This window comes from Argiope bruennichi, chromosome X1 (genome assembly GCF_947563725.1).
Source record: "Argiope bruennichi chromosome X1, qqArgBrue1.1, whole genome shotgun sequence".
Lineage (NCBI taxonomy): Eukaryota > Metazoa > Arthropoda > Arachnida > Araneae > Araneidae > Argiope > Argiope bruennichi.
The window spans coordinates 57,227,024-57,371,202 of NC_079162.1; the positions used below are offsets into that span (position 1 = coordinate 57,227,024).

The following is a 144,179-nucleotide window of genomic DNA, read 5'->3' on the forward strand; positions in this document are numbered from 1 at the left end:
TTCGTCAGTACCACCTTTTGTATACCTTCAGGTATTATTTATGCTTAAAATTACTTGAGATAAAAGCTGTTTTATTTTTGGAAACCTACATATTACTAGTATCTGGAAAGTAAAAACGGTATGAAGTAGAAAGAGTTGCCGGTGGCGTTATATCTAGTGCTTACTAAATTCTTCCTGTATGAAATCACTGGATCAAAACAACATAAAAGAATCATAAAATACTGAAGTTTTCATTCTAACAGAATTCAATATCAAGGCAATATTTTCTTTCACCTTGAAATATTTTTAATACGTTGGCGATGAAGTCATTCATCACTTATTTGTTAAAGCATTGATTTCCTTTTTAGATCGGATGTAAGCGATCACGTTTCTGCTTTTAAAATGTATTTGTTACAAATGAAAGCTTTTATAGCCTCTTTTGGGTATTTGGCTTCATTCCAAAGGCATCTTTGGCATCTAAAATTTTAATGATCCATTATTTTAATCATTCACAAAATCCCATATTTTAATAGTTTTTAGGAGGAAATTCAGGGTTATTTAATACAACCGATTATAAATTCCGATATATTTCTTGTAAACATAGATAAGATGGCAATTCGGTACTGATCGAAGCTTTCTTTTTTTTTTTTTTTTTTTTTTTTTTTTTGGTATGTGTTCATAATAATTGCTCAACGTGATGTCATTTGGTACAACCGGTAACAACTATGAGATGGGCCATTTCACAACCAATTTAAACATTATCTGTTCGTACTTTCAGTTCTTTTACAGTTGCGCACAAAGGATGCATTATATCAGAATCTAAGACATATCCCAATGAAAGGAGGACACAAGATGTAATTTCAGAAGATTTTGATGTCCACATGCACAGCACGCAAATGGATATCGACAGTATATCGATAGCAGGTGAACATGCTTCAGAATGCTTGACGTGACCGCTAGGGATGTTGCCTGTGTGACCAAGTTTAGTTTAGTTATATTAACGTCCCGTTGTAAAGCAACACTAGGGCTATTTTGGAACGTACCTCGTAATTTTGAACCACGATAAGCTGACGAGGACGGCACCTGAGCTGTCACCCCCCTCTCCACGCCACACCAGCGGGAGGACGTTTGGCATGACGGATTTAACGTGCAACAGACCCCCTTACACGACGGGTTTTCGGTGGAATCGGGCTGGAACCTGAAACCCTACGGCTCACAAGGCGAGACCTTACCACCAGGCCACCCGGTATGACCAAGAGAAATCGCAATGGGAAATTTATAACGAACGCAAGCAAAATTTAAGTTTCCCATCTGTATTGTGTTTGAAAGTTTACTTCCTGTCGTTATCTGCAAGGAAGTTATAATCATTTGTAATCGGTGCATTTGTTTTGAATAACTCTGTATTGTAAATTAAAGTTATTTTTAGTTAAGATCTTTGATTGCTGCATTCAGTAGAACATTCAAACAGATGCAATTGTAGGGCGAGATGTTAGCCTTATCATCTGAATGTGTTTCAGAATTAAAAACTTCATCTCCGGTACGCCATCATTAAATATCAAAAGAGAATGTTACTCTTTTTATTTGAACGATACAAATATTGCATTAATAAATTCCTCTTTTACAATAAAATATAGTTACTGTGCTTCAAAGTCATTATGATTTCCCATCTCCTCGAAAATCTAATCTAACTGCTCTCTAATCATCTTGTTGATAGTTTTAATTTTCTGTCTGTTTATGCATGCAAGATTTATTACGAAGGAGGGAAGATGAGAGTAGCTAACCTCTGAAGATTTGCAAAGTTTTCTGTACTACATTGTACTAATAATGTTTTTTTTATGGCACTTGCCTTGGTCAAGCCCGCTGTTACGAAGACAGCGAATTAAGCCGGTGGGGGAGCGTCTCTTCTTTGTTTAGTAGCGCCAACTAGGGCCAAGAGTACGACTTTGCCACTCACGCATCACTCATTCGCTTGCACAACCCCTTTTTACAGGAGGGAACATTCGCACACCTCACAGATAGAACAACGGAAGAACAACCATGCCCAAACCGGGACACGAACCAGGACGCCCAGAACACGGGATAGCGCGCTACCCCTATGCCAGGACGCCGTCACTAACAATTTAAATCTATTATTATAACCATGGAAGACCAAATACATCATATGACGTTAGCAAATCGAGAGGAGATCATTCCTACTGATTATTAGTTAAATTAAGTTTACACTGATCAATAACATTATACCTTCTTTTCTGTCCTTTCTGTGATTGCTCCGGATATGAAAACTCAAGTAAATGAAGAGTAACGAAACATATCATCAGTTTTATTTAATAGTTCATTAGAAAGCGTGATGGAGAAGTAAAGTAAAATAAGAGGCGCATGTGTATTGATGTGCGATAGAGTCGTATCTTAATTATTATGAAATCTGGCATTATGGGAGATTGCATTTTCTCTGATGATTGAACATTTTTTTTTAAATATTAAACTTCTGAGCAATATTTTTCAAGAATAGGAAGTATTATAAATCCTTTTATAGATAGGCATATGTCTTTGGAAGAATTTTTTGTGTTGTTCGAGCAAAAATAAGTATATCTCATGATAAATCAAGTAACTATTCATGAAAACATACTCATGTTGTGCACTTTTGTAACCGATTTATCACTATATCCATATACATACTGGATGTCCGGACTAAAAGTATCCAAATGTTATGGCTCATTATTACGAAATTAAGAACTTTCAAATGTAGTGTTTCTGTGACACAGTTATCTTTGTATGCTAAAAAGCTTTGTTGTTCCACAAATTCCACCATATTATCATGGAGATATTTTTTAATACTTTTGCTGAATTTTGATTGGAAAAGAAAGTCCAATCATCTATCCTCCAAGTTATCTGGATTTGACTTCCTTAGACTTTTTTACTTAAGGATTCACTAAATCTGTTATGTATAAACAAAAAATTTAAATTGTGGATGAGTTAAAGAAGTATATCATTCCATTAATTCCGTCTAATATCTCCTGATTTGTTATGGAACACATGGAGAGAAATGGATTGTCATTTAGACAATCGTCGTGCTTCAAAAAGTATCATTCCATTAATCCAATTCCATTGGTATTAAGATTTTGCAAGATCTTCTATCAGTTTAAATATTTAAAAAAATGTAACTCCGTAATAATAAGCCATAACTTTTGGATACTTGTATTTAGCCGAGACACCCTGTATTTAATAATTAGCAGCCCCCCCCCTCCCAAAAAAAAGGTTCCAAGTTCCAACCACTTCTCTGAATTTGCTAGTTTTTATTTTACATTAAAATTCCTGACCTTTTGACACGTGATCAGTAGTCTCCTCTCCGTCGCCACCCTCCATTTTCTAAAGCTCTCTCAAAACGCTACTTTCTCTTCAATTCTGTATGAGAAAAACTCATAATAAGTCCTTCAGCTAAATCCATTAAATCGATTTCACAAATTTTTATTTTACATGAATGCTGTCATATAAAATAACAATCATAGTCCTCCATCAATCTCCATTTTAGAGACAAATCTCAAAAAGTCTTTACAGTACATGGTTTATGGGGAAAAAACTTGACAGAGTGCCCAGTCACAATCACTGTATCCATTTCGATAATTTTTATTTCATGTGAAAGCTCATGACCCTTAGATACGTCATCAATGATTTCCTATCCCTCACCGAATTCTATTTTCGAGAGATATCGCAAAACAAAGTTTTGCCTGAGCCTCCAACTTTTACAAATTAATCAATTTCACCACCTTGCAAGTATAGCTAACCAATCAGAATGATTTACGTTTATTCTACACGTATAATTTAAAATGGTACTTTCTTTTTATTGTAATAAGACGTATTTCCGTTAAGTAGGTTGATATAACTAAATTAATGCTATTAATATGGTGGTTGAGTAGGTAGTCGCCGAAAGCGGCTGGTACGAGAGTAAAAATCTATAGAAATAAAATATCCAAATTTTTCAAAAAAAACGTATCTAATTTTGAATTTTTTAAATTATTGATCACAATCCTACAATAAATCAGTCAAGGTACATGATATAAGGAGTGAAAAATTTAGGAATTCATTATTTGCAATTAAAAGCGATTTTTTTTTTTTTTTTTTTTTTTTTGAAATCTTGCCCCAAATTCTTTAAAAAAAATCTAAAATGCCCAACAAAATTTGGCAAAACATAACGGATATTGCTTTTTTTTTTACAAAGATTTGATAAGTAACCTCCTGTTCTTTGAAAGGACAAGGCCGTTGTCAAGGTTTTTTTCTATGTATAAAAGGCGGGGCGTGACCTTGCTCATCATCTGCCCTTTGTAAGAAAGGGACGATAAAATGTCGATTGATTTCACTGGGGGTCAAAGCCTCCAACAGTCTGCGTAAAGAAAAAATAATATATCCTCCTTATTCGAAATATATATTTTCACGAGAGATTCAGCAAATATGTTCATTCTGTGCTTATGTCAGAAATGTTTAAAAAGGTTTATGCAGTAATACTTATATTATTGTGCATACAACTTAATGTTATAAAGGGTTTTGTGTGTGTTAATGTCAAATGTTCTTCAGGATTAATGTTTCTATATAAACTCCTCAGACAAGAAAAAAAAACCTTAAGCAGGTAATATTTTCTCTTCTTGTATTTGTAGTTATTTGTACATATTTTACATTAAATGTCTGAATTACGAATGTAAATACAAATCTATTCCATATTTTCCAAAAATATTAATATAAAAATTGAATCAGCCTCAGTTCCAATAATTTTTTGGACATTAAGAATTAGAATCTACACATTTTTCAGTGGAAATCAAGCAAATTTTTTAAAAATACGTTTGAAGTAATTTATAAAATTTGTTTTTTAAACATTTTTGTGAAATGCCATTATGATATTTTTTACATAAACGAGCTTTCCGTATATATTGGGTAGTTAAGTTCTTTATATTATGTCAATCATATTACTTCAGAAATGTTTTTATACATTGTTATTTGTTTAACATTTCAGTCTTTTCAATTTCTAACATAGAATTTTGAAGAAAAAAGGTATGATATTAAAACATATTGAGAAAGTACTTGAGTCCTGTGCGTCATTTTATGCAGGCATGCCTCCATATTTCCCAAATGCGATTTGAACAGGTGTGGCTGTACGCAAACTTTATGTCAGATGCATCATTACTAAATAAATCTAAAAATCACTCTTATTTAAAACATTTTATTAAGATTTTCTGAATCAAATAATAAAATAAATCGATAAATATTGCAAAATAAAATAAAAAAATAAATAATTTAATAAATTATTAAAAATAAATAATTTAACGAATTAATTTTTTCTTAAATAATTAATGTTTAATTTGTATATATCTTTTTCATGTGTTTGTAAATGTCGAATTTAAAATAAAACCCGATTCGGATTTTTTTACGTGTATTGCAGTGCTTAGATTAAAAAAAAAAAAAAAAAAAAAAGAATGCTGAAAAACTTACTAGCCTCAAAAGGTGGTCCCTGTACTGGAAAAGCAATAAAAAATATTTAATGGTTGCTCTTATAAAAAAAATTAAATTCTTTAAAGAAAAAAATAGAAAATTCAGGGAAAATAATTTCTCAAAATATGTTCAGCAATTAAATCTTAATTCTATTTAAATATTGCATGTAATAATTTTTTAAGAATTTCGGTTATGCAATAATTTCAAAGGGAAAAAGTTAATTAATTTTTTGTCCCCATCCATCCCCACGCCACTGGCTGGGTATCATTTGTCCTTACTGCGCCACTACACAGCCTATTTAAAACATTTTATTAAGATTTTCTGAATCAAATAATAAAATAAATCGATAAATATTGCAAAATAAAATAAAAAAATAAATAATTTAATAAATTATTAAAAATAAATAATTTAACGAATTAATTTTTTCTTAAATAATTAATGTTTAATTTGTATATATCTTTATCATGTGTTTGTAAATGTCGAATTTAAAATAAAACCCGATTCGGATTTTTTTTAATTGTATTGCAGTGCTTAGATTTAAAAAAAAAAAAGAATGCTGAAAAACTTACTAGCCTCAAAAGGTGGTCCCTGTACTGGAAAAGCAATAAAAAATATTTAATGGTTCCTCTTATAAAAAAAATTAAATTCTTTAAAGAAAAAATAGAAAATTCAGGGAAAATAATTTCTCAAAATATGTTCAGCAATTAAATCTTAATTCTATTTAAATATTGCATGTAATAATTTTTTAAGAATTTCGGTTATGCAATAATTTCAAAGGTAAAAAGTTAATTAATTTTTTGTCCCCATCCGTCCCCACGCCACTGGCTGGGTATCATTTGTCCTTACTGCGCCACTACACAGCCTATATCAGACTTATACCTATGATTCCAATTTTTTCTTTGTGAGACAGGAAATCCCACCAGTCCAGTTATGCGTAGTTCCTCACGTAAAAGTCAGATGCTATCACACCTGATGTAACAAATTAGAATTGTGGTACGTTTTCATCATCAACTTATCAATTTATGTATAAAAATATTTAAAATAAAAAAAAACGAATGGAAAACTAAACTGTTCGGTTTCTCAAATGTTCAGACGCCCCTTGAAAATATTCCCTTGAAATGAAATGTTTGTTTCCTTGTTTCGAATAGAATTTGCCGTTTATTCCATTTTTAAAAAATTATATATTTGACAACTAAAAGAATTTTTAATAAGAAATTTTGCTAAAAAAATCAGCTAGATTTAATTTGTAAAAATAAATTTCTGTAGAATACTTCATATTATTACTATACAAAGAATACGATCATCCTATTTTAGAGAATAATAGCAATTCAAGTTCGGCATTTTCTTTGCATAATATTAATTTTAGTCAAGTGGAGACATGTTATATCATTTTTGACCCATAGTAAGGCTACCAAGTGTCTCAAATTGTGCAGGACAATCGCATTATTTTTAACTATTTTTCTTGACTTAATTTCCTTTTTTTAATATCGTGATTGCCCTGTGAAAACCGCAAAATCTGTTTACATCAGTACTCATACAACAAATCAGAAATAACGTAAGAATAATTTTTTTGCAAGCGAGAGTAGTCTGTCCAAAACTTTCTTACATGCTCCCTATAAAAGATGTTACAACATCTCAACCCGCCGCATAAAAATCGTGGACCTTGGGTAAGGCCGTGTATACTATGAGTACATAAATTCTTATTTTCAGAGTACCGCATATGAGTATTTTATGCTTCGTAGTACAATGGAAAAAATATGATGTCACACTTTTCTGTCGACGCATTGAATCCGAAATTTGGCACAAAATTACAATTTTAATTATAAAATCGCAAATGAAATTTTAATTATCCAAGCCTTTACGGTTCTGAATTATGAAATTTTGAATTACGTTAACATGCATGAAAATTTAAAGGCTGATAGATAGACAACCCCTTAAAGGATTTAGTTCAAAATTTGATAAATTTTTTTTTAAAATTTTAGATAGATACTGTGGGTACCAAATTTCATCGATCTAACACTTTGCATTCTGAAGTTAACGTGTTCCCTTGCACTCGGATGGACAGACAGAATCGATTTCGTTCAAAATTTCATAGAAATCTATAAATTTGGAATTAAAATCACAAGCCAAATTATATCTCTCTAGATTGAAACGTTCATGAGTCATCATGCTCACAGAGAGACAGACATAATTACTAAAAATAAATAAATTTCAAGGAGGTGTGAAACGTGGAAATTCGTCAAAATCTAGAGTTCGAATTTTTTTGGCAATTACAGTATTTTTGTATTTCGGAATGCGGGAAGGTAAAAAAATAAATAAATAAATAAAAGAGAGAGAGAAAGAGAAATTTCGCTATACAATTTAAAATCTGTTTCTTACTTCAATTTTCTGTGAATTTTTATTCTAATGCACTTCTGTTTTCCCAAGAAATTATTCCGCGTATCACAAACAGCCGCTTTTACCTAATCCGATTCTAAAATTTTAGTTCTTAATTCGGAAATCTCGTCAAACCAATTGCGCGCACTTCCTTACTACTTATCAACTATTATCACACCTAATGATAAAGTGTTTTCGCCTACACCTAACTAATTTATGTAGATATTCAAGAAAACCTAACGGTAAACAGAATTGTTCGAATTCCAGCGGTGACTGTACAACTAGTAACAAATAAAATAATAATGATGGAAAAAAAACCAAGACAACGGGCGAAATTTCGCATCATACTCGAAACAGCGTCGCAGTTGTTTATGGCTATCGCTAAAAACGGCTCACTGCGCAGTTAAAAAACGTAGCAGTTGTTTTTCCCTCTTTTGCTCTATCAAGATTTCGCGCTCTTGAGTAGAAATAACCTTGACGGCGACGTTCGCTGTCAATGTCAAGGTCGCTTACGTTACCTACCGTAGAAAGTACAAATGTTGATTGCGGAACAGGAAAGAATTAATATTTTTATTTTATACGCTGTACAAGGTCTATTTTGTGTAGGTGAATGGGTGTATTCGTACATTTCATATCGAAAAAGAACTATTTCTTTGTAAAGCAGTCGAATATTTCATGATCCGATCGTCGTTTTATGTCGTTGTAGTGAAGGTAAAAATTTCCGATGTGTGAAGATAGATTTATTCAGCCTGTAACACGGAATGAAATTCCGATCGTGACATTATATAACGTACCCAAGGCAGTCGTATGAAGGTTTGTGTTATAGTTGTATTCAAATTTAGTTCACATTTCTTACGATCGCACATCTTTCTTTTTATTTTCATATAAATAGCAAAGGACAGCTGGGTGGTTTTGAAATAAATTACATATTACATGCGCATTTTCTTGAAATCTCATCTAATAATAAAGTCATATCTTCATGACTATTTTAAGCAACATAAATTTTCCATTTTATAAAATGCGGTTATAAATTTCATCGTTTAAAGGATACGGAATTATTTTCGATGTTTATTATATGAAATATATATTTAATAGCCCCAAACAGAACAAGTGATATTAAAAATAGATTATCTGATTATTCAAATATTATTTATCAATTTATGCTGTGTTGTTTAGGTACATGTTAAATTCGACTTTTATGATTTGTTTCTTAATGTAGTTTCGTGAGAGTATGGTTTTTATTTTGTTTTTAAATTCAAAATAGCATTCTACGAAGGTATCTCCCCCCCCACACACACACGCAGTGACCGTTCATGAATGTACAAAAAGCGAAGAAAAAGTTTGATTTTCATTTTTTGTTGAAGGTATATGTATGTAATGATATTTTAAACTCTAATTTCAATTTAATTAATTACCACGGTTTTATCTTAATTTTGCCCATAGTAACTTCATTCTAAAATATTCTCTTACTTCGTAATCCAATTCCACTTTCTATACTTAATTAAATCAAGAGAAGCTTTTTAAAATTGCTGAATCGGTTAAAAGCCTCACTTTCCCACACTTCGAGTGAAGATGTAAAATACCGCTGACGTGACAAATTCTTTTTTAAAAGATCCCTGTGTTTCCCTTGCCTCGTCGGCGCGTGTAGCGAAAATCCCTATCGAAATCTCATTGTATATAAGCACTATGGAGAAATATTTTAACTATCAATATCTCAGGTACTATAAGACCAGGGATAAAATGTTCAAGAGCTTTTCCCTCATTTCTTTCTGTGTTGTATGTTGCTCGTCGTTTTTGCTTGTACATAATGCGTGCTTCTCTCCAAGAACGAAATGGAAATTCTCTTCACTGTCTTGCCAGCCTATATGTGCATTTGGAAGGAGAGCCTGGGTGTTCAGCCTGTAATCTCCACTCCCTAGAAGATCTATTGAAAGATAGCATAGCATACATAGTTTTACATAATAATGTAGTGCAAAGAGAGATATTGGTTTTAGTAGTTGTTACTATTCACTGTCTTCGAAACTGCATTCTGCTTCACATAAAATAATGCTTACATGTACATAAAGATGAAATTTTCTAACAAAAGAATAAATAACAATTGTTTTTGTTTTTTTTAACAATTTTTCAAAAAATTTAAAAAATTTAATTAGAAAAATATGTTTATTTCTTGTTTTTTCAAATGTTTTGAAACACACAAAATTCTAGAAATGACCCAAATTGCTAAGTTATTTCAAACAGAAGATATTATTTTTTTAACCAGCGTTCACAGATAGAATTTCAGCATTCAATTCTTCTAAGAAAGGAATTATTCTTAAAATTTTTGGATACTTCAGAACTTTCTTTTATGGTAGATAAAAATCAGAATTATCATCCAGCATACTGAAATATTAAATGGGCCTTAAATCCAGTATATGTATTTGGAATCGGAGAGATTCTCAAAAAAAGAATAATAATAATATACCACAATCTTTTTTTAAATAAAATAACACATTTACAATTGTATAGTTTAAAAAAATTTAAATAACTTATAAATAATAACATTTTCTGCTAATTTAACTATAAATATTGTCACCACACCTTTTTTAAAATTCCAAATCATTTATTTAAGAATAAATTTTTTTACAAGCTACTGAGTGAATTCAGAAAATATAGGAATTAGCGATTCTCGTCAATGTGTTATTGAACGCTTTCATGGTTTTGTATTAATATTTTCATAGAAATCAGTAATATAACTATAAAAATTTTCCATTATCTTATTTTAAGAAAGACTGCGGTAAAATTCCATGTGAATTGGATTTTAACTTTCAGGATATTTTTATTATAGTTGAAAATGATCGCTTGAAGCAACTGAAAGGCTATTTGTAGGCAGACTTCCTAATTTTGAACCATAGTCAGATGAAAAGACGATACGTGAGTCAGCTCCCCTCTCACCATCGGAAGAAAGTTTAATCCACGATTTCCAATTAAACTCGCGTTAATCCACACAGCATATATAATTTGCATAAAATCAGGATTCGGACCAGAAATTTTCTGATACTGAGAAATTACTGTAGACCCGAACGCATGTACAAAAAAGTTTCTTGAATTTGATTATAATTTTGCCATAATATTTAGAACGACATCTGAAATATAGTATTGATTTAATTAACATAGCATATTATGGAGAAAATCATTTATAATTTTAACAAAATATTTGTCCACTTTTATTTACTCAATTTTGAAATTGAAATTGTGAAATGAGAATACATTTTACAGATTCTCGAAATGAATAGTTTATTTAACATTTTTTTTTTCCCTTTAACGAAATTTTTAATTTAAAAAGAGATTCCAAAAAATAATTCCTTTATTTTTTTAGTTGAAATGTTGAAACTAAACACGTAACGTTCCTTCTTTACAGAAATATGTCCCTGGAAAAACGAAGGCACTCATTTTTCAAAACAAAATCCCATGCCTTTTCGTGATACAGAGTACTTTATAAATTTGCATAAGAAAACAAGCTCAAGAAATAAAATATTCTCTCCTTCAAAATAAATTTAACACAAATTAGTTACATCAATTGCTCTCGCACTGGGCACTGTGGCGCCCCGGAAAACATCGATTTTTTCACAAGGGCACCGGTTTTTATTATATAATTTTTAATAGGAGCTAAAGCTCAGAGAATTTAATGCCACTTGCTGCTTTTTATTTGTGTGATGCTGGGTTGTTGTAAAATCAGAGCATCGTTTGAAAATCAACACAGAAAAGAAAATGAAAGTGGGCTATATACAGTTTAATTTAAACTACCTATGTTTAATTTACGTTAATAAGTTACTACGTTTAATTTACGTTAATAGGTTATTACATTTAATTTACGTTAATAAGTTACTACGTTTAATTTACGTTAATAGGTTATTACATTTAATTTAAGTTAATAAGTTACTACGTTTAATTTACGTTAATAGGTTATTACATTTAATTTACGTTAATAGGTTATTACATTTAATTTACGTTTAATTACCTTATGTTACCTTTAAATCTATGATGTGGGAAAATATGTAGTAATTAACAGTTCAGTGATTATTATATTTACTATTTGTTTATTTATTAATATATATAAATTTCATTTTTGTTATTTATTTATATTTATTACTAATTATAATATTAATTAAGGCTCCTGCTGGAAAAGAGCCTGATAAATATAGGATTTCAAGATGCAATTATTGCTGAAATATTTTAAAGTATTTATTTAAACTTTTGACATACCTTAAGTATGAAATATTCTTCTTTTTAAGAATGAATATTTGAAATTAGGATTTTATTCGCGTTTAATCATGCTCAATTCAAGGGTTTTAAAACAATAAAAATAAAAGTATAAATATTTTCGTGTGCATTGTGTTTATGTTAGTAGTAGAACTGAATATGATGTTATATTAAGATTACGATTATTTGTGTATTAGGAAAATATATTAATACTATATTCATTATGCAATTATAAGCAATTATAATATTTTACTACCCCAAATTGTTGCAATTCTTTATAGCAAGCAGTTTATGATAAGTTTATGAACAGTTCTTAAGAATTATAGACTATTTTAAGGATCTTATATTCTATGAATATTTACTTTTTTATTTTTACTAGGAGGAATAAAACATTAAAAGAATATTTTTTTCGTGATGTATTTATGTTCATATACTATTTTTAAGACCTTAAAGTTTAAAAAAAATTGAAATAGGGGCTTGAATTATTTTTATGAATGTTTTGGAATACATATATTTTAGAAATGTGCATAAAGTTACCTTTAACATGCGTAGTAATCATTTTTAAAAATCTGATTTAAAATGAATAGATCTTTTGAGTATTTTTTGAGTGTCCTAAATAAAAAAATAGCAAAAAAAAAGTACCACCAGCAGAAAGAAACTGATACATAGTTTTATATAGCATATTAAGAGGTGCAGAGAAAAATTATTAAAAAAAAATATTTGTATCTAATAAAGCCTTAAGGATTTTAAAAATGTCAAAAATGTAGCATTTAAAAACGTTTTACAATAAATACAAATATTTTTATGAGTGCTATTTAGAGAATATCAGCTGATATAAAATTCAATTATAATCCAATCCAAATATTAAAAATAAGAAAACATTCTCCGGATTTCCTTTGGCCTTAAAATTTGTCCGATAAGTTTTTATGAGAAATGTAATATACTGCATTTATTTTTGTTTAAAAAATACAAAAGTTATTGATCATTTCATGACAACTTTCTAATTTTATTTTTCCTTGAATACCGTACCTGTATTATGAAAGATAATCATGAATTAAAAAATTTTGGAATCACTAAGTTAGATGTTATTATTATTTTTTTATTAGCGATTGTCAAATATTTTTCAAATAGATTTAAAGATTCTTAGCTATCCCACTGGAAATTTCTAATCAAAAACATTTATTTCATCCTCATTTATTTTACTTATTAAAGTATTCTGTTATTAAAGAAACATTGGTACCCCTTTACTTGAATTCATTTGAAATGAGCTCCTGTTTTCAAATTGTTTTGATACCCGAAAACCGATGATTTAATGAATCGTGGAATTCATTAGGCATTTCCGGGGTAGACTGATGGTTTTCTTGGGAACCTTTTATATTACAGAAAAATAGTCTTTTTATTCAGACCTAACAATGGTTTCTTTGCAGGAAATATTTGCAAAGATAACGAGAGTTTCTAAAACTTTCGTTTTTCCTCTTTTCTTTACGCACGTGTTAATATACCATTTGTTAAGAATGTTGCAAACGATATCTGATTAAAAAATGATAAACAGTTCTTTTTTCCTTCTGAATTATTCTGGCATTTGCCATTTAATAAAAGCGCATTTTTTACAAAAAAAAAATATAAATAAAATGCAGGAGTTTATTTTCCCCTGGACTGTTTGTATATGGAAAATTTTTCTGAACTCGTGGGTTACGTCATTAATAAGTTGCGAGTAAGGCAAAATTGTTTTTATTAAAATTAATTTTCTAGAAAAAAAATTGTATTAAACATAGTCCAAAATAACAAGAAACTGTTTTTGACGAGTATACTCGTCACGGAAAAAATGCAGCATTTTGCGATATAAGTTTTTGCGTCAGGAGTAATAATTAGTGAAAATTTGCAGTTTGAGTCACAATTTTAGTAAAAACTCAAATACATTCGTAAATTTCAAGATGTTTGAAATATTTCAGACCAAGTCGAAATCAAAGAAACAAATAAAAGATTATTATGCGTTGTACCGTGCTTTCCTTATTACCATTCTCTAACAATACATTAGAATAATAAATTAATTTATATTTCGTTTCGTTCATATGCAAAAATGAACGTTATTTTAAATAAATAAATAAATCTGATTATTGAAATAAAAAAATAAAATTCATTTCATTACAACATAATTTCATATTGCACATACTCTGTGTTTGACGAGTATACCCGTCATCGCTAAATGTTTGCGACACAATTTAGATACGCATTTTCCGAAGAGGTCCGTACAGTTAACTGGTTAAAAAATATCTATGCATAACTTTCACCAGCATATATAATGGGGCAATTAGAAAAGAAAAATTAATTTATTTTTTTTGTTTCATTAGTAGGTGCATGATATAATTAATTTTTTAAACCAGTGAGGATAGTCTCCCAGAAACTTTCTCGCATATTCCTTAATGAAGCTGTTATCACCTTAGTCTTCGCATAAAGACTGTAAACTTTGGGCAAATCTATGAATAAGTTCTAGTATAGGAAAGAAATTTTTCTCCATTCTTTTTATGGTATTGGTTTCATTTTCATGTTGAGCGACAGAAACCCATCTGGTTTAGTAGCATTATTTTTCTTTTGTTAGAAAACACTCATCGAAAAAAATGTACGTAGAACTGAGGAGCTGCAACAGTTATATCTTAAGAGCGGCCCCTGATATTATATCCAAGTGAAAACACGTCGATTACGCAGAAAATTTCGCAACTTCCTATTTTTTTTTTTTTTTTCAAATTTTTTTTTATATTTGGACACGAAAATATCTGTGAGAAGGCAATTTGATTTAAAACATATCGTTAAATTTTTTTAATAGCTTAAAATTAATTTCGTTTTTCTAATATATCATTTTCTTATTTATTTTCCGATTTTTTTCGGTTCTACGGATTTTTTCCAACAAGAATAGGGTTACGAAAAAATTTTCTTCGGAAACACGAACAGTTTCAAAAGTATAAAGACCAAAACTCTTTTCCTTTCCTTTTTATAATTCAAAAATTCTTTTTCTTTATTTTCCCATTGTTTACTGTTCTTTAATGCTATTTGTTTTAATAAAAGCCCTATTTGAAACATCCTTGAATCTTTAGTTTGTGAAGAGTAATGTTCAGTTGCTTAAGTAATAAGTGCCGAAGACAGTCTTTGTTAAGCAACAATTTTCATTAAGAATCACTCTACTGTTCATTAAGCCAATTACTGAAGCAGAAAACTAGATATTAGCTCTCAATTAATTATGCCTTTGTCAAGGGCTCAAAGAGTCACGGACGTACTTATGGGTGTATTTGATGTTCTTCTTTATTCTTGTCATTAGTTGTTTTCGTTCTTTCTTTTTTCTCTTTCTTCTTTTACTTAGTTTTTGAAAAAAACACTATTTAAAGAAACCTTGAATCTTTCGCCCGAGAAATGAATATTTTCCAAGCTCAGAAAATGTGTTTGTTTCAATTTTATAGTCATATATTCTGATTGATAACATTAACATTTTTATTTCAGGCAGTCTGTATTCGGTTTAGGAAAAAAAAAATGATGGTTTTTTGTTGTTGTCGTGTCTATGACAACAACAACAAAAAACCATCATTTTTTTCCTATACCGAATACAGACTACCGGAAGACTGATACAGACTGATGGGATTTTTTAAAATTATAAATTGATTTCCACAATTATGAAATAATTTCTAAAATACAATATTCTGAGCTTCACAGGGAATTTCAGAATACTGGTTTTTACAAAACTGTTCGCAGCTTACAGAAAAATAAAACCCGTGGCAATTAAGACAAACTCTTAATTTTCTTAAGAGGCAAACTCTTATATTTCACTTTTTTGCTTGTACTTCTTTATTTAATTAATTCATTTGTTTAAAAAAAATACACACTACACACACAGCGAGAGAAAAAAACCCCAATTACAGTATGAGTTACAAAATGAATATCAAACACTCAAAAAATAAAAGCTATTTATAGTAAATATTAAAAACATGATTAGAACTTAGTATATGTATATGATCAATGTATAAAATTATTATTAATTAAACAACATTAAAAAAATATTAAGAATTCAAAAATTATGAACTCTGAACCACAAAGGCACTAAAAATATATAAGATGTTAAAAAGATAGTTATATTCGGTTTTAAAAACAGTAAAAACGCATTAGGAATTTAATCAATCTTAAAAATACTAAAAAACACATTGAGAATTTAAAAGTTAATTTATACATTCCTAAAAACTTAAATACACAGTAGGAATTTAAAAGCTACAAAATTTTGATTTTAAAAGCACCAAAGGTCATAATTAAAAATGTCAAGTTCAAATTATTCAGAAAACTAGCTGAATGTTTTATAAAATGCATTCAATGAAAATTTATTTACGAAATTAAATTTGTTGACTCTAAACATTCTGACTGGCACAACAAAATGTATACAGCCCTTAGTATGTTACTGCAATCAATCACAGTGTGTTACTGCAATCAATCATATCTTCGAAAAATAAACAAGGGAAGATCATGTCGGAAATTCAAACTAGGAATGTCAAACACACTCAGATAAGATGAAGATACATCGTGTGAATAAGAAAGATTATTTTTTCAAAACAAATAGTCCCAAAATTTAGCTTATACTTGTTCTAGAATTTCGATCTTATTTTTTATAGCACGGATACCTCATGAGATTGCAGTGTTGAAGATTAGATCGAACAGCATTGAAATACGGAAACCATTAAAAACTAGCTCATTAGAAAATTCTTAGAAGTTTTTTTTATGTACTTTTGAAACTCTGGCATTAATATGTTTTGAAAGATTAGAAAAAAACTATGCCGATGTAAAATAAAATTAATAATTAAATTAGAGTATATTAAATATTGTGATTTCCGAGTGAAATGAATTAATTAAAAAAGTTATGAACTTTAAATTAGTAAAAAAAATGTGTTTTAATATGAACCAGAGAGAATGGTCACCCAAACTGTTATCGTATGATCTCTAATAAAACGTTATCCCTATGCATAAAATTGTATAGGCTGTTTATGCCACGAGTACTCAGGTTTTTATTTTTAGAGTCCCATATATGAGTGTTATGTGCTTCGTAGTAAGGAAAGTCGATATTTGTCAATTAATTACAGGTAATGGCGAACAACAGCTACGAAATATATATGTTTCATGTGAATCTTGTATTTTTTTTTTTAAATATACGTGAAATCTTTAATCTGTGAAATGATGTTCATAAGTAAGTACCTGAAAATCGAATATGTAGCCTGGACTCATTTTTTCACGCCAATTAAATCCAAAATTTCACATAGAACTACAAGTGTTTAAACAAAATCAGAAATCGAGTTTCATTAATGTTAGTCATTATGTTTTTGAGTTATTGCATCACGCGCATACGAAAGAACCAATCAAAAGACAATGACTCACAGATTTGCTACAAAATTTGAAAAAAAAAAATGTTCATTTTAGATATTTAACCTGTGAACCAAATTTTATCTAACTAGCTCTTTATCTTTTATAGTTATCAAATTTACTTGTACTCGGATAATCAGACTGACAGATTTCATCTGAATAGATTTCGTTCAACATTTGTTAGAGATCCATGAAGAGTGGAGGTTCGTCAAAATCTCCAGTTCAAATTTTTTGATTATTGCAATGCTTTCTCTTTACACATTTTTGGATTTATGTCTATCATTCTGAGAGCGAAAACTATAACTCAAAAATGCTTTGAGTTAAGTGGATGAAATTTGGCATGTGGTCTTTACTCTAAATGTACAGGTTTTTAACAAATCTCTTCTCTCTTTTTATCTCTTCGTCCGTATGCAAATGAGCATGAGAACTACAAAACAGAGAGTTAAATAGATTTAGAACATAATTTTAGCATCTAAAATGTAGATCCATAGATCCATATCAAATTTAGAACCATGTTCGTAAAGGGGTTAACTGCTTGTATTATCACAAGCATGTAAATGCAATAATTTAAATAAATAAAATCTGATGTGTCAAATTTTGTTTTTAATTGGTTGGGACTTTTTTTCCTTTACTATACTACGAAGTACAAAATGCTCATGCACGGACTTTGAAAATAAAAATCTAAGCATTCGTGATGTCCACGCCCTTGCCTAAGGTGCAAAATTTTCATGCCGGGGGGGGGGGAATACACTCTTATTATTGATTATGCGAGGAAGTTTCGGACAAACCACTCCTGTTGGTTATAATAAGATGTGTTGTAGTTAGAACAGGGCTAGGCATCAAGTCGATCGCGACTTGATGCCCAGCGATTGGCCGTGATCGCGATTGGCCGTGGACCACCAAGACATTTTAGGATGATCACCTTTAATAAGACATAAGTCGCGCATATTACAAGAATCATATTTATGGAATACTGACGCCAGCTAGACTGGAGAATCGGTTTTTCCCAATCGATGCGACTGTGTTTACCTTAAACAAATGATTCGATGAATGTGTAGATAGAAATATTATGATGAAATAATAAAACTTCCTTCCGAATTTGAGAGACGTTTTCAAGATTTTACTAGACTAAAATGAATTATTACATTCATGTGTTACTCATTTGGCAATGTTAATGTGGAAGAAATAACTGAAATACATATTCTCTTTATCTCTTGAGGAAAACGAAATTTTACCTCTTTCAAAATGACATAATTTCAAAAGCATGTAGTTCAGAACCTAAGAATATTAACTTCTGGAATTTCATGGACGAAGTAAAGTACAGGGTGTTTATAAAGTCCTGGACCCATTTTGATGTTTAATAACTCATAAAATAATAAAGATAGATTTAAATTAATAACATAAATGGTTAAATAGACTCAAAAAGTTTCATGACCCTTGTCAATGAACTTCCACGTGTGCCCCCTTCGTCGCACGGAGAATATCAAGTCGATATTCAATTTCACGCCACGTAGCGACAAGCATGTCGGCATCCACAGAGCCATTTACTCACATTATGGCGATTAACAATGCCAGAAACATGAAAGGATGCTTCATCGGAGAACATTATGCTCTTCAGAAAATCAGCAGCATCTTCTATCCTTCTTAGCATATCTGTTGCAAAGGCCATCCTCCTAGGCCTATCGTTCGGTTCCAAAACTTCAACAATTTGAACTTTGTATGCATGCAGTCTTAATTTTTTCTTAATAACCTTGTACACCGTCGAAATTGGCATACCCAATTCTGTTGCCGCTGATCTCACAGATATTCTAAGATTGTGTAAAAATGTCTCTCTGACACGCTCAACATCAAAATCACTTGTGCAAGGACCTCTGGAACGTTTCTTATCTGCGATACTTCCAATTTCTAGAAAATTCTTTTTCCACCGCAAGATGCTGTTTTTGGATGGAGGATCTTTTTGGTAAATTCTTCTGAAATTTCTCTGTGCTTGCACTATCGATTTCGTTTCTATGAACCACCATAAAATCTGTGCTTTCTCTTGTGGTGTATGCATTCTCCTTAATATCCGCTCGAATAAAACATCACATACAAAAGTACTACATAGAACAAACACATCAAAAGTAAACATAACATTGCAATAGTTGCCAAAAACAAAAGAGAGAAAAATGCAATTAATAAGCAGACAATATTTAGAAAAGTACAGATATTTAGACTGGAAAATGAAATTATCTGAAATGAACCACACGCGCAGACGATATTTACAAAAGTAAAAATATTCAAACCTGAAAAGGAAAATATATGAGTTATGCCATCAATAAATGCCATAAGTTTGTTTATATCTTTATTATTTTATGAGTTATTAAACATCAAAATGGGTCCGGGACTTTATAAACACCCTGTATAATAAATTTTAAAAAGTTGCACATCATTTAACATCATTCTTTGGCTCTGCATATCTGTGTGAATATGCATTTTCAACGTCGAATATAATTACGACTACATCTCGTTCCCGTCTCACAAACGACCATTTAGAATCCGGTGCAATATTAGCAGTTAGTAATTACATACCGAGAAATTCAAGATTAGCGGACAGTATGCAGATTAAGTCTTCTACTAACTAACCAACTTTAGATGAAGATGATTCATTTTTTTAATGTATTTGGAATTGTTTGATATTCAATGCATCATTTGATATTATTATATTTGTGGCTATTATTATTATTATGTTTGTAGTTATATAGATAAGTACATATTCCGTGCCGGCGTTCTGGCATAGGGGTAGCGCACTATCCCGTGATCTGGGCGTCCCGGGTTCGAGTCCCGGTTTGGGCATGGTTGTTCTTCTGTTGTTCTATCTGTGAGATGTGTGAATGTGCCCTCCTGTAAAAAGGGGTTGTGCAAGCGAATGAATGATGCGTGAGTGGCAAAGTCGTACTCTTGGCCCTAGTTGGCGCTGCTATAAAAAATAAGAGACGTCCCCCTCAGGCTTAAATCGCTGTCTTCGTAACAGCGGGCTTGTCAGTGGCAAGTGCCATAAGAAACAAACAAACAACATATTCCGTATTTATTATTAAGTTAGAATAAAAATTATATATTTATTTTTGTTTGTTTTTTGAAAAAATTAGAAGTAACCAATATCTTGGAAAAGTCTGCCCACCCCTGAGTTAGGATGCCGAAATTCCCAGCTTTTGCCTTCAATTATAATCAAATCCGTTAAGAACTGTATATTCAGTGAAATAAATTCTTAATATATATATATATATGTATGTATGTATTTTTTACATACAGTAATAAATATATTAAAGAAAAAAATTTAAAAATCTCTTTATGTATGCTTTAAATTTCTACTAGACTTTCTTTTTTGTCCATATTGATGTCCATTTACTGATGCCTTTTTCTTAAAGAATGTTTCCCAAAGAATAAAAGAGTCTGACAGAAACACCCTGACAAAAGAAATAGACTTTTCATGAGAAAGGAAATTCCTGAGAAGCGGTTTAAGGCAGTTCCAGTCAGCTGAAATCAACTGCAGCCGTGAACTGCGTGCGAATAGACTGTCCGTGTCATCTTAGACACGAACGGAGATGGCTTGAAAATGAAAATGCGGCAGAAAGCCATACGGAACACATCGCCTTTTGAGAATCATACGGCCCAAAGATGTGAAATTCGTCATCTGAGGAAAGCAGTATTTTAAAGGTTATCTGTTTCCAAATGACGTCTGTTCCACTTTTAAAGGCACGAAATTCAGATATTCCTTTGCCTCTTTTGCAGGTGGAAAAAAAAGGAATTTAGATGCCATTTAATAGCTTTAAGTTAAAAAATCATTTTTTTTTTGAAATTTTAGAATTATGATTTTTAACTGATACCAACGAGAATAGTCTCCTCGAAACCTTTTCGCATGCACTTTAATGAAGGAGTTAGCACTCTAATTACTCCTGAGAATTCTCAATTCTGAACCTTGAGAAGTCTGTGAACGTCACGAGAACTCAGATATTTATTTTCAAAGTCCTGCTTATGAAAGTTGTATGCTTCGTAGTATAGTAACCACAAACTGGCTACTCTTTCAATCTCCCCCAGCCCAGAATGCGCATGGAAAAATCTGAATCACCAGACAGCCGCAACAACAGCACTGGCAGAAACCATGATTCAGTCCTAAGGGCCATTACCGGCCACGGTACAACCCTTCCCTTTGGAAGTACGTCCTGTCATCTATGGAAGGAACCAGGCCCCCACCTTTTTGTGTACTAATTAGGATGGCGAGAACCAACCACCACGCTGGTAGCTTCTCATCCTCAATTACGATGTGCCCCCGTGGGACTTAGTAGTATAGTAAAGAAAACACGTACCTATGTATTATTAACCGAACGCCATTCCCAATAAATAGCTACGAAAGAGTTAATAAGCGAGCAATCTTTGCCAATTTATTTTTGACAATTAACTTTTGGGGTGGGGTTAATGCACAAGTGCCAGTAGACCGAATACGTATATGATACGCTTTTTTTCCAAGCTCTTAAAACCAAAATTTAAAATTGAACTATACTTATAGTCTTACAATCGCATACAAAATTTTATTTTTTTCAGTCATTGTGTTTTTGAGCAATCACGTTTACATGCTTGTGAAAGTACAGACCGACAAACGATCAACCCTTTGACAGATGTGGCTCCAAATTTCATACAGGTCTACAATTTAGATGCTAAATCTCCGCGCTAAATTTTATCTGTCGAGCTCTTTACGTTCTGTAGTTATTGTGCCAACTTCTGTTCAAACAACTAGAATTTCTCTGAATAGATTTCGTCTAAAATTTGATAGAAATCTACGAATTCAGGGCAAAGACCACATACCAAATTTCACCCATCTAGTTCAAATCTTTTTGGTGTTTTTGTGTTCACAGACAGACGAACATCATTTCAAAAATGTGTTTTTCAAACCCAGGGAGGTCTGTCAAAAGCTCGAATTCGAATTTTTGATGATTACAGTACCTTTCCTTTGTATACCTCGTATATGAGAAAATAATAATGTGCATCAAAATTGCTCTGGTTTTAGAAGATGGAAATGTTCTAAAATATGCACATTTCAGTAAATGTAGACAAATTTTCCCTGTTTATTGAAATACATAAGTAAATCTTTTCGGAATTAAATAATACGGCCTTGAAACTGTGGTGAAAGCTTATAAGCCAGTTAACAGCGAGGCTGCACGAGCAATTGCTTTTGTATCGTGGTCATATTACTGGGCTGCGAACCACAAGGTCCCAGGTTCTATCCTCGCGCATCACAATCCGCTACAAAACTATTCAACGACTGAAATCTTTCATCGTTAGGAAAATCCTAAGAAATTGTCAAAATCAGAATCAAAATGCTTTTTTTAATTTCATTTTATTGCATTATATTTCCATCCGCTTGCATTTTGTTATAAGGTGAAATCTCATATAAGACCAAATAACTTATATACATAGAATGATCTATAGCAATCTTGATTCTGTCTTTTTCTCTCTTTTTTTTCGATATCTCTCTTTCCAGAATAAATTTCGAATACATCGGGCGCAGGCAGAATTAAATCCATTATTCAGACGTCCTTTTTCTTTTACACATCAAGTAAAGTCAGGACTTAATTCGCTTCATTTCTCTTTTATTCGCCCTCATATTAACACAGTCGATTATTGATGATCTCTTCTTTTTAAATAGCAAGTAGTTTGAGTGATGTATGATTGACAACCTTTATGTCCAATAAACTAAATTGTGTAAAAATTGATTTTTGAGCGTTATGGAGCCAACGCCCTTCTCTGTCTTCTTTTTCTAAGACAGTTTTTCATTCTAAGTGAGCTTTACTTCTCATATCATTTTGTAACCAAGGATACCAAAAGAAATTCATTTTATCATATCGTTTGATAGCTTCATTTTCTTGCTCATATTTCATTTCTTATCAAACCATTTAAGCATATATCACTTGAATTTTAAAACTTTACAATGGCGTACATTCAACCGAAGAAGGTGCTTCAATAACCATTCTGCTTCTACTGACGCTGTCTCATTGTGCGTTCTACTTTCATTTTCCACTGAAACTTTCACAAGAAGCATGATTTTTTTTTATCTCTCTGGACGAACTTCTTTTCTTCACTCCCATTGTATGAATTGGCAGTATCTGGAGTACGACAGAACAGATTTCTAATTGACTCGCTCTTCTTTTTAGTATTTCTGGCTTTCCAGCTGATCGTAGGTTTAATATAAATTTGCGTGTTTTGAGAAAGTAAGTGATTCGTGCTTCACTCGCCAACTTGGCCTTGCTGCTAGACATTGAATTCACACTCATTACATTATATTCTTCTCTCTACAATCGATCATGTAACTTTTTGAAACTGATATGGAGCACGCATTCACGCAGATTAACGAGTAATTGTGTGTTGAACAAAAAATTATACAACTTTACAAATTCACAGTTATGATATATTTGTATCTAAGAAGTTTATATGGATAAAATTGTACTTATTATATTAACTATATCAACCGTTAACTATTCAAATTCGATTATTTCAGTAGAGCTTTGAACTACCTTAGATAACTTTTCTTTTTTTCCAAAACAAGCTTTCCCGACCGCAGTTACTTAACGGATAATCCAATTAATTGATCTGAACACACAAAGTGCGAATTTGAAGCTTCATAAGTGCTTTTACGTGCAATCTTCGGAGTTTTGAAACGTGATCCTTTTAGAGGGATTTATCTATTTATTTAAACTCGCTGATATAGCCTGTCCAGAGGGTATCGAATTAGAACTGGCAGGAAATTTTAGTTCAGGTCTGCAATTATAAATTAACTAAAGATATTGCGAAGTATACAAATATTGCTCTTCATTAACATTTAATCACACGATGCGTAAAAGAACATCACTGAAAAATGCAAGAAATTAAATTCTGAAAACAAATTTAGCTTTTAATAATTAATCATCAGTTCTAGTACTAATGCCAAATCAAAATACGAATATATGAAGGGATTTCTTTTTCTTCAGAAAATCATTATTAAGGGATACTCTTAAATAACATATTCGCTTTTTTTCCTTCATTTGCAAAATGTTCATCTTTTAGAACCTTTTGAAAAATTCTTTATTTAAATTTTGACAAGGAACTACAGAAGTGCATTTTCAACACTGATGTTAAAATAGAGAAAGGTTGCAGGAAAACCATCAGCCATTTTTATACATTGGAGATGGGGATTTTACAAAAATATGGCTCCGAATTAATTTTTGGCACATGACTTTCACGTGATACTGCAGCTTAACGTTTTATATACAAAGTTGTAGAAATTACATCCTTAAAAGAATAGGGAAAACAGAAGTCCGTGTAACAGAAGCTAAAATTCTATTTAAGTTTAAATTCAAGTGGCAAAAAATAATTAATTCTGAGAACGTGGATAAATTGAATATTTTACATATATATATAACTAATATAAAAATGGGCATCCTACATATAAAAGACATTATAACAATCAACACCATTCAATATACAATCCTAGATATAAAAGGCAATATTCTAAACCATTCAATATACAATCCTAGATATAAAAGACAATATTCTAAACCATTCAATATACAATTCTAGATATAAAAGACAATATTCTAAACCATTCAATATACAATCCTAGAGATAAAAGACAATATTCTAAACCATTCAATATACAATCCTAGATATAAAAGGCAATATTCTAAACCGTTCAATATACAATCCTAGATATAAAAGGCAATATTCTAAACCGTTCAATATACAATCCTAGATATAAAAGACAATATTCTAAACCATTCAATATACAATCCTAGATATAAAAGATTATAGTATTCTAGACCATTCAATATACATTGTTTAGAATTTCATTATCTTAAAAAAGTCAAAATTCATCAAAATATTTAAAAGGAAGATTAGGAAGAATCCGTTCCTGTTAACTATCCGTGCACATTTCACAGGTTCATCCCAAATCCTTTGAAGTTAGACTCCCGAGGGTGAGGTGTGAAAATTTGTATAGTGAGGTATTGCCGATGGTGGCATTTTTATAATCTATCCAAGGCCCAAAATTGTAAGTTTGTCCCAAGATAACCCTCATGTAACTTGAAAGCGTGGCATTTTTCTAACAAATGAATTCAAATCTTGGCTTGCCACATCTGTTTGTCCAAGTGTCGCTTCAAAATAGAACGTAAAAAAGACAAATCAAAAATATCAGAGGTATCCGAGTCACGAACTTACAAGTTGCCAATCGTGATTGGACTATCCTCTCCCGGCGACAATGTGACACTAAATAAGCGAGAAAAAAAATGTTGTTAATAGAGAACAGTCGTGATTGTAAAAAGACTTGGTGCGATTTATTGCATTAAAAGACTTACTGACACCTCTAAACCTATTCGATGTGTTTATCTCTGAAATATTTTCGTTTAGAGAATTTTACGGAGGAGAAGAGTATGTTCATTGCTTTTGCAGATTGTTCCGATTCTGATACAGATGTAATGGGAATCTTTAAACTCAACCGTGCAGTCTAATCCCTGAATGTGATGAACTCATAGGTGGAAAATATAAGCAAAATCCCTGTATGTTATAAAGAGTGTCCCAAAATTACGCAAGATTTGAATTTGCCACCATTCATACTGTAAAGCGCTGGCAACTCTATTAAAAAACATTTGACAGCTGATAGTTTAAGATTCATAAAACTGGAGCGTTACCGATAGAACAGCGTGTTAACGCAATATTTGAATTAAATAAAAAACACTGTTAAATTTTCTTTTTTTAAATTGTTATATTTTTATTGAATCATAAATTACACAGGATAGGGTTATGTATGGAATAACACATAGGGCAAATGACCTCCACGGGTTTGCTGGCATATACGCACTCTTTTGTCGAAATTTTCCGTATCCATTTTGCATAAATGTGGCTGAATTTCGTTTATGCAGCGTTGATTTTTCGCCTTCAATGCTCGTGTGCTTGTGGGCTTGTTAGCATAGACCTTTGACTTCAAATGACCCTATAAAAAGAAATCCAATGGTGTTAAGTCACACGATCTAGGAATCCACTTCTCAAATTTTAGAACTGTGGCAGCCAGACTTTCATCAACAATGAAAATATATTGTTCTATCGTGTAACGCTCCATTTTTACTAAACCTAAACTAACAGCTGTAAAATAGTTTTTACATTGGGCTGCAGGGTTGCAAACTTTATACTGCACGAATGATGACAGATTCAAATCGTGAGTTAATTTTGGAACCTTTATAAATAAATATTTACCATAGATTGAGTACGCCACAACGGGTATTATCGAATTAGCCAGACACTTCAGCCAACATCCCGCTTTTCGAAATTCTGTATCACATTAATTTGAAGTCATTCAAGTTCCCATGATTTTATTCTTTTTCCTAGTGAATACGACGGAATGGATAGATATTTTTAACGAAAATGAGATCTTCTGTACTGTCCAATTATGGAGCCGAAACTTTGTTAAGCAAAGCTACTAGAATGTTCCGCAAGTCCATCAGGTCAGAAAATTTTTAGATCTATTTCTGCTTCTATTAGAAATGACTACATTTTCAATAGATACTTTTTCGTACCAAAGTCGGGGATACAGTAAATGAACAAAAAATGCATATTTTAATTTCGAAAAGCAATTTCAGTGAATATTTTATGCACAAACCCCGAACTTATTAAGTTTCCCCATAAAAGATATATATCATAGTTCCGAATTTTGATCATACTTATTTTTTATTGTTATGGGACGGTCTTTTTTTACATTCAAGTCACGAACCTAAATAATGGAAAATCTTTGCATCTCAAAAGAATTGGGAATTAATAGATACTTTATTACCTCAGTTTCTGTCACATGATTTTAGTATCAGTAATAAAAATCGATTGTAAAAAAATTATCTTTCAGAACATTGCATTAGAAATTTTCAAAGGAATGAATTTCATTAATTTTTCATATTTTTTATGAATCAAATATTTTTCCAATCTCTATATTGCTACGAAAGTCATCCAGTAAGTGCCGGTAAAAAAATCCACTAGCTGGATAATGGAAAATAACGCTTTATTCCATTAATAATCCAGAAAACATGAATTATAAGTAACAAAAGCAAAAAACAAGATATGGACAAAAAACAGAACTTGTAGACATTACTAACACAAGAAGACAGCAGTTCTATGCATAAAATTATAGTAATAGTGCTCTCAGAGTAAACAACAAAAACGCTCACTCTGCGGTCAATATTCTAAAGAAAGAATGAGTCTTCTTCGGCCGCTCGGTTTTGTATAGGTTTTCTGACAGAATGTGATATAACATGAAATTCTGTAGAATGATCCACGAATCTCAGTTCCTAGTAGAGACAGAGCCATAACTCTTGCATTTTCTAGAGCCTTCGTTTTTGTTGCCAAATTCGGCGAGAAGTCTCCAAATATTCATCAAGGCTCTGTGCGTGTGACTTGACGTCTAATAAGAATTCTCTGTAAATTTCTCTTTTCAGTACCAAAAATAACATGGCAGGGAAACGATATTACAAATTCGTAATTATGAGAAAAAAATTTCAAAATAATCATAAGTAAACGCTAACATACATCCGTCCCAGTTTACTTAAAAATGGTACCTAATTGAAGCAATCAATTCATTAAAACCCAAATTTATGGACGCGCAGTCAAATATGAGTACCAGTCGGCGATCATGCTTCTGTGTCGACTGTGCTTCTATGCATGTGATCTCTGTGCCGACCCACAATAGAATATTACTGCAGAGCATCATAACTGGTCAATGATTTGATGGTACAATGCGCAGATGATGGGGAGGAAACCTTTGACCAGTCTCAAGCCAGGACTTAGTATATTGGTTAAACATAATACTCTCTAGGCAGGACACAGACTATGTGGAATTTTAATTGTTAAAGAAGAAATAATATTTATAGAAATAGTCTTTAAAGGTACACTTTCATCAGTGGAATGAAAAATAGATTTAATTTATTTTAATTAGTTTCTAAATTTTTTTTCCTCTTATACAATGCATACGTTATACAAAGAAAAAGTATTGCAATCGTTAAAAAAATTCGAATTCGAGATTTTGGCGAATTTTCGTACTTCAAATCTTCCTGAGACAGAAAAACACATTTTTTTTTTTGTCTGTCTCTGAATACATAACACAGAAAGGCTTTGAGCTAGATGAATAAAAATTGGTATGAGTCTTGACGGCAATTTTAAATTTTATCAGTTTTGCTTGGATTCCCTACAACCGTATGGAATCAAAATTAAATTAAATAATGCGAGTAACGAATGATTAATTCTGAAAATACTGAGATGCTGTATTTTCATCGAGAATACACAAGGACATAAAATTAAAAAAAAAATCTAATGCTTCAGTTTGGAATGGAAATCTATTACAAAATTCTATCCTTACAAACATGAAACATATCAACTAAACAAAAGGGTATAAAAAGGCCATAAATATAATTTTTCTTTTTGTATCTCTTATATATCTTGTAATCTTTTTATATCGTTTTGTAAGACTTAGAAGTTATTGCATGAGAAATATTAGGATTTCTTCATAGCTGGCACTTGAAAGTCTCGAAAATAGGCAAACAATATTCTTATCCAAAACAAAGATATGAAATTTTCTTCATGTTTGAGAGTAAGACATATTTTGATGATAAATAAAATTCTAGAAATGATCGCTGTTTACTTGTGAGATAAATTTATTTCGTAATACACAACACTCTCCGAAACATGACTTGGAAAAAGTTCGATATGCCTTGGTTATATTTAGATCACCTGTACTATAAATAGAATACGTTTGCTATGTCAGCGTCAGCCTTCAAAATATGATGCAACCGTTTTGACGGGTAGACTTTTTTTTTTTTTGAAGACAGGAGGAATCGCACTTCTTAGAATAACGGCGGAGAAAACAAAATTTCATTGAAGATAAATAGATAAACAAAAATAAAGAGAGTATTGGCAGAATTTGTGTTTTGTTTCGGTCCTGTTTAAAACCAAAGCAACGTGATTAAGCTTTTGAGCTTAATCGCGTTGTACTGGATTTTATATATCTTCAAACACACTTTTACTCCCCAGATTGGATTATACAATATATAGCGTGTCCGTTCTAATCGAGGTCAATTAATTTCAAATCTAATCGTTCTAATCGAAACAGTTAATTTCAAAGCCATTTCGAGGCAGGTACAAATATATTCAGATAGAAAAAAGCTTTAAATGACAAAAAAATTATATTTTATATTATTTGAACCATTGAATACCCATATGAAAATTTATGATGTCTAGATTTTTTATATATATTCAGATAGAAAAAGCTTTAAAGGGCATAAAAATTAAATTTTATATTATTTGAGCCATTGAATGCACATATGAAAATTTACGATGTCTAGATTTTTATATATATTCAGATAGAAAAAGCTTTAAAGGGCATAAAAATTAAATTTTATATTATTTGAGCCATTGAATGCACATATGAAAATTTATGATGTCTAGATTTTTTATATATATTCAGATAGAAAAAAGCTTTAAATGACATAAAAATTATATTTTATATTATTTGAGCCATTGAATGCACATATGAAAATTTACGATGTCTAGATTTTTATACAATCCCCAAGTCCTATTAGTCATATTACTCTTATCCTAAAATACTCTTATCCAATTAGCATTTTAAGTAAAAAGAATACACTTTTCTATAACCAAAACTGACAGCATTAAGAAGCGTTCATTTCATTATTTAAATTAATCAACGGCCGTCCTGAGGAAACGCCGTGTGTTGATTGGCGGATCTTCTTCAAGTTGGAATGATCCGAGATAAACTAAAATAATGATATTCAAAATTTCATAATTTGGTCAGTTTCAGATGCAGAAAATTTTAACATTTTTATTTTAAATCTTTGTGTGTTAAGAATATTTTACTAAATATGATTAATAGGATAGGGGGCTTATATAAAAATTTAGACTACATTTTTACATTTATTTAAAATATTAATATTAGCACCTCATACTTCTAAATCATTATTATTTTTTGCTTTTTAATTTACACTGATAAAAACAAGTTTTATAAACTTTTCATATTACCATTTTTTTAATTTTCTCTCTCTTTCTCTCTCCCTCTCTCTCTCTCTCTCTTTTTTTTTTTCTTTTTCTTTTCTTCTTCTTTTTTTTTTTGTATCTCTTATTCTCCATGCATGCACCGAAATGTAAACTTTCTCTTTTCTGCGCTTCCCGTTGTTAGCTTGTTTTGTCTACAAAACTCTGGAAACGGATGTTTAAATTTTAACCATCTTATAAATAGAGCGTATAAAAATTGAAAACAGTGTTTATAACCGGATTTATTTCAAGAAGCTTAACATTTCTCCAAATTCTTTGTTTGTATAAAGGAAGATATCCAGCAAAACTGATCGTTGTTTATATCGTCCGAAACGGTAAATTTTTATAGATTTTGTAAAATATGTTTTGGCAAACAAATGTAAAGAAGTGAATTTGCACAGCTTTAAAAATTTATTTAGTATATTTAGCGTATATGGGGATGTGTGGCCGAACAAGTTATAGCTTAGTAGTGATGAACCATTGGCATCTGTTTTTAACAGTGATGCACTGTATATGATCTGACCGTAAATGAACAATAAAGACAAATGCGAAAATATCCAGCAAACCTTACCGTTGTTTATTCCAAAAAGGTAAATTTTTATAGATTTTGTAAAGAATATTTTATTTATTGGCAAAATAAATGTAAGAAAGTGAATTTGAACAGCTTTAAAAATTTTATATAGTTTATTTACAGTGTTTTTGGATTTGCGGTCGAATCATATTAAGGTATAGTAGTTACTAGTAATAAGCCATTGGAATAAAGAACTCCACGTGAACTCTTGTTCTTGTCTTACTATTTGTTGGTTGGTTGGTACTAAGTTGATTCTGGAATCAATCAACCCGAGTTAATTATGTCACTTAACCTAAGATTATCAAATTTTCTGAACTTCATCACAGAATGTTTAGATATTGAAAGAGAGAATTAAGCCGACACTAATGTCTGTATAAAGAATGATCTGCAAAGCCTAGTCACTTTACCGTTGATCCTAATGATACACGAACCTGCATAAAAAAGTAAAATTGTACTGGAGAATTATGATACTGAATTGACAGAGTGACAGTATTTGATATATCGTCACTCTTATATCACAATGCCATATTTTTCAAAACATTTTACTAATTCAAAATAGATATAGTTACATATGCTCTCAAATTATTGCATGCAATGTGTGACTATTGCACTTTGTTACAAAATGACAGGCTAATGATTTTGGCTGTCACATCAAAAATTTTCACGTTCTTCTATGTGTGATTTCTTACATACGACATTTTGATGTAACAACGAGGATATAGGGAGAACTTGGAAGAATAATTCTGCAAAAGATTGCTTTTTTTATATAGATAGTAAACATGGACTACAATAAAAATCAAAAGCGAATTTGTTCTGACTCATTCGAGTCGTCTACTCATCTAGCAATTGATGTCAATGATGTATGAACATACACAAAAAGAAAATGCTTAATATTCAATGAGAAAACATTACTAAATATCAATATACATCAAAATATGCTGGCTCTATTCAATGTATAGTAAAAACACAATTTTGAATATAATTTTTATAATATAATTTAGTCAATCCTTTTTAATATTATTTTAATATCCATCGATCTGAGATATTCAAAAACGTATTCAAAATCGGGACTGTTCTAGCTGATTCATTACGCCTGTTCAATTCATAGGTCTATATAAACGTGTATAAAAACATTCTTTTACTGACGAGGTTTAACTACGTGTTAAACAGCGTCTACATGAGATAAGAATTTTCTTGCTTAGCCGCATTATTTCTTCAGACATGGAATGAAACGTTTCGTGTACTCTTAGAAAGAAATGATTAATCTTCTCCTTTTTCTAGCTTCTGTGTAGGGAAATGAAATTTACATGCCTAAGAGAAAAGCAGCCTACTCTATCTCGTTGATTTCATCGTTTTGCGTTGGAAAACTTGACCTACTGGTTACGTCAAAAAACGCGCACTTCAAAGTTCATATAAGGTCCATTAACCTGACATCTCAAACACGTGGAAAATATCACTATACATGTCATCCAATATCTAAACTGCGCGTTGGTCCGATGTCTTTTTGCATTTCTTCAAAATTAAATTGGAGCGGCCTTCTTGATAAATAAAATCTTAGCATGAATTTACCCTCTACTTGCAATAAATTGTATTTGATCATCGATTTTAGAATCAACAGCAGTGGTCGCTCCGAAACTTTCTTCAATAAAAGTATCATTCCCCTTCCTCTGAATAAAATTAGGGACCTTGGGTAAGGCCGCGATTACGTTGCATGGCATTGATGAACAATAGTTACGAAACAGATCTGTGGCATGGATCTAGCATTTTTACTGAATCTATCGCAAGAATACATATTTTGGACACTTTTTAGGCTGCCGATTGAAACCAAAATTTAACGCAAAACTAATCACAGAATAATGCACCAAAATTCACTTACTGTCTTAAAACGTACTTAGTATCCTTGTAATGATAAAAAGTATCTGGTTATAAAGATATCATTATTTATTGCTGTGTAATTAAATTTTGTATTTCCGTTTTGTATTTTTCGTTCAATTTTCCATTTCCTAATCTCGTTTACTCGGCATCCGGATAGGATAGATAATGATTTGAAATATCTGAAGCAAGAGGAGAGATTTAGTTAAGCTACGTAAACTTAATAAACCACCTAGGATTAAGGATGTGTTTGTTTTAGAATGTACTTAAGATGCCTCAATGTATGTATATGTGTGTGTTTTCGAAGAGAGGCTGGTCCACATCTATGTTGCACGAGTTTAAATCCCTCATACGCCCAACTTTAACAACAAAGCGAAGTTTTCTTTCTTTCTAAATGAGAATAAAAGAAATGAAGTCCAGGGCTCTAATCTCTGACAAGCCCCTTACGTCCTTAATCTGCTGCGGCCCTCGGTAGCTTGACTTGACAACTTTTCTATCTGAGATTGGGTCATTAAAAAACTGGTCTAGCTGAGAGTTGGCCATCAAACAACAGCCCAGGGCCACAGGTTCGAAACCCGGTTTCTCCTAAATCGCGCCATTTACAAAGGCCTGGCGCATAATAAATTCACTGGGAATCAAACATCCTCCTGTTGGTAAGAAGAGTCAGTTTGGGGAGGGGTTTCTGCGTCAGGAGTAATCCATTTAATTACGGTCCAGACAGTTTAAAAGGAAATAATGAAGCTTCCAACCGCGTTGTATATTCGTAGCATTTATAACTATACGTGCAGTCCTTATAAGCAAGTTCATAGTTGTTGATTGTATTAGAAGGACAATTAGACATTGTGACTCGTGTAAAAAATTTAACAAGGATTTAAAAGAATAATACACTGAAATATTTCCTTCAATATTATAACGATTTACTTGTCTGGGTTATATTATATCACACTGCAATTAAGTGTTGATAATTATCGAATCTTATTTAACTTTATTTCTCAACGGAATCTGAAACATAAAATTCTATAAAATAATCTATATATAAATTTGTTTATCGATATCAGAAACTTTATAATATTGGTTTTCTTTATTAAAATACTGGCAGGCGTGGTCTTTCTAAAACTTTCTCGTATACTCATTATTAAAGATGGTATCCCGAAAAACGTCTTACAAGTCATTGACGTACATCAGTTATGAAATACTAATATTTTATGTGAATTTAGCATTTTTATTGAATGTGAATTTAGCATTTTATTGTGTGATCTTTGTTGAGTCTTTGGCGATCAATCCCTGGCATGCGGTTAATAGTACCTAAAAATAGAAACTGTGTATTAGGCACATTTTTCGCAGCCTGTTGCAACAAAAAACTCAACAGAACTACACTTGCTGTTCCAAAATCACATACCAAATTTGATAAATTTAAGCTACTGTGTTTTTGAATTATCGCGGTTACATGTTTTTGAAAATGAAGACCGACAGACTGACAACGCCTTGTTGGATTTGACTCAAAATGTGACAGATGTCTACACTATAGATGTATCGAATGTGTTAAATTTATGTACCGATTTTTCCATCTAGTTCTTTTCGTTTGTAATTATCTTGTTAACCCATATTCGAACAACCGGACAGACAGAATTTCTGAGCACGGATTTCGCTCAAAATTTGATAGAAATTGGTATAAAGACTGTATACCAAATTTCATTCGTCTAGTTCAAAACGTATTTTAGCTATCTTTTTCACAGACAGACTAACATAATACCAAAAATGTGCTTTCGTACTCAGGTAAGTCTGAAACGTGGAGATTCGTCAAAATCTCAATTCGAATTTTTTAGCTATTAAATTACTTTCTCTATACTTTGTACAAGCGAAAGCAAAAATTACTTAAGCAGCATTTTGTTCAGTTTTTCTAATTCTGTTTAATTTGAACTGTTCTGCGTAATTTCTCGGAATTGATTAAATAAAAGAAAAACAATTTATCTTTTTTTTTATCTATAAACACCGCAAATATTCCATTAAATTGTCTCGAAGCTATGTGGATAATTTGGCATTTAATTCTAGGAAAGATAAAGCTAGATAAAATAACTCTTTTTAAAAACCTTGTTATTTATCTTATTTTTAGATTTATAAAAAAAAATTAAGTGGAAGAAACAGTACTATAACACATTAAATTCATCTGCTTTGAAAAGCACGCCATGCTTAGTTCACAATGAAATCGACACTTCAATTATTCCAAAATTTAACTTTTTAATACTAACTGCTTTTCATTTTTTTTTTCTTTTTACTTCAGACATGTAATTTGTCTATTAAGATGAAAACTATTACTGTTCTTTTTTTTATTTATTCAAAGTTGATAGCTAGCTTGAATACCGTCAACAAAACGTTAAGATACACACAATAAAAAAGATGTTAAATAAACAGCGTTCATATTAATTAAGTATCATTCATTATTTATGAATTTAAATAAGTTTTTAGTTAGAAATCATATACTGCCGCCATCATTGTTAATAAATAAATAGCCCTCAAATTAAGTAAGTATCTTTCATTATTTATGAAAAACAAGTTGATACACACAGCATAGCGCAAAATTAAAAAAAAAATCATATCCAATTTTTTAATGTAAATCTACTGTTATTTAAAATATTAAAATTCTCAAAAGGTTTATGCTTTTTTAAAATTAAAATGAAAGTATTGATTAAACCAGACGATTATTAAAACTTATTATTATAATTAGATAGTTAATTTCTTCCAATTGCTTTTATATCACCCGCCGATAGGAAATTTATACATTTCTAACCGAATAGCTAATAGAATAAACTTTGGAATTCTTTTAAATCCAACAACCAACGTTACTAAAAGTATTTTTAAAAATAAAGCAAGAATATCAAAAATAAAGGTAGAATAATTCAAAATTTCACCGTTGCCTAGCAACGGCATATCTATAAATTTCCAGATATCAAAATCGTCTGCATTTATTTAATTATTTATTAAGTTTTAAAAAGTAAATCAGAATTGAAAGAAGATTGCACAGAAAGGAAATTGGTAAAACTGAAAAGGTAGGATTTTGAATTTTATGAAAATAATAATAGTAATAAAATAGTAATTATTTACTCTGAAAGCATTTAGGAAAAATGGCAAAATTTCTCTCAACTTCTAATTAAATGAATATTTAAATAATTTTTGGATTTTGAAAAGTTGACGCATTCTTTCTCTTGTCTCAAATAATGAACTCATTAAAATATTACTTAACAGAAGCCGGTTTTTGTGAGAAAGTTATTAAAAGATAAAAATAATCACAAAAATAGCGAGCATAACAGATTGTTGAATCAGAACATTTACTAGTAACAGTTTTGTAATTCGATTTCATTCGTTTTTGTTCTATATCTTGGCTATTTTTGTCATCTTAAAATGTAAGATTCCTCTTCATTGTTTATAGTACTATTTTTATCTTCTAATGTTGATACAGCTTTTACGTGCATTAGAGCGATAAGATTGCGTTTTCCTTTCTATTATTTCTTGTACATGTACCTCATTTTTATCTAGTTCTTCGGACATTTCTTCGTTTTTCTGTACAATAAATGTTTCACTTCTTGCTATTTCTAAGCAACAGAGTTCCATTTTTGTAAAATATCAATAAAGTTTATTTGATATATTCATGAGTTTTGAACAGAATAACGTTTTTTTTTCTCACTTGCTCTTTATCTATATTATTTTCTCCCAGTTTTTGATAATCTATATGAATGATTTATTATTTTTTTTTTATCTTAAAAGTTGTTTTTTCGACTTTTATAGAAACAATAATGTTCGTTAAAATATTAAATCTAGATCAAGATTTCTCAAACTTTTGAAATGAGACGTCTAAAAGTAGATCTTAATAAATATAAATTTTATTAAATAAATTTTAAAAAATAAACTTTTAATAGTGTGCTAAACTGCAGAAATTTCTTAATTATTATCTATTTTTTAATCCTGACATCTATTTTTTTTCTAACTCTTAGCCAGTCTATGCCACTGGTACTAGATTAAAACTTATTTAATAATTAACTAATAATTTAGTGCACGATATTAAAATAATGAATTTTATTGCGAATGTACTAGCGTACAACATTCAAATCTTCTCAAACGATCAATATCAGGACATAAGCAATAAATCGATTACAAAATGTGATCTTTACTAACCTGAAACAGCTCAAGTTGCATAATAGTGTTTAAAAACAATCTATGCTAAAGTAAGGGAAATCTAGATTGTTCTAGAAACTCTGTATTGTTACTATTATATATTTTTAAATAAGAAAAACTGCACAGACATTTTTTTCTATGATTTAATGAATATGATTCAGGAATTTGAATTGCTATAGAAACAAACTTTGTTTATAAATAGTCAGCTCTAATATAATGAAGGTTCCAAATTTACATAAGTAATTTGGCTCCTAAATTTATCTTTAATAAAATGTAAATTAGAAAATGTATCGGCAAATATAATTCTGGACTCCAAGATATTTAGAACACAAATAAAGGTAGCGTGTTTTGTAATACGAGACTAGACATTGAGATTGAGCAAGAAAAATTCCAAGCAACAGCTGTCTTTCGCTTAAAAAAAGACATTTTTTGATTTACACCTGCTTTAACATATTTGTTGACTGGAGACTTGAGTTGGCGTCGTTTTGTATTCAATTATTTACAGTCATATTATGATAGGCTCATCATAAGTAGTTTTTTCCTAAATCCTTAAAAAAGCAAACATAATTTAAAAACTGACTCTGAATGAAACATTTAGGACAAATAATTTTTAAGAAAAATCATTTTGCAAATAAATATGTTTCGACGTTTGAAAAAAAGTTATTTGGGGGAATTTTATTTCTTTAGAGCGTAGAGTAAAAAATTATTAAATTATATCAGATTATCACTGATTATAAAAATTTCAACCCCATAAAACATAAAATGCACTTTTCTTTTAGATTAAAATATTTTGGTTCTTGGGGGAAAAAATATGACAGCCCTCCTCGTTTTTTGAGCCTAGGAACGGTTGAGTTTCAATTTAACCCCTTTCGACTTATTCATCGCAAAAGTTGCTTATACTTCCTATTTCTTGCCGTCAAGTGTTTGAATCAATAATATGATAACAGTAAAGTCGTATAACGCTTTACGAAAAGATATTTTATATCAAATCAAACAAAAATAGAGATTACTCAAGTGCAAAAGGCCTCGCCGATTAAGCTCTTCTTGGATACACGTGTTTATGTTTTTTATACCATTGCTCTATGACAAATCGGATGATCTGATAAGACATGATAATAAGTGAATTGGCACTGATAATTTAGAGCTCATCCTTACTAAGATAATTTCGATGAGTTAAAAAGATAAAAGCTTATGACGAAAGTAATGAAATGTAAGGTGATTGTGCTTTGAAAAAGTTTGGATTTGTTTGGACTGTATAGAAATGATTTATTGGCTAGCTGATATTATTCTGATTATTTTTATCAAGGAGATAGTTTTGTTGATTCGCACATTCAGATTATCTTATCGATATCAAATCTTTATGAAAAATATGTTATGTTGGCATTTGATTATTCGATATTTTTTCTTTTATTGAGCCAGAGGAAATAATCTCCCCTGTACAATCCGTATGTTTCCACGATTCGGCACTTTTTGAGTTTAGCATAGCTATAAAATAATGAAAATCAAATGTGCATTTTGAAGCCTTCGTTAAACAAAATTCGACACTGATTTACTATTTAGTGTGAAGATTACATGTTAAAATTAATGCATGTAGCTTAGAGTATGTTTACATGCTTTAATACTTTGTTGCATTCGCATGAGTACGAATAGACAGACTGACTGGTAATCAACCCGAAGAGAGATTTGGTTCAAAATTTGATACACATTTACAATTTTAGCTATAAAATCATGTGCTAAATTTTCTATGTAGCGTATTTTCGACTATTAAGCTATTTAAAACAGCTGGGCTGAAGAAGCCCACAATAAAGTCGACTAAAAAATTTTTATTAGCTTAATTACCAAATAAATAAATTTTCAAAAAATAAAAATTCAATGAATTATAAACTATAACGACCGCAGTAAGTGTTTACACTGAATTATTAAAAATCATTAAATAAATTTAAGTGTAATTATTTATTTATAATGTATTGTATATTCTCTTAATCAGTTCCACTTGACAAGTGTGAAATAATAAATTTTATTGTTTATTTGAAGTTTATTATTTCTTTACAATCTATCAATAATAATTAAATATTGATAGTATATATGTAATGTAGCTTATATATGTAATTAATATACATTATTATTATTACGGAAATTTTCCAATAAATTTACTTTACACATTTTTTTAATGATATTCATAGGGAAAAATAAAAAAATAAACTTTGTACTTTTCAAAAATTAAAATTCAAAAATCATTAACAGGTTGATTACATTTAAATAAGCTTTAAAATGCGAAACTAAATTGACCAGTTATTAAAATAGGAACCTCATAATGTGCACTGCATAAGGCCGCAAAATGCTTGAATCCATCAATGTTTTTCAATCTAGTTTGTGGCATCTTTGAATCATCAATTTCATAGACAGACAAACAAATCAAAATGTGCATTTTTCGTGCTCACGGAGCTCTAAAACATAAAGCTTCATTAAAATAATGAGACCAAATTTTTCGACGATTACAGCATTTTCTATGTTTTGTAAGAAAAAATTAAATAACAACTATTAAAACATAGATTTTTTATATTTTAATTTAAAATTATTGAAATATTCAGTGAAATTACTGATATAATTAAAATAAATTGCAAACGGAAAACTGTTTATTTTCGATTAAATAATTAACAATCGATTAACGACTGAAAATCTTTACCTCTTCCTTTCAATGTATTTTTATAGTTATACAGTATTCGTATAGAAAGTGTATAAAATATAATTTTCTAAATTGTTTGGTAACATATTCTAAAATTAAACTTCACAAAACTGTGAATATTCCATTTATTAAATTAACATGCTATGAAAAAAATTATTGAATGATTGTTAAATTATTGTTTATAAAATCTTCAATATTCTGAAAATAGTTAGATTCTCTTTAATGGGGGTTAATTACCTAAATTTTGAAGTCAAACATATAATTGAAATCCGACCTGATTATAAATTTCAGAAATCTAGTACATGAAGAAATGAATGAACATTCTCATTCAAGTTATTTCAAAATCCCATCCTTACACAACACGAATCATGCGAAGTTTTTAAAAAAAACGTTTGAAAATAAAATTTAAAAATCGATTTTTCACCCCCTTCCTACTTTGTTAGATGTTTAAATTTTTATATACATGTGTGTTCTTGGTGACAATATTCTATTTTAATATTTTTAGGACTTAATTATTAGTTAATGGATTAATTAAAGTAAATTTTTATTCCATACAAGTAGCGCCTTATGTTTGAAAATTTAAGAAAGATTGATTTCCAAGTTATTTATACTAATAAATTATGAATTAAAGACTGAAAAGCAGATAATGGTTAAAATGAAAAAAAATACTTTTTAATACATTAGCAAAAATGTATTCATTATATCGTCCTGTTTTTTAATTCGAGTGTAAACAAACTAAGTTATAAAATTAAAAAAAAAAGAACTAAATCGAATCAAATCCTTTAAACATGAATTAAAAACAGATGTACTTTATTCCCAAAGAGCTAAAATAAAATTGTTATTTCCTATCAATCAAAACTGATATGTAAGGACACCTTTAATAATAAATACAGTTTTTATAATATCTCAGATGAAATTGATCCTTTTATATCCTTATATTTATCCACCTGTTTTCATCAAAACATATTATTTTAAATAGCTGAATTATATCGGAATCATGAATGATAATTTAAGCTAAATAAACCGTAGTGATTAATGTTAGATTGTTTAGATTTAACATATAAAGTGCAACAATGATTAAGATTAAAAACACACAAAACACGCGCCCACCGGCGAACACGAATCCGCAGAAAGATGAAAATGGAGATGCTATCGCAACTTTTATAAATTCAGAATAGAAAATCATCTCACTTTGCCAATTACAATGGCTCCGAAAAATATAACGTTTCACCCAATTTATTTGTCAAAATAGAGGTGTTCTCTTTCTTTGGATCAAAATAGAAAAGCTTTTTATGTTCGAGAATAAGTGGAGTAAAAAATAGTTTATTTTGAAAGCGCTGATAATCACTTCTAGTAATATAAAACATGCGATCACCCATTTACCTCGTGTTATTGAAATATCGTGTTCATATGCACACTGGTAGACAGGAAAACTTCCTATCTGCGGATTTGGCAAAAATTTGACAAAAAAAAGGGGGGATTTCAAAAATGTTTGGGGGAATTTAGGGAGGTATAAAAGGTAGAAATTTATCAAAATCTTGAGGGAAAATTATATTAAATTATTGTTGAAAGAACATTATTTATTTCTCAGATTGGAAGGAGAAATTCTGTATTTAATCGTTGTATCAGGAAATTAACACATTCCACGGACCAAGAAATACAATTATGATCTTAACTATCTTGATAATATTCTAAATCCTTATTTAAAAACCGAGCATACGAGAGTCACATTGCCCTCATCACAGTATCTCGGATTCAAAACCAGAGGATTGGGAATTCGAGACTTAATTCTATGGTGCAAGTGGATCTTGTGAATGCAAATTGGAAATCATATATCACCAAGTCCTCGTTTTGTATGGTGTGGAATGTTTGAGGGTATGGCACCAGTTTAAACTCGTCCTCATCGCCTGGTTATGGCTTGAAATTAAATTGGCTTTTACGTAATGGTTTGATTCCTGGAAATTATCCAGACTTTTTTTATAAGCAGGCGTTTTTCTTTAATGATCTTTTAGCTTTATAAGTTTTTTTCTTTACTGTTTTTTATTTTATTGATTTTTTTTCTTTATTAATTTTTTTGTTTTCATTTTTTCAATTTTTTTTTTTTTTTTTTTTTTATCATACACAGTATTCAAATTTGTTAAGGTACTACTCTTGTTAGATTATGTAATGATTTTATCTTAGAATTTTTCTATTCCAATATTTCTCCTTTCTATCATTGTATAGATTTCACCAAGGATAGGATTGTTGTTATTTTTTGAAACTTACTTACGTAAAACAGCATTTCGTAAGATTTTAATAGTAAAGAGGTTATATTTTTTTCTTATTTCTTTGTGATAGAATATAATTGAATGATGAGGGAGAGGTTCAAACACAGTTATATAAAAAGAATTTTATGAGGTTGTAATAATAAAGATACAATAAATTTTATTTTTATTCTTTCGTTAAAGATATAATAGCATTGTATTATCTAATATCCTTCATCTGGTTTTTCTAAAACAAGGTGGGAAATTCTTCAGAATTTCCTTTTACTTGCATTGTAAAATAATTTTTATTAAGGACCTTCTGGTTACGCTGCTGTCTTGTATAATCTTTAGAACAAATATGACATTAATTTATTATTTACTAAACAAATAAATTCATTTATATTTCAACAAGATTTTTCTTGTGTATACTCAATAGTTGACTTTAAAGCCAAGATTTCCTTTAATCCTTTTTAATTCCTATTTATCCTTCTCATCTTTTAATTTTAATATCGATTATATCTTAAAATATAGTCCTAATGTTAGAATTCCACAAGAAATTCGTTAATATTCGCAATGCGCTAAAATGGATCATGTTGATCCTTCACCATAGATAAAATGTTGGTAAGGCATGGAAGCTTGAAGCGTCGTAGTCACACTCTGAGAAAATTCACCGTCAAAAGATTCTCCTCTAAATAGCTTTAATGAAGGTGCAAAACGGGATGTCATTTTCCTCCATGGAAAGATGTTCTATGCCCGTCCAATTTTATATATTTCTTAAGTGGGAATGATGCGACATGCAAGTCCAATTTTAAAGTGGAAATGGCCTGCTATACTGATTTCAGAGTCTGAACAGAGTCTGAGTAAAACAAGAAATAAACAAGCAAAAGGCTTCACTACGCCTACAAACAAACTACAGGAATATTTTCCTGGACATATTCTTCTAATTAACAGTAACAAGGGCCCAAAAACGGTACAAGATATTTGGGAAACTCAATGAAGGCAATAAAACCTCCCAGGAAAGTAGGAATGTCTCATGGCACAGCTCGATGCACGTTGTTTTGGCATAAAACTTTATATAAATAACGAAAAACCATGAGATAGGAATCTAGTTAATGTTCAAGCCAAGTGGTTGATCTAACGAATCAATAAATATGTCTTTGCATTTTTACCCTATTTCCTAGCTCGAGTATTGTTATTGTTGAGAGAATATAAATTAATAAATAAATAAATAGACAAAATTGTATCAGTACCAGCTGTAAAATCTTCAAAATTTTTAACTTTCTAATTAATTCAAACGACGATTTCAAGTCCTAGATCAACATATCTATAGCTCATTTCAATACTGTAGCTGTTCATTAGATATTACAGGTTATAATGTTATTGATTCAAACTAGCAAGGGGCTGCGGTGACTTGGTGGTAGGGTCTCGTGACCCGATTCCACCGAAGAAACGTCGTGTAAGGGGGTCTGTTGCACGTTAAATCCGTCATGACCAAACGTCCTCACGCTGGCGTGGTGTGGTGTGGAGAGAGGGGTGCCAGGTGTCGTCCTCGTCATCTGACCGCGGTTCAAAATTACGCGGTCCGTTCCAAAATGGCCCTCACGTTGTTTTAAACGGGACGCAAATATAACTAAACTAAACTAAACTAATCAAGCTAGCGAGAGTGGTCTCATCGAAACATTCCCGCATATTCCTTAGTAAAGGTGTTATCAGGTACAAAATAGGTACCTTGGATAAAGCCGTGACCTCCACGAATGCTCAGAATTTTATGTTCAGAAACCTGCACATGAAAGCATTTGCTTCAGTAGTACAGCGAAGAAAACTGAGCATGCTTTCTGAATGTCTTTTTTTCCATTGATTGACACCAAAATTGGACAGGAAACTGAAATTTTACAAGAATATAACATATGAAATTTCATCTATCTAAATTGTTCCGATTTTGAGTCATCGTATATACATGTATGTGAATGTACAAACCAATAGACGGCCAATTAATTGACGGCTTACCGTTAACGGTTCAAAATTTGACGAGGATCTAAATTTTAAATTCTAAAATTGCGTACCAAATTTTATCGATCTAATCGTTTGAATTTTGAAGTGATCGCTCAAACTCGGATTCACTTGTATTCGAACAGCTAGACAGACAGACTTCCTGTGAATGGATTTCATTAGAAATTGAATAGAAAAGTACATAGACCCCATACCGAATTTCACCCGTCTAACTCGAAGGGTTTTTGAGTTACCGTTTTGACAGGTAAAAACAATTCCGTGTATTCGTTTTTCGGATTCAGTGAGGTTGTGTACTAGAAATAATGTAATAAATATATTGTGTACTAGAAATAATGTAATAAATATATTGTGTACTAGAAATAATATAATAAATATATTGTACACTAGAAAATAAAAGGTAGAAATTAATTAAAATAAAATAAATACATTTTTTTATCCAGCTTATGAAAATATATCTTTAAAAACTATTTCTAGAAAGGATATTATTTCTTCTATAGCAATCATAATAAAAATCCGTATAGTCCGATCATGCTCACAGACATACAGACATAATTTAAAAAATGGTTTTATGACTCAGGGAGATCTGAAACATGGCGATTTACCTAAATGACGAGTTCGATTTTTTTTTTTTTTTTTTTTTTTTGCCAATTGCAATACTTTCTCTTCGTCTATTTCAAATACGAGAAAGTAAAAAATAGTATCCTCATCTATTAAATTTAATTTTTATTTCTACACTTTTTTTATTTATATTTAAATAATACTAATTAATCCTTTTACGATATAAAAGGATTAATTCTAAATACTCTTAATATTATGTACTACTACATACTAATTAATCTCACAACTTTTTTTTTTTTTTAGTTAAAACTCCGTTGGTCAGGGTTTTTTTTTTTTTTTTTCAACACTGATATTTGTGTCAATATATTTTTCCAGTTAAAAAAAAACCAATAACAACAAATCCATTATAAATGTTGGAAGACAAATCATTCCTTTTCTGTACGCCGCATAAAAAAGAATCGTTTTCTACAAGATCAAATTCCGTATTGCTTTACTCAATCGCAACTCATTTCCTTATTATTTCTCTCCGCATATTTAGAAGAAAAATAAAGACCGGCGCTTATTCGAAGAAGAGGAAGGCGCAAGTTTCATTTCATGAATATTAATGTAGCCCCATTTCATTGCATGTTGTAGCGCCGTCATAGCTCGCCGATCACCAGGAACCTGTTTTCAAACCAACAGTAACAACCTGGCCGTCCTTCAGTATCTTCAATGTCAACGAACATACCTATGCTTTGTATCAAACGCACCTTCCTTTATTTTTTTTATCACTTGAACTTCCGATATAGCTTGCTTGGGATACAAACAACAGATACGGTTTTCATTGCGCAATATTTTTAAAGCTTTTTGAACTTCATTAGGGATTGGGACACAGTGTCCACTAAGTGGACGTTTAAATCACCGGGAATCAAGATTAAACCTATTAATCCTTTTTAAGATTATTAACATCGGTTAGATGAGTATTGTTTCGCTTTTTTTCTTTTCTTTTTAATAAATGAACGATAAGGCGGTCGTATATCTTGATGCGAATTCTTACCAACTGTGATCAGGGTGAAAAACCAACGACAGAACGATGTGTTTTGGTAGTGATAAAAACAATGATAATTCGGTCTTCAAGTGTTTGAAGATAAGGACATTAGATTGCCGAAGTGAAAGAAACATTGTCAAGCGAGACTCACCGATGCATTATACATACCTTCTTGCGAAATATTTGCTTCAATGTCATTAAAATAGTGACTATTTGGATAGAGTAATAAGGCGTAGTGGCATAAGGGTTACAAATGACTCAGATTAAACTGGTTAATTTAATATTTAATGAGATAAAAACTAGATATGGCTGAACTGTGCCATATTATTAGTTTACACGTTCATCAGTTTCATAATTTAAAAATAGGGATCCACATAAAACGCTTGAAAATGAAATCTAAAATTCAAATTAGGGCTAGAAAATTACAGTGATCTAGCATAATATGCATAAATAATATGGGATGCAAACTTTCAGGAATGCTCTTATCGAATTTTGCTTATTCTAATCCAGTTAAACACTTTTTCATTTAGCTTCGTAGGACAGTGAAGATACTTAAATACACATTTTGAATTTCTTACCATTCACCTATAAAGGTCAAAATTTGATATATATCTAAAAAATTTGTATCAAAACCACAATTCATTATTATTTGTTTGTTTCGTTTTTGAGTTATCATATTCATATAGACAAGGACGGATAGACAAAAAGACATACCGTTGTCAGATTTCGCCCAAAAATCTGTGTAAATTCTAGCGATGTAAATTCTAGCGATCTACATGTCCACAAACAGAACAGATTTACTCCTAAATATGCATTTTTTTGGACTCTGATTTGTTTAGAAAGTGGAAATCCATCAAAACTTCGAAATCTAGTTAAAATTTTACTAAAAATATTCTTTAGGTTTTAACCACATTCAGACGACGCCCAGCTTTCCAAATTTCCCCACCGCACCTATATAAAAGCATTCGATCTAACATGTCGTATAAATCTAACATGTATTAGTTCTTCACACAGAAATGATTTCCTTTACAATCGGTGCTATTTTTATCCACTCTTTATTAAATTCAAACCTCGATTTCAAAAATTACTCTTTCAGTTATTGAAAATGTCCTACTTAACTCTAAAACTTTAATCCATCAATCTGTACTCGTCGGAGATTTAATACAAGTACGAGTATGCAAAGACAAAATAATCTCTTCCTTATTTCCTCAGAGGAAGAGGGTTAATAGACGGATCTTTCCCCGATAAAGAGTTTTAGCTTTAAAGAAGAGGATTTTTTTTTTTTTTTTTTTTTTTTTTGCAATTATCGTGATATAAGGGGGTCTATTTTAGAGAGAGTACAAAGCTCAATTTTGCGTTATGTGGCGGTTTTGAGTATGATGCCCAAGTGACATGCCTCATGTTTTATTTAAGACCACCCCTACGTTCCAAACCTCCTTAACGCATAAGTACAAGACGACTCCGAAGTTCAGACTGGATTTCACATATATTAATCCTTAATAAAGGGTTTATACCGCGAGATCACCATTCACGAATAAATATTCGCCCATTAAGCCTCCTTCTCTTGCGTATTTTTGACTCAATCAACACAGTCAATCAAAACTTTTCCATAAAAAAATATTGAATATGCTAATAAAACATTGATTCACAGCATAATATGTCTTCATTTTGAATTTTTGGTTTCCTTTCTTTGATCATGACACAGAAAAAGAATAAAATAAAATCGCTGACCATCGGATGTGTAAGCACATAGTTCTTCACACCTCAAAGCAGTAATAATAGAGAAACGGGAGAGAAGTGAGAGAAATAAGGCAGAGAGGCATTACAGTTAAAGGGAGTTATGTATTGATTATTTAGCCCTCTGGTTTCGACAGAAGCTTCTTTTACTATGGCGGATACACACTAGAGGTTTGGCACTAGCTGACTTTGGAGGACGACTGAGAATTCTAATCGAATATTTCATAATTGATTAAACTGCGATATACTATTTGTAGCTGTACGAAAAAACTTCATAGTATAGCATTTAAAAAAAATATTTTTTTATTTGGGATGTCGGAGATTGCAGTAATTTCAGATATGGATGAATATTTATCTCTATGACGGCTAATATAGACAAGATGACACTCACAGAACTAACCACATTGCATATATTAGTGTAGTAGATCTTTTATTGATTATTGAAAAACAGTTATTCGGATTTATGATTATTGATGTGACCAGGGCCGGATTATCAAACAAAGAATGCAAGCAATTGCCAAGGAGCCCCTTAACGTCAGAGTGGCCCTAAATTTCGATATATTTTTTTCCAATGTTTTCATTAATTTTATGCTTTCTGTATTTACAAGCGTCGTGCACTCGACTTAATTCAAATTCAAATTAATTATCATTTAAATGTCAGAATATTATTTTAATATTCCTAATTGATTATCTTTTACACTATGTTGTGTAGAAACTCTTAAAGATATGTCACTTTATAATTAAAAAAAAAAGTTCAGTTCTATAATTAATAGTATTTAGAAGTACCATTTGCCTTTAATATTGCTTTTGAATTTCATTTTTTTCTTATTTGCCAAAATCTGAAGCCGTCTCTTTCGAAAAGAACCCATAATAAAATATTTTATCAGTTTATCAGAATTTGCTACATAAAACTTTTTACACAGAGAATTGAAATTAATAAAAAATAAGATGTCGGAAGTTATAGAAAGAAAAGAGAGGAGTCGAGACTTATATTGTCTAAAGGCTCCTAGAGGGCTCAATACAACCCTGGATGTGATAGCGTCGACGAAATCTCGATTTCTTTTTCGCGACTCGATTCCTTTTAAATTATCTTTTATATACCGGCTTGATGATGATCAATAAGTCATCAGCGGTTGAATGGCCTGCAGCTGATGAGGAAGAGTTATTTTGAGAATGTGATATTGATTCAGGTACATTACGCCCTCGTCGTTTAAAATTATGAAAATCATCGCTGTTTATCTTGGTGTAGCTTCAAAACCGCAGTATAATCTAACAAATTTGGTCACACATGGAGATTGGCTCAAACTACATCAAGTCAAGAAGTGTTGGGTCAAACCTACGAAATAACATCTGTCATGTCTCAAGTTAAAGATATTTCGGTTGATAGTTGCTGAGACACTCTTTGAAAATTCAATATCTATTGGCATGAGAATATATCATTCCTTTTTAAATCATCTGTTAATCTTAAACAAGTACTATATATATGATTAGTGCAAAAAAAAAAAAAAATTAGTACATTAGTACAAAAAAAAAAAAAAGATTATGTTTGAAATAATATTATATAGCAGTTGCATTACTCTTTCTCTTTTGGATAATAGATGGCGGTGCCTAATTAGGTATGCATCCCATGTTATTATAATGAGATGAGATGTTGTTCTGTGAGAGATGCGCGCGTTAATGTCTTGTCTTGTCTTTCGTGTTTGTGTTGCTTTGCGTGAAATGTGATCATTAAAGGAATATTCCCGAAAACATACGTCTTCTTGCTTCCACTGCACGGATTATAATCATCTTCATTCTACCGCATTTATAAAAAATATACCATCGAAACATAAATAGAATAGCATTATGTAATATGTATCACCAACTTTGAAAAAGTTATTGGAGGATGGTATTTTTTTACGGTCATTTTTGGTGTATTCTTGTATTCTGGACAATTGTCCCCATTTAACATCACGGTCTTTCTATTCAAAGGGTTTATCAAGATCTGATAATATTTCAGAGTCGAACAGAGACAATTTCAAAGCAAATAATATTATTGCAGATACTAGTAATTTAGTAAACAACTCTTTTGATGAATCTGGATAATGTGGACAAGTCTACTTCTTCTGATATTCTTTATTATTGAACGCGATTCTCTTCATTTCTAATCAGGTTTCAAAGCCAAGAATTAAATTTGTAATTCTTAGATTTCTTACTGTAAAGGCATTGCCCATTACCGCAATACAAAGGCAATTTCGAAACAAAAAAAATATTATCGTAGATGGTCATAGACAGTTAATTAAATAACTCTCTCAATGAATCCGGATAATTTGAACAAGTCGAAAGTCGATATTCCTAATTAAGTTCCAAATTCAAGAATTAAATTTGTATTTCTTAGATTTCTTACCTTAAAGGCATTGTCCATTATCGCAATACAAAGACAATTTCAAAGCAAAATATATATATTATTGTAGATGTTCATAGACAGTTAATTACTCTCGATGAATCCGGATGATTTGAACAAGTCGAAAGTCGATATTTCTAATTAAGTTCCAAATCTAAGAATTAAATATTCAATTCTTGAATTTCATATCTTCAAGGTATTGCTCTCTCTATTGCCTGTTTCTACGTAGCAACAATAATGAGTAAAAATAAAAAGACAAAACGATCTTATCAAGATAATTTTCTTCTTTTTTTTATGTTTATCTTGTTAAATTTCTTTTCCGTTATCTTATTAACTAGCTCAGGTGAATAACCCGAAATTTAATTGCAAACTCTACATCCCGTAGCAGTTCCTCCAATCTGGAGAAATATTAATTATAAAATTGTGTTTGCTTTAATACTTTATGCTTCATTAGAATTCAATTAATTTTAAATTTAGATAGTTCGAAGATTTTTTTTGAGAAAAGAAGAAATTAATATTGAATATAAAAGTCTTTACAAATTAATTCCAAGCTACATAAAAGAAAAAAAATTTCCACTCGTAAATGTTCAATGATTAATGCAAAAAAGGAATAAAATTAGAATTTAGAAAATGCTGATGAGAAACAAACATTCAATATTTCTGCACTGCATGAAATATTTTTAAGAATCTTCCAAGAGATAAAATTTGTCATCCTAAAACAAAAAGTAATGAAAACTAAAGTTTAATTATAAATAAAATGATGGAGGGCTATAATCGGATTAAGAATGAATCTCGTTTATAGCATTATAATTACTATTTAATTGGAAATTAATGTTTTAAATAAATAATTACATAGAAATCATTCCATAGAAAATAAATATGCAACATCACTTAAAGATATTTACTCTCTTTTATTTAAATTAATTTTTTTAAACTGGTAACTCTTACTAACTCACTTTCACAAAAAAATACAACATTTACTTTTCCTTTCAAGAATTCGAGACTATTACTTTTGGGCAATTTTACACCGCAAAAGAATATTATGCAGTGAGTAAAATGAAAGCATTTCCGGTATTCTATATTAGGCCTTGACCTTCATCTCGTTAGTCTCTTCGTTTCTTTGCATTTATTGTGGACTTGCATTTATTTTTTATTTTAAATTTGTATTTATTATTCGTATGACAGTTAGATATTGCGGTTTATCCGTGATTTCAAGCGCTAGTGGCGTATCGAAGGTAATAGCCTCTTGAAGCATAATATAATTTTTTCGCTTCTATTCATCATTAATAATTTGGTAAGTATAGTTAGTGCTCGGGACATGTCATCATTTTTTCGTCCCTACATTATATTTCATTTTAAAACATCATAAAAACGTACTAATATTTTATCTCGATGGTACACATTAGACAGGCGCCGGGGGTGTATATATCATCCTTGCCCCCAATCGCTACTCTACTGAGCTACACCACCTAATTCCGTTGATAATCGGAGTTCTATATTGCTGAATGAATACAGTTTTATCTCTATTTTTTCATTGAAAAACGGCATTAATGTAAAAATTGTAGTTCCTGCTCGAAAAAAATGAGTGGTCTATCGGAAATGTAATATAAAATTGTTGCTTGTCATAAAACATAATTTTCAACATAACATATAAAACATAATAATTTATAACGTAACTTATAACAGTAGGAAATCGCTACCTATACTACCTATATATATACCTATATGCAGTAAGTTTAGAGCAAATGTAGCTTATCTATAGAAATGTTTTGAATCAATAAAATGCTTTGGCAAATTCGACTTACAACGTTTTGATATAAACGTTTGATTATTTAAATTAATATTTGATACAACAAGTAATAATTACTTCATTACTTTTTGATAATTTCACTATTACATCATATGATAAAACATGGTTAAGTTATCTAAATTTTTTATTCGACTACCATCACCTAAACAACTAATAGGGGCCGCGGTGGACCGGAGGGTTCCAGGCTCGAGACCCGATTTCACCGAAAAAACGTCATTTAATAGGATTTGGAGTATGCTAAAGCCATCGGGTTCAAACGTCCTCCCACTGGCATGATGCGAAAGCTTGGAGAGCCAGCTCGTGCGTCGTCCTCATCATCTGCCCGTAGTTCAAAATTGAGAGGCCCATCCCAAAATAATCCTAGTGTTGTTTTAAAACCTGAACGGTAATAAAACTAAACTAACCTAAAAATAGCAATATTTAATGTCATAAATAACTGCATTAAAAAAATTTTTAAAAGAAAAGTGGTAGATTGTCAGTAAAACCATCGCAGTTTCGGATTTAAGCTTTTTGCGGTCCTGGGTACTTCTTTTAAGAAACTTGTCAATTCAGCTTCACATTTCAACGTATTTTAATTTTAATCCACATACTGTATTTTAAATCATTATTTTATTTCACAAATTTAGCGAAAATATATATTTTATTATTTTATTTATTTAATATAATTCGTGAGTGCAATTCATCTACGTTTGTACACAATGTGACTAAAGCAGACTCTTTCTTTGTGTTTATAAATGTTATAATACCAAGGTGAAAGTAATGAAACAGATATAATCTGGACTAATTACGTTTGACAAAATGTTAATATTACCCCAATTTTTCATAATTAATGGAATATGAATTTTTACCAATTCCTTTATTTTGCTTAGGTTGATAAAATTCTTTTAACAACTGCTTGTGACCCCCTCTCAGCATAGCGGCCCTAGGTAATTGCCTAATTAGAAATCCGCGACTATCTCGCTGAAAAAAAATTACCTATCTGATTACTCAAATCATATAGCCTATAAGAGATTTCGAAAAATGAGATTAATGTAAATTTTCTTTTCAAGTAATATTGTATTTCAGTTTGACAGAACCTTTATTGCATAAGACCTTATGTTAGAACATTGAAGAAGGTTAGTTAATATAAGTGCTACAAACATACCTTCTGTACTTATTCAACCCTGACCCAACTCTTTAAACGGTAAAGGTTGTATTTTATGAACGAAACCTTCAACCGGTTTCGAAAGCTGCAAAACGCTCTTTCCCACTGTTGTTAAGATCACTGTCTTTGGCAGTCGAAGGTTTTAATTTTAACTGGAGCTTTCTGCCACATGCTGTTTAGTGATATTGAAGGTGTTAAGCAACACTTAACACCTTGATGTTTAATTTGTCGGAGGTGTATTTCCAAGCATTTTTTTTTTTTTTTTTTTTTTTTGCTTTTTTTACTGAAAATTATTAATATTTAAGTATTTAATTATTCGAAAACAGCTACTTAAAACTGAATGTTATGTAGAAAGGAATTTAAAACTCCACTCGAAATGTTCATCAATTTAACAAAATTTCATTCAATATTTTAAAGATTTGAGAGGATTTAATTTTTTATTGATTTTATTAGAAAAGGACGTACACACCGGTGAAATTGATTCATAATTAAAATACCCATACTAAAACAGTAAATGTAACTGTCTCTCTAACATCAAATGTGATACCAGACTCAGTCAATCGCTGATTATTCTCCAATGATAGTAATATAAAAGTTATGTTTTGCTGTATAGTCACATGGTATTTATATAAAAATTCACTAGAAATATCATTGTTTACGTTTATGAATTGATAAAAATATATATTACATTACAATGCCCATTTACTTGTTATGATAACTAAGGCTTCCATGAAAAGTTGATAGAATATATCCATGAATATTCAAATCTGCGAGTAGTAATATTTCAAAAGCATTCTGAAGCATTTACGATATAAGAACACTTTGCCCAATAATTGCAACATTTATGCTGAATGTAATTATCAGACTTTCGCATTCCATTAGTGAGTTCATCCAATTAACAGCAATTGCATTACTTAGTTTGCACTTCGGAAGTAAATACATCTTTTTACTAGTGATTGATTTTTTTTTTGGTTTGCATTTCATTAATGAATCCATCTTTATGGTATCGATTGATATGTTTGGTTTGTATTCACTAGGGAATCCATTTTTTTGATGGTGATTTATTTGTTTGGTTTGAATATCAGTAACGAGACTATGTTACTGAGTGTGTTTGATTTGTATTTTCGTCCTGTTAATAGTAATTGATTTTTATTTTTACTTCAAGAGTTACTCCATCAAGTATTGGATGATTGATTTACATTATTTGTTATCAATATAAACGCTATTTCAATTGGACAGCATAATTTTAAATTGTGATCAAGTGCCAAGGACACCTCAGATCGTCCTGTATTTTAAATCTTTTGTGCCAGTTCTTATTTTATTCATTCTGTATATAAAGCAAAGGAAATATGAGAAGCTTTAATTTTTGAAAATGACGCTAATATTTTAAAATTTAGTATTTCTTTTTATGTTCGTCTTTAACGTTCTGAAAATGCCTAAAAACAGGACTGTCAAAGAAATAATGAACTTTCTCCCATTTCTACAGGCAAAGGAAGAAAAATCTGCTGATACCCTTAAAAAATCAATGTTAATAAATTATGGACAGTTAATTATTTTCTAAATGCAATAAAAGTATTCCGCACATCACTGAGCACTATCGTCCAATATTCTTTAGATTAAAATTTGCATCAGTAAAAAGAAACCTTTAATAACTTCAATGGCGATCAAAACTTTGTTTTGTAAGTATGAATTCTTTTTTTCAGCTCTCATGTAACAAATTTAATCCATTTAAAACTTTTTATCCTTCAAACTGGTTACTGTTTTAGAAAAAATGGTTTATATCCTTAAGCGTTGGACATTTTTGTTATTGATAACATTTACATTTTGTTTCCATTTTATCTAAGCAAGACGAACGGATGTTTCCGTTAAAAGTAAAGCTTGGCACGCAGAGAAGGAAAAGCTATAAAGAAAACCACTTGTAATTTCTTATTTCGAGACTTATTTTTAGTACAGCTTTCCTGTTTACGTGATAGTTACTGCATGCCATTTTATAAAAGACTGCTTAAGAAAGAGTTTACTCTTACTAATTCACGTAATTCACAATCAGGAGTTAGCTTTCCAAAAACGGGATTCTTTCAATCATTATTTAGCTGCAACTGTTGCAAATATGTACGTATATATTTTGATACAATGTGGTTGTTATTTATACGGAACGTTGTGGTAGTAAGAGTAAAGAGCTCTAGCTCATAAAAATTGCAATGAGCAATTTTGCTCAGAAAATATTCCATCCTTCTTAAAATGAGAAGTATGCCAATGTAAAGGTGAATTCTAAGCAAAGATCTAATAGAGTCAATTCATGTAAGATTACAGACACATGACAAATGCAAACGATCATTTCATCTAACTTCCAATTGTGCATTGCCGTATTGTGTATAATTAGAATAATTATTGAGAGTTTTTTTTTTTTTTTTTGTCTCACTTAGGTGTATCTCAGATATGAGAATAAGAAGTTTCCAGTATTATGGTTTGTTCTCGCTTTCTGGTTAGATACATAAAGACTATCGGGTTTAGTTACCTCATATGGGAAAAGTTGTACCTTGACTGATTGATGATGGTCATTTGTACTCAATCCTAGCTCTCACCATAAGTGCTTTGGCGACAACGGTCATATAGTTATTCTGCACGTTTCGATAAGTCAGGGAAAGTTCTCGTGTGATTATTATTGCATTTCGCAGAAAAGAAAACATTAGAGAAAAATAATTATATTCCAGCTGCTATTAATCAAAGTACTATTTTGATCCTAAGATAAGATGTGTGAAAAAGTAAAGAAAAAAAAAATAATTGTAGAGGACTACCGGATAAAGAATCTTGAAGAAGATGAATCTTCGATTGAGAATCATTGTACGATAATCTCAGTCAACCAATTGATGGATGAGAAAAATGTTAAGAATGACAAATGGGATCCGATCGGGAACCATTATTTCATGAATTGAAAACAAAATTTGTTAATGGATTTTTCACAGAAGACCAAAATCTTACGTTTTCTCAGAGTTGATAATTAAACATTTGCCTTTGTATATGCACTATTTAATTTATCACTCGAAGAATTCAAAGCAACACTACACTGGATGAATGGCTCCTTCCATTCATGTGAACTATTAATTTTTTATAAGAATAAATGTATACTATGCTTGAAATGATAAGACGTCTCATGAAAGTAATCTCTAATGCGCCTTTTGGAGCAAAAATTGGTGTTAAAAATCTGTTCTTATTTTCGAAGAAGCATGGTATATCTTGTCCACTTTTTTATTTTCCCCCCTTCTTTTTCTTCTGTTTCAAAATCTGTGAAAAATTTCAAAATTAAATTAGAATAGTCTGTTTTATATGTATTATGTAAGCGCTGAACATAGAAGCCATTGTCTAACTATGCCCTTTAAACTAACTATAAAACTGTTAACAATCATATGTTATCAATATTACAACAAAGCTCTTTATTTCCATTTTCAGTTATTACTTTTCTTTCGTGGGCTTCATATGCGTCTTTGTTGCTCTCCAAATCTGTTGTAAAAGTGATGTGTTAGGGAATGAAATGAGGATTCGGGTGTCATCCTAATTATCTGACCCTGTATGAAATTACGAAATGGATTCCCTTATGTTCTCGTAGTCATCATAGCTGCGCCAAATCGTTTATTCTTATATCAATCAGTTGAACTGTTAAACTGAGATTGAAGATAAATATTCTATATAGCTTATGCTAATATTTAAGTTTTTTTTTTTTTTTTTTTTTTTTACAGATAGGATTCTCATACAGATAGTAATAAGTTGTGTTCAAATGTACGTCTGTCAGGTATTTTGGCACAGTAGATATGGTGTTGCTGATCATTTATAAAGAAAATTATCATTGATGGTTATCATAATTGTTACACTTGATGATGCCTCATGTTAACCATCAGGGGAAAATTAGGCGCCATTAAATTGCATTATGTTAAATAATCCTAATATCGTCCTAATATAAGAATAAAATATATTTGAGCTGTATTTAATTTTAACCACCAATAATCAATACTCAGCATAAGATTCTATATCTTCTGTCTGGAGTAAACATCTTGGAAGACTTTCAGGGGTCACTGACCCTCACTTTCCTTTCGTTTCTAGAAACACTTTTAGCAACGAACAATTAATTGCTAAACTAGAGGATCGTTGACAAATTATTATCTATTATTTGAATTTAAAACATATTTAGATTCATTTTGCATTTTTTTATTCTTCTGAGAATGCATGCATATCCCGGCAGTTCCTCAACATTAACCTTCATGCAGGAGTATTAATGCAATAAATCAACCCTTACAAACGTATTTTATTAAAAATATCTTATTTACATTACATTTTTATTTCATTCCTATTATTATACATAAATCAAACCAAGTAATGAGAAATGTTTGTATTAAATACATAAGTATTATTGCGCATACAATGCTAAAATCTCAAAACATCGTAAACACTGTTCTCATGCGACATAGTTTGATTCCAACAAATGATAAACAAGAAGAAAATTTTGAAAAGCGTCTTTTGTTGCTCAAAAGAGCAAATCTTGAAGGAAAAACCGTGCTTTAATCCCCCATTACGCAGGAAAAGAGAATTGCCTTCGAATACTAATTGATCATTGTTTAAGACAGTCGAGAATTACCGCTACAAGAATCACAAGATGCCTTAGTCATACCTAAGAATGAATTCAGTCCGAGTACACGCATAGTTCATGACTGCATATATCGTCCCTGTTATTTGAAAATGTAGTAAAAAAAACCCAAACGATATATACGACTTAATGTAACAGCTGAAACTGCTAGTGACATATGGTATTTTGTTTTTATTTGCTACTTTGAGATCTGTCAACCGATCACATAATACAATTTAAAAGCGGATGTATGTTATCTATGCAAGTGTCTTGCATCATTAAAAATGTTTGGCTAATTTCACATATAGCATTTGATATAACAATGATGATCAATATATACAAAATACCAACATGCCACAGAAATCTCTCTTATTATTTGTTGTCGAATAACAGTAATCGATGCAAACAAACTATAATACGAATTTCACAGTTATCTTGAATTCAACACGTTGCTTAACTATTAATGGAGCTGTAAAATATTATTATAGATGTTCTAGAGATATCTGGTAGTTTTATCAAAAAATCCATTCAGTCAAAGTAAAGAAAAATGAAAAGAAATCAAGAAATAGGCTGCAAACATAAAGTTTAATCGAGCGCAAAAATAGATATAGCCATCGCCAAATGGGTAATAGTTACGACTTGCCACGGAAATGGACTTTCATATTTTCCGGAACAATTACCTTACAAAAATAGTCTTTGTATTATCATAAGACTCAAAAAATTACTTTTTTAATAATATCAATTTCATTTCCGTGCAATTTTCCCCCTTAATTTTAATGATATTTTCAATACACTATCTGTAACTTAGTTTTTAAACACTATAATAAAATTCAAACTCATCTATCAAACATTTAAATGTTTTTTTGTCAATCATTTACTCTGTAAAAGAATTTCCACTTCCGTTTTTATTTCATAATATATACACTTTTTAATTTGTACTAAACTGACTCAATGCATTTATACTTTTCATTAGTATACAATAAATTTAAGTGTTTTAAATGTATTTCATATTAATCATTTAACAGCTTAAAATGTTAATAATTTGGTCGAACTAACTGTTCGCTAAAGGAGACTAGTACATGTTCATAAAAATATAAGAAATTTTGTGAATATCCTATAGCACATTCGCAAAGTCCATAATTACTTATATCGTCGCTATTATATCAAAATGTATGCAAAAAACCTTATCTTGCGCCACATGAGACTTTATGCAACAGTTGGAACCACCAATGACTTACGGCATTTTGTTTTTATCTGCAACTTTAAATCTATCAGACTGTCACATACAACAATTTGAAAGCAGATGTAGATTACCTATAAAAATGCCTTGCATCAATAAAAATGGTTGGCTAATTTGACATACGATATTTTGTTATGGTAAGAAGGATAGTTTATCTCATTATTATATACATAAGAATATTAGAAATTTTTTGAGCATTCTATGTCTAAATTTGCGTTACAGATCATACAGTGTTTGACAGTTTCTTCTTGATGAAATTGCGCATTTTGGATTTCTCATCTTTCTAGATATCTTCGATATATTCTTTCATCCAGTTTGATAATTTTGCAAATTCGATATATTTATTAAAATCCTAATTGGACTTTTTGCACAAAATTCGTCGAATCAATCATTTAAAAATCTAATTTGATATGTTTCGAAAAAATATAACGTCCCATATATGGGGACCTGAAAACAAGACACCCCTTTTCTATTGCTTTTATTAATAGTAGTTAATGATCATTCAAATTGAGAGTACCGGAAGAAATATATGGCGTATAACTTTACACCAAGTTAAATAATAATGTATCGATAATAAGGTATTTAAAAAATAACATGCAGTAATGATGAATGAAAAGTAACATGTAACTTTGAACCAAATTTAATTTGAAAATCAAACAATCGATATTTTGTGTAATAATATTCTAATTTCAAAAGGAATTTTGGGTGGAGTAATTTCGTGAAGTTGTTTTTTAGCCCTAAGACGCATAGAAATACGTATACTGTTCATTCGATACGTGATTTTTCCATTTCTGCCAGCTTGAGTTATTGATTATAATTCAAGAACCTACGTATTACACTATTCACTCCAGACGCGATTTTTTCATACCTGCCGGCTTGGGTCATTGACTATATTTCAATAAACATTGACTGTCTTTCAATAATTAATATCTTTCGTTCAATAAAACTGACTTAAGTTAAGTAATATAATTTTAAGTCCGATTCAATTATTTTTCATTCGATAATCGGTAACTATAATTCAATAATGAAATTATAGGCCTAATTCTACACAATAAATCAGAGATTGATAGTTCTACCTCACCTAGTCATTTGACAGAAGCAGAGACAAAACTAAATGGATAAAGAACTAACTGTTCAGCACATAAATCTGTAAAGATGCTAGATGATGATTATATGCTAGGACGGGATCTTAAACTTTTTAGACCTCTCTGCAGTCTAAAAAGTTTAAGATATTAATATTAAGGTCTAAAAGTTTATTAATATTAAGGTCTCGGCTTATGGGCAGAATCCGTCTTATATGCGGGCCTGGTACTGGCAAAATTCGACGTCGTGCATGAGAAGTCCTCCCACTGGTATGGTGCGAAAATTTCAGAAGGGGGTACCAGCTCAGGCTCTAGACTTATCAGCTGACCAAGGTATATTACATGGCCTCTCCCAATATAGCTCTAGTGTTGTTTCCAACTAGTGCGTTTATATAACTAAACTATAGTACTCCTTTTCCGTCCAAACATATTTTTGTGACATTATTTTCGTTTTTATTTTTTTATTTGGAGGATGCAATCTTCAAAAACAGGAAACTAAATAAGAAAATTCAACCTTATTTAAAGATTATCACGGAGACATTTCAGTTTTGAAATATTAGTTAAGATAATTTATTTAGCCGTCTTTGCTTTCAAATACTGAAAAACCTGCAAGAAGCAGGAAGAGTGAAAAGTTTTTTGACTTCAGTTATTAAATTGGTGACTTGCGGGTCGCGACCCACACTTTCAGAAGCCATGCGCTAAACTTGAAAAACAAGATAAATGCTAGAATTCTCCTGCCCCTGGCCAAGGCCTTTCCTTGATTGTCAGCCGTTTCAATGCTAAGCAAGAAATTGCTACTCCCTTATTATTTAACTAACATATTAAAATTTTCATAACAGTTCAAATTATTTCTTTGTCTCATGCAACTTTTACACAATTCTCTTTTTCACTTTTATTTTATTCTAAATTAAGAAATAACTCATCTTTCACTCATTATTTAGTGAAGGTGATTGATTCGCAATTTCATAACTAATTCGCAATGAAAGCGTCGACTAAGTGTTAGCAACAAATGTGATTTCTTTCTAAGTAATTATTCGCTTATCTTTCAAAAAGGGAGAAATGTTTTTCTTCTGAGAAGTTTATATGATTTCTAAAAATCTTTCACAAATTCGTCCAGTCATAAATGCGAAAAACTTAAGTAAAGCCTAATTTTTGTCAATTCTTTTTTTAAAGAAGAAGTTCTCGATAGGTGGAACACTTTACATAAATTGAGACCTCTGTTTTAAAGGGTAAGCTGCAGATGAATCAGAAGTATGCTAAAGTAATTCTGATAATAGCAGAAAACGCTTAACATAAAAGATTTAAAAAAATTTAAAATTATGAAATTTTGCTTTATGAAGTTATGCCATTCGGAAAACCTACTGGATACAATGGAAGAAAAATCATAAGAATTCAGTATAAAAGCCATAAAATATTTTATACCTCTCATGAACAGAGTTAGAAAAATTTTCGCTTGTGGAAAAATCATATTCATTATTACCATTGTAAATTTGATGCAATGTCTGTCTTCATTTGAACTAAATTTCATAAAACTGAGTTCCTTGAAACAAGTTCAAGGATTACATGTGAATTGTCTTCTATTTGAATAACTAATAATTACGATGAGTAATTATTAGTTTTCATCATAAGCTCATTGGCAATTATTTTAATGTTACTTTCATTTTTTTGGCGTTGAACTAATTCTAATTAATTTTATAATGGAATAATAAAAAAAAATTCTGACGATTCGTATGACCCCTAAGTTAACCCTTGACATTATTAATAAAAATTTCCTTGCGCGGAGGGATGATTGGGGAGGGAATATAACAATGGAGGTATCTGCAAATAAAAGACTTATTAAGAGAAATCAGGACCGGATTATCAAACAGGCAATGTAGGCAACTTCCTAGAGGCCCCGCCACTTTAAAACTCCCTGTGCCTCGATTTTTTTAAATTTATTTATTTATTTTATTGCTGTTAAATTGGGGGTGTATTTTTTAGAATAATCTAATTTTATGCTTTCATTTGACTTCCAAAGGCCATGCATTCGGATGTTTTCATAAAAAGATCAACGATTATTTAGATTTTTAAATATTATTCCTATATATTTATTCATTTTCATATTTTCAAATTCGTCAAGAGGTTAACGTAATCCAGTGTTTCCCGCAATTAGTTGACTGACTGTCTTGTAATAACTCTGACAAGCTTTGCATTAGAGCATTTAGATTATGCTTAAAAAATTTTAAATTTTTTAACAAATATTATAATTTTTCACGTTATAATAACTGATTATAAGATAGTTTAATATATAATTATATCTTATATAGTTTTTAATCTTATAAATAATCGCGACTAAATCACGAATTTTTTTAATTTTATAATTTCTTTTTACATACGAGTTGGTGATTCCAGTTACGTTGAAGGCGTCAACAATCAAATGTTTCGTTATTTTAATGAGTTATAATATTTATTACTTAAAAATCGCTTATAGAGATTAAAATTAAATTACAATTTTTTTCTGAGTATGGAAGTTGAGAAGGGGGGGGGGTCTGAAAACTTACATTAGCTAAGGGACCCTGCAGGATTTAATCCGCCCCTGTGGGATATGACAGGAAAAAAAAAAAGTGACAGAACTACTTCTTCTAATAAATTATATAGATAACAAAAACTTATAACTATGTTTCCAATTATTAAAAATCTTAGATAATAAATGGGAAATTATATTATTTTTATTAAACTAAAATTATATGTTTAAAGAAATAACAATTTTTGCCAGTTCGGCGCAGAGATCGAAACCTCCCAGCAACAACAATACTTCAGAGCTTTGAGTCTTTTAGTTCATGAATAGGGCTCTCCAATTTTATGATACCTAGTGACATCTGTTGATGACAAGCAAAACTAATTGAGCAAATTTTCTCCAGTGAGTTCAACTTCTTATTCGAAGAAGAGATTAAGTATCCAGCATTAAATTACTTTAATAGAAGGATACTCTAAAACTGTAGATATAAATGGAAAATAATTTATAAATTTTGGGTCTCAAAGAGTGAAAGAAACATTTGCCAATTTCATTTTATTATAATTAAATTAATGTTGTAAGAAATCGAAAACATACATTGCTTTCTTATTCTGACACTAGATGGAGCAACTAAAAGATGTATGGTACAAGTTTGTTTTCAATGTAAAATTTTTTTCTTTACTTATTTAAATCAGGGCCGCCTTAACCATGGACTAATTGGATTAACGCCCTAGGATGCTTTAAACTCAAGGACGCGCAAAAGTTTCCTACATAAATATTATTGTAATTTCAAACCAAACAATTCATTTTATTAGGGTTTTTATAAAAAAAGGGTTAAAAACAAAAATATAATGTCTGTCTGATTAAGGATTTTAATTAGACAGCCATCGATTTTGTAATGATACATAAATATGTCAATCAGTTCAAAAATATTCATCAGTTCCAATTTAGGAATTTTTTGTAGTGATAATGCAGATTTTAAAATTAATAACATACACGATTAGAGGCAGAGGAAATTTTTTTAAGCACCAATTTGTATAACACATGTTAATTCAGAGAAAATACGATCTTTTTGATTTTAATTATTTTATTATGTAAGCATTTTCGCTGGGTCATATACTCTCCAATTCCTTGTGACGGTTCTGATGAAAAGTCAAACTACTCCAGGCCAGGGCGCACAAATTTATTAACAGTTTCGTTTGTTTAATTACATGGTTTTTTTAAAATGTCTCATGCATGCAAATATCCCATGTCTATAAATTAAATTTAATATATTATCTTAGTGTCATATTTCGAGATGTCCCGTTTTCATACTTTTTACTTAGAACTGCTTAAGAATCTGAAAGTGATAGAGGATGTAAAAGTGTTCGAGTCCCAAATGCGATTATGATACAGCGGGAAAAAAAGTCATTCTCTATGCTATTTAAACACTATATTAATTTCTCTTTTACTAAGTATACAAAGAGACAGTATTACAATCGTGAAAAACGAACTCGAAAATTTCATGAATCTTCTCATTTCAAACCACAAACAATCTGTACATTCAGTTATGTCTCTTCCTTTGTCTATCTGTGAACACGATAATTCACTTTCAGCTCTACGGATGAAATTTGGTATATAGTCTTCTCTCCAAATTTGTAGATTTTTATCAAATTTTGAACGAATGCGCTTGAATTTTGTCTGTCCGGATGCATGAATATGTTTACTTAATGAATTGAAAACGAAGTGAGCTAGATAGACAACATTTTGTTCACAGTTTCGACATCTACAATGTGGATATGTATCAAATTTGGAGTCAAATTCATCTAGAAGTTAACCAACTATCGATCTGTACTTTCACAAGCATGCATGCGCAGTAACTCAAAAATTAAGTGACTTAAATATATGAAATTTGGTTTGTAATTTTGTAATTACAATTGTAGTATTTATAAACTCCGAACAGCCGCTCAAATAACATTTCCGACATTGAGGATTGTAACAAACATGGATATCGCGCTATCATGAGTCATAATAAATAAATAACTGAAAATACAAAATTTTTTAAAGAAGTTAATGAAATAAAAAAAAATACACTCAACATTCAATCATTAATATTCTGATAAAGTAACAAAAAGAAGGAAAAAAAGGTTAAAATGAGAATCTAAATTGACCGGTTTATTATGAGACGCCTCATTATGTACACTAACAAGGACCACAAAATAACTGAATCCGTCATTGGACGACTAACACTGAAGAGTTTGATATGTTCCAGTAATTTAATTTTGAATCTACACAACAGTTGATAATGACATTGAATCATGATTCAATGCTGTATATAAGGGTTAATAGTAATGGAAAAAAAAATTTTTTTTTAGCTAAACTATGCCAAACATGATTAAGAGAGAAGACAACTAACTTTTTTACTAATGCAAATGAGACCTAAGTCTTCTCGGAAGTAGAAATTAATTTCCTCATTTCATACCAATTTGATAACTTTCTAATGAGATTAATTCTATAGTTTTCAAAAATTTCCTTCACCTTGAAAGTATTTTTGGTCTTAAACGTTAAATGCTTTTTTCTCTTCTTTTCTGATAGATCTTGAAACGCAGGTAAAAACAAATGTTTTTAGACAACGTTTATTTAACGAGTGTTTCATATTACGAATTTGGGAACAGATTATATTCGTTAAACAAGGTTTCTCTGTATTATTTATCTTAACTGCAATGTTAAATTTTGAGATTGATAGATATTAATTTAGATATTTTTGAAAAAATGTAAATGCTTATTTTTAAATGTGTGACGCACTTTAGATAATTTGCATTTGTATAATTTTCCACATGAAAGCTACGGTTTACACAATATACGCTGAAATCAAAGTAATTTCTGTACAGGTTTTCAAAAATTCCAAAGATGTTTTCTATAAATGCTGTAATTTTTTTTCTGCATAAGACTCTTTTTAACGATAAAATTTCTCTTAAAATTTTAATAACTTTTTAGTATTAAAGTTAATAAATTAAGTATATACTTTTTTTTCAAATGTCGCACTAGTTTTAAGAGCAAATAAGAATTGTCTAAATCAAAGCAAAAAGAATATATGTGACATTAAAATGTTTCTAACAAATCATGGAGGTAATTCTCGTCCGATTTGGTCCAGAAATTTAGCCAATTTCATTAATCAAGGACTTATGATAATGTGCAAGTGCGGCATCTTCTTTTTTTTTTTTTTCGGTTTCTCATAATCTATGTAATACATGAGGTTATGTATGTAACCTATATGATCATCTATCTAACACAAATGATATCTCTTAATCTAATTTAAATCCCAATTAATTTCCTAACTTTTATCTTAATTTAGCTCATCTTAACTTCATTCTAAAATGGTCTCTTATTTCCTGATCCAGTTCCACTTATTATTTAATTACTTTTAACACACGCTCTATAAAACTACAATCTTTATTTTCTCATGCTCCGAGTGAAGGGATAAAACTCCTTAATGCTTAACACATTCTTTTAAAGATATCGAAATGCCCCCTTTTTAAGACGACACGTGTCAAAGAAATCCCTATTCAAATTTCTAAATTCAAAGTCAAAATTTCTAAAGTTTCTTCTATTCGACCACACAACAGCTAAAATATGTTTATATATATATATATATATATATATATATATATATATATGGCAATTTTTTTTCTAAAGACTACGAACACCGGAAATAAATGATTGATGTAATTAATTTCACTCAAAAATTATTCATATTGATAGCAATTCTTTGCAGTCTTGGCTTAAAATATAATGTAATAATATCGGTTTTCTTATCATCTTTATGTCTAATTAACTTCCTGAATTTCTCTACTTTTCAAATTATTTATTGATCCGTATTTTTCTCTCTGTTTTCGTTATTACTTATTTCTCCTATGATTCCTTTGGCCTTTTTCATTCACTCATTATTCATTTTTAAAGAAAAAGTTAAGGGAATTTTTTTTTCTGTGAACAATTCTGCAATTCAGAAAATTTGCCTTCGATATTGGCCTGCGATATACGTTGAATAAATTTTAAGGTCCCCTAGGTCTCCTTTATTCTAGATCTAAATTCATAAGCGAGGTGTAATTTACATAATCATTTGAAAATATTTTTTTAAGACAAACAATAAGGTAATAAATAAGATTTAAGAAATAAGGTAAGTTTTATTTGATATATGATTATAGATTTGTATAATATTCTACAGAAAATATTTCATGGAATTAGTTTTCTATATTAACGCAGTACTGAGTGAGCTCCAGAAAGGAAATAAAATCGAGCAAATTTCCTAAAAATCCTAAATATATTCTTACATACAAATTTAGCACCATACTCAATGTTTTATTAATTAAATTACAACATAATAATTTATATGATTTCGATCAAATTCCAAAATAAAATGTTCAATTTTTTTAAAAAATTTTTTTATTTTCTATATATATACTTATAATAAAGCTCAATGTGTGTGTGTGTGTGTGTGTGTGTTGGCGCTCTACAGGCCAGACCGTTTGACATACAGCTACCAAATTTGGTACATGTATACCTTGGAAGTTGGGAATGTGCACCTGGGGTTTCTTTTTTCGAATTTTTAATTAGAATTTTAATTATTAATTAAACACTAACTTTCCCGTCAAAAAAAATCTTCCATTTTCCCCACCGCCAACTTTTCCGCCAAAAAAATCTTCCATTATCCTCAGCGCCAAACGAGAAAGGCTTCAGTTTTTTTTTTTCTCCCAACAGTAATGAGGCTAGGGTTAAAATTTTTCGGCGGATTATTTCAATCGGTTCTGTTTATTTTCTTAATGTTCGATGCATTTAAAATTAAACATTGTTAATGAATCAATCTTTCAGATTCATTCTGAAGTACTTTTGAATTAAAATAAAACAGAATAAAGGAAATTAAAAATTTCTAATCCGCATAGCGTTACCCCAACTGGCGTAGAAAAAATCACGTATTTGCGTTACGTAACCGGCGAAGAAAATTCACGCATGCGCATTCTGTTCTGATTGTTGCCATGACAACGTTATCAATGGATGATTTAAATTATTTTTGGGTTAGTTGCATGCTTTTGTAAGTAAATTGTATTTATGTTAGTTATATATTTTTTGTATATGCTTATAGTTTTAAGTACATCGTTTTTTAAGTAGTTTTTTTAAAACCTGTTTTCAACCGTTTATTTTAAACGATTCGTTTCATTTTCTTAGTGTTTGATGCATTTAAATTTAAACATTGTTAATGAATCTATCTGCTCATAATGAATCTAAGAAAATTTTGTTGACCAACTCTTGAGATATTACATAAATTAAAAAAGATATTCTTTAGTGCCCATAAAGTTTAAACGCTGAGTGACTCTATTTTCAGTAATCAGATTATAAAAAAATGCTTTGTTTCAGTAAAAAATATTATTATATTAATTGAAGATAAATTCTTTCCACTTTAATTTAAAGCATAAATTCTACGGGTGCTAACAGAAAACGAGAGAGATACATATTACGTTATGACTGAAGGCCTTTATAATATTATGAATGAATTATATGATAATCAAAATTTGAAGTTTTAAAATATTTTGATGAAGAAGCTATTAAAGTAGAAATTGCATAAAATATTTAATTATTAAAATTTTAACGAACATTAAGATTGGCGAACCGGCTGGTCGCCAAAGGCGGCTAGTACTTATAATAAAGCTCAATGTGTGTGTGTGTGTGTGTGTGTGTGTGTTGGCGCTCTACAGGCCAGCCCGTTTGACATACAGCTACCAAATTTGGTACATGTATACCTTGGAGGTTGGGAATGTGCACCTGGGGTTTCTTTTTTCGAATTTTTAATTAGAATTTTAATTATTAATTAAAAACTAACTTTCCCGCCAAAAAAATCTTCCATTTTCCCCACCGCCAACTTTTCCGCCAAAAAAATCTTCCATTATCCCCAGCGCCAAACGAGAAAGGCTTCAGTTTTTTTTTCTCCCAACAGTAATGAGGCTAGGGTTAAAATTTTTCGGCGAATTATTTCAATCGGTTCTGTTTATTTTCTTAATGTTTGATGCATTTAAAATTAAACATTGTTAATGAATCGATCTTTCAGATTCATTCTGAAGTACTTTTGAATTAAAATAAAACAGAATAAAGGAAATTAAAAATGTCTAATCCGCATAGCGTTACCCCAACTGGAGTAGAAAAAATAACGTATTTGCGTTACGTAACCGGCTAAGAAAATTCACGCATGCGCATTCTGTTCTGATTGTTGCCATGACAACGTTATCAATGGATGATTTAAATTATTTTTGGGTTAGTTGCATGCTTTTGTAAATAAATTGTATTTACGTATATTAGTTATATATTTTTTGTATATGCTTATAGTTTTAAGTACATCGTTTTTTAAGTAGTTTTTTTAAAACCTGTTTTCAACCGTTTATTTTAAACGATTCGTTTTATTTTCTTAGTGTTTGATGCATTTAAATTTAAACATTGTTAATGAATCGATCTGCTCATAATGAATCTAAGAAAATTTTGTTGACCAACTCTTGAGATATTACATAAATTAAAAAAGATATTCTTTAGTGCCCATAAAGTTTAAACGCTGAGTGACTCTATTTTCAGTAATCAGATTATTAAAAAATGCTTTTTTTCAGTAAAAAATATTATTATATTAATTGAAGATAAATTCTTTCCACTTTAATTTAAAGCATAAATTCTACCGTTTTCAACCGTTTATTTTAAACGATTCGTTTTATTTTCTTAGTGTTTGATGCATTTAAATTTAAACATTGTTAATGAATCGATCTGCTCATAATGAATCTAAGAAAATTTTGTTGACCAACTCTTGAGATATTACATAAATTTAAAAAGATATTCTTTAGTGCCCATAAAGTTTAAACGCTGAGTGACTCTATTTTCAGTAATCAGATTATAAAAAAATGCTTTGTTTCAGTAAAAAATATTATTATATTAATTGAAGATAAATTCTTTCCACTTTAATTTAAAGCATAAATTCTACGGGTGCTAACAGAAAATGAGAGAGATACATATTACGTTATGACTGAAGGCCTTTATAATATTATGAATGAATTATATGATAATCAAAATTTGAAGTTTTAAAATATTTTGATGAAGAAGCTATTAAAGTAGAAATTGCATAAAATATTTAATTATTAAAATTTTAACGAACATTAAGATTGGCGAACCGGCTGGTCGCCAAAGGCGGCTAGTACTTATAATAAAGCTCAATGTGTGTGTGTGTGTGTGTGTTGGCGCTCTACAGGCCAGCCCGTTTGACATACAGCTACCAAATTTGGTACATGTATACCTTGGAGGTTGGGAATGTGCACCTGGGGTTTCTTTTTTCGAATTTTTAATTAGAATTTTAATTATTAATTAAAAACTAACTTTCCCGCCAAAAAAATCTTCCATTTTCCCCACCGCCAACTTTTCCGCCAAAAAAAAATTCCATTATCCCCAGTGCCAAACGAGAAAGGCTTCAGTTTTTTTTCTCCCAACAGTAATGAGGCTAGGGTTAAAATTTTTCGGCGGATTATTTCAATCGGTTCTGTTTATTTTCTTAATGTTTGATGCATTTAAAATTAAACATTGTTAATGAATCAATCTTTCAGATTTATTCTGAAGTACTTTTGAATTAAAATAAAACAGAATAAAGGAAATTAAAAATTTCTAATCCGCATAGCGTTACCCCAACTGGCGTAGAAAAAATCACGTATTTGCGTTACGTAACCGGCGAAGAAAATTCACGCATGCGCATTCTGTACTGATTGTTGCCATGACAACGTTATCAATGGATGATTTAAATTATTTTTGGGTTAGTTGCATGCTTTTGTAAGTAAATTGTATTTATCTTAGTTATATATTTTTTGTATATGCTTATAGTTTTAAGTACATCGTTTTTTAAATAGTTTTTTTAAACCCTGTTTTCAACCGTTTATTTTAAACGATTCGTTTTATTTTCTTAGTGTTTGATGCATTTAAATTTAAACATTGTTAATGAATCGATCTGCTCATAATGAATCTAAGAAAATTTTGTTGACCAACTCTTGAGATATTACATAAATTAAAAAAGATATTCTTTAGTGCCCATAAAGTTTAAACGCTGAGTGACTCTATTTTTCAGTAATCAGATTATAAAAAAATGCTTTGTTTCAGTAAAAAATATTATTATATTAATTGAAGATAAATTCTTTCCACTTTAATTTAAAGCATAAATTCTACGGGTGCTAACAGAAAATGAGAGAGATACATATTACGTTATGACTGAAGGCCTTTATAATATTATGAATGGATTATATGATAATAAAATTTGAAGTTTTAAAATATTTTGATGAAGAAGCTATTAAAGTAGAAATTGCATAAAATATTTAATTATTAAAATTTTAACGAACATTAAGATTGGCGAACCGGCTGGTCGCCAAAGGCGGCTAGTATAGAATAAAGAGAAAATGCTTTAATTACAATCTTTGTTTTTCATTTGTTCTTGGCAATGATTTTGATATCAGATTATTAAATGATTTTTATAGATTTAATGGAAATAATTTGATGATTTCATGAAAATAAAGCACTAAATCCACGAAGTATATTTCACGTGATTCCTATTTAAGAGTATGTCATCACATAGGATGATAAAATATCGCGCTTTTTTAATAAGTAGGGCTAGGAAATAAATGGCTAGAACAAAATTGCGACATTGCATCAAACATGACATGATTCGGGAATTCGAGTTTAGAGAACACGGTGAAAATGCGATTTTTATTTCTTACGCTGCCGAGCGGCGGTGGCCTGCTGGTAAGATCTCGGAATCCCAACCGGGGGGACTTCAGGTCCGAGACCCGATTCCACAGAAGAACCGTCGTGTAAGCATATCTGCTGTACGCTAAATCCGTCAGGAGCCAAACGCTCAACTGCTGGAATGGTGTGGAAGTTTGGAGAGTTGTATGTCAGCTCAGGGTCTGACCGCGGTTCAAAAGTACGAGGTCCGTCCCAAAATAGCCCTAGTTTTGCTTTAAAACGGGACGTTAGTATAACTGAACTGATCTTGCCCTGCTCTTTTTCTAGATTTATTTAGCAACTTTGCTGTACATAGCTATAAAACAACAGTTCAATATTTTAATTTGTACAAAAAATTTTTTGTATTCACTCAACGTTAGTAAATATTAAATAAAAATATGAAAAATTACAAAAATTACTCACTCACTATTTGACACAAGGTGAGGCTGATGAGGCAAGGCAATAATAAAAGTTTTAGCAGAAATAAAAGCATCAGAATAGGTAGGGGGGTAATACTGTAAGCTGAAGTTGTAAATTTGCTTAAGAAAATATTTCAAAATAGAACGGTACTCATGATAGTAATTTGCAATACCATTTTGTAAAGAAAAAAATCCTTATTAAAATAATTAGAAAACTCTATTAGGTGTTTTGAAAAGAATTTTGAGGTGTAAATGAAAAAAAAAAAAAAAAAAAAAAAACAATTCCATAACATTGTTAACTTACATGTATCAAATTCATCAAAGACGTGCATGAAAAAGATTTTCTAATGAAAATCCGTCTTCCTCTGATAAAAATTCATTTCTATTAATTCTAATGTTACTTGTGACAATATAATTACAGAACTTTCCTGGAGAAACAAAAATTGCGAGCACAATTTAGAAATATTTAAAATCTTTTTTGATTTTAGTATATCTAGAGTAGAAAATGACACTTTTATAGATAAACTAAAATCTATTTATAAAAGTTATGAATTTACTACATTACATGACAACGAATTAGAGCGATTCAAAAGGCAATAGACAAATATTTAGTAATTGTATTGGAATGTATAAAGCCTCGAAAAAACTACCATCAACATTTTTAATTTATATTATTGAAATTCTTTCAATTATTATTATTGAAATGTATTGATGTATTGAAATAATTTTGAAAAATTTATTGCCTCCGCCATAACGAACTCATCAACAGAGAGATAATTTTCTGTCTTGAAAAACAATAAAAAATTATTGCAGAAGTTCAGTGTCAGAAGATAAATTAAATAATACGGCTCTGCTCTATGTGAAACAAGAATAATCAAATTGCATATTCAAACAATTGAAGACGTATCCAAAATAATTGACATATCCAAAATAATAGAAGTATTTTCTAGGGGAAGAAATTTTATTCATTATTTTATTTATAATTAATTTATAAACACTTGCAATAGTTTCTCTTTGTAGCATTGTGCATTAGTTTTATATAATTTGAACACTAAACCTACAGCGAGCGGTCAAAAGACAATTTTCCAATGGCAATGCCAATGTACGAGTATTAGTGAAACGCTGGTATGTTTGGTGTTAAATATTGTAATTTAGCATTTATTTAAAAGAGTGTTTCAGAAATCGAAATGCAATTTATGCAATGATTATAACTAATAAATTATTCTAATTTTCCTAAATATATTAAAATATCATGCTGTTTATTAATTGAAATGCTCAAAGCTCAAATGAACATTTTCTAATGGCAGTTCCAATGTATCAGGGAAATGCTGATATGTTTAGTTGTAACATTGTAATTTAGCATTTATTTAAAAGAGTGTTTCAAAAACTGAAAATCAATTTTTGCAATGATTATAAATTATTCTAATTTTTTTAAACAGAATATCATGCTATTTATTAATTGAAATGGCCAAAGGTTTGAAATTTGTATCCTTATATAACAGAATTCTATCGTTCTATTCAAATGGTTCTTTGAAATATTTTAAAAGGCAATAGTTTAGTTATCTGAAAATATATTAGTTTATCATAATTAGTTGAACAAAGTATTTTAGTTTCACTTTTTTTTTTTTTTTTTTTTTTTTTTTTTTGCTAATAGTCTGAACAAATTTCAGAATGATTGGAATTTGTTTTCAATCTTCCATTTACTTTAAAGTACTTATGGATATATTTTTCAAAACAGGCCCTTGTTGTACATAGTTTCATGCCTCTAAACTTTTACGATTTAAAAAAGGGAGAAATAAAATGATTTATTACAGATGCTGGCCCTTTGTTTTTTAAAAAAAGGGAAAGATCCATCAATTATAATGTTACGAAGATTTAAATGTTGCAATCCTTGTTTTTTTTAGCCTTACTTTACAGGGAATAATAAAATGGTTCGATACTTCTTTATATTATATATATATATAATGATTTTAAAGTATATTAATTATCAACAAACTTATCAACATGATAACTGTAAATGAAAAACAACAGATAAAGTATAAAGGGAAATTATTAATATTTGTTCAAAATAAAATAAAAATAATTATTACGAATTAAAATATACGAAATTAGTTTCAAACATTATAACTGAGATATTGAAATTTACAAACTCAGATGTGTGATTCTTACAGAGAGGCCCAAAGAACTTTAGCACCAGGGCCCCCAAAATGATTGATCTGCCCTCATTCTAACATAATAATAGCGTGCATAACAGACTGCCAATTAGTTATTGTCGCAAGGACAATAAATCGGTATAGCTATTTCAATATTTCGAAAGGCAATACCCATCAAAATGTCTCAATATTAGGACATGAGACATCATACATATTTCTGCAAAATAATAACTCTAAATACACAGCTCGAATTGTACAAGAAAAGCTGCTCTATAATGGTTACATGATTGCAGTAACTGAAACCTTGCCCTATTTCTCCCTATTCGTGAGATTATCTGGAAGGCAAATTAGAAAATTATATATTAAAACTGGTAATGATCTCATTATAGGCATTCCTTAAGAATAGCAGAAAATATAACTTTCTGCCACTCAAAATTTAGTGAAATGAATAAAAGAAGTAATTATAACTAAAGGCTACTCAAAACATCATTAATTTTAAATATATACGAAAGACATTTATAAAGCTTGCCACATTTTTCTACTTTCCTTCAGTTTACATTCTTGCTTTTATGATTCAAACACATGTAATTTTAATTTAATTACTATTTTAGTTATAAAATTTACTATTCTTTAATTACCACTTTTTTATATTTTTGTACTTACACTTTGTATACGCATTGAACAGGAAATAAAGTATAATTCCATTTTACCGAAATAGGTCATTACTTTTTTTGCGTCTATGTCTTAAATTAGTTTTTCTTCAAAATATACTGATACTACAACTGTTTATACTTAATTTTGTGACTTACAGCATCATTCGACTACTACTGATTAGTTTCTCGAAACAGAATCTTTGGAGTGCCCGTATCCAAAACCTAGCTCAAACGTCTTGCCTCAGGCAACACAAGGGTAAATAAATAGCTAAAATTATTTTAAGTGTTGAAATCAAAATAAATACAATTTCTATTCAAAATTATAAGATTTTATTTTTAGTCACAGATTTACTTTCACAATAAGAAGCTAAAATTCACAACAAAAATCGCGAAAATTAAACATTTGGCAAAAAAGCACAATTTTATTAAATACAGAGAAAAAAGCTATAAAAGTAATTTAAGAATGTCATATATAAATATAAACAACATGATGACTAGTTTTTCATTTTAAAATAAGATATGAATGTAAATCTCTGAAAATCAATAAATTAGAATATACACAATGTGAACATCACATAAGTAAAATATTTAATATAATTATTACATTCGCCACAGATGGTTCAAACAAAACAAGGGGTCAGACATTTCATTCATTCTATTACAAATGCATCAAATAAATCCTCACATAAATATTCTTTAAAACCATATATAATTTTTAAAAACACAACAATAAATAATCATTTTATATTCAGGATAAAAATATTTACAATAAGATAACATTATAACAAAAGTGCAAAAACGTCAATAAAATATCGTCATATTTTAAATACAATAATGGATTCAAATCGTACTGAAATTTCAGTTCGTAAAGTTATTTTTGTAAATCTGAAGCAAAATCAAACAAGTTGGGCATTATAATTTATTAAAATAGACATATCATATGACGGAATTAATCAGAAAAAATTACAACTGCCATGTTTAGCAGTTAATGCATTTTTGCAAAAAATTTTAAGTAAAAACTTAACAAACATACATTGTGCTAATTAATAAAAATTAATATTAGTAAAAAACGATCACAAATAAATCACAATGTAAGAAGCTTCACTGAGTCATTCTTTTAATATTATTTGTTAAATAATATTATTAAAATTAGTACAATATTATTTGTTAAATTAAATAGCATTATTATCATTTAAAATCAGCAAATAAACACTAAATGAAGAAAGAAATTTTTTTTAAAATGTTACAACTCCAATAAGAAATTTAAAGTTACTAAAACTTTAACATATCATTTCTCTCTGGGGAAAATCAATGCTGCATCATGAAATTTACCAGTTCACGATTTTTTAAAAAAATTTAAGTCATGATGATTTTTATAAAATGTTTCTAAAATCAATACTTTTCCTGTTTCATAAAATTTTATAAAGTTCTAATAATAATACATTTTGTATTTATATTTTGATTTAATTTTATGAGTTTTATTACATCTTGTTTAAAATTAAAACTTTCAACAGCATAACAAAAACATTGCATTTAAACTGTCAGATGAAAATGTGCTTATATATATATATGGCTTAGAAGATGCTTTTAAAAAATTAAGTATAGGTTGATATCTCCATTAACCAAGTTTTCTTAGCATTTAACAATAACTGAAAATGGAGAACTAGAACAAAATTTTAGAAATCAGTTACACAATTTTTTTTCCAGATTTATTTAAAATGTCCAGAGGCTTTTCAGTTTTACTTCTCATTTTTTTTTCACAACAGAATTTAACAGAATGATTCATATATTTCATCAAATTCACCAGAAATTGCTAATGGGTTTTCATCTTTCTAAATTATACTACAATATCAAACCTGTACGAAATATCTTTATATTCTATTTAAATTCCATAAAAAATTACATTTCTTATGTCTAGAAGTTCCATCTAATTTCTTAAAGTAGTAATTTTATCATGTATCATTTGAAACAATAATGAATACTTAAGTAGTTTATGTAATAATGAATGATTCTTAAATCTGCAATATTTAAGAATATTTTATAGTTTCATATTAAAAGAAAAGTGAAGTAAGAAAAGCATGCATGCCTAAATGAGGAAAGATCTGAGTAGTTTTTAATTATAAGGAATGGATGCTGTTAAAATTATGTATGATAAATCAGCACAATTTCCTTAGAAGATTAGCTTTATAGCCAAACAAAGAGAAATAAATTTACTGAGAGACAATTATCAAGCCTCTCAATAAATTGTTTAAAATAAATCACTCATGAGATTAAGTGACAAATAAGATTCATAAATGAAATTTTGTATACAGTCAGCACCAAAGTAATGAAATGGACAGTAGATTAGACACAGCTTGAAAGAAAAGCTTGAGTAAAAGTAGGAGAATGATAAAAATCCTTCCCATCATGCAATACCATGGATTTCTAAAATGAGAGAAAGAGAGAGACCATTTAATTGTCTGATTAAAAATAATATAAGAAAGTTAAAATATTTGATGCCAAATCCCATAACAGTCAAGATGACTTAAAAATCGCCCTGTGTACAAATAATACTGAATGTGTTAAAAATTATCTAAGGTAAGTCTACCAGTTTTAATATATAAAGAACAGAAAATAATAAGAACTTTCAGAACATTTTTAAACATTGTGTTAAAAATAAAGTAGTTCACAAATACTACACACTTAAAAAAGTCCACACATAAAAAATAAACAAAATTCATATAAAAATAAAGTGTAAAACGGGAAGGTATTTAAATTATGATCTTGAACAAATCTGTATATAGTTTTATCCTTTAAAAATTACTGGTCATCACATAACAAAGAAAAACTCTAAGAAACAACAAATACTTTGAGTTAACTATGATAGCTGCCTTTCTTCATGAATTTAATAATTTCTATCTATATTAAAATATATAACTGTTTAGCAAATGAATAAAATGTCAAATTTCTAAGCCAATCACAAATAAATGCACAATATACCATCACATACAAACTGGTAACGGGGATGCAGTCAACATCTATCACTCACAAAAAACATCACAAAAAGCTAAATAACAAAAACATACATATTAAAATTTATCCGATCTTAATCCATTTCACAGACTCAAATGACAGTATTTAAAACAAGTATCTTCACATATTCACAAAACAAAAACAAAAAACATTAAATAGAATTAAATGAATTTCGAGCTTTGCATTTAAACAAACAAAACTATACTTAACAGAAAAAGAAATTCACACACAGCACTAAATGAAAGATGTTTAAAAGTGAAACTTTTGTACATTCATATAATAATTTTAGAATTCTTTCCAACATAAAATGTGCCAACAAAGCGAGAACAACAAGAGAAGCAATTTTAGAGAAAATAGATTTACAATAAAATATAACAAGACATTACATCACAACAAATTCATTTTTTTACTTGTTGATTACTAAGCGAAAGGTTTTCCTATCACGAATTTTCTAAAAGTTACAGAATCATCTATAAAATTATATTCACTATTCTTATTTACAAGACTATCAGATATCATATAATTTCAAATTTATATATTTTTCTTATTTAAAAATTCTTTAAAAAACAGAAAATAAAACAAATTTTTGCATTTTATTTCAGGAAATTGAAACATATAACAAAAAAAAAATTAATTACATGAATTTATATTATGGAATGCAATAATGAAGATTTAAAAAAAAAATGGTTTTCTAGATTTTCATCTCCAAAATAAATGCCTTTTTAAAAAACTCTCCAAAGTTCATATTAATGAATAATGTTCCCTTATGCCATTTATACCCTTCCTTCACTCAAAAGCATATTACAAATTAAATCTTCAAACAATAAGATTCGCTTCATGTTTAATTTATTTGATCAGAATTTACAGTTATTGCAAAAAGCAACATAATTCCTTGTAAACATTTCATAAATTGTTAATTTTTGCGACCAGGACAGCATTAAGCGAATGCTGACATTTCTTGATCACATATGAATATACACTATAACAGTGCAGTAAGTTAATTTGGAAAAGCATGGTGTTAATCCTCTGCAATATGTCTTTTATAACAAATTTCTCGCCTGCAATTTCAATAGTTTAAAATAAAACTTGGATGAAGAAACTTTTAGCAAAGTTCTCAGATGTATATATTATAGCAGTCATTTTGATTGTGAAGCAAAATGGCATGAATGCCATAACATTCAAATTTATAAGCAACATTATCATGTATTCAATTCTATACATTTTTAAAATGTATGACAATTTATTAAAAAATATATAAACTAATTGATTCATTGAGTATACACATTTTGTTTTTCTCTTTTCTTTTTATTGGTCCTGTACATGTTAAATAAAAGTCAGTTCGAAAACAATATGATAACAATGAATAGAATATACTTGACCACTCTATTTTTCCTTTTCTTATCTTTAAAATTGGAATGTTAAAATTATGCTAACATGATGTGCGAGGCAATCATGATTAAAATTATCCTACTCAGACCTATGTAATTCACATTCTGAAAGATGTATTTTGTTATTATTTGCTATACATTATAAGGACTATAGAGAATGGGAATCTGAAATAGAAAAAAAAAAAAAAAAGTTCAAATTTCAACCATCAGACGTTGATTTCATACAAATTGGAAAAGACATTAGGCTAATTAGGAAATTTTTAAGAATGCTAAGATTCATCGTCAGAAAATCATTTTTCACTTAGTGAAAAAAGGATGAGTTTTACTGGTCAAGGTACTTTAATGGAACTACAGCAATATTTTACTCATATTGTAAAATTTGTAAATAAATAAATAAAAAGTACATGTGTTAAAGAATGATTTAAAAATTAATTCTAAATTTGAAGAAACCGGAGAATTGGATATTCTGCCAGGAATAGGACAGATATAAATTTCAAATAAAATTTTGTTAGAAGTTGGTATTAACATAAATGGTAACATCAATTTCTTTGGATATATAGAGTAATCTGTTCTCCGCTTTTTTCAACAAAAGCTCGTGCAATGTTATTCTCGAACTGTGGCAAATCAATTTTTAAATAATTGAGTATATGATTGGTGCTGGTAGATTCATTTCAAAGTGATTTTCGTACAAGACATGTGCAAAAGTTGCAATATAAAGATCCATATAAATATAGATAATTTCCATTTTACATTTTATACAATGATCTTAGAAAATTTTGTGGTCACATGAGAATAATTTTACTTTAGACAGCACTAAGAGTGAGAACTGTCGCTGGCATATGTTGATGTCTTAACAGTGTGCATGAATATCTCGCATCCAAATTATGTAATTATATAGCTTTGATATATTCCTGATTGTATTCTTGGCTTTCCTTTTGAGATCAATTCTCAAAACTAATGGTGTTTCCCTCAAAACCACTTCTTCAGCACCAAATCATTCCTACACAGAGAGAACGAGAATCTTTAGAGAGTACTATCTTTATGCAAGATGGTGCAGCGTCCCGTATTAGCATCATCTGATTTCACCATTTCATGTTCACTTTGGTGAAAATCAAATCATTTTGAGAAATTTCCTGAATGTTCGTATCCTTGTTCTCCAGAATTGAATCCTGAGACTACTGATCACGGGCAGATTGTGTTTTAGTAGGAAGCATAGAGATTTTAGCTGAATTAAAAAGCAAACATAAAATGACATCATGTTGCAATTCTTCAAGAATCAATTAACACTACCATTGAAAATGCTGTATAACATGCTTTGAACATGTGAATGACGCTCACTGAATGGTGATTGCACGAATCATACGATTACATAAGGTTTTATGCAGTCATTTTTTCTTCACCAGCTATATTTTTATCCGTTGATCGAAATTTGAACTATTCTTTTTTATTATTACTTATTTTCTTAACTTCTTTTCGCATAGCTCTTATAACAATATAACAAATTTCAGTCTAACGCATTTATCAGAAGAACCTTTACATAAGTCTGAATAAAGTCATTTTTTTTTAAAATTACAACGATCCTAAAATTTAATATTTAAGATTAAGAAATATATTCCATATTTTAAGAAATCACATGGCTAAGAAACGCTCACAGCAATAAAAATAACCAACACAACTCATAAAATGAGATAAATTATCTTTAAAAAGTAAATGCGAAAGAAGATTTATAACAGCAATATGCTGCAGGTGGGAAACAGCAAATCACAATAATGATAAATGTTTTCTTTGATGTCTAGGGATACTTATACGAATTTTTATCATGATCATGATTCTTAGCAGCAGCAAATTCGAATGTCATGATGCAGAAATTAATTCACAAAATGAGATCTCATTCCAGGTTTATCGTTATCAGAGCTTGAAAATGACAAGATAAGATATCCATAGAATATAGATTAGTTTAGAGTTGGTATATCAATTCGCCAAATCAAAGAAACTATCGCATATTGCTTGAAAAGTTTTACTCTTTCTTATTTAAATATTTTGATAACTCAGTAAGTTAACAATGAAAAAAATTACCGGATAGTGAAACAAACTCAAGTGATATAGCCATTCAAAATCCACTCATTCAATATATTGCAGAAACACATACACCGAAAATGAATGACAAATTATAAACAAAATAAAGTATCAAAGACGTATACATATTTCAAAAGAATTAAAGGTCTAAAGCCTTAGAAATAGCAAAATTTTGTTAATCTTTCGGAAAACTAAAAAACAAAATGCGACATCTTAAAATTGTTAGATTAAAAAATTGACTATTATTAAAACAAACACAACAAGATAGTTAAATATATTAGTAAAATAATAAAACTAATTTCCTGATGCAATACTGCTATACCTATTAAGGTGATAAATTTTTAAAAAAGGCAGAATTTAAAAAAGAATAATAACAACATATATTTTATGGAAACAGAAAATCACAACCATGAACACTAACCACTAAATCCTATCAACACTGCTTCCCTGCAAAATGTAGTAATCCAAACAGTAAATCAAATATTTCAAGAATTAATTTTTCATGTGGGTGAATAAACAATAACTTTGGTTCTTGGTGATCGTACACAGATAGAGAAATTGATACCTTCTGATGAGGACCTCTATGGTTAAAATACAAACAAATAATCCATATCTACTGAATAATAAATACTTTACTCATAACATCTCATTTTCAAACAATTTCAAAAATAATACAATTACCTCACAAACATCAAATATTTAACACATACACGGGAAGAACATTCTAAAATATTTAAGTAACAGCAAAGAACAATTTCCCGCAGTTCTTAATTTGAAAGAGAAAACTCAAAAGGTGATAAAATTTTCCATGTATTATATAAATATACTAATATGAATATCATGCAGTGAAGCCAACAATCGACAAAAACCTTAAAACAAATGATATGTTCAGAAAATAAAAATTAAATTTTACAGACATTAAGAGTTTAAAAAATCATGCACACAATGAAAATGGCGCACCACATATAATAATAATTACACAAACTTTAAATTAATTTCAATGCACATCAAGCAAACAACTGGCATGCGATCAAAATTATTTCAATATATATGCTATTATATGTGTTTTTGAATATTACTTGCACAGATTTTAAGATTTCTTTTTGAACAAGAAAGATATAATATACTAAAAATGTGTGAATAAAAACTTTATAAGTGCATTGAATAAAACTTCTATGAGTCAACAGATGTATCTAAAAATGTCCTTAAATGAAATTACTAAAACGAAATTATGCACTGTAGTAGTAAAAAGATTTCAGTTCTTTGCTTTATTCATGGGATCAAATGGATGCAAATAATATATAGATTATGTTTCATAAATTAATTTTAAAAGTATTTAACACATAATCATATTACTTGTCAATAACTTTAAGCTACTTATAAATTATAATGATCGTAAAAGCACAATCATAAAATAATCATTAAAAATACATATTTAAGGGGTGGGTGCTAACAAATGTGCATAAGGTGTACCAATAGGTTGTGATGCATCATGACATCCAATATCTCCAACTCTTATATAACTACAAGAACTGGTTGGTTCTGGTGAGCTTTTATAGCTAGATTTACCTTTTGGTAATAAGAATAACACCGATAAAGCAATAGTAGCATGCCAAGCACTGTGGACGAATGAATAATTATCTTTAGTTTCAAAAAATGCATAAATTATAAGTCCTGCTGATGCTAGAAGTGTTCCTGGAAGAAGACCGACCAGCCATGTTCTTCGGCTTGGATAACACAAATGCTTTTTGTAGCAACGAGTAACCTGAAAAAATAAACATGATGAATGAATTTATAACTCATTTCAGAATATTGAAAACGCATAAAAAATAAAAGCTGACAGATCTTACCCATGATGTCAAAAGAATCACTAAGCCAATTCCAGTAGGCAAAGCAAAGACCCACAAACCAGTTCTGTCATATTCCACACCTAAAGCTACACCAATAGCTCCAGCCATATGAACAAAGGACTGCACAGCATTAGGTAATTTTGACATGGCAATTAAAGTTACCCAAATGGAGAGAATAGCAAGGTAAAAATCGCAAAACTGCAGGACATTAAGTCGAATCAAACAAAAGGAGTAAACCTCTGCATCACATGCATGATAGAACTGAAAACGGAAACAATATAACACATTAGCAGATTAAATATACCTCCTAAACTTCAATGCAGATGCTTTATATTGCTTATACAATCTTTAAAATATTGCATCACGAACATTAAAAAGATTAGAAATTCATATACACATAAACTATATTCTAAAGTAAAGACTAAAATTAAATTAGTTTTCCTAATTAATTGTTACTAATAACAATAAATTAGGAAGACTTCAATGCAATAATAGACAAAATAACTATACAATCTGTAAATGTTCTCTGAAAATTTGAAATAACTTCTTTGAAATGGGGGAAGGGGAAAAAGAAAAGATATTAAATATACAATCTTAATAGTTCATTGTGTTTTAAAAAAGAAGGAATAAGAAAAACTTTTAAAACTCGGATTGCCTTTTAATAAGAGGAAACTTGGGTTTTACAAGCAATTACAAATAAGTAGAACAAAGCGTCAGCACTGGATTACAGTCAAATTCTGCAAAACCGTGAAGAGCAAAAATAGAATTCTATACAAAAAATGATTATATCACTTTAATTAAGAATTTATTCATTCGATGCTTTGAATTTGAAACTAATGGGAAGAAGAAATTTAATTTAGAAATCATTTACACTAGCAATTTGAAGCTGAGGCATCCAAATATCAAGTAGCCATTACAAAATACGCCATGAAGTTAGAATATGTGTAATTTAAATTTACTCTGAAACACAGATTTCCTTTTTAAATACATTACATAGTTTACAGAAAAGTGTCAAATTATGTAGAACGATCTAGATCATAGGTTCCCGCCATTTCAGCGGACGTAACTCAAAAGTAAAGAAGAATTAAAAGTAAAATTCAGATAAGGATACCAAGCGTTCTGGTTTCAAAAATCAATACTATTTCTCTACACTGAATTGTGGTTAAGAGTACCGAAGTTTTTAATCGCTTTCCCCCCCCCATAGCATTTGGATAAGAGAAATTGGAAAAAGTTAATTTACTGTGTAAGAAAAAAAACAGGTTGCACATCACTAAAAGTGACAATTTGTTATTGGTGTTAATGAAATTGGAATCCGATCTTAACAAATTGTTAAAAACCCTATCAGGCTCGACAATTTTGTTACTTTCATTTTTTAATGGCTTTAATTTAATTTTTAATGCATTAATGTTTTATTAAAATTTTTTATTAGATTTGATGGTTGCTTTCAATTTTACTTAATCATTATGTAATATGGAATGATAGATGGATAATATGATTGTTAACAGATGAGCGCACAAATAAAATAGCTACAGAAAATAAGTAACAAAATTTTAATATTTGATATGATGAACAATTATGGATGAGGCATTGGAATTTCTTTTTCCTTGTAAAGGAGGTGGTGATTCCAAAAATATGGAGAACCTTTGATCTAGACAGAGAAAAACGCAAAATAAATTAGATCCATATAATTGCATCAAAATTTAATAATCGGAAACGATAGCAGGATAATATTTTTCTTTAAAAACTTAAAATCAAAAAAATATGTAGATATACTCTATATTCGGCATTTAATCACATTTTTCACCTTCACTAAACAGTTATCTTTTCTTTCATTATAAAGAAAATGTGTGATGTTTCAAATCAGAATTTGAATAATAACAACAAATAAATAAATAAAATATTTAAGCTTGAATGTTTTGAAAATCATATTAATAATAATGGGTTATTTTTAATTAATTTAGTTTCTTTAATTAATAGCGATTTAGATATTATTGTAAAGAAATCAATAATATTGTTTAAAAGAATATTTCTTCCTTTCAAACCTTTATTTCCTCTTTAAGCACAACAGAAAGCGCACAGAAAAGGAATATAGTGAAGCAAATTATCTCCTTAAGAAAAATTTAAAGAGATTATTAAGATATTTATTTACGATATGCATCTATTTCGAATTATCAGGAATTTCCCTTAATACCAGTTATATAAATATCAGGAGGGATTAATCCAATACTTTAAAAAAAAATTCTGAAAGACAAGCATGGAATAAAAAAATAAGTCTTTTAAATTATTCAGTTAGTTGAGAACAGGACAAGAAAGCATAGTTAGAAAAGTAAGTAAATAATGCATAAATGCAGAAAGTTACCATTTCAGCAGTGGAGGTTCTTCAATTTAGAAAAAAGCAATTTGGCAAAAATACAGTTTAATTAACATTCTTTAAGGTGACTGCCTACATTCGAGACAATTTTTTTTAAAGGCCATTTTTTCAAGCTTTAAATTGTGTTTTCTAGTTAAATAGGGAATAAAAACAATAAACATCTATAAAAAAATTTCTGTGATTGTCCCATTTTTTTTTTTAATTGACAAATTTGATGCAAATTTTATCAAAATTTAACCAAAACGGTTAACAGTCTACACAAAATTTTAATTCAGTAATTAAAGTTTTTTTTACCCATAGCATACATAACATAGTTATCTTCAAAGTGAACTAAAATCTAAGAGATTAATTAAAATGCAAAAATATTGTGAAGGTTTTTATGTGGCAAAGTAGACATTATTCTTAAATTTTCAACTATTTTATAACAAAAAAGGCTATAAATAAAAAAAAGTATTTTACTGTACATCAAAACTTTTAGTTCATTTCATGCACAATAATATAAAGAACATTTGCTGAAACTTTCATTAAAAAATATTAATTAATGCTGGAGATATCATGTTAATAGTTTACAACTTCTATCAAAAAAAATTATTTTGAAAAAAATAAGTTTAAAGTTTGCAGTTCATATGAAAAAGCATTTCCTCTTTATAAAACAATCTAAAGTTACCCACATTTATAAGTTAAACCTTCTTTCCTTCATGCATTGCACATTTTTTCTTTCGCTGAGCTCTCATTTTTTTTCTGTGAACTTTTGCAGCTGGCAATGAATGCCTTTTTGAACTACAAATACGTTCATAGTCAAAATGCTTTATTCCTTTATGAGTGTGACTACCAACTTCTATTTGCAATTGATTTAACACACTTTTTATACCCCTTGCCACCTTCATTAAACTGAAGGACAGAGTTTTCAGCTCAACGAAATGTTGTTTCGGGACTATATTCCAGAGCAAAACATTAAAACTCTCATTAGCTTTATGTGTCATTCCATGCAAGTATTTCTTTAATAATTTTTGATCACAAAGTTGCATATATATTGGCTTTATGATGTTTATAATGCTTTGCGGAAGTCCAATGGATTTCCCCAAAAACGTTTTCCCCTGCGCTTTAGAAAGGTTGTGTAAGCGGGTCTGGTGCACGTTAAATCCGTCCAGGCCAAACGTCCTCTCGCTGGTGTGGTGCGGTTTGAAGAGGGAGAAGGGTGCCAGCTAAGGTGTCGTCATCGTCATCTGACAGTGGTTCAAAATTAATGTGTTAAAATTTAAATGCGATATACTATCAAAATAAAACGTATAAAAAATAGATTTCACTGAAAAATCACAAAGAAAAATAAGAATCGAAAAGAGAACTACAATGTAAACAGATGCTCGAGAGAGTGAGTATTACCAGTTACCATGAAGAAATTAAAAAAAAAAAGTGGGTGTTCAGAAGTTATGGCCGTGCACTAACAACATAATAAAATTATTATTTCCGTTTTAAAACTAAGTAAAAAGGTAAAAAAATATGTTAAAAGTGGCATTTTACAGCAACTTCCGGTTGCAGAGTGACACTTCCGGTAAATTTTCAAATACACTGCACTTTTAAAATTTGATATATCTCGGCTTCTAGAAGACATAAAATGAAAAGAAAAACAGTTTTGGAAAGAAAAATATTTGACTTAAAATATTTTCGCAATATATATATATATATATATATATATATATATATATATATATATATATATATATATATTTGGCCAAGATGGCGAAAAATGCCATTTTCAATGTAACCTCAAAAAGTTCAAAATTTTTAATTATAATTATTAGATGTGCATTTTAGAAAATTATAAACCTATTGTTTTTTATAAATAATTTCAACTGTGTGTCCGTCAGAAGAACACTTCACACCAGATATCCTTTTTCACGGCAGTTGCAAAAGATACAGGTTGCAGTAGGAAGAGTTCATTTCGCGTAGGTAGAAGTTCATTCAAGTTCTTTATATTGGCTCGTTTAGTCCCAAACTGGCAATATATCTTATTATTACATTTAATTTTTGAAAACAAATTCAATTCATGGGGGAAAATTAATCGCCCTCATTTCATTTGTTTTAAATTTATGTAAGTGATTAACATCAAATTTTCCGGAGTAAACATATGGTAATCTGCCTAATTTAACATAAAACCGATACTATAATCAATCGTAATTATTTCAAAATACAATTTTTATAAAAGGTTGTTCATATTTTAATATAAAGGAAAATGTTTACTATTAAATACCTTAAAACCTTTTCGAAATATATATTTATTTCTTTTGTCTTAAGTATATATTTTCCGAAACACAAAATTAACAACTATCATACCATCAAATTTCAAATTTTTTTAAATTTAAATTTATGTAAAAATTAATTTTAAAGTTATGTAAAAAATGTAACTTATTTTCAATATGCACAAGCTTTCTAAAACATAATTAACTTCGCAAAGTTTATAAGTAAAAATATTATGAATTTTAAAATAATTCAAGCGTTTATTTAGATCCCGCGCCAGCAGCAACGGACTTAAGAGAAACCCAAATAAAGTCCTTAAAAAATTATTTGAGCATTGCTTTAAGTTATCTCTGCGAAAAAAGATGTAAAAGTTTATTTTAAGGTGATATTCCAAATGATCATATATTCATTTTCCCAGGCTGAAAGAGAAGCTTAATTACTTTAAAGAATACATTTTTCTCACGAAATGTCATTTCAAATAGTAGGGTGAAAAATGAGTTTTTCTTTTCAATAAATATACTAATATTCATTACAAGTGAAGTAGGAAAGGATTCCTATATTCCCGCACTCATTTTATTATTTCAGGGTTGAAAATTCTTCATTCCAATTGTCTTTCAGTTTCTCCATCACAATTTTGTTCAGAATCCATTCAATGCCGTTTGAGAATATCCATCAGCTTTGTAAACTATCGTTTTATTATCAGAATCAGGGCACCAGAATAGAAGAAATCTCGTTAAATATTCTAATTCTTTTAGCTGATATTGACTTGGGATTCAAGTTTTTAGTTTTCTGGAACTACGTCAGAGAAATAAAGTTATTCAAATAAAGGAAGACGAGAAAACAAACCTGAACAGATTTTTTTCTTTATTTCATGCTATTTTTAAAATGTAATGTAATCTTCTTCATATCATTATAGTATTGGATAATATTTCGCAGCAAATATTTAATGGAATTACTTCTCTACAATTGCATAAGCTCATTGAATTCCAGAATAGAATCGGTGTTTCTTTCTTTCTTTTTTTTTTTTTTTTTTTTTCCTCATCATTTTTTATCTTGACAATGATTGTGATAGGAGATAACAAAATTATACCTGTAGACTTAATGGTAATAATTCGATAATTCCAATGATAATAAATGCAAATGATCTCTGAATGTAAATGAAACAAACAGTTAATTTTGTAATCTAATATATATATTTTTTAATTTCATTATGAAACCAATGAAGTCACTTTAGAAACAGATTTATCTCGTAAAAGTTTGTATGATTTAATTATTTGTTACTATTTATCACACTTCAAATATTATTTATGTTACGTTTTGATCTCAAGTAGGAATTGTGGCGGATTGTAATGAGCGAGGATAGAGCCTGGGACCTTATGATTCGCAGCCCAGTAACATGACTTCAATACAAAAGCAATTGCTCGTGTAGCGCAGCTGTTAACTGGTTTATAAGCTTTCACCACAGACTCTCCCTCCAGTGAGTCGGAGATGAGATGAACGATATAGCTGTTGAGTGGTGATGTATTAGATGTTGAGTCTAATGCGCCTGTACCAATTTGAGTAGCGCCAAGCGTTATGGCGAGTGTGTGTGGGTGAGTGGTTGCTGTTGCTGCGTCAAGCGAGTCTGACGACTTTGTGTTGCTGCGCCAAGTGAATCTGACGACCTTGGTTTGCTGTGGGTAGATGGCGCCACAACAGCTGTACGAAGGTTGAAGGTTCATCGTTCGAGGTCCCCATGCGGCGAATTGAATTGAACGAGAATAGAACCTGGGAACTTATGGTTCGCAGCCGAGTAACATGACCACGATACAAAAGCAATTGCTCGTATAGCGTAGCTGTTAACTGGCTTATAAGCTTTCACCACGGACTCTCCCTCCAGTGAGTAGGAAGTGAGACGAAACCTTAGGAGGTGACGCCATCTACCCGCAACCAAAGTCGTCAGACTCACTTGACGCAGCAACCCAAAGTCATCAGACTCACTTGATGCAGCAACAGCAACCACACACGCTCGCCATAACGCTTGGCGCTACTGAAATGGGCATAGACGCATGAGACTCAACAGCTAATACATCACCACTCAACAGCCATATCGTTCGTCTCACCTCCGACTCACTGGAGGGAGAGTACTGTGGTGAACCTTATAGGCCTGATAACAGCTACGAAACACGAGTAATTACTTTTGTATTGTGGTCATGTTACTGGGGTGCGAACCACAAGGTCCCAGGTTCTATCCTCGCTCATAATTTGCAACAGAATAATGAATCTAAGAATATGAAGACACGAGAAGCGAGAAGACAAATTATCAACAGCTTTTGTTTTTATCGCTTCAAATTGACACAATGAAAAAAATAACCCCCAGACTTTCGTCCGATTCCTCCTATTCAAAATGGATCTTCCCTATTGAAACCAGTTTCTATACCGACCACCGTAAACAAAGACATTTGGCAGAAAGTATTCTCCTGACGTACACATTTTTATGAAAGCGAATTTGTATTACAGCAGAGGAATTTCTTTCAGTACAATACAAAAGGAAACCAGAAACCAATAACAGGTAAAAGGGAAAAAATTTGGCCGTGCATCGAACCTAGTCTGCGGCCACCAAACTCAATATTGTAAATTGGTATTTGACTTCAGCTAGTGTGCATCGACTCCGAAATGAGCAAATTTTTACGCTTTCTGAGGTTGGCCGATAAGGAACGCCAACTTATGCATCTTCTTTTATTTATTCATTTTTCTTTTTTACTTTTATTTACTTGTTCATTTGCTTCATTTTCGTTGTTCATCAAATTCACAACGTGGAAAAATAACTAAAAAGAATCTAAAACGAGAAAACGAGTTTTTAAAATAAATATGAGGATACGATAGCTCTGCAGTCCGAATGGACGAATCACTGCTGCAGTTCAGATTAATCTATTTATAAATCTCAAGCATACGTAAATGTTTTTACTGCTCTTGATACCAATAAAGCTATCACAAACACCAGCCAATTTGTCCTCTTGCAATATTTACAATGAGCTAGTTTACTGAAATGACAATGCATATTTCAAGTGCCTCATACCTGAAATTATATAAAGTATTTTCTTTTCCCTAAATTTTCAGATAATTAAATTTTCTCAATTACAAAAAAAAAAAAAAAAAAATGATGCAAGGATATTCTTATGAAATTATTTTCAGCAATTTTAGAACTTTTAGAAATATGTAAACCCTCCATATGATTAAATTAAAATTGATAAATCAAAAATAAATCTTACAGCAGATGAAGCCATTGTAGCAAAATATACAAAGGCCTCAGTATAATATTTTCGATAAGCACTCAAGACTATAGCTGGAATGAAAAGAAGATTGCTCAGTGTTAATAACAATACATCTAACATCAATTCTGAATCTGTCCGAGCAGTGCTGTTATCTGTACAACCCCATCCTTTCCAACCTGAAAAAAACCACACTGCTGTTAATGCAACAGAACTATATTAATAATTTACAAATACAAGAATAATATTAAAAAATATATATTTTATTATAATAAATAAAATTTATGCATAAATATATTTTTTTTCACGAAAAGGCAGTCATGTTGAAAATATAGTAGTTTTACATTATTTTCCTAACATATATCTCAAAGTATGCTTAAGAAAATTGCTCATTTCAAAAGGTAAAATTCTTACAAACAATGACTAATGTTTTTTATTGTTAAATTTATTAAAAAACACTTTTCAGAAAACTTCAATTGAAAAACCATTATCATGGATATGACATGTTCCAAAGAACTGTATTGAAATACTTTAACACATAAGTATAACTTCCTATTAAAAAGGTTTTGAAGCAAAGCATGAATTAATATGTGCGTGTGTGGTATAATCTACAATATTTCCGACTTCCTTCCAAAAACTATCATGAACTCTTTGAATTTGAAAATACTTTTAATGATTTGAAATACTTTAAAAATTCCAAAACACAACCAAACAAAATGTATTATATTTTTATCACATACCTTTTATATTTAAACTATGCACTGAGAAACAGGCATTAGCAGTTGCAATTTTAGATTTAAATATTGATTAGCAATAGGATCTCAAAATGAATTTGATTCTTCACTTCCAAAAATCCTATATATATATTTGAGATTAAAAAGATAAGAACTAGTTATATTTGAGAATATTTTGCTCCTAAATTCTTCTTTATTAGCACATAAATTAATATACAATATATGTAAATAAAGTACCTGCAATGCAGTTGCATGTGCTAAAAATAAGTCCACCGCTGACATACTGATAACAAGTTCCATATTTCCCACAATGTCCAGATACGCATGGTGTTGATCGTATTCTTAGGAAAACAGGTGTCTCGGGCAATTCACATGGGATGAAATGTATACTACAGAAAGGGATAATTAAATAATGTTAAAAAAAATATAGAATACATTAATGAAATATACTCATGTACTTAAATGTATTGCATATTTATTTTAGTATGTAGGCCAAAAAAATCACTTGCAACACAACACATATAGAGTGAAGGAAAAATGAAGCTAAATAATACTTTACCATTCTTTTTATGATTTGCACATTAGATGCTAAAACTAAGCAGGTACTCAAATTAGTCCTGAACTCAACCGGTAGATACTCACATTCTACTGCATAAAGTGCAATAGAGTATTGTTATACTCTATAAATTGGATAAAGCAAAATTCAATTTTATGTATGAGGACTTTAGAATCATAATTAGCCTCACAATTATGTTTTAATCGATTCTATATATATTAAAAGAAAATATCAATGTTGAAAATGTTTATATCTGATAAAATGGTAAATATAAAAAGAAATAAAGAAATAGTTACAATAATTTCCGAAAAATTTTCAAACAAAAGGAAATCGCATAACTGCTTTGCATGTTCTCACCTAGAATTTGTAAAATTTGAAGCATAGCAGCGAGCTTTCAAACGAAAATACCAAATTCCAGCTTCAGGATAAGGTACGAATAATGTAGACAAGCGGTTTTCCCATGACGTTGTATTAGCAGCTAAAAATCTTCCATCAGAGCAATCTATATCTTCTGAATCTGGTCTTATTCCATAAGACAAACAACCGGATACTGATACATTATTCTGTGAAAGATTCTATAAAAAAATTAACACTAATTAACTTAAAACCTTGAAAACTAACAAAGAAATTAATGCATATAATTAAAGAACACAAATATTTCCAAATGCTTATTTTGAACTCCAAATTCTTAAAACTTAACACAAAATCACGATAGAATTAAACACCTCCATAATAAATTGAAAAATGAAATTCTTTTTATATTAGACAAATGTAGCGCAATTGTAATAAAATTGTATGTAAAAAAAAACCTATTATACATTTTCAAATTCATGTTAATTACAATAAAAGGTTACCAGCAATTGATTACTTCCATCATAACAAAAGCGTTATATTGCATGAATAGAGTTGAAAGAAACTTTAGCTAATACATTTTTTAAATTAATATTTGATCTTCTATATTTTACAGATGATAAAATAAACATGACATAAAACAAACTGCTGTAAAAAAAAGAGAGAGATGATGAGTTCAATTCTGCATTTAAGTATTTTCATTTCAAGAAATAACATTTGCCAGATCACAAAGGAACAGGACAAATACATAAAGCTTGTCTACTAAAAAGAATTTATATATAGTCAAATAAGAGTGAAATATGAAAAATTCCCTCTATGTCCAATGGATACCAATATCAATCGAGATATCCATGGCAAATTTACAGACGATTAACAAGGCAACTTCCAGGAAACATTAAAAATACAGACTTTTCATCTAAATTATGTCATTGAATTTCGAACAGAAAATCGCCGGTGATCTGTGCCAATGACAGATGTTCTAAATTGTTGATTACCAATCCAAACTAATGCCTTAAGAATATATCATTATGAGTTCCAATAAAAAAGAACAGCTATAAACATCTTTTGTATTAGTGAGTGTTTGTATGAAATATAGATTTTGTGATACGAATAGATTTTTCTTTTTCTTTGTGAATTCACACAATAAAAATTAATTAACTGAGAAAGAAAAAATTACACAAAACGAAAAAGTTTTGTTTAACAGAAAAAAAACAGTGTCCAGGGAATTTCTTTTTTTCTGGCCCTTTTGAGAATTTCTAAAGACACCATCTGCTTACCCATCAAAAAATATGCGAAGATACATAGTTTTTCTTCTCAAATTTGAAAAGTTTTGAAAAATTAAAAATTATTAAGTAAGAATTGCCCTTATCAATATATTACACAGATAAAGTGATATTACCATGTCCTGAAAAGAATAATGAAATGATCGTACAACTATTTACGTAACCATCAAATAATACTTATATTTAAAAAATAAACCGTACTTGGATAAACGGTTTACACATACAAAAAAAAAAAAAAGAAAAAAATGAAAGAAAACCTTATTCATTATGCTGGCAAGATTATATATGAAGGGATTTTTCTGCACTTAGAATATATTATAGAGTAAACTGATTTCCATTTCTTTTTATAAGATCCAATATAGACAATGAAATCGGGACAATATTAGTAAATTTGCACGATTAAAGTATCAAATAAAATAATTTTAAAGAAGGGATAATGAAATTATTTAAAAGGCTACAAACACATACATCGATTAAAAAAATATTTTTGATAAATAATGATTTTTATTCACAAAATCTGAAAGTCTCCAAAATCTAAGTCATAAATAAAACTTATCATTCTATCGAAGAGATAAAATGATTTATAATGCAGTGAAATACCAATTTTTTAAATTTTAAACTGAAAAAAAAGTAAAAAAGCCAAAAAATTTTACTAGGAACCAGAGCAACTGATAAAGCATATGTTAAAAAAGTATAAAAAGAAATTAATAAGCTTATAAAGAAAATGAATTTTACAAATTGTCATTGTTGTACGAATAATTATTCAGATGTTTTCAAACAGCAAAAAAGCTTACATAATTATTGTACAAAGTACTTTTTAGCTTGAAAAAAAATTCTTTCCCAGCTGAAACATAAAATTAGAATTATTAGAAAACAATTTGCTTCCAAGACCATTAAAAAATATTGAAAATAAACACATTCATTCATTAATATATTAAAATCCTTCTATTTTCAGACATTTAAGAATAGGTAAAAAATAGATAAAGGTCTTTCTTAATTAAAATAATATGACACAAATTCCTAGATTAGAAATACAAATAAGAATCGGAAAAATATTTATTTCTTGTACATCAACAATTAGAGAAAATGAATGTTTGATTTAAGTTTGTTGAATGAAAAAGAAATAAAATTACCATGAAAGGGGACACTGCCAATTCAATAACCAAAGTTCCACCAATATCCACAGTTGAAAGTACATCAAAACTTGTAAGAGTGTATTTGGTATTGGAAATGTTTAGTATGAAAGGATATGCATCTTCTTCTTCTGGAGGAAGATTGTATTCAAAGGCCAAATTTGTAGGAAGTGAAATGCGAATTAAAGGAATATTCGGCCAACACAAAGTGTTGTGAAAAACCTTATTTGAATTGTTATTAAAACTGGTATCATTCTCCGCAATATCACTAGGTTGTTCTTGAACGTCAGGCACAGGAAACAAATCTTTACAATCTATGATAAAAACAAAGTTTCAGCTGCTAAGTGTATATAAAGTATTGTTTAAATAAAATAATTGAAAAATTATGATACAAAAAACACAAAAAATAGGGGGGGTGCAATTGCTTACAATTAGCTCTTTCCAGCTCAGTTATACCAAATGGTATCATCAGAGAAATCTGCATTTCTATGTATTTCTTATTTTAATTTGGAATGAAAAGGGTTAACGATTAGATGGTGCGGTATACGCTTAAAAGCCGAAATCTTATTTTGGTTCCTTTGCATATACAATATTGTTTGATAAAGGAATTTGTATCTAATTCATTAAATTCAAGCAAACTGAAAAATCATGATTCACTTTTAAACAAAACCACATAAATATTATTCCCAGAAACATCTAAAAAATTAAATACAGTACACTCCCGATTATCCGCGGAATTGGGTGGCGCGGCCGCCTCGGATAACAAAAATCGCGGATAATACGAAAAAAGCTAAAAACGGGTATAGCAAAAAAGAAAACAGTCCTTCCAACTTTGAAAAATCGTTTTATGTACAATAAAACGTAAAATAAACAGCAGGAAATGTTTAACTAAGGCTTCATATTTTAGTATATCACTTAAAACTGACCAACCTAAAATGCATTTTGTTAATGAAAACAGAAAAGTGCTTAGTATTTACGAGAGGCGTCAAGGATACACAGAAAAATTAATACATATGTACTGTTTTAATACTGTAATTTATTATGTAATTACAAAAGCATAACTGTAAAACTGCATCTTTTTAAAAAAATCGGTCAAAAAAAAAAACTTTGTGCGGCAGGCGCGGATAATCCGCACCGCGGATAACCTGCCCGCGGATAATCGGGAGTCTACTGTAGTTAACAAGTATACATTTTTATTTTATACTTGATTAAAATAAGATTTTTCGATTGCAAAACAATATACAGTACTTAAGCTTATAATCTTTTTGAATCATGCATATTTGAAAGTATTAGATTTTGAGAAAGCTTTCAATCAACTTTTAACATTATTTAATTTCATAAAATCCCAGTTAAGAAATATATTAAATAATAAAATCATTCTATAAACAGGTGTAAATTAGCAAAAATTAAAGAACTGTCAAATTGTGCTGCATATTTAACTGACATCCACTCAAATACATAGAATAAAGAAAAATGAATAGAAAATGGCTTTTTGACATCATAGATGTGCAAAGTGTACATTTCTTTTTATAATTAATAACACAACGAGAGTGAAACAAGCTTACTTTCAGTCTGAATATTTAAATTGAAATGCAGTATTCCAGGCAGAGAACTCTCGACGGTGAAGTAATTCCAATTATTAGCAGCTGGAGTAATTTTCAAGGAACAATCGTCAGAAGCACCACAATCCACTTGTAATGTATTGGTATCATTAGCAGAAGGAAGTCCTAACTGCCGAGCTCTAATTGTGACAGGACATGGGCCTTGTGAAGAACAGTTGGTTAGGAATATTACACTGCTCCAACTATTTTTGAGAGCGAAAAACCTAATAGAGAAATTTAAGAATTTACTCAGACAATAGAATAAGATTAATTGAAATTCTAAAAGAGTATATAACAATGTAAATGCAATTCATAATATGACAAAATATTAAATGGGTACATTATTTGTCAATGTTTTCATAGAATTACTTCAAAAATAATTTCATTAACACAGAAATTTACAGATCATTGAAAATTTAACCAGTTATTATTAATTAATATTTACCAGCTATTATTACAGAAAATAAAATCTTCTTTTCACAATGAAATTCTCAAAATATTTTAACATCTATGTTGTTGTGTGTTGTGTTGTTGCACAACCCTAAGAACAGCAGAACTATATCGTCTATGAAATTGTGCACTTTGAAGAAGTTCAATACTAACAATGGATTGCAAATAAGATCCTGCCTGGAGAAGCCCAGACAAATAAAAATATGATCATGTGAAGCCTCTTCCGTAAAATAATAGGGGCTGACTTCGAAGCACTTAGAAACCTCAGAATATTTCATAGTTCTTAAGTGCCCACTGAGAAAGTAGTAGATCTGATCCTGCCTTCAACAATCAAGAGTCAGGGAACCCCCTGATCATCTTCTGACAGAAGTAAAACACTTGATCTATTGTGCTGTGTCCCTCTCTAAATCCATATTGTTCCTTCGAATAAAGATTGTGAGAATTTAAAAAAAAAGTATGCCTTTTTAAAATCAATTTTTCTGTAACTCTGCAAGCTATGTAAGTCAAGACAACTGGTCTAAACTTTCTACAGAATTAAGCTTCCTTGGAGAGATTTCTTATAGGGATAATAATAGCTTTCCTCCATTCACGGGGAACCTACCCCATCCTTCAGAAATCATTTATAATATACAGGAATCTCTGTCTCCTTCTTTGGACCAAACTGTTTATAATTCGCAAATGAATACCATCAGGTCAAGGAGATTTATTGATGCTTGTTTCTGAGACTGCAGCTTCTAGTTTCTGGATAATGAAGTCCTTGTTGAAAATAGGCATTACATCTTGTACGCTGCTATGACAAGCATGCACAATATTACTATCCCTGATTTTAACACTTCTGTCGTTGTGAATAAAATTCTGTCTACTTACATTCTGCTAATGCATGCCTATAATGTTAGCAACTTGTTCACCGTTTGGGGCTATATTTCCATCTTTGTACTTACTAAATGATGCTACATTTTTCAGCTTGAGGTCATTCTTTACTAATATTTTTCATCAACTTCCAAAATCTACAATTGGATGATCTTGAGTCAAAACTATCACAAAGCTCATTCCATTTATTTCTCTTAATTTATGTATACATCCTTTTTAATTCTGAATTAACTTTATTTAATTTAACTCTAACCACACTCTGTTGTCATCCCTCAATTCTTTGCCTCATTTCCTCTAGCAGAGGCTAGAGTGAGGGTGACTTATTGGTTAGGTAGGGCTTTTTGTCTTCACTTTTCCTCGACGAATGTTATAATTAGAAGCTCCAATTATTATCTTTTTTAGAGTAGACCAATTAGTGTCAAAATTATCGGTAAGTGGATTCTTTTTGATTTTATCATCAATAAAACTTGTGAATGATTGCCTGTCTGCGTGTTTAAAGTTCCAGCATTTTTCACTGATGGTGTACGCTAATTGCATCCTATTTAGTTCCATTAAAATTGGAAGACGGTCAGATCTTACTTTTTCCAAAACATTCCATTTGTAAGATGGAGCAAGTTGAGGGCTAACAAAAGAAATATCAAAACCCTCTTTGGAGTTGTAACTATATGAGTAATGAGTAGGAGTACCATCGTTAAGAATTTTGAAGCCCTTATCATCAATCATGTTGATCAGTTCATTTCCTCTAGAATTTGCACTGGATAAACACCCAGCTTGGTGTTTAGCTTAAGGTCGCCAATGCAAATGGTTCCAGCAGATAATATATCTTGTAATTCATTGGATAAACTCTTGAGATCTGGCGGATGGTACATGTTAAGTGGCTTACTTCTCCAGAAAACTCTAATACCCTGGATATTAAGATTAGTGTTGTCTATAATGCTAATACTGATATAAATACTCTGATGGCTAATGTCTCTGATGAGAAAGACCTCCTCGACTCTTATTCTGTCTATACGACCAAAAAATATTATACTTAATTATTCTTATATATTATAATTGTTAGACCACTAAAATATGAGAAGTTCTAAGTTGCAAATAAGACAAAACCAAAATGAAACAGATATTACTATTTTTTTTAATTTATTAAATATAAATAAAGCATGTTATTCGTAACAGGGGAAACATTATTTTTAATAATATTTATTGATTTATTATTATTAAATTTTCAAAACATCAATGAATAAAGTGTTCAAAAGAGAAAATAGATTTCTATTTAGTGATTAAAGTAAAAAAACCTCTGACTACTTTCTTAAAGTTAGTGTCACATTAATCTAAATATTTCAATAGGCAATAGACTAAAAATGCATATGATTTATGTCTTAATTAGATGATGAACTCAATTATTTCAAGACATTACAGCTCATTCAAAAATGATATGAAAATTATAGAAATAGATAGCAATTCAAATTCAAGAGGTGAGATTTGATATTCGAACCATAAATTATTACGATAATAAGCACTAAGATAACTAAATTATGTTTTATAAATTGAAATCTTCAAATGCAAGCATATCTCCAGATCATAAAGAAAACGATCTCATAAAAAACAGATAATAAAGAAACACACAAGAAAACAATATACAAGGAAGATTATTCTTTAAAGAAAATCATAATAATTTCTTTATAAATGCACAAGACTGATAAGGACTAAAATCTCATAATACTCAATACTCATAATACTCAATAATACAATGAAAATGAAAATAAACATCATGGGTATTCAATCCATGACACTTAACATTGTTTTGCTATGCAATTTTTAATAATGTTTGAATATATATAGGTAACCAATTCCATCATAAATTCAAGTAATAATGGCTTGCTTAAACCTCTCATTTCTAAGATCATTTTAGTTCAGGTACCTCAGAATACTGGAAGACCCGAGTTTCATCATTCAAAGATAAAAAAAATTCCACATACACACCCCTTCAAATTAAACCTGAACCTCATCCTGTGTTATCAAGGGGTCGTTATACAAAAGATCTCAGCTTCGCTGATAGTTGTTAAGCAAATGTACACTTGGACATCCTTCAAGGCATCTTAGAAAAAATTCCTGCCCCCCCCCCAAACCCTTCTGGAAGAGCATCTCTAACGAAGAAAATAAGCACCATGGGTATTCAATCCATCACAACAAAAGAGAGAGAAAATTGGTAATTATATCCGGACGATTCGGATGAATTCCGTGGCTTCGTTGAACGGCGTTATGCATATTATTTGATAGATTTAAATAATATGCATAAAAATCATAATCATTTGCCTAAAACTTTCTTAAAATGCAGAATTTTCCATAATCATTAGTTAAACTAATATTTTTATTCAGTAAGAGAAATTTGGAGCTGTACTATTATTTTTTTTCTTGCAAAATTTTCTGTATCAAAATATAAAATTTGGAGGGAAAAGATGAGTATATATGGTACAATAATTATAATTCCCCTAAATTATTTATTTGCTACAGCCAAATAAATAACCCTACAAATAAATATGCTTCAAATTCTCACAAATGTTTCTGTCAATGAACTCTTAAATATGGAGTTTATCAACATTGTCAGCAAAATAGGTTTTAACTACAACATTTTACATTAATTTGAATGAAAAAAAAAATAGAACAAGCAAATTTTCCTAAAACTGGTAAATATTAAAATGTGAGGGCACACATATAGATGTGTACTTGATATGTTTGAATAAAAGTCTGAGTTACAAATTTGGAAACCTGAGTTTATTCCAGTTAATGATGTTTGATGCCATACTAACAATATAAAGAAACCAAAATTAAGTGATATTGTGCCAAAAGTGCATAATCTGAAATAGGGAAAAAACATATAAAGGACCATGATGTTTTATAAATGTGAAGCATTAAAATAGTATTTAAAATATAAAGAGAAATATATAAATTCATCAAGTAAGAGATTATAAAAAAAATTTTTAATTATTATTTATAATACCTATACATCTGAACAGATGAAATCGTTTGAGTAATTTCAGTATCTTGCAGCAAACTAATGACATCTTCAGCTGCATTGAACTTCAAAGATGAAGAAAGCCAGCTCAAACATGGAGTGAAAAGACCCTACAATTTGAAACAAATTAAATTCAGCAAATACAAAAAACAATGATCAAATATTTTATTGCTGTGATATTTTTAAAAATTTGTTGAACATCAATATATTTTAAATATAAACATCATAATCTTAAAAATTATATTATTACAAGTATAATATGCTATATTTTAGTTAGACTTTGAATTTTATTTAGAAATAAATAATAGAAAAATTTAACTTAAAACGAGTTTTAAAAATATATTTGTATTAGTGCACAAAATAGCAGATTTTAATATTTTAAACAATTTTTTACAATTTAAACCTGAAGTCTATAGTTTCACAAATTCATTAGTAAATACAACATTAGTAAGGAATCAAAATTTAAATTAATTATTAATCAATAATTAAGTTCTGAAAATAGTTCATGGTCATTGAGAATACACAAGTGTACAAAATTTGAAACCCCCAGCACAGCAGGAAGTACACACACAAAAAAAAAATCATTAAAAAAAATTTCATCATTACAAACATGAACAAGTCAAATTAAATAAAAGCATTTTGAAATGAAGAATATATAAAATATAGCACTTTATACAAAAAATGATGTAGATAAAAAAAAACACAGAAAAAATAGAAAATAATTTTAAATGATAAATGCCGATAGAATTACATAATCCCTCATTATAAGAAACGAATACAACACTATTATAATACTTTATTTGTATCACATTTATAGCTGTTTAAAATGCAGATTATTTCAAACAAATAAGAAAGGTTTCATTACCAAAAATATTATTTAAATTACTCTCTTTATGGTACATAATCTTATTTAATATGAAACTATATACTAAGTTCATTTATATTTGATAAATTAAATTTATCTGGGGTTACATTCATTTTAAAGCTACTTAATTTTAACAGTAAATTCATTCAGCTTAACTACTTTTATTTTAATTTATCAATCAAGCAAATTGTTAACTTTCTCTACAGTATTAAAAGATAAGACTGCCTTATCCGCTAGCATGGCAAGTCCCATAAAGCTGGTGATACAGCAAAAACCCAGGGATTCTCTTATAATAAAAATTTAAAAACTATGACTGCAACTCCCACATTCTCTTTCCTGCTATATCATAATTCATGATATTTAGAGCATAGGATTTAAACAACAGCCATAGATTAGACTCAGTCAAAAAACCTTTTAAAGATCTTAACTTAATCTTCCATCCATTTCTAATAATTTGTTAAGATAACAATAAATGGATTTTTGTATTTCATTAATGACTACCATCTACTTTGAAATGTCTCTGTCATTTCAACATCATTCCCATTATTTCATGTGTGTATATGTGTAAGTGTGTGATCATTTAATTTTATAGGTATATGATATGCATATAATACAAACCTTCTGGGCAATTCTATCAGTGTTTTCGATTAAAAATGCAGCAGCATACCAATTTCCAGGAAGGGGATTAGTAATATTGATCATTACTGGAACAAAATCAGATTTTAAGGTGATATCATGTAAAAACAAGCGGTGAACTGCAAAGAAATCTGGATAGGTTGAATTCTGAAGGCTCATCACAGGATAACTTCCATATTGTAAATATCTATAAAATAGATTTTTTAAAATAGATAAAAACAAGTTTTGCAAAATAATATTTCAAATATTATATTAGAACTGACTGAAATTTTTATAAAAATAATACAATCAATGAAAATTCCGTACAGTAATCACAGCAAAATTGACTAATTCTGCTATAATTGAAAAATGTTAATTTAACTTAAATTATGACACATTTCTTATTAAAGTTATCATTTAGACTACAAAATATAATTCCTAAATATAATTTTTAGTAATAAAAAAGTAATACTAGCAAAAATGTATGGATTTGAACAAAAAATTAATCTACAACCATTTGTATTCACAGTGGATAATAATCAGTTATCCATATCATGTGCATTCCTCCAAATGATAATCAGATTTCAAAGATAAAAGTAATAAGCACTTGAACAGTGCTTATTGCTTTTATCATTTATCTATTATCATTTTTATTAAAAAATTAAAAAACAACCTCTTCTCTCATTATTTCAAGAGTTACATTTATTCATAGTAACAACTAAATAGCTGAACATCTTTCAAATTAGCCAACTTTAACTGCAATAGCAAAATCTTTATTTTATCTTTTACTACATATAAAAAAATCAGGAGTGGCTTGAATACAGATCCCAAAAAATTACAGCACCACCAATTATTTTCAGAGTACAAATTTAATTAATTAATTCACTTATATTTCATTTATCATATATTTATAACCAATAACAAAAATCCAACATAATTTTCTATATAAATGATTTTAACTAACAAACATAATAAAAATAATTCTTGAGACAACATTGGAGATAGAAGAGCTCTATAAGAACTACAGATTTAACGATATTGTTATTTTTGTAACAGTAACATAACAATTCACAGTAATATAAGTATATTTTTAAACAAGGAGTTAAGGCCATTTTGAAAACATCATACATACATATACTTTCAAATTTCAATTTATGAGCTATGACATTTTATAATAAAATAATTTTGCAGACTTTTAATCCTAGTACCTATATTTAAAAAAAAAGAATTCCATTTCATAATAGTGAAACTGAATGATTTTAATTAGCTAATTAATTAATCTTCACTGATTACCCTATGAATTCAGTAAGTTTAAATTTATGCTTGTAATTCATATATATAAATATTTACATTATTTCGGAATAATTTCTTCTTTATAGTATAAAGGAAAAGGAATCTACATCAATTTATATACAGATTTTATTATCAATGAACTATACTATTTTCATTTAAATTAAAAGAACAAGTTTATGCCAATTTGCCTTAATTTTTTTAACAATTTACATTTTAAGTTGCAAAATATAATTATTAAACTATGCTTTATGTATGATTCACAAATTAAAATAAAAGATATTCTTAAATAATATTCTAATATCATGGCATATATTACAGAAATTTTTAAAAATTACTTTAATGCTAGACACTGAAACTAAAATAAAGGAGAACTTGTTTTAAAATAGGATAACTCTTTGACACATAAGAGAAAATTCTCTAAGCATGATACTAAAACAATGATTTTCAAAGCTGATGAGTATCCTCAAATGATACTGAATATCTGTCAAACAAAAGTATGAAGGGCAAGTGGAAAGATATTGAGAGAAGAAATTTCAACCTCAGAAATAGCCAAATGAATGCAGGAGAATGCAGGTTTAGTAAGGGGTTTTATCTAACGATCCATCACTACTAATTACTACAGATATTCATTGAAACACCATTATTCATTCTATTCATAGAACATTGTATCACAGATCCATGAAAAAATGTTTTCTTAATGATGATTGGATAATTTTCTCAAGTCTGAGAAAGAGAATAACTGATGTATATGGACTAAGCTTTTACACCAATTAAGATGGATTTAATCTATTGTTAAATTTAATTGTTTATTATTAAATCCAATAATATATTATTAAATCCAATAATATATTATTAAATCCAATCTATATTTAAAAACAGAAGAAGAAACACAGCTTTATTCTGGAGTTCCAGGTATACCCCTAGTGCACTTAAGCTTTAATCTGCAGCAGTTTTGAAGCAGTCTTTTATTGATGTGAAACAATCTTAGTCATACAATTTCTTTCTTGATGAGTTTGAGGCTGTTTTATTCATCTATTAAGAACAAGGGATTTCAAATTTATTTTACTAGAACTACTTTTTATGTAATAGTCAAAATTTTAAACTAAATAAGATCATGAAGAATTAATGATAAATAAAAAAAAATAATTTAAAATAGCTATTTACTGCAGTTAAATACTGTTTTTTTAAAATAAATCTGTATAATTTTATTCCACACTATTAATGAATCTCAAACAGCAGCAAAAAAGAAACTACTATGAAAATGTCTGTTACCCTAATATCTCTCTCTTTTACTTATCTGGGATAAGAATAAAATGCCTACAACTTAGAAGAAACAAATTTCTTAGGAGTTACCATTAAGTGCATTCACATTTATAAACATTGTTATGTATCCCCAGACAGATTTAATGGAAAAAGTAAATTAGCTTTCTTTTTCATTTTGACAATTTCTATTATTAAATCAGAGTTGAATTCCATTTTTCAACTTTAAAAGTGAATATTTTTGGATAGGCCCATTGAATTAAGACAAATCACAAGTGTCAGCATTAACTTCAATGAATAAAACATTTCTTAGCAAATAAATGAACATCAAGGTACAAGTTATCAATGTCTTCAGTGAAATAAAATATCATTTCATTTTTAAGCAATTTTTTTGTAATGATTAATAAGTATTATAATAATGCTAAAAATTAGGCTTAATGCTTACTATAAAATTTTACTTGTATATGAATATGAAAATAATTAATGCAAATTTTGCATTATTTGCATCTATTTTAGTTTTCAACCCTAACTGTGTAAATCTTTATAAATGAAGGTCATGAATTCAGAAAAAAGAATTAAGGACAAAAGTTTTGAGCCTAAATTTCTTATTATGATTAACTATTCAAAAATTATCTACTTAAATTAAAAAATATAATTAAATTACTTTATTAATTGCAAGTTAAATCATTCAAAATTAATAAGATATTGCAAAAATGTAAAGTAACTATGCACTACTACTGTGCAATATAAAATTGAAAGTTTAGATACTCTTCACAATTATAACAACTAAGCCATCACTGCCATGACATTTTAGAAAACACATTAAAATAAATTAAAAATTTTTTTAATCTTACACAGCAACAGTTTTAGATGGACAGTGGAAACTCCCATTGGCTTTGTATTGAAAAGATGCAAAGGTAACTTGCACTGGAATGGTGTAATGAAATAACTGGACATCTTTGTATGAACGGAAAGGAAAAAGTTGACGAGCTTCCAATATTTGAGTTTGAAGCGAATCTAAAATAAATTTAAAGAAAGAAAAAAAGTTAATATGTCATTGAATGACTGATATTTATTTATAGTGGATTATATGGTATCATAATGTAAAATAATACTTATTATGTTAAATTTCTAAAAGATTTATATATCCTGCAGCAAATTTTCTCACCCTAAATATTTCAAACTTGAAACTATTATAATAAAGCCTATCAATATCATATATATGCTTTCTTGCAAGATTTTCTCCATATAATTTTAATATTACAGCTAACTTTTAATTATTATAGTTAAAAATTCATAGTTGAGTATCTTGACTTTATAATAACCCTTTTATGTATGATAGCATTTGTTTTTAAAAACTTTTTTTTAAAAAAAAGACATACTCTAACACTCTCAAAGAAATAAATATGTACTTTAAGTTATTAACCTCCTTAAATAATGTATAAGCTTGTAATGCATTGAAATTTTTACATCAAAATCATTTCCAACAACAAAGCTGATTTTATTTAACCCTTAACTGGGGAGGTGAAATTTTAGGACTTAACTGGGGAGGTGCCTGCGAGACCGCATTTCATTTATACTCAAATTAAATTTACTAATGAATGCATTAGTATGAAAAACTGCCAAAATATTTTGCAGACATTTTTCTTGATATATAGATATGTTTTAGAAATTTTTCAAAATATATTATCATTGAAAAAAGTAAATGCATTGGAACATACATTTTCTTCTCAAATTACATGTTACAATAAATAATATTCTTGGAAAAACATATTACTTTTTACTTTTTAAATCATATTCAATTTTACAGTATATGAAGGTATAGAGAAGACAATATAATGTAAAATTCAACAATTATATGAAAAATAAAAAAAATTGACAATGGGTAAAATTGGCCCTTTTTTGATTGGCTTGCGCGACTTTCATAGCACAGTTTTCGAGGGCATTTTAAACATACAGGTTAAGAACTAGTATAAAAATCAACTAATAAATTTTGTGTATATATATATATATATATATATATATATATATATATATATATATATATATATATATATATATATCTTGGTATATTAATATATTTTATAAATTTTTCAAAATACATTATAATTAGAAATATTAATTATGTTTAAACATACATATCAGAATCAGTTGAATGTGAACTTTCATCGAAAAACTCTTCAACAATTATCCTTATCACTAAAATAACTTCCTGCTTCATTTAAAAGTGTCTGGAGCACTGCTTTATAATAGGATCAGTAAATTGGATGATATTTTGGCACCCCAGTTTTAGTGCCATCTGCTAAGCCTTGTTTATCACTGGGACACTAACAGGGAGATGTGGTCTTAGAGATCACACTTAAAGAAATAACTGAATTATTTTAGAAAGCATCCGCTGAAATCGGTTGAAAAAGTGCACGTGCATTGAAGGTCACCAAACAGGAAGCTACAGGGTCAATCCATTCAATTGAGCTAAAAATAGAATAGGGGTAACTGAAAATCTATCACTAGCGGTCTCACAGACCGCATGTACCCAGTTAAGGGATAAAGTAATATTTTGTATAAATTTATTTACTTTATTTCCACATCTAAACAGAAATTCAAGTCTAAAAGCATTTTAGATACATAACAAATATCTCATGTAATTATTCAAAATGTAAATTTATTGCAAATTTGAAATAAACAAAATATTATTTAACTCACAAGTATTCATTCACGTATAGAGGTAGTACAAAATTTTGCTTAAAAAAATAATAACATTTTCTCTCTAAATTGTAATTAGTTAAGTTTGATTTGTTTTTCCTGCTATAAGAGTTCATAATACAGTTCAACCTAATGTAACTGAATTTGATACCCTATATTTAAAAAATCCAAGTTTGCTGTTATTAACATAATAAGATATGGAATGCTAAACACTCTCTGATATTATTTAAATTTTGATGGATTTAATAGGTAAATAAATAAAATACAGACATTTTCTGACTGACTTATTATGGAATTACATAATAATTCAGTGTTTAGCATTTTATATTTTATTATGCTCATAACAACAAACTATGAAGGATTTTTCACACATATGATATCAAAACATTAGATTGAACTGTATTATGGACTTTTATAATAGAAAAAAATAAATCAAACTTAACCAATTACATTACATCAAAACTCTTTTATATTACCGATGTTGAACAGGGTTTTGTAAAAAAATGATGAATTTTCAGAATTACAAAATAAGATAAAAAAAAACATATTAAAAATAGCTTTAGGAATTTTCTCAGTAAAATTAAATAGCTGTTTGTATTTCCTCTTTTCATGCTGGAATTCTGTACTTAAAAAGATAAGACCTCAAATGATGAAAATACTCTTGTGCTATTGATAAATTTTAACAGTTTAGCTATGGTCAGCATTTTTTTTATCTGTTTCATGGATAAAGTTCAGAGTTTCTTTTAATAGTATTATCCTGAATATGATAAAAAAAAATCTACTTAAAACTAGTACATACTTTTAATTTAAGAAAAAAAAAAAAAAAAAAAAAAAACAGCTACCAAACTATTTAGTACAGAATATTCTTATAAGGATAAATTTTTAAAAACAGCCATCAAATAAAAAAAAGAAAGAATTTTACTCAATATGATTTAACATAAGGGCTAAGACTTCTAAAGGTTAGAAAGTCTTACACATAAAAAGTTAGATAGTTTTTCATTTGAAAGTGTAAGGTTTTTACTTCAAAGGATATGACAAATAGGATATAAAAAGGCTAATTTAGTAGGCAGAAATAACCTCTTTAATACCCTAGTTATAGTATAGTTTAAAATCAAATAAGCTAATAAGTAAGAAATTTATCCGCAAATAATTTTCATATATAATTATAAAAGGCAAATTGATTTTAGAATTTTGTAAATAAATAAATAAGCATCATATTACACATATATATATAGATCTGAACTCACTTAATTCTTATATAAACAGAAAATATATCTAATAACTCATGAAACTGGAAAAGTTATGTGGGTTAAGAGGGAAAAATAAACATCTTCAGTTACACTTCATAATTTTAAAACTTTTTTAATCTATGCCAAATTTTTCTATTAGATATATAAGATAATTTATTCAGAAAATCCCAAAATAATAATCTATAAGTCATAAAAGATAGATTTTAAACTCATATTCAAATCAAATTATTTATAAATATATATCATATAATTAATAATAGTGTTAAGAAATGTTATTAAAATTTTTGATTAAAAAGGACTTCCTTATCAAAGGAGGAAGAAAGAAAAAATATAATTAATCTAAAATGAATTATGTTATCAGTCCTGACATTAGGGTTAAATATAAAGAAAGGCAATTAAGATATCATGTATTTAGTATCTAATAATTCCATTAGCAGTATTATATATCAGTTACAAAATATAATTTTAAAATATACAAAAATTTTCAGCAAGAGGTAATCTAATGCAAAATTACTCTTCACACACACACACACACACAAAAAAAAAAAAAAAAAACATCTTAAATATTAATGGAAAATTTTGAAATGGGAATTAAAATTCATAAAAATAAAGGAAATGTCTTGAATCTACTTCACATTTTATTTTTCTTTAAATGTTCATGTCTTTTCATCTCAATTTCTTACAATTTGAGTATGTATTTAGTATCTAATAATTCCATTAGCAGTATTACATATCAATTACAAAATATAATTTTAAAATATTCAAAAATTTTCAGCAAGAGGTAATATAATGCAAAATTAATCTTCACACACACAAAAAAAAAATCCTAAATATTAATGAAAAATTTTAAAATGGGAATTAAAATTCATAGAAAATAAAGGAAATGTCTTGAATCTACTTCACACTTTAAATGTTCATATCTTTTCATCTCAACTTCTTAAAATGTGAGGGAAAAAAATGCGTATAATTATATATTGTCTCGAACACAAAAAAAGGGATTCTTTCCTTCAGATCAAATATTTTATCAGATAACAAACAAATATAAAATAAATTTCAGTCGATGTATTACGAAAGAAATGAAAACCTACCAGAATTCACTTCTCTCTGTAAAAATAAGAGAAGAAAGAGAATCCAGATTTCAGTAATGATCATTGTTTATTACTTATTTTAGCATCACTGAATAACAATTGTCTGATCACAATCTAAAAGAGTGAAAAACCGAACAGAAAAACAATAAATAGTAAATAGAAGAGACAGTAGAAGTGGTTTTTCTGTAGATAATATTTCGGATTCAACGTATTTTTGTTATCAAATTAATGTTACTCCCACGTAATGCAAACCTCTAGATGCCAGATTAAAATAAGATTTAAAATATGAACGGAAAGTGATGCTTTGATGTTGATCGACACCTAAAGTGCTAAATGTCGTACAATATTTTGTTGCATCAAATCGTTTCTAGATCTTTTCCTTCAAAAGAAACAGGCAATTCCAAATTTTCCTTTAAGGAATAAGATTATGGTTGTTTAATGCAAATTAGAATGCAGAGTTAGAGAAACGAAGGTTCCGATTAACTTCCTCTGTAAATACAAAATGGAATGAGATTTGATGCGACTATATAATTGCAGATTCAAATTCCACTTATTAGTACCTAACTCTGAGTACTCAGTCGTGGACTAGACGTTTCTCCTTTTCTCATCATCTGATCTAAATTCAAAATTTCCACAATATCCCTAATGTGATACAACAGTATATTTATCTCAAAAAAAATCATTCAATCAGATTTCAAGTTGGATATAAAAGTTGAGTTTCTAAAAAGAAAAGCGTTTTGGATAGAAAGAAACTGTTCATCTGTTTGCTAAATCAGAAAAAAACATTTGGACTTTGAAAAAACTCATCAGTTGACGACTAATAATTTTTGGAAGAAAGTTATATTTAGTGATGAAAGTAAATTCAACATTTTCGGCAGTGACGGCAATCGCACCATATGGAGAAAGCCAATACCGCATTGGATCCAAAAATTTTTCATCCTACAAATAAACGTGGCAGTACCTTTGCCATGGTTTGAGGTTATATGGCTTCAAACGGGATAGGAAATTTAGTTTTTATAGATGGCATTATGAATCGTATAGTTTATTTAGATGTACTCCACAACAATGCAGAAGAAAATGATAAAAATTTGTTTTTAGAGGCAAATTTTATATTTCAGCACTACAAAGATCCCAAATACACGACACATAATGTCAAGATGTGGTGTCTTTTTCATTGCAAACAGCTAGTACACACCACCACCACAGTCCTTCGACATCAATTTCGTAAAAATCTATGAGTTGTATTCGAAACAGCTGTCCAAAAACATAAAATTAGAAACAAAACCCATTAAAACAAGTGTTTCAAGAAGAATGGGGTAAAGTTGGTAGAATCGATATCACGACGTCTGAAGGATATTAAAAATCAAAGAACATGCAACTGAATATTGACACTTTCTTTGTATGTGAAATATTACAAAATTTTCATTGGTATATTCTCAATTTTTTGAGGTAAAAATCTGTATTTATTTATTTAAAATGCTTCTGAAACTATAGAAGTTTTCCGCTGATTATTCCTAATTTTTACTTTTAAGTGTAAAGCATTTGTTATATGTAAAAATAAAAACATGTTTGCATCTCTTGTTAATGTGTTATTAATATTGAAAGTTGGATTTATCAAGTAAAAGTAAGATGTATTCTCAATTGTTTGAGCTACTGAATATCATTGTATCTCCAAATATATCAAACTCAAATGGTAGTATGACAATGTAAATATGGTCTAAGTTAATGTGTGGTACAAAAGGGGGAAAAAAAACTTAAAAAATTTATAGAAATGTGCGATTTATTTTAAAAACACAATCTAAAAAAGAACAATAAGTACAACCATATTCTTTTTTTATCTGGACACACTTGGTATGCTTTTTCTCTTATCATATTTTTCCTACTTCGAAAGATGACCTGTCCGTAAGGATTAATTTCAAGGCTGATTTAAAGTGAATGCAAGTAATTCAGGATCTGACAGGGGACTGATTTCCTTTTATAAAGTACAAAAATACTTTGGAATTAATTTCAAATGGCAATTTTGCCAGTATTTTCAAATATTTGTACTCTCTATTTCATTGAATTTTGCCATTAAAAAACTGTTTGCTTTTTAAGGAAAAATTATTAAAACAAAGATAATTAATTAAAATTTTTAAATCAAAGAAACTGGTTTTCGAAATTAAAACCATGAACTTCTTTAAGAACAATTGAAAGCAGAAGTATTTTTTAATTCTCAAATTAACATCAGAACATAATGTATGGAGCCAAGTATAGCATTTTATACGCAGTATCATTTCTTTGGTTTTCTCACTTTTGATACAAAATCATATAACCTTAATTTTGCTGTTTTTGAACATTTGATAAACTTTTATTGCATTTTTTGGATTTGGCTTTTTTCATTTCCTATTCCTGCTTTTAGAGATATTTTTTCTAGTTCGATAGAATGATCTCTGATTTGAACAATCCAATTTATGCAACTATTTGTGATCCAATATGAAATTTTTGAACGAAAAAAAAAAAATACCGTTTTATATTCATACTATTTTAGTGAATTGTAGCGAAGAGTTTCTTTTTTTGAAAATACAATAAAATATTTTGACACTTACCTTAAGATGCAGCGTGCCATTTGCTCGCCTATAAGCTTTTCAATTTCTATATTCGAACCGTCTGATTACCTCTTTACATTTCACATCTGTGTTTTTTAGCGCCGTGTTTTCACTCGCGGAGACATTTTACATGGTTTTTGCATTTATGAGCAGATTATTCGGTCACAAGATACATTATACCTTGAACTGGAGTGAGCAAATTAAATGTTTTTCTATTTTCGAAAGTTTTTTCAAAATTTAATTAGAACATAAATTTTTACTGCAGTTTATTTGTTTCATATATTTGGATACATAAAACGTATATTGGTTTTTTGCATATCTTATAACTGCATTTATCATTATTTTCGAGCGAATTCAATTATTCAATGAAAATGAAGGAGTCAAAGCAAAACTGTTCCTGTCACCAGCCACAAGTTCCCAAATTTATAAGACAGATCAGAGGAACCATGTCATCACTGAAATAATCGGATTCTTGTGAACCTGTAGTATCATTTTCATTTTGCGAACTTGAATCCTAATTATGAATTTAAGGCAAAAAGTTTGTCGTTTTCATATTTGGAAGGAAATACAAGAAGGTTTATTTTTCTTGAGCATCTTCTTCCAATTCAATAGTAAGCTCTAAAGCATAGCATCGTCTTACAATCTTCGATATTAGACAGATTTTCTAGCTCAGTTAATTCTTCGTCAGCCTTACTAGTAATTTTATTTCAAGATCTTAAATGAAGGAAAAGAAAATTTCTCTTGACAAGCTGGAAGGCAAAGGTAGATTCCTTTACGAGTTACTATCTGGCAGTATATATTGTTGATGTCAGAAACAGTCAAAATTAGGGCTTGAAAATTACTTCTCAGCCCTTAACTGCAAAGATATTGCAGTTATTGAAAAATTTTAAATACAACAGTTGTTCGTCTTAATGAAGCGTTAATTTGGCTAACTGGATTTATTTTTCTATCTTTAATATTAAGAAAGTTATAGCGAAATGAAAATTTCAACCCCCACCATTTTCATCCGCTTTGAGCTGGATGGGCCATTCATGAATTCGCCAGAGATTTCAACATTTCTGACAACATTATCCAAGCCAGTTAAAATCCAAACAAAATTACTCTAGTTATCCTGTTCACAGGATCAAATGGGCAAAGCATTATACCCATATATATAAACTTTTGAACGAAGGGTGGTTTTTGTTCTAAGGACCATGATCGGTGAGGAACTGAAGTAATTTTACCGAAGTCTTGTCATGAGAGCCATAGCAATAGACGTCTTCCTATATGAATCTACATAAAATTGAAAACGCCCATTGGTGATTATTTGGCTCCACATAAATTTAGAACAATGTGATCTCCCATAAATTAATAAATTGGTGTTCTTGAAAAAGGAGAAAATGTATGGATAGCTGGAAATCACGTTTCTATTCTTTTTCTTCATTATTACCAGAAGATTTCAATTTTTAGGATGCGTTTTAAAATTTCTTTGTTGGAGCTAAACAAAGCATCTGTATTACCCAAATAAGAAAGCAGAAAGCATGGAAAAGATACTGTGGGATAGTATTTTGAGCTTTTAAAATTTCAAATGGGAATTTAACTGAAGAAATATTTTGAATTCGGTATGTGCTAGATTCGGTGTGGGAAAATAAGAGCTCTCGCAACTCAGAAGTTAATGCGAAATCCCATTTCGAGTAGTTAGGAAATAGTTCTTTTTAGGACGCAGATAAATTTAAATTAATTTAAGTTATTACAATTTCTGTCCTTCGCAAGCTTCGTATAATAGCAGGAAACTTGCTATCATCTGATTCTGAGAAGATGGGATAGTTTAAACTTGAGTTTGTGTAATTAGGACATAATTATCTTTAAAATGTGGATAAATTGAAATTATTACATAAATATGTGTGTATGTAAACCAACAAGAAAATAATCATAATAAACCATTTTTTTAAAGAAATTCCTGAAAAAGCAAAAATTGGTCCCACAAGTGAGATTTGCGTAATCAGTGTGGTTCTTAGCGTTTTAAAACTGTGTAAGAATTATAAGTCTTTTGTTAAAGTATTTAATTGAGGAATCTAAGCAAAAACATTTATTCTCTAACTGCATCCATTGAACGCTTTCTGTAAAAAATGATTCCAAAAACGATATTTACGTGTTAGAACATAAACTGCTCGTTTTAAGATTCAAATATTTAATAGAATTAAGGTTACAATAAAAGTCCTACCTAGATGGTCCAAATACGTATAACCATATTAAGCAAATTTACTTTTCATTTGTCTCTATTTAATGTTTTTCCATGTGCTTAATTGTTAACTGCATTAATTCTTGGGATTGCAAAAATAATAAATACAAAATCTGAAAATGGGGTCGCGAAATTTTTTCAAGGTAGGGAAAGTAATCACAAGAGGAATTGTCAAATAAGAAGTTTGCAGCCTATCCAAATAACAACAACAAAAATTGTACTTTTATAAACAATAATGGTGAAAAGTGAAAGTATAATTATTCATAATAAATTATAGTGAAATAATTCAAAATAAAATGAATAATAACAATCATTCTGCAGCAAAATCAGAAGAAAGTAAATTATTCTAAAAAATTAAATATGAGTGAAATACGCTGAGATATTTACCAAGCTGTAAAGAAATAATCATAGGAATGTGTGACCACTATTTATCTTATCGTACTTGTTAAATGAAAGGAATTAAAAAAAAAAAAGTATAGATTGCTCCACTTTCTGACACACAAAATGAGATAAAGATTGAGAAGCTTACTAAGCTAACCAGGATATGAAAAGATAAAGAAAACAAAAAAGAAAGCTTTCTCTCTTTGAAGGTAATAATAAACCTGCAAATATTAGTAATCGTCTGAGCTGTTTCTGTGAATCATTCAGCATATTATCTAAATTGAAACTATTCTTTTTCACTTTCCCGACGTAAAATACTGTAATTGCAATATATATATATATATATATATATATATATATATATATAAATATATCCGTCTGGAATTATATCTGTCTGTCTGTGAATCGGTGAACATGGTAATTCAGAAATACTTTGAGATTGAGAAGCTTACAAAGCTAACCAGGATATGAAAAGATAAAGAAAACAAAAAAGAAAGCTTTCTCTCTTTGAAGGTAATAATAAACCTGCAAATATTAGTAATCGTCTGAGCTGTTTCTGTGAATCATTCAGCATATTATCTAAATTGAAACTATTCTTTTTCACTTTCCCGACGTAAAATACTGTAATTGCAATATATATATATATATATATATATATATATATATATATATATATATATATATATATATATATATATATATATATATATATATATATATATATATATATATATATATATATATATATATATCCGTCTGGAATTATATCTGTCTGTCTGTGAATCGGTGAACATGGTAATTCAGAAATACTTTGAGATTGAGAAGCTTACAAAGCTAACCAGGATATGAAAAGATAAAGAAAACAAAAAAGAAAGCTTTCTCTCTTTGAAGGTAATAATAAACCTGCGAGCATATTATCTAAATTGAAACTATTCTTTTTCACTTTCCCGTTGTAAAATAAAACTTTTTTTATACCTTTCTGAATCCGAAAAATAAATTTCTGGAATTATATCTGTCTGTGTGTGAATCGGTGAACAATGGTAACTCAGAAATGCTTTGAGCTGGATAGATAAAATTTTGTGGGGTTTTTTTTTGCATTAAATTTGTAGTTTTTTTTAAAATCAAATTTCAAACTACATTCATTTACAGGAAGTCTATCTTTCTGTTTGACTGTCTTAGTACAGGTGAATACATAATTACAAAATGTAAAGAGTTAGATAAAATTTGGTGTACATTTAGCATTTAAAGTATAGATTCATATCAAATTTTGAACCAAATCCGTTAAGCGAGATGACTGTCTGTTGGTTTGTGCTTTGACATGCATGTAAAAGTGACAATTTAAAAACACAGCGCTTTACATTAAAGAAATTTGGTATGTGATCGTATTACTAAAACTATAGTTCTGTATCAGATTTTGGGTTTCATTCGTTTGTAAATACATATGATAGCATATAATTCAATAGTAGGGGGTGGTGTCCCCGAAATTTTCTCTTTCACCCCCTAATAAAAGTATTATTTCTCTCTCCTCGCATAAAAATTGCGTACTTTGAGCAAGGCCGTGAACGCGACGCAGGCTCAGATTTTTATTATCAGAGTTCTGCGCATGAGTATTTTTTGTCTCATGTTTTAAAGCATGTCATCATGAGCATGTTTTGATGAAAACCGAATATGCATTTTGGATGCCTTGTTGTCGACCCATTTGAAACCAAAATTGATACAAAACTACAATTATGGTAACAAGATCACATATCAAATTTCATTCATCTGAACTGTTGAGATTTTGAGTTATCACATTTACATGCATGCGAATGTACAGACCGACAGACAGTCAATTCTTTGGCAGATTTGGTTTAAAAAATTCATACGGATCTATAATTTAGATATTAAAGTATAGATTTAATATTTATACTTTACAGTCTCTCTCTCTATATATATGTACGGAATATACTTATAAATTTTATCCATCTAGCTTTGTAAGCGTTACATTTATTGTATTCACTTGTATTCGGACAGATAGACAGACAAACTTCCTTTGAATAATTATAACTCAAAATTTGATAGAAATTTGGAAATTTAGTGTAATGAGCACATTCCAAACTTCATCCATCTAGCTCAAAACGTTTTTGAACTGTGGCATTCGCAGGCAAACAAAAAGAGTGATAGACAGATATAACTTCAAAAATGGGTTTTTCGGACTCTAGGAGGTTTGAAATTTGAAAATTCATGAAAATCAGGAGTTCGAATTTTTTGATGATTGCAATACTTTTGTTCTGTATACTACGTACGTACACGATAATGTGAAAATGAAATCTGTCCTTTTTTTGTCTACTTTTTTTTCCCTTCCTATTTCTACTTTTTTGTAATTTTGGGAGAAAAATTTAAAAAATTCTGACTTTTTTCTATTTGTATCCTAGTTTTATCACAAATCATATTCAAGAAGAACCTACAAAACCTTTTTGTATCTCCTAATTTCCCACACTCTTCTTTTTTCTAGCTAGGTTTGAGGTGAATGCTTAAAAATTCGCTAAAACATGCTAATTTTTCTTTGTAATAATAGTTTATCACCATTTGAATAATTAATTCATGTCAAACGAATTAAAAACAAAATTATATAAGAGGTCAAATGTACATCTTTTTCATAAATATTAATTCAAAATAAAGAAAAAAAGCCAACAAATAAATAAAATGATATAGATCTAAGATAGCTTAGCCTGAATAAATAAAGAAAAGGAATCCATTGACTATTGACTATTGAATCCACTGACTTGACTATCCAATATATTATCATTATTATATCGAAATGCTGTATATTAAACTTGCCAATGCTTTTTTATTGATGCAAAACACTTAATATAATTTAGCTACAGCTGCTCTCAAATGTAATATGTAATTGTAATATATAGTCGCAAAATGTCATATGTCGCTCGTATTTCCACCTCTTATATCAAAATTTCTTTTATTTTGCTGCTTGTAGTTTTCAACGTATCACATTTGTAACTATCCAATGTTTGTAATTTTAATTTAAGATACATTTTTATATAATGGTGACGATATGATCTGCATTTTTTGTAAGTTTGTGGTAATATGAAACTCTTCCAATCGACTAAACATGACATTTTTTACCGTTTGGATCTTCTGTGGCTTCTTTTCCCCAAAAAATCTCCGGATTTATACCACCGAATGTGGTGAAAGAGAAATTTGATCACAAAAGAAAGAAAATCTGCTATATTCGAAAAAGCTGACCCCGTTCCACCATTGAAAGAAAATCTATTGTTAACGCATTAGAAGCAACTTAGCAATGCTTCGATGATGGGGTTCCTTTGAACAGCTAAAAGAGGGAGATTGTACGTGCAGTTGTAAAAGAAATTGCTGAATGACAAAGCAAATTCAATTTTATCCTACCCCGAATTCTACTAAAAAAATGATGAAGCTCTCCTGAATGAAATCATCTCATCCGAAAAATATCTACCGAAAAAAAAAAAAAAACGAAAAAAAAGAGGGGAGAATTCGGATGAATTTCTATCCATGGTGCAATTCAAAAACGCTCTACAGATTTGCTGTATTGCTCCATTTTTTATCAAAGTATTTTTTTATTTATTTGTCTATTATTAATAAAAATTGCATCTTTTTTGCCTTCTGATATCATAATTTTCCCCCCTTCAAGCTTTGTGCTAATGTTATGAATTTTCTACTATACTCTGATTCCCTTCCGTAAGACCTACCTTTCACTCAACCCAGTGTGCCCAAATTTCAACTAAAATTATTATAACCCTATTTAAAATCAACGTAAGTATCGGTATTCCATCAACCATAAAGAATATAGTATTTTTGTTGAAATGAAAGCTGTTACCATCAGTGGAAAAATTCGTTATTTGACAATTCTCTGTTATGTACACAACATATCATTTACATTGTTGAGCTTCAGCTTTTAAACTGAATTACGTCACGAACAAAGAACAAAAATTTTGCAACAAGCTGTAGCCTTTAGAACAGAGAAACTAAGTTTTCAAATTCCCCCGAGTTCAAAGCATTTTCAATTTAATTGCACTGTCCCAAATAAAACACAAAAACAGTGGATCGAAACCAACCAGTTTCGTCTTTTACATTCATTTTTTCTACGAAAGAACTTAAACGAAACCAAACGCAAATAAATACCGGAAATTGCAATAATCTTCTCCACAATCCTCTTGTTTCCGGTTTTCATTTCAAGTGAAAACACCTGTTGACAGAGGACGAGAACAAAAAAAGAAATAATAATAATGAGTTATTAAATATGTAAGGATTTGAATAAAACCGTTCGCAGGGAGATTTCTGTGGGAAATATAAACAGATATAACTGGAAGCCATTTGATGAAACATTTAATTGTGAATATACAAATAATTTAATAAAAACAGCTTTTTTAAAACATACTTTGATAGATATACCAAAAACCAGAATTGCATTTTAATCATTTCCTACCTTTCAGTTTAGAAATCATTATTAAAAATATTGCATAATTGTGGAATAATTACGTCAGAAATTTTTTGAAAGGTACCGTCATTCATATGGAATCAAAATTTGATTAAATTAATCCATTAACTGATAACTGAGTTTTTAATGTATGAAAAAAGTTTGTCATTAAGAAAACATTAATGTGAAAATTTTCGGAATACTAGCACATTAAGAAGTACAAAATTCTGTCTTCGCATACATGCAGCAATTCAAATTAAATAAAAGTGTATGTAAATTTATCCATATGGTAATTACTTGTGATCTGTATTTGAATATATGTTCGGTTTTCAAGTTGTTTTCTACACATGGTGTGCGAATGTTCAAGACAGTGTTACTGGCCTGTCCACTACCACTATTCAATCCAACTGAGAAAGACAAGTCCGATTTTTAACTATGAAACTTATGTGTGTGTGTGTAGGGAAGGGGATTGCTTTTATATATATATATATATAATTGTATATCCAGGCATTTTGAAAAGTTTAGGAATGAAAAGATTTATTTAAATTAAAAAAAAAAAAAGATATTTCATCTATTTTTTTGGTCTTTGTTGCTGGCTGATGTTGAAAAAAAGTTGATGACTATCTGAACACATGGCAATAAGTCCGTTACCAGCACAAAACTTCGGAGTTAGATGGGACTTTTTCAATCCTACGGTATAACGGACGCTCATGGCACCTAATCGCCTTATTTTCGCTAGCCTCTGGTCGATATTCGATTTGAAAAGGTGAAATAATAGTTGTCATTTTGTGTCTTTGTGATACCTCCCAAGATTGAAACCCGGGCATCGATTCTTTCCACCCACTCCCCTTACCACGCTTTTATTTGCTCAGGTTGAACCAGTGCTACGGGATATAGATTATGCATTTACTAATGCACGATAATCATAGTGGATCAATACATCGATTTTATATATAAAAGTTGACTGCGTAGTGACAGCTGAGTTTTAGTTGAATTGGTAAGCTTTATCGTGATTAAATAATGTCGTTTCTTTTGATTCTCAAGTAGTTTCCATTGCAGAATGATTTCTTTAGAGAATTATTAATAATTCATTGTTGTTGTTGTAAATGATTTTTTTTCTAAATTTATGATAAAAAAAATGTTAAGTGTTTTATAAAAATTTTCAAAAATTATTTAAGAAAGAGACACATTATCCTTAAAAACTATCCTATTATGAATTATAAAAAAAATATCCTACTATCCTATGTTATTAAATTATTAAAATTATCCTATTATCCTATATTATTAAATTATTAAAATTTTCTTATTATCTTAAAAAATGATCCTTTTACTAGAATTTTGCAGAAAAAGTATATATTATAATTATAGCGATATAGACAAAGAAAAAAAAAAGATTGCAACTCAAAACACATTTAGTTTCTATGGAACATAATAAGAAATATCATTTCCAATTTAAATGATTTTTTTTATTTATCACAATTAATAATTTAGTTTTTGCATCATATGTGGGATTTTCGGTTCACAAAAAAATCCGAATCTAAGTGGCGATTGAGTAAAGAGAATTATGATGTAGATAACAATACAAATTAAGACCAGAGGCAGATTTTGACATCTTGAGGCCACAGACACTAAATTATTCTGAGGCCCCCTTCTAGTTAAATTGTATTGATGATTACAAAGTATTGTGAACTAAACTTGTATGAGCTTTTTTTTTAATTCTTGAGCTTATTTGATCATCATTACTCGTGCATCATCAATGAATACATTACACCTCACCATGCCCCTGAATCTGTAGCCATTACAAATATTTAACCGTTAAAAGAACATAAGACTAAACATCAATGAATACAAAAAGAGAGAGAGAGAGAGAGAGAAAGAAGAAGAAGAATGCAAAAATGTTCCACTCGTCAGATTTCCATCTGACGACTGCAAAATTTTGCAGGAAAGGAATATATTATAATTATAGCGATAAGGAAATATATATATATATATATTGTAATTCAAAACACATTTAGTTTATTCGGAACATAATAAGAAGCAGGATTTCCAATTTAAATGAATGATGAATTAAAAATTAAATACACAGTATTCGAAAAAGAATAATAGTCATACTGCAAACTTTTTTCTATCAATCCTGCAATCACCAAGGATTCATGTCTTGTATTCATGACTGTAGTATTCTGGTCTCGCACCACAACTCCTAAACATTCATGATGTATGTGAACCTGAAGCATATGAAATAAAATGTCGAGGGCATGGAAGTTTGGAAATAAGGGCATCGGCTCAGGCTTCGTCTTGTCACATGACCATCTGCCAAAATTACAAGGTCCGTCTCAGAATGTACGTATTCTGAACGAGATGTCAAAAAAACTAAAGACGGCGATTAATTAAAAAATTTTAACTTGTTGGCTGCCGAGTGAATTGCTCACACATAATATCTAATTGGGTGACTCTTCTGTATCGCAGTCAAAAGATAAGAATGAATTATCACATTCGATAGATTATGCCAATCATAAACATGAGTCATGTCAGTGAACGTGTTAAATTCCAGTTTGGTCACGTTATTTTTGATATTCCAAGAACTCTGATAGCGTAAAAAAAGGCGGTAAAATTTATAATCGTTGTAATTTAAAATATTTAATTAAAAAAGTAGTAAATAACTGCTTAAATTAAATATTCATTTATCACATTAATAATTGAATTTTTCCATCATATGTGCTGTTTTTGGTTCATAAAAACAATCCGAAACTAAATGGCTATTGAATAATGAGAAGTTTAAAAATCTGTGTTGTAGATAATAATACAAATTATGTGCCAGATTTCGACAACTTGAAGCCACAGACGCTAAATTATTCTGAGGTCCCTTTCTAGGTAAATTGCATTAATGACTAGAAAATATTCTGAACTAAACTTATTTGTGCTTTTAAATTCATCTTTAAGCTTAATTTTATTTATGTGATATATAATAAAAAATAAAGTTGCTGCCCTTTATTTTTATTTTATTTTATTTTTTGATAATATAAAAGGATAAATCGACACTGATTTCTGTCTTTACTTATTTTCTAAATGGGATGTGCATCACAATGTCCAAGCATTCAAATTTTGAAATTGAAAAATTATTCTTGACAAATACATAATTTTTGGTTTTCTTTGTTTAAGTTTTAAAGAGAGGTAACTTATTCAATTTTAAAAATTGAGTTCATAAATCCCCAACTTGTTTTATGAACTGTAACGAGTTTTATTATAAATCTAGAACTATTAAGCGAAAATATTCCTATTTATATTCTTTCGAATTGGAATAAACAGTGGCAACGTTCTTTTCCCATGGATTGAATGGTATCAATTTCCTATTTCTATGTTAATTCTTTAGTAAAAATACATAATAAAATAATTAAATTATCATCTTACTTAAATTAATACATATTTTTCTATTTAAGTTATTAAATATAATAATTTACAATTATTTGATGGACTAAATTAATTCTTTAAAAATTGTTGACTTAAATATTTCAATAAGAGTTTTTAAGTAAAAAATTTTAGAAGATATCGAAGTAACAAATATTTTATTTTTAACAAAACAGTAAAAAGATTCCAAAACTTTTTAACACAGTTCAAATACTCTTTAATTATAACATTGGATATTTTTAAAATTAAAAACAGTAATTTGTTATAAAATCATAAAACAATCATATTTTATACTTATATCTTTTATTATTATATTATGTACAATCTCATGTTGTAAATTTCCTCAATTTGTTTTATATATATTCAGTTCAGCTATCTTTGAAATCAATTTTTTTTTAATAATTCATGTTCATTGACCATAATAATAGGAGATTTCAGGCATTCTAGAATTACTGACAATTTATAGCAACTTTTTTAGCAGCTTCAGTTTTCATGAAACTTTGTTTAACGCTTGCATTTGTGATCATTAGGAATCTGTGAATTTTCAACGCAGCTTTTACATTCGGAAAAGTTGATTGTACCATATTATCATTCCTCAGTTCATAAGAATTCATCGTAGGTAACTATTTTTTCTTCTTCTTTATTTGTTTTGAGTAGTTGTGACTTGAAGACTTTAAAATGTGTTATTTCGTTACCAAAGTCAGATTTGATATTCTACGATGTTCTTTAATTTTTTTTTTATAATTTTCCTTAATTTCGATGAAATAATGAAATTCTTATTTTAAAATTTGATTGATCCTCTTACATACTTATGCAAAGTTCTACAGCAATCAGTTCAAAAAGATTAAAAATAAAATAGAACGTTTAAAATTGATTCTCCTTATTGTTACCAAAAGAAAACTAGCTTCAACATGTTATTTGGACTAAAGTTTTTTAACATCGAAAAATTTAGAAAATATATTTAAAAATATAACAGATGGCAAATATTTCGAGACTTGGGAAAATTTTAGGTAGGTTAACAAAGTTCTCACTTGCAAAATTTTAAATGATATAATTGAAAAAAAAATCACATTTCATGCCAATTTCTGGTTATTACTGTCTTTTTAACAATCTGTTCTGCTCTGATTGCTAAGATATTAACTAATTTTTCTAAAATAATCATTTTAACCTTTTAAAAAGCCATTTTTTTTTCTAGTCATGGTATATTAAAATATTTTTAGGATTGATATTCACTTTATAAAAGTGACATTTAGCTTATGAGATAAATTTAATTTGATTAATTAATTAATTTGGCTAATTAATAATTAAGTAACAAATCAAGACTCATAATTTTGTGTGAGATAAAGAACTAAAGCATCGTAGTTTCTGTCTTAATGAAAAATTTGTCAGGCCTTATGCCAATTTACATAACTTCATAAAAGATTGATGAATTTGTTGGGAAGCATATACTTCCCATGGCCCTAGAAAAGGTTGAAAGACTCAAATTTAGTTTATTAGAAAAAGAGTTAATGCGTATCAAATGCATGGTTAGTGAATAAATATTTTGCAGATTTATTCCGAAATCTCAATCACCGTTTTAATGATCATGTGGAAAAGAGTAAAATCCTATTGCTTCTGGTGATCAAAATTATTATAATAGACAAGAAATTTTCCTGGCATAAATAAAATTATTCCGAAATCGAACTCAAACTGTATTTTTATTTTTTTAAGTTCGCGACAGTCAAATGAAATAAATGCTCTTTATTTATTTTGTCATGAACATGTATTAATAATTTATATCTGCTGAATTTTCTTAGAAATAATTTTAAAAAATAATGGTTTTATAAATAAATATTTCATACAACAAAGCGTAAAATAATAAGAATTTTGCGCGCCACTTTCAAAGCAGGTTTCCAAGTTGCAAGTATTTTTCAACGTCTCGCAACTGTTTCGATTTAAAAAAAATGTCCTTATTCTTATCCCTGCCTTGAACCGTTGGTAACAGTTAGAGATATTTGACCAATGGGAATTGACGGGGTAGAGTGATATAAAGACAAATGGATTTCGCTCAGACACAAATTTATGAGGGTCAGCCCCCACCCTTTCTCTGTGAGTCAGCCTACTTTAACCCCCTTTTTTAAAAATGTGGAGGCATCAGCAAATTACAAGATCTTTCCACTTGGTTCCAATGTAAAAACAAGAAATTATTCTCCTTGCTTCATTGGTTTATTAACAATCCTGATGAAAATAGCAATCAGGATTTTGTTCGAGAAATGCGCATATTTTACTAAGGAAAATAAATGCCCAGAAAAAACATTGTATGCATTTTTTTAATGTTATGCATGCCAAAAATTAAATTTTGTTAAAAACTATATGTACCTCTTTAAAAATATTTATTTTTCCTTTTTTAAAGATATAATTTTTATGAACTGTTTGGTGTACTTTCACCATATTTAATGCTAACAAAACTTTTAAAAAAATGCATATTTTCTGCAACATAAAAATAAAGTTATTTTTCCTAATAACAAATTAATTAATAAATATCCATTTTTTTTTTTTTTTTCTTTCTTTCTTTCTTTCGAGGAATGAAATGTTCGCGTTAGATTATGTGACAGTTCTTAAATTTGCCGAAACAATTTGATTTGAAAATTGTAATTACTAACATGTATTGATCTATAATGCCCATCTATAGTTAAAAAGACTAATAACTTTAAAATTTCTAGAATTAAGATGTAAGATCATTATTTAATGTAACTCACTGGACTTAAATGCTTCTCAATTTTTTTTCTGAATCTGAATACTATTTAGAGAAAAAAAGAAAAAAAAATTATAAACTAATTGGTGAGAGAAAAAGAAACTAAAATTATTTTTAAAAATAAAGTGTAATATAGAAAAGGTTAAATGAGCGTCTTTTAAGTGTTAACAATTTCGATTTAATAAATGTTTGTATTTCCATAAACGGGTTCACTTCAGTAAAAATTCAACGATTTAACTAACAGTAATTCTTTTTGTGTTAAATAATAAATACCGTTCATATGATTTTTATACCAAAGCAATGAAATTTTCGTAATTTTTTTCGTAATATATATTCTAATGAAAACATTTACCATAAATATATTTTTTAAGATTTTTCTTTTAATGTTGGAAATAATCCTAAGAATCCATGAAATAAGTTCTAGAAATAATATGACTCAAGGTTTCGTGTTTTTACTGGGACTTCATACTGGGAGAATTTAAATAATTATATAATCCTTTTTTATTATGGAATTTTTAAAAAAATAACTCGTATTTTTTCTTTTATTTAAAAATATGAAATAAATACAAAAATAAGTAGATGGCAAACATCAGTATTAAAATTATCATTTCATCTTTTAGTTATTTTTTATTACATATTTGGTAATAAATTATATTAAATTTTCTTTAAAAAAATTTAACATATACAGAAAACTATCGAATGAATTCTGTTAAGAAATGGGAATTAATAAATATTTATGATAACTGAGATAAATTGCATTTTTAATTTTTAAAAGCTGCATTTGTTTGTCTCCACACTTTAAAAAATGCCCAAAAGTTCGTTATTTTCAAAAATTCAGGGGAAAAAAGTACAAAGATTTTGCAAGTGGATAATGGACAAGAAACGAAAATCCGCAAAAATGCCCAAACAATGTTATCCCCTAGGCAAAACGTCAAGGTGAGGTCAATGTCATACCCTTTTCTACGTGAAGGGAGAAAAAGATGTGGCATTGTCATTTCTGGTAAAAGAAGCTTTTTTCTTCTTTTTTATTTATTTTTTATTTTTTTACCTCCTCCTCTTTTTCCTTATTTTACGATAGCTGAGAATTATTGACTTGTGATTCAGTTAGCGAACGAAAGCAAATGGGACTTCATTGAACTGGAAACAAATCTGAAATAAATACATTTTAAGAAAATTATTCCGAAATTGGATCGAAAGTTTGTTTGAAGTGGAATCATTTAGAGGGCAACACACATGCAAATCAAAATAAGTCGCTTATTTGGTACAGAAAAAACACACTTGGATCATCGTTTTGGTACGCTGTATCTCATTCGCCTAATAGTAATGTCCGAATAATATGATATTGCTAATTGCATAGCAACTTATTTAGAACAAATGGTTTTGATATATTGATTTATTTCTAATATTTTATATCTTAGAAATTTTCTGAATATCACTGCTTTTGAAATGATTTATTGATCTGTTTTTTGTCTTTCTATTCATACTTATTTCTACCAACGTTTGATTGACTTTTCATTTTCATTCAGTTTCTTTCTTCCTTTCATTTTTATTTTGAGTAAAAAAAAAAAAAAAAAAATGTGAGAACTAGATTTTATTCCTAAAAAATGTCCCTACCTCAGCAATGTGATATCGATTTTGAGCCACCACCCCCCCTTAAACTCTAGAGTCACGAGGCGATTCGCCTCGCCACTGATTAAGACGTATATTTGACAATTTAATATACTAACACCGGCACGTACCACCGGTGGCTCTCGCATAATCATATTTAAGAAAAAATAGAGCAGCAATGGTTATCAATGTTGTAAAATTTCATTTTTCTCTTTAGTTTGGTGCCGCCCGAAAAAACAAAGCGCTCTTTAAATAGCCGCCCACGTGGAAAAAAGGAGAAACGTGGATTGTAGCGCCGGCGTGAAATGTTAATTCCCAAAAGGGATATATCATGCGATTGAATTCGTTGCAAATCTTATAACATTTATTACAAACCTGAATAGAGTTACAAATCCTTTAACACTGGCTGCTCTGAAGCCACTTCATCGCGTGACGAAAATCAGTGGGCCCCAATGAGCTTTCTGATTGCATGACAAATTACATGCCCCTCGGGAACTCGAAGCCGGATCTTAACAGATGGTGAAACCAGGTGAAAAGTTTTCACTTATGACCTGAATATTATTCAGGGCCCCTTAAAATACACTCGTCTGATAAAGAGTATACCCTTCGAAAAAAAATTCCTTTTACACTAAGCTTTAACTTGAAATTTGTATCTAAATTCAATAAAATAAAGCAGAATTAATCACATTGTATTAATCCATAGAAAATGCTACCTATTTAATACTCTATAGTTTAGAAATATATATTATTTACTAGCAGCCTTTGATAATTAGCTGGAATATTTAATGGTTTTAATTACAATAAGCATCTAACACATAAATTTAATGCCGAAGATCCCCTCCCCTCCTCCGAAAAGCATTTTTATGCACATTTTAGTCGCGATATTTTAATAACCTTGTACTTGATTTATTCATTGTGTAAAGGTATCTTTCTAACAAAGTCAAGTCCCCGAGACCTTATAGTGCCATTAAAAATGTAACTGTCAGAGTAATCTGTCTTCAAATTGCTCATCATCTTGCATGGTACTGTAACTTCATTTTTTTTTTTTATCCCTCATATAAACTGTGCAGAAAATGGCAATCTTTCTTCAGGTTTCAACAATAGAAGAAAATCAACCAATTAAATATTTGATGAAATAATTAAAGTGGGTTGATTTTTATTGCAGCAATAAAATATATTTTGGAATTTATGCAAAAATTTAAAAAAAAAAAACCTGTTAAATTTTAGAAAAATTGCATGATGCAAAATGATGTATAAATTTGTTTCATTAAAAAGGTAATTTTTTGAATTTTAAAACATTGCAAAAATTATTTTTGCTCGTTAATATTTTTAGAAGTTATTACTGGGAAAGCTTAACCTTTGTTTAATTTTTAATTAAAATTCGAATAGGAACTTCCAAAAATTCGCACTCATGTGCTCTCCTCACCCTCCAAAGTATATTTGTAAGAAGTTGACAATTATAGATTAAACGTTCTGGTCTATAAAGCGCCAACACGCGCACCGAAATACGCACATCTTTCTTTATTGTTAATGGAAATAGTGATTAAATTTAATATGTAATATAATATTTTATATATTTCGCATTTATGCAGAAAATATATTTTAGAAAGATTAATCTATGTTGTGATTCATGTTTAACTCATCAAGAAGAAAGCTCAAACTAGACCACATTTTTTAATTTACATCTGAAAAAATAAACCCTTAACTATTAATTTTTGTAGGTATTGTCAAATCCGAATCCTAAATAACGTACTTTCGGGGAGTCACACAAAGGAAATTATCTATACAAAGTTTCTAGGAATAATATTTCATATCTTAGTGGGCTTTGATTATAAATTTAGCAAACAAAGATGACCAGAATTACGTTTATATCAAATATTTTTTTTTATTTCCCACATTTACTTAACTTACCCAAAAGCTTTACAAATTTTGGGTAAGCTAGGTAGGTGTGGAGGAAAAAAATAATAATAAAATGAAATGAAAAAGTGTCGCTTCATTTCGATAATGCCAAAGAATATGAAAAATAAAAATATTCATTTCTGAGTTTTCAACAATGAACAAAATGCACGCAATTATCTATTTGTTTGAATTATGAAAATTGATTAAATTTTCTTGCAATAATAAAAATTACTGTTGCAAATATTAAAATAAAAAAATTAATTTTCAAAATTTTAAACCAACCAAGTAGTTGCCATTAAAATAATAATTTTTTAAATATTAAAATGGTGTAAGAATTATTTTCGTGTAACAATATTTCTAGAAGTTATCAATGAAAAATGACGAAATGTTACTTAATTTTTAATTAAATTTTTTGAAACTTTACTTCTAGGTGCAAGTTTTCAAGCTTGAAAAGATATCTGTGTAACTTTTATAGCTTTATGTCGTATTATCTTCCTTGTAGAGAACCGACAGATGCACACACATTTTTTTTTTTTAGTTGTAGTAGAGATTATGTATATAAATCCTTTTTAAGACAGGTGAATCGAGACTAATGCGATATCATGCTTCGAAATAAAGGTTCAAATCCTTTTTATATTTTTTTCGAATAACAGCTTGTGAAGTTAATGGTGGAAAATATCTAAATTAAGGGAAAAAAAAAAAAAAAAGACGGCGACGGATCGTCAAATTGAAAGGAAATTTCGTATGTTTTCCGATTTTTTATGAAGGAAGTCGAGAATATCTGTATGCATAATATTTAGCTTAATCTTTTTTGACCACAAACGACGTTCGTATGAAGAAATATACAAGAAAGTTTCAGGGAGTACATTCCTGATTTCCCACATTCACCACTTTTGTACACTCCATCAAAACTAAGAGATCTAACTGTACAGTAACATTAAAGAATCCAGGGGAATGATCTCCCCGAAACTTTCTCGCACAATCTCTAATAAATGTGTTATCTCTCTTCCCTTCGCATAAAATCCTTAACCTTGAGCAAGGTCGTGAACGCCACGAGTGCTTAATTTTTTTTTTTTTTTTTTTTTTTTACACTTGAGGCTTGTGTGCTTTTGAATTGTAACACGCATTAGAGTTGCGTGTTTTTGAGTTGTGACACACATGGGAGTTATGTGAGAGAGTTCAGAGTTGTGCGAAGTATAGCATTAAGTGCCTGTGTATTAATTGCATGCAGTTGGCTTACAATAGTTAGGAAAAATCGATCTTTGGCAATGAATCGCTGATATGCGGTTAATACACAAGAATCAAAATATCAAATATGTACATCTGATGTTTTTTTCCAGATGACTGAAGCCAAAATTAGACATAGGACTACAGTTTTAAACATAAGACACATACAAAATTTCATTTAAGCCCTTGCGTTCTTGAATTATCGTACAAATATACATGAGAAAGTCTGAGACTGACAAACGATCAAAACTTAGACAGATTTGGCACAAAATTTGATCCAGATGTGCGCTTTTGCTGCCAAAATTGTGAATCAATTCTGACAAAATATATTTCGACGAATAAAGTTTTTCCGAATTTTATTTAACAAAGTTTCGTATTTAAGTATTACATGAAGCTTTAAAAAAGTGCTAACTCATTTGTCGAATTGCTTTCACAGAAATAAAATTTTGAAAACATAATATGTGACGTATTCTCTTGGTTGTACAAAATTTTAAAAGTTACGATATTTTCAAAGATTAGTAAAAATAATTTCCAAAATAAAAATATTTTTGGAATGTATATTTATCCCAAATTCTTTTTTGGTGATTTTGTGCAAAACAAAAATGCATAAGTTTTAGGAAACGTAATACGAAAACTTCTTTATAATTTTAATTAAGATTCTAAAAAAAAAAAATCACTTTTAGCATTGCTATCGCTAAATCTATCATAATAATTTATAATCAAAAATTCAGCTTTTAAAAATCAATGAGCATAACAATTTCTACAACAAAATGTAACACTGGAGATAATCAAAGTAAAATTCTTAGCGGAATGCTGAAAGAAATTATTATTTTTGAAATACGTTACAAACAGTATTGTTTTCATGATTTTTTTCAATAGATCTTGCTATTTTGTGTAGAAGACTTAAAAATCAATCATGTTTATTTTTAAATAATATTGACAGAAAAAAAAAAGTTTGGTTAAACATTTGTTACGAATATTCAAAAAATTGATGAAAATTAGATGAAAAATAAAGATGTTTTTGAGATGGAAATTCATGTCCATTTTTATTTTAACGTTTTAAAACCAAACATACATGTTTGGAAACATAATAGGAAACTTTTCTTTTAAAACATTATTCTCTTAAGCTATATAATAAAATAAATTTTAATATTTGCAAACAAAAAAATTACCCCCAAAAAATCAAAGAGCGAAACACTTCACGTTATAAAAAAACTTATAGACTCCAAGGAAATGCAAGCTCATGGTCGAAAAACAGTAAAACAATTGCCCTAAGTGGAGCCATGACAGATTTATTACTTCGAACGATGGGGAGCATCTGGCCAGGGACCCTCGGCTTGGAAGAGTCCATGTCGGCACGCCGAGCAAATCTGATTGAAAGGTGCTAGAGGGAGTGCGCCGCTTGAATGGTGCTTCTATTAGTGTTAATCCCTTAGAGTTCTCTGGTATATATTCTTACCACCTGCTAAAGATTTTTTTTATGAGTGCTCAAAAAAGTATTGTAAAATGATAAATGATGTAATCAGATGCTTAAAATTTGATTGAACTTCCTAAATACCTCAGAAATACCTTAGTCTATCGTTAAACACCAATTAAATTCAAAAGCGGAAAATATGCTTAGCAGTGCATGTTCATGATGAAAGGTGTTTCGTAGCGACATTAAGTTCCAGCGTTTACCCTTAAATTTTAACTCCTGAAAAACTTTTCAGACGTGAAACACGACTGCGTTTTGTTCCTTATGTCTAAGAAGATCTTATAATTAACTATCAATATTTGTGTAGAGTTTTAATTAGTGGCCATTACCATTACACTGTTATATTGAACGCATCCGATTCAATTTAGTTTCATTGTATTGTAATAGATGGCACCATGGGAGTTCTACTAATCCAAAGTGCTAAGTCGCATGAGCATAAATTTTAATAAAAAAGTGAGCTGTTGGCATTCGCTAGAGAGAACTAAAGAGAGAGGGTTCTTCGTGTCCGGTATCGATGTGTGGTTAATAATCTTGCGCTACGGCGGCACATAGTTTTGCTATGGGCAGAAGTCTTGTTAGGCTTCGCCCTTGGTGCCATCTAAATATTTTAATTCTAACTTTAATGTAAATAACCTTTCCCGTCCTAATTGTTAATGTCCTTTTAATTTAATTTATTGTAAATAAATTATTTGTTTTTCTTTAAAAGTTTTCTTAATGAGTACCCTAGACACTGATCCAAATGGGAGTGAATGGACATTTTGTCCCAACCAGTCCTACATTTGTTATTGAATTTATTTAATTTAAATTCAACAAAAATGAGCAAAAACTGTTGATGCAGTGGGAATTTCTTAAAATTCAGAATCTTCCTATTAAGGATTTTATGCATATTTTAACTTTATTTTTGATATATTGATTATTGGAATCCTGTAGTTTATGACATTTTAGTTTATTTTTTAAAGCAAAACGTGGCTAAGATGTTATTAATAAAATTGCATCAGATTGCAACAACTTTATTTTTAAGGAATGTAACAATCCGCCTATCTAGCCTAATAAATGCAAAATAAGCTTCAAACTTTAACGTTAGATATTATTGAATTTGGATTCCAAGATTTCTAAATAAAAAAACTGTATAAAGTTGTTTTAAATTACCTAAAACTGATTGGTAAGTATACTTACCAATGAACATTCGATGATATTTTTTTATTCTTAATGCTCAGTGGTAAGTATGTTTACTACTTTCAGTTTTCCTTGAACGATCTCTAATAAATATATTTACCACCCCTAATTTCATAAATTAAATGGAAAATTAACGAACTTTTGATGTTTCAGTATTTACGTCATCAGTTTATCATGATATAACCCCAAAAAATTTTATTTGTCAGTGGCCCATAATTATGCCCTATAAAGAGTTAAATTGCTACATTTTCGCATTATCGGGCTGATGTGCATGCAAAAGCACAAACCGATAGAAGCTCAACTCCTTGATGGAATTGGATTCCGAAATTGATGCGAATCTACATTGTAGATATAAAGTTTTATCTATCTAGCTCTTTACATTTTGTAGTTATTGTATTCACTTGTATCATCGGCTTTGCACATAAACATTTGTGTGTAGATACTATTTGTTATTTTGTTTATTTGATTCAGAAATGGCGAAAAAAGCTTAGTTGAGCAGCTTCTTGATTTTCTTTCTTTCACACACACACATTCTGAGGCCAACTTTATCTTGTGTGTGAAGAGTCCATTTTCTAACAAGCAATCTAGCCTATCTGCCACTTATGTCAGTATTATTACAAGGCATTGTAAAGATTTCTTAAATACCAGTGTAAAAAGAAAAAAAACTCTAGAAAAATACAACTAATATTTTTAAAAATCCTAAAAACCAAAAAAAAAAAAAAAAAAAAAAAAAAACTCCGATATGAAGTATTGTATCGCAATTGCAGACACAAGGTGCTACTGATAATCATATGTCACATTTATACTATCTTGATGGTAAAAGAACAACGAAAGGTAATTTTCTTTATTTTTTAAATTATATATATGAAGATATCTAGCATAAATTCCTTCAAAATAAAAAATCATCATTTGATTAAAATAATTCATTATCTTTATATTATCGCTACTCATATTAGTGAGGGACGAATCATTACATATCGAAGTAGCATTTTCAGCTCTGTGCTAGACTTTATAATACACATTCATAAATTCAACTACATTCTTTGTTTGACTAACGTAAATGAATCTTTTCAGTTGGTATTTAAATTTAGAATAACTATTGGGAAAAAGCCTAATGTTACCATTGTTGCTGATCAATGCAGGGTGATAAACGAGATCCAGATGTCATTTAAATGCTGTTAAGAAAAGTGAGCAGATTTGATAATTTGTTCCGAATCAGAAGAATTCTCTTTGTAAAGAAAGTATGCAGTTGAATTCTTATTCCTGTTTTTTTCATTGGACCTCGAAGCAAACATGTTTAAATTTTCGAAGATTCCACTAGTTTTTGTATAAAATAAACTGCAGATGTAATTTGTGCCACAATGAAAATAAGAGGAATAAACTGCAGATGTAATTTGCGCCACTATGAAAAGAAGAGGAATAAACTGCAGATGTAATTTGTGCGACTATGAAAATAAGAGGAATAAAATGCAGATATAATTTGTGCCACTATGAAAATAAGAGGAATAAACTACAGATGTAATTTGTGCCACTATGAAAATAAGAGGAATAAAATGCAGATATAATTTGTGCCACTATGAAAAGAAGAGAAATAAACTGCAGATGTAATTTGTGCCACTATGAAAAGAAGAGGAATAAACTTCAGATGTAATTTGTGCTACTATGAAAAGAAGAGAAATAAACTGCAGATGTAATTTGTGCCATTATGAAAATAAGAGGAATATCTATATAAATTTTTGAGGTCTGTAAACTTTGCCGTTTGGCAGTTCTGGCGAAACTAGTAAAGATACTCTTGACTTGTTGATATTTATGACAGATGGGATTTCCGAGGTGTTGTATTTTCTGTTTACTGTGTTTTGGCCAAGCCCATTATAAATATTTTTCTCTGGTAGAACCGGACACATTAGGTGGATAATGTAGGTCCTAGTATGTGTTTGTAAAGGGGGGGGGGGAGAAAGCAAGAAGCAGCTTAATAAAATTTCTTTCGCCATTTCTGAACCAAATAAACCTAATAGCAAGTATTTTCATATTATCAACACAAAAGCTTTATGTATAACAAAGCACTCAAATTTTTATTGCTTTCAGAAGCCCTCTCAAAGTAGTATGTGTGATATTCCTCTTTGCATGAATATTGCATGAGGAGCACGTTTTACCTTGCTACTGACTTTTCTGCATTTGCCACTTTGTTGTTATAAATTAACTAGCCTCCTTTGGCCACCAACTTGTTCGCCCTATTCTTTGACTTTTTAAACAATTAAGCTAATAATATAAAATGTTTTTTTTTTTTTTCAAAATTTCACTTTGCGTTTAATTTATCTGAAAAACACGAATTTAATAGAATCAATCAACTACAAATTATTGTGCGTGCAAATTAAAAAATATCTATACCACAAAATAATAGCGGAAATGAAAATCCTACTTGCGTTGAGATAATGTCCGAAGAAAGCAATTTCTTTTTATCTTAATTTTAACACTAGCAAAAGGCATTGAACGCATTGTTAAATGAGTTTGAATTTCGTGATAACATTGTTACAGATTGTTATCAAATAAAATTTAAAAAAAAATATTGAAAAGGAAACTGTTCGGAAATTAAACTGATATCATTAAAAAGTGTTTCTTTCAACTTTCAAGATAATGCAAATATAATTTTTGTGAGATAATAATTGTGCAAGATAAGATCGTCAATTTCCATTGGCAAGTCATAGTGATTACTTATTTGGCGACGGTTAACACATTTAAAATAGAGAAAGATTTATACAATTAGATATCAGGAACTGCAGCTGAATCCATCAGCTATCAACATGTTAAGCCCATTTTCGAGCTTGATTGAATCTTCTGTTAGATGCCCGTTTTTATCACTTTGATTTCTTTTATATTATTTTTCCCTAAACTGAATTAATATTTCGAGGAACACTCTTCCGATCATTTCTAATAATAGTTTGCAGATCCATTAAGTAGTTAAGCAAAGCTTTAAATTAAATATACAGGGTTGGTAAAAAGTCCATGAAAATTTTAAAAATTTATAAAAGCCGGAAAATTAAGCAAAATAAAAAACGGTTTGCAAGTTTAGCATCGATAAGTCACAGAATTTTTTTTAAGATAAGAAAAAAAATAATAATAATTCAAAAAACAGCCAATAGGTGGCATTTCGTACATAAGTGAAGAACAGATACGCAAATAACAAAAATACCAAATCATTTATTATAGCAATATGTGTTCTCCATGTCCACCACCACAGGTGATAACACATTGCAGGCGTGTCATAAATTCAGCAACGGCAACGTGCAGCATGTCCGGCTGTCTGCATGACAGCTCTCGGCGGGTTGCATTTTTCAATTCCGAAGAGATTAAATAGACTGGATTGATACACCTGGGATTTTAAATTTCCCCATAAACAAAAGTCATCGGGTGTCAGATCTAGAGACCGAAGAGGCCATGGGAACTTGCAACGTCTGCTAATGATTCTCTCTTCCCCGAACGTCTGTATCAGGAATTCCTTGACTGGATTTGATGTCGCTCATATGTGACAGTTATGTGTACTAACGTCGCTATGGAGCGAAAAATGAGCTTCATCTATTCAAAAGATTTTAAAGATCCAGAAGGGATCTTGTTCAGAAAGTGAAATTACATTTCCTCAAAAAAAAAAAAAAAAAGTGCTTTGAAACAGATAATACAGATACTTAAACTTTTAATGGCATATTGATGTCATGGGTCCTAATTCCATTAAGAAGGTTCATGTGCACTAAAGGTAGAATTTATTAATAAGAAATTGATTATATAATTGTCACAAAGCTTTCATTTCAACCTACTTATGTCTTCAGTATTTCTAAGCAAAACTGTAAGATTATATAACAAAGGCTACAATTATCATATCAGATCTGCTGGTTGGACAGCTCAATGAATATCTTGTGAAAAAAAAAAGTAAAAGTATATTAATAATAATATATGATGGAATGATAAGCATACGAAAATAAAACGTGTTTTCCAAAAACATATACGAGATTTTTATGTAAAAAACACTATTATGCAAAATAATAGTAATTTTAAATAAAATTATAGTGATACAAAATTCACTTATTGTATGGATTATTTTTAGTAAAACATGAATATCACTCGCCTCAAACAACTTGTAAGATTATAACTTCTTAGAAATTTACAGAGAGTATTGAATGATTTTTAAAAATTGCCAAAAAACTTATTTTTTCCATAAATTATTAATAATTTTTAAAGAATGTTGCCAAATTCAACTAAGCACCGATTGCAGCAACGAGGAGGCAATTAAATAAAATGATTTAAAATATCGACACTATTTTTATCCAAATGTATTGATAGCACTAAAGATAAATTAATCTGTTCAATGTAAGAAAAAGTAATTTTTAATTGATAAAAAATAAAAAAATCATTTTATTGTCAGGAAATCAACACTGAAATCTTTCTTATGTCTTTTAACACATATTTATACAATGTTTGAGGAAATTCTATGAATTTCGAAAGCATGTAAACTATTTACAAGTTTCACAAGAAAACAACCAAAAATAGAAAAGGTAAATAATTTTTACACAGCTTAAAAATGTAAATCAAAAGGAACTTTTTATACTTTCTAATAACACAATAAATAATTATTCTATTTTCATAATTATTCTTTTTATTTGTTTTAAATGTTGATTTTCTTATCCAGCCTTATCGAGAAAGAAGCAGAAATTCGCTTGTTATGTTGCATGCTGATAAATTACTTTCATAAATTAATTATAATATATTCCACATTATTTTTGCTACATTTTAAATGAGACTGAAATATATGATGCAATCGCCAAATTTGAAATTTTTTTATCGATGTTTCGTCAAGTGTGATAAACTTGACAATATTGGTGCGGATTTTTGGTGACTTTTTGGTCTGTTGGCAAGATTTTGGAAAGCTTGGAAAGGAATATACCATGTTCTTCTTTTTTTTAAAAATATTTTTCATTCATTCAAAATGTCTGTAATGACACAAGTATGCATACAATAAAATGAAATTTATAATCTTCAAGTAGCGAAAATCTCTATTTATTCCTACATCATTTGCTAAATTTAATAGATATGCAAGTAACTTTTATCTTTTAGTTGTTTTCAAAGCATAGAAATTTGAATATTTCTTTCCGAATGCTAATTTTCATTTGCTTTAGAGTAAACTATTATAGTTATAAGGAAAAAATTATTAAAACTCAATAAACGTGTCATATAATAGATATGATATCCATGAGATACTCTGTGATCATTTATGAACTAAAAATAATAAAGATCAAGGAGTGGACGAGGAGTGAAAATTATAGTAAAAAAGATACTCTGCTTCCTTTTGATATTTTTTTTCTTCCACAGAATTTACTAAAAAAAATTATACTTATAAATATCAACATGTATTTGTTTCACTCCATTTTTAATTTGAAAAAAAAATATTAAATTATTTCCCTTTCTTTTATGAAATAAAAAAGATAATGATTAAATTATTAATTAAATAATTATTTAAAAAATTAGGAAAGTAATTAAGAAAATAGTTTTGAGATGTAAAAAAAAATTATTAAGAAATGTAAATCTATAGTTAAGATGTTCTTGATTTAGTGGTTTATATATTTTTAAACATGTAATAAATACAGTTTTTTAGTGTTATAAGTATAGAGCGATGGAATAAGTAATAATTCATCAAATAATAATTCTGCTATTGTACTTTACTATTTGGTAAATCTTTTCAATTTGAATTTTATCAAATATTTTCAATTTGATTTTTATTAATTATTTTAAGTTTTTAGGATAAGGGATAATTCTCATGCATCTCACTTTGTAATTAATTTATATTACAGTTAGGCCGTTATTCAATATAAAAAATAGTAAAAAAAATAACATTAAGTATCCAACTCCATGAGAAAACATCTGCTGGAAAATAGTCATAATAAATAAATTAGTCTTCCCCCTCCCCCAAATAAAAAACCGTATTAAATCAAGCCATTCTTTTGTATTTGTACTTAAATATTAAAATGCAGAAATAATATTTTCAAAAAGCGCAATACATATCATAATCCTAATTAAGCTGATGAAATAATTAAAACGGTTTTAAAGTCATCATCAAAATATCATCATTGTCAATTATCAAAATTAGAAATATAAATATACAAATTAATAAGTTGAACTACCTCCTTACTGTGTTTATATATACTAACTTCCATATTGTAAGCTACAAGTTATCTAAGTTTCAGAGTTAATTAGGTAATTCTGGAATATTTCAATTCCAAAGAACGTTTTTATTTTTTTTTATTTATTTATTATTATTATTATTATTTCAATTTCCGGTGTGCATTGATGAGAAAAACTTAGCAGATGCAATTTCAAATTAAGAAAGAAAAAAAATTATGACAAGATTCGTCAAAGTTTTCATATCTGCCCCAAACACCGATCAGCTGTGTCGGCCGTCATTTGTCACTTGACTTTGACAGCACATAAATTAAGTCCGTTCGCCATTATATAAAAAAATAAAAACTTTTCCCTCGCATTGGATATTCCTGATGCAACCCCACCCCCTTAGATGATGAGTGCGCAGGCGCGGATTAAAGGCAAGTCGAAAGGCAAAGAAATAATGAAACCATGTAAAAAATTTAGGAAGTAGAAATAATTTCCTTAATTTTTTTCAAAAAGCAGTTCATTTATTCAATTAAATTAAACACATCTTATGAATACATTAAATCTTTAGAGAAATGGTTCAAGCTTATAAAATAACATTGTAAATTTTAACTCCATTGTTTATTTTTTCCTTACATTTTTTGCAATTTAAACCATAATTATTATTAAAAAGTCATGGACATTAGTCATCCATAATGAATATAAACATTTAATTAATTCGTAATTAATTAAATTAAAATGATTAATATTTAAAATAATTAAAAATATAAATCAAGCAGTAGTTATTAACAAGCAATTAACTAACAAAATTTTTTTTACATTTTATTTTTAATTATATCTGCCAAAAAAATGAAAAGTTATCAATCAAGAAAAAGAAAAATTGTAACAAAATTTAGAAACTAATGACTATCTAAGAATGTTAATTATAAGTTTTTTTCTTTCTTCCTGAATTTTACCATTTATGTTGGTAAAATTCAGGAAGCACTCGTTAACAAATAGACAGAAAATAATAATAATACATCAGAAGCAGATTTCATAGCTTCAGGAAATAAATTAAAGCAAATCCCATTTCCTTTTGTAAAAAGTGATCAACTAATTAATTAATTCATTGAAATCACTGACTGGTGTAATTATAAAATCCAATTATTATTAAACTAAATATGGTAGCTATGATTAAAATAATGCGAAATTATCTTATTTCAAAATGTCAAAACAGGGACACAGAAATTTGCTAGCACGATGTTTTCAGAAGATCCCCTTGAATTTGAACACAAGAACCCCCAACAAGTTTAATTCACTTCTGCAAATGAGCAGAAAGATGACCTATATGCTTTTCCAATTTGCAGAATTTATTAATTTGCAATAAAGACATTTATTACAACCTGAAGCTGGAATATATATACCTCCACTCAGCTGTCTTAATGATATCAACGAATATTATCTCTGCTCAAATTTATTTGGTGTTCAAAGTGTAAAAGTTTACGATGTGAGAAAGTCAGTAAATTTGCAAAATTTACTAATTCGCAATAAAGAAATTCACTATGACCTGAAACCGGAATATATATACCTCCATTTAGTTGTTTTAATAATATCAACGAATATTATCTCTGCTCAAATATATTTGGTGTTCAAAGTGTAAAAGTTTACGATGTGTGCAAGTCAGTAAAATCTTCCAAAGTTCGAACTTATTTGCTTACTTCGGTATCAAATAAAAATTCCGAATAAGAATTCAAAGTTTTGAAATCTGGGTCGGTTTTTAGTCAGTTTAAGCAATTTTTTCCAATGAATCCCTGTTATAATCGGTTTTATTTAAATTACAATTAAATAACAATTCAAAATTCGAATATTATTTCTAGGATTTTTTCCACATTTTAAAATTTGCTTATAAATCAAAGTTGCTTTTTTTTCTTCTTTTTTGTTCAGCTGCTTTTAGAAATTATTATTTAGTGATTATTTTTCTCTCTTGTAATAAAGTAAATAAAAATAAAACTGCCGCCTGTAACAAAAGACATTGTTCTGCCAATCTAGCTCATCCGAAGAAAAAGACGTATCAATTGCATCCGCCCGCCAACTCTGTATCAAGAAGGGGGGGGGGGGTCTATTCTATAATGACATCTGGGTATTTTCGCTTCTGCTATGTAAACAAAGAAATCTTAAAACCAATACAGTTTTCGATTTTTGCAAGATTATGACAGTTTTTTTCACTAACTGTTTGAAGATAGTCAGCTTTTGAAATACAGAGACGTACAAATGTAACTTTGTTTGTAAGTAAAAAATATAATTATTCTCCGCGCAAATAAGACTTTATTTACTTTTATTTTAAATAAACAAAGAGAAATCTTCAACAGTACTTTTTATTGACATGTCCAAAATTAAAAAGAAATGTACTTTCTTTTTATAAAAGAAAAAATAGTTATGACAAGAAAAAGAAGAAGAAAAATGGCAGTTTTAATTTTGTAATTTTGATGTTTACAACATCAATTTATTTTGCGTATTCTTTTTAAATAATTGGAAATATATATGTTTTCGGGTAAGCTTGTTTACCTGGAACAAAAAATGGAAGTATGACTGCTTAAATTCTCCTAGAATAAATCTGATATGCAAAAAAAATTTCCAATTATTTCGCTTGCTTGCTTCCATCATAACATAAATAATATTTTGAAAATAGTTGTCTCTATCAATATCTCGTATACTTGCTTTAAAAACCATGATGATATTATTCATTAAATAACACAGGGACAAATATTAACTCATTGTGTAGGAGTTTCTTTAAAGTTATTAGAAGTGTACATGTATTTTAATTATATAACATTTATTACTGTACAATGATTTATGCTCAACTTTTTCAAGCATGATGGCTTATTTCCTGAACCACTTATATCAAAGTATTTAGTGCTTTATGGTTTAGTTTTTAAATCACTTAATGAAAAAATAAATATCTACTTATGCTTTAAAAATCTGCTTTCTTTATTAAGTGGTTTAACAATTAAGCAAATTATTTCGTTTATTTCCTTCCATCATAAAATATATTATATTTCGAAAATAATTGTTTTAATCAAAATCTGTTATACTTGCTTTAACAACCATGATGATGCTATTCATTAAATAATAGAGGGATAAATATTAACTCATTGTGTAGGAGTTTCTTTAAAGTAATTAGAAATGTACATATATTTTAATTATGCAGTTAGTAACATTTATTACTGTAGAATGGTTTATACTCAACTATTTCATGCGCGGTGTTTTATTTCCTGAACCACTTATATCAAAGTATTTAATGCTTTATAGTTCAGTCTGTCAACAGATCTCATCTCCTGTATGGCGCCATGTTGCGTCATTAATCATGTGATGCTTTCCCGCCATTATTGGCAGACGAGAGTTGGGTAGTGAGACTGCAGGATGTGCATCTCACGCTTATGTATCTTTTTATGTTTTATGTTAGTAATGTTTTGTCCTTTGTCCTTTAATCTTAATAAATATATTTCACATATTAATGCTGGTCGTTGCCTTCCCCCCATATATATATATATATATATATATATGCTTTAAAATTCTGCTTTCTTCATTATTGGTTTAAAAATTAAAATTAATAAAGTATTAATTAAAAGCTTAATTGATATTTTGATATAAGTGCTTCAGCAAATGATCCGCCATTTCAAGAAATGTTAAAGGTTTCACTTTCTTTTTGTCTGTCATGCTTATTTGAAAATGTTCATTTCTATTCTCTCAATTTTTACTTAAAAAATTTTCTTCTGTGAGTGTTTTTTTTTTTTTTTTTTTTTTTTTTATTCACAAAGAAACTTGACAAGCAGTTAAGTTCAGTTAACTAACATTACGGTAATAAAGTATCTTCGCGCTTGCTATTCTGAAGTATTATTATATTAAAATATATAATATAAATTAAATACTCTTACATACTAAAAATTACAATATTCAAGTTATAAATTGATTCAAGACTTTAAAGAATTGTCATTAAGTTGACGGTCTGAACAATAATCAATTTCCGGCTGAAAAAAGATTAAGAACTTTTCATTATATTACTCCTTTCTCTATTAAAAATATACATGTTAAACTATTAAAATATACATGTTTGTAAAAAAATATTTTCAAATAAGAAAAATTGAAAATTTTTGAAGAATTACCTATATTTTTCAATCCATCTCTAATATTGAAAAAGAAATTTGTTTTTCATGTGTTTAAGGCCTGAAAATATATCTAGCTCTGATTTCTGGGATCTTATTTTGAAAAAAGAAAAAAGAAGGAAAGAAAAGAAAAGCAAAAAAAAAAGGTAAAAGTATCTAAATTTTTCTTTCAAAACCTTGATAACTATATTCAGAAACACTGAAATTAAACCTTTGAAGCAACATAACGTCATAACGGCTTATCTTTCTACTTACCACCCCTTAGCGAAATGCAAGCTTCGAAAAGTGCTAGTCTCGGGATCCTGAAATGAACAATAACGCCAGCGTTTAATTCCTTGCCATAGATTGATAGAATTTTTTGCTGCTACTTATTATGTCTTCTTAACTGATTCATTTTATTATCAAGGAATTACTAAGGCGTTTGGAAAAACTTTTGATATTAAGAACAAAAAAGAACTTTCTCTCTGAAACAAAATCGATGATCTGCAATTATATAAGATTCTTTGATATGAAAATTGTAAATTTAAAATATATTTCATTTTTTTTTATTAAACATGTTTTAGAATAAAAAATTTGTAACATTTAAAAAATTTATTTCCGTTTTTGTAAATAAAATAATGAGCTTTCGTTTTATCATTTGTGCGATTGTTTTTGTATTTTAAGTTGATTATCACATGGAATATTCTAACATAATATGCATTAATTCTATAGAATTTCCAGCGCACATTCCTAAATTATTGTGGCCCTTTATTTTTATAGAGTTTTTACTGTGTAATATACCTGAGTGAGAAATAAAAGGCCTTAATATTGATACTATTGGCTATTATCATCTAAAAGCTTCATTATTATTATTCTTGTTGCCATTGTTATTTATTATGAATTGTGATAAAAGTTACCATGTTATAATTCTTTTATCAGTAAACTAAGTTATAATTCTTGTTATAATTCTTTTATCATTAAATTTCTATCCACAGGGGTGTTTCTTTTCTAGAAACACCGCTGTAAGTGGTGAATAATATATTTATAATTATATTGTTGGTATTATGATAAAATTTTATAAATTTCTTTTATTATTTTAATCTTAAGGAATCAACTTGAGATGGTACCTCACAGTAGAAAAATTTATTATTTTTGTTTGTGCTCTTAGTGAACAATATAATTTTAAGATGTAATAAATATATGTATTTATATCGAAAAACTATTTCCGATACAATACTTTCTAAGTCACAAATAATTTGTTGTAAACTTACTGATTAAGGAATGTGTGATTTGAAATAATGTTATTGTTACATACTGTTAC

At 29.2% G+C, this 144,179-nt stretch overlaps 1 protein-coding gene across 3 annotated transcripts; it reads right to left on the reverse strand.

Moving 5' to 3' along the window:
* Nucleotides 1-75,939: 75,939 nt before the first annotated feature.
* Nucleotides 75,940-109,583, reverse strand: LOC129958244 (transmembrane protein 8B-like). 3 transcript variants are annotated; one of them, XM_056070548.1, is made up of 12 exons: nucleotides 109,428-109,581; nucleotides 105,241-105,403; nucleotides 101,837-102,041; nucleotides 100,339-100,463; nucleotides 95,985-96,244; nucleotides 94,420-94,733; nucleotides 92,010-92,227; nucleotides 91,334-91,485; nucleotides 90,363-90,541; nucleotides 82,503-82,763; nucleotides 82,222-82,417; nucleotides 75,940-76,600 (listed from the first exon to the last, which is right to left on the reverse strand). In XM_056070548.1, exons 1-12 carry the CDS (start codon nucleotides 109,489-109,491, stop codon nucleotides 76,581-76,583), a joined length of 2,157 nt encoding a protein of 718 aa, XP_055926523.1. In that variant the 5' UTR covers nucleotides 109,492-109,581; the 3' UTR covers nucleotides 75,940-76,580. The 3 variants fall into 3 exon arrangements, with proteins under 3 accessions (XP_055926523.1, XP_055926522.1, XP_055926524.1); XM_056070547.1 differs by having other exon boundaries at nucleotides 75,940-82,417; nucleotides 109,428-109,582; XM_056070549.1 differs by lacking the exons at nucleotides 75,940-76,600; nucleotides 82,222-82,417; nucleotides 82,503-82,763 and adding an exon at nucleotides 84,039-84,150 and having other exon boundaries at nucleotides 109,428-109,583.
* Nucleotides 109,584-144,179: the final 34,596 nt, after the last annotated feature.

Coding starts and splice junctions, on each gene's coding strand:
- LOC129958244 (XM_056070547.1), bottom strand. CDS start 109,491: ATGATCATTACTGAAATCTGGATTCTCTTTCTTCTCTTATTTTTACAG. Junction 100,464..101,836: donor CTGATAGAATTGCCCAGAAG/GTTTGTATTATA, acceptor TTCAAATTGTAG/GGTCTTTTCACTCCATGTTT. Junction 90,542..91,333: donor CACATGCAACTGCATTGCAG/GTACTTTATTTA, acceptor GGTTTTTTTCAG/GTTGGAAAGGATGGGGTTGT.